The sequence below is a fragment of the Hyperoodon ampullatus genome, assembly GCF_949752795.1.
Source record: "Hyperoodon ampullatus genome assembly, chromosome: 1".
Taxonomy (NCBI): Eukaryota; Metazoa; Chordata; class Mammalia; order Artiodactyla; family Ziphiidae; genus Hyperoodon; species Hyperoodon ampullatus.
The window spans coordinates 95,070,386-95,201,929 of record NC_136914.1 but is presented as its reverse complement, the minus strand read 5'-3'; the positions used below and the strand labels follow the sequence as shown (position 1 = coordinate 95,201,929).

At 41.6% G+C, this 131,544-nt stretch overlaps 2 protein-coding genes and 1 pseudogene across 4 annotated transcripts; 2 read left to right on the top strand and 1 right to left on the bottom strand.

Annotated features, from left to right (window-relative positions):
- Positions 1-10,310: 10,310 nt before the first annotated feature.
- Positions 10,311-43,089, top strand: AASDH (aminoadipate-semialdehyde dehydrogenase; the record flags this gene model as incomplete). 2 transcript variants are annotated; one of them, XM_079716829.1, is made up of 14 exons in its annotated part: positions 10,311-10,555; positions 10,647-10,767; positions 13,886-14,211; positions 23,414-23,606; positions 30,743-30,984; positions 31,355-31,461; positions 31,994-32,166; positions 32,586-32,778; positions 33,831-33,946; positions 34,997-35,789; positions 38,464-38,627; positions 39,832-39,954; positions 40,798-40,929; positions 42,616-43,089. In XM_079716829.1, 14 exons carry the CDS (start codon positions 10,326-10,328, stop codon positions 43,006-43,008), a joined length of 3,306 nt encoding a protein of 1,101 aa, XP_079572955.1. The 2 variants fall into 2 exon arrangements, with proteins under 2 accessions (XP_079572955.1, XP_079572956.1); XM_079716830.1 differs by lacking the exons at positions 38,464-38,627; positions 39,832-39,954; positions 40,798-40,929 and having other exon boundaries at positions 10,326-10,555; positions 42,616-42,638.
- An 8,546-nt stretch (positions 43,090-51,635) lies between these two features.
- On the bottom strand, positions 51,636-81,393 carry CRACD (capping protein inhibiting regulator of actin dynamics; the record flags this gene model as incomplete). The annotated part of the gene is made up of 7 exons (XM_079715339.1): positions 81,268-81,393; positions 78,529-78,597; positions 76,125-76,307; positions 72,700-75,466; positions 54,610-54,800; positions 53,795-53,957; positions 51,636-51,796 (listed from the first exon to the last, which is right to left on the bottom strand). Exons 1-7 carry the CDS (start codon positions 81,376-81,378, stop codon positions 51,636-51,638), a joined length of 3,645 nt encoding a protein of 1,214 aa, XP_079571465.1. The 5' UTR covers positions 81,379-81,393.
- Positions 81,394-116,759: 35,366 nt separating this feature from the next.
- Positions 116,760-117,265, top strand: LOC307051695 (coiled-coil-helix-coiled-coil-helix domain-containing protein 2-like; annotated as a pseudogene). Its single transcript has one exon. The product of its transcript is annotated as a coiled-coil-helix-coiled-coil-helix domain-containing protein 2-like (transcript).
- The last annotated feature ends 14,279 nt before the right edge of the window (positions 117,266-131,544 follow it).

Below are 131,544 nucleotides of genomic sequence, written 5' to 3'. Positions count from 1 at the left end.
ATAGCCTCTTGCCTTAAATGTATTCCTCATGGCAGCATATGGAGGAGGCAAGACCTTATGGGTCAGTTTTGAACCAGCCTTACTTTGATTTTTTTAAAAACAAGAGACTCAGGGAAAGTACTAAACCAAAATCTCTGATTTGACTTTTGTGTTTTCCATAGTTTTTATTTTGTTTTATTGAGATGCTTTTATAAAGGAAAATGGTACTGTGACAGTTTGGTAATTCTACAAATTTCTTACTCTTTCTCCATCATGGCCTTTTATTTCACAAGTTTCTGAAGTGTGAATTACAATTTTATACCAGTGTAATCTCAAATGTTGTTTAACTGCTTTAAATTTTTATAGATATTGTAAACTGCAGAGCAAATGAGAAATGTGTTTTCACAGGATCTATATTGTGAACTAAACTAAGCCTACTTTTTGTGACTTCCTTGTGATGCGTTGGTGACAAATATATGTAATGAGTACATTTAAATATGTGTGTGTACTTTTTCTAAATAGTGACTTTCAGGTACTGCATTATGGTGAACGGCACAGTGACAGTCACATCCAGGATCCATTCTTGGCACCAGCTACTCATATCTTATTTCTCTGGTTCAGGCATTTCAGTAAATAGACCATCTCTTATGAACCAGGCAAAACTGCTGGCTGAGTAGGAGGGACAAATAAAGTAAATAGAAATGCAGTGCTAAGTAAGCGCTATGTTAGTGCCAAGTTCTGTGGAGACACTAGCAAGAATAGGGAAGGTGTCACAGAAGAGGAGGCTTAGATTCCCAAACTGCGTGTGTGTGTTGGGGAGGAGTACTTTTTAAAATAAAAGTAAAATAGGTACATGAATAAACTGTGGTACATCCAGACAATAGAATATTATTCAGTCTGAGAAGAAATGAGCTGTCAAGCCATGAAAAGATGTGGGGGAACTTAAATGGATATTACCAAGTGAAAGAAGCCTATCTGAAAAGAGTACATACTGTATGATTCCAACTATATGACATTCTGGAAAAGGCAAAACTATGGAGAGAATAAAAAAGATCAGTGGTGGGCTTCCCTGGTGGCACAGTGGTTGAGAGTCCGCCTGCTGATGCAGGGGACATGGGTTCGTGCCCCGGTCCGGGAAGATCCCACATGCCGTGGAGCGGCTGGGCCCGTGAGCCATGGCCACTGAGCCTGCGCGTCCGGAGCCTGTGCTCCACAATGGGAGAGGCCACGGCAGTGAGAGGCCCGCGTACTGAAAAAAAAAAAAAAAAAAAAATCAGTGGTTGCCAGGGGCTGGTGGGGAGAGAGGGATGAATAGGTGAAGCACAGGGAATTTTTAGGATAGCGAAACTATTTTGTATATTACTATGATGGTGGATACATGTCATCATATATTTGTCCAAATCTGTAGAATGTATGACACCAAGAATGAACCCTAATGTAAACTATAAATTTTGGGTGATAGTGATGTATCAGTGTAATGATTACCTGTAATGATTACAAATGGACCACTTCCGGGGGGGATATTAGTAACGGGGGAGATTATTCTATGCGGGGATAGGGGGCATATGGGAACTCTGTACCTTCTGCTCAATTTTGCTATGAACCTAAAACTACTTTAAAAAACAGTCCGTTTAAAAATAAAGATACCAGGGTCCTACCCCCCCAAAAAACCTATCAAAATAATGCATGCATATAGTTAAAAATGAAGAAAATAAAGAGGTCACTGCCCTCTCCAGTCCTCTGTAGTGCATCCACATTTAAATTTTTTTTTCTGTTGTTAATCTCTATGTTTTAAACAATTAGCTCATACTATTTACTTCTTACTGTACCAACTTTAGATATTATCTCTATTTCTTCCCTGGAATCTAGCAAAGTTTGCTCTGACAGGTAGACTTAAGTTAATCATATTAATATGATTAACTCACTTGAGTTTCTGATGCCTTTCTTAGGGTTTCAAGTAGGGTGTAGTCAACTCCTCTAAGGAAAATTGCCTTCATGTTTCATAAAGAAGTCAAAAAGAAAATCCAGCCCTCTCAGAAAAAAACTGCTCACTCAGACATTTTAGAGAAAACTGCAAAAAATGCCATGTAAATTTATGTTTTTGTGTGCAGAAATAGTCTTCTCATGTAGCTGAGAATTTGTTGGATGGCAGGAACCAATGCTTTTAACCTTTTTAGAATTTCTTTTTTTTTAACATCTTTATTGGAGTATAATTGCTTTACAATGGTGTGTTAGTTTCTGCTTTATAACAAAGTGAATCAGAATTTCTCACTGCACTATGACAAACAGAAAATGATTACACAACAGAGACCCAAGTGGGTGCTTGCACTCTACCTCAATCATTGAAGATTGCTTGTTTGGCTCCACTGATGGGTATGTTAGATGTGATGGTTAATTTTATGTTTCAGTTTGACTAGGCTTTGGTGCCACGTTGTTCAAACACCAGTCTAGACGTTGCTTGGAAGGTATTTTTTTTAAACTTGGGATGAACATGTAAATCAGTAGACTGTGAGTAAAGCAGATTACCCTCTGTAATGTGGGTGTGCCTCATCCAGTCAGTTGAAGGCCTTAAGAGTAAAGACTGAGGTTTCCAGAAGAAGATAGAATTCTCAAGACTGCACCCTAGAAACCCTGCCAGAGTCTCCAACTTGTTTTAAGACTGCAACATCAATTTTTTTTTTTTTTTGGCCACGGCACACAGGATCTTAGTTCCCCAGCCAGGTATCGAACCCATGTCCTCTGCAGTGGCAGCGCAGAATCCTAACCACCAGACCGCCAGGGAATTCCCTCTAGAGAACTCTAATGGGCTCACTCTTGCAAAGAGCCTAACTTCCCTCATCCCTCCGTTCTTTCACAATCACCTGACAAAAATGCAAAACCTAAATGAACCCATGGGCAGCTGAGCTCCCTTAGAGTAAATCACACACCGCTGTCCCAACTGTGACGTGGGCTACAGTGCTACCAGAGCACATGACAGGGACCTAACCTTGTCTTGGTGTAGGGTCAAAGGTTTTCAAATATTTTGTTGTTGTTATTTAGAAATTTTTTAAGCGTATTTTTTTTTTACATTTATTTATTTTGGCCGCGCTGCATGGCATGCGGGACCTTCCCTGACCAAAGATTGAATCCGTGCCCCTTGCGGTAGAAGCACAGAGGCTTAACCACAGGACCTCCAGGGAAGTCCCTCAAAATTACTTTTGAAATAATTTTTATTTTCAAAAGAAACAATGACATTGACAACTAAGAGATGAGTTGGGAAGTAGCTGAAGAGAAGCAGTGAAATGAGAATGTACCAATAAATGTGCAAAGGATCAGCAAGGTACTGGGGCAGGCATTTGATACTTGTTAGGAATTGGAATGATGTAGTAAATAGATGGGGAACAGTAAAAAGATAGTTCAGGAAACAGGTGCAAAACACATGAATCTGCTGTCAAGAAGGGATTAAATGAAGGCAGACTTGGAAATACTGCAGCTGTTACAGGTTCTATGAGAAGTGTAAGTCACCGTTTGGGAAGGCTTGTACCCTATTTAAAAGCTAATAAGCCAGTTTGTTACTGTTTCATGGTAGTGGACATGAGATTCCTGGGTCAAAGAGAACTTCATTACTCATGGAAAAAGCAGTAACCGGAGCTTCATGTCTGTCAATTCTCCATGCCTCCTAAGTCCCCCCTCGGGTAACTAAGGTAGACATAGATGGATGTCTGCACACACAGTGGGTTGCATTACAGGAAAGGAATACTAAGTTTGGGGGGATTCATTCCTTTTACAGGAAGTGGAAGAAAGCTTGCTGCTTGGGGAAGACATTACCTCAGCTCTGAAGATTGATCACCCCGAACAACCCTGAAAAATAACCTGGGTAGAGAGCAGTCAGTACCTTGCATTCTTTGCGTACCCAGCAAAAATTTGCAGGGACGCTTGGGGGCCCATGGCAAATTGCTCTTCCCAGCAGTATGCTAGGTTTATGGGATGGGGGTTGGAGGAGGATGGGTAAATTCTCATACAAGGCTTGAAGAAAGGCATTGAGGAGGTGATGTTAGAACTGTTTTCATAAGAGGAATAAATGTTCATCAAGCAGGTGTGGGGAGGGAAAGGGTTTTTTCAGCCTGTGACTCAGCCAAAGCACAGGTGTGGAAACTTGATAAGGGTTTGGTAGGCTCAGAAGACTTACTAGGGTCTTATTATAGCTGGATGTTACAGTACCAGGTGTGGGGAATGTGGAGCATGGGGTGAGAAAGCAGTAGCCAACTGTGAGAGATTAGGCTAGAAAGATAACGAACTATCTTGTTTACCTTGCTAGAGTCTGAGTGTCATGCAGGCAATGAGAGGCCACTGAAGCTTCTTAAGCATCTTCTTAAGCTCTGGTGTATGTTTTAGAATGATCACTCTAGATTACCAGGTAAAAATGAACATAGTCTTCTACATTTGCTCCCTCTTAGGCCCCCTGAAAATGACAGTGAAGGGATTTTTACAGTCACAAACTCTTAAGGATAGAGGGAAAGAGATAACAGAAACAAAAATTTTAAAGCAAAAGCAAAGGGCTCGGGCTTCCCTGGTGGTGCAGTGGTTGAGAGTCCGCCTGCCGATGCAGGGGACACAGGTTCGTGCCCCGGTCTGGGAAGATCCCACATGCCGCAGAGCGGCTGGGCCCGTGAGCCATGGCTGCTGAGCCTGTGCATCCGGAGTCTGTGCTCCGCAACGGGAGAGGCCACAACAGTGAGAGGCCCGCGTACCGCACAAAAAAAAAAAAAAGCGCAAAGGGCTCAGGGAATTCCTGGGCGGTCCAGTGGTTAGGACTCTGCGCTTCTACTGCAGGGGGCATGGGTTCAATCCCTGGTTGGGGAACTAAGATCCTGCACGCCGCATGGCGTGGCCAATAAATAAATAAATAAACTCATTTTTTTTTTTAAAAAAAAAGCGCAAAAAAGCAAAGGGCTCGGCTGATTTGGAAAAGCTAGACTAAACCAGCAGTGAGCAAAGCCAATAAGCAATCCTACTTACATCATAGAGCACCCTTAAAAACTGAGAAACTGGCTTTTGGAAGCAGGGGTAAAGATGGTAACTAAAAGGATTGGAAATTCGCTTAGGAATGAGTTATACCCTTATGCTACCTCCCATCACCCTTAAGCTTAACTCTGAAGGCCGTTTTGTTTGGGAGAGAGTAAAACAGGGGGTCTTTGTATTGGAGAACATCAGGCACCTGGAATAGAATTAAGTGAAAAGTTTTATACTGAATTCTGAGACCCTCCTCCCTCCCCTGCAGCCCTTTTCTCTCACTTGATTTTCAAAAAACTTGCTCCACAGATTCAGAGCTTCCCATCAGCTTTTAAATGCCCACTTTTAAATATGATCAGATAATCAATGATTATTACCAGACACCCATGGAAGCCTCTAACATGAAAGAATCCAAAACCAACAGGAGAAATAGAGACTGCAAGGGGGGAAAAAAACTAAAAAAAGCTATCATTAACATCAGAATTGAAAAATGATATTTTCAATAATGAAACGGACATTATCCTGGCAGCAGTTCAGAGTCTACTGTAGCCAAGCAAGACTGGAAGGGCTTTAGGGAAACACTGACCAAGAAGACCTGAACTAAGATAGCAGTGGTGGAGATGACGATGTTATCATTTAAAGAATGCAGGTCGGGGGGCAGGGGAGGAATGCAGATTGCAGGCCCCTCCGTCACTAGAAAATGAATTCAGAACCTCTTGGGATGGAGATCCAGGAATCTGGAATCTGTGTTGTTTAACATTACCACAAGTGATTCTGATATAGCCAGCTGGGCATTGGTCTAGAGGTTGGGGAGTAGAGGAAGTAGGATCTAATTGCATACAGGAGGGTAAAAAAGAAGTTGGGTGGGATTGGATATCTAGGGTTTCACTGGGTGGATAATGGTGTCATTCCCAAATATGGAAACAAAGAGACACCTTTGAGTGGCCCCTCCCCAAATAAAAGACCCATAGTACAACCTGGTGAAAGTCTCATGGGCAAGTGGAGGTATCTCTTGCTTGGATTACTGCTACAGTTTCTTGCCACCAACACCTAAGGACACAAAAGCATCCTATGCCTTTTCATGTATCGTTTATTGATGCCCGGCTGCCTCCTCAGTCCTTCCCCTAGCCAAAACAAAACCAAAACCCTGATCACTTTGTAACTGAGCAAGGGATCCTGCGTGCTGGGTGCAGAAAGCCAAACTCTTTGACAGCAGGTGTTTGAAGCAAAGTACAGGTTTATTTGCAGGGTGCCAAGCAAGGAAGTGGGAGATAGATCTCAGATCCACCTCATCTTGGTCTTTGAGTTAGGGACGTTTTAAAGGGGAAGAACAAAGAAACTGGGGTTAATCACAGTCTTCTTACATTTCTTAATCATGGTTTTGTGAGTCAGGTTGTCTCCAGTTTATGATTCTGGCCAGGTGATACAGGTCTGTGAGCTCATCTTGCCTTGGAGAAACATCCTGAGTTTGTATGTTAATAATGATGCATATATCTATAACAGCAATTTTAGTACATTAACGATGTTATCAACAACAGCAGTCTTACTCATCTGACTTTGATTAGTGTTCAGTTAACACAGGATTGAGGTCAGAGGGGACAAGAAAGGGAATACAGTTGTGGAGGGAGAGATTAATCATAAACTCAGTAGGGAGGACTCGGTTTCAATTTCCTCTCTGCTACCGGCACAGTAGCTTTAAAAAATATCACTATTACTGCTGTTGACATTTTAGATAACTAACTTAAACGCCTCCAACTAAAATTCCCTTAAAAACAGATTTTTATTCAGCGTATAGCTTAAGTAACTCTCCTCAGACCTGTTTTCTTTATAGCTCCTGTTGAAAGTTGAAATATTCTTAGTTATAGTTTAAATTCATCTCTTCCAATTAAAATGTCAGCCTACTTATGACAGGGACTTCGTTTGCAGGCTTTATTGTTGCACAGTTCCCCACAGTGTAGGGCAGATTATAAAAAAAAGTCCAACGCATGAAGTCCAGTCACTCTTATTTCACAATGATTTCATCGCTCTTCACGTTAACTCTACGTAATATCTTTATCCCCACTTTGTGAACGAGGAGACAGCTGCTTGGAATTAAAGTTTCTTGGCAAATATGAAAGGGTACGACTCCAACCGGGTCAACTTCAAAATCCTTGCAAACCCTGTCCAAAACCCATCAAGACCAGACCAGACATCTGAATGAGAACAGCTAGCAAAGCAGCCAACACTTCTCTCGCATTGGCTCCGCAGCTCCGGGAAGGGGCGGGGCAGCAGGACGTTGCCTGCCCCGGGTCGCTCGTGCTGACGTCAGCAAGGCGACGGGGAAGATTTCTAGGAACCCGAGAGCTTGGAGGGCTGCGCGGTGGGCCGGCTTTAAGGTGTTGGTTTATTCGCTGTGTGTGAAGAAGTGTTGGGGTTGGATTGTCGGGAGAAGGTCCGGATGGGCTCGGACCTCCCCGCTACCCCCTCACCCCTACGCCTTCTGAGTGGGTCTCGGCAGGAGGTGGTATCCACTGGGGACACGTGTGAGGGAGCGAAGTACGAAGACACCTGCGGCTGACTGCGCACAGGTTTGCTTAGCTTCCGGGCAACCGCCTGGCCTCGGAGTTGAATCAGTGGTGTCTGGAGGGATGGAGTGGTGCAAAAGCTGAACTTGACCCGTGTACTCTCCCCTCACCCTGCCTTAGACCCTCTGCTCCTTATTTCGAATGGAAATAAGCCTCCCCTGTCTTGTTAGCGTGGTTTCGAAAAGCAATTGAAAAAATGTGTTGGAAGGTATGAAGTGCATTGTTGTTAAACGTAGTTGCTTAGTGAAAGTTAAGAAGCCGGTGGATACGGGAAAATAAAGTTTTTAGATTATTTATGTCTTTAAAATAGCCAATAACCTAGGAAGAGCCCCTGAGACTTCTGATGACTAAAGTAGCAGCCTCTACAGATATGAAGTAGCAAATATCTTAAAACTTAATGATCCCATTACATATATAATCTGTTTATCAGATTTTGCTTCCCCCCCGCCCCCTTCTTATATGGTCCCAGAGATGTTTGGGCATCCAGTTATTATAGCATTCTCTATTGGAGCGAATGTATTTATGATTCAGTTAATGAAAATGAAAACCTTAGACAACAAGAATAGATTTTGCCTTAATTCTCTATAGCAGCCACTGGGAAACTGGCAATTAAAAGTTTAAAAACATCTTAATTGTATAGCTATGTGTGGCGAATCTTGTAATTTGTCATAAAAAATGACTTTTTTAAGAAGAATTTAATCCATTTTATAATCTTGCCCCTTTGATGTCAAGGGATTTTAGATTATAGTGTATTAATTAGATTGTCCTCCTGTGGAAAATTAACTGCTGGATGTTTTTTTTTGCATTAAAACAATGCTTTTTTTTTCATGTAGACTATTAACTTTTTGTTAAAATGCTTTAGTATAATACATTCTGTAGTATAGGCAATTTGTTATTCATTTGGGGAGAGGGAAGCAGAAGGTCCCCTTCTGCACTAACTGCATCTTGCAGAATGGACTCATTCCCATAATTTTAGTGCATGTTATGAAAAGCTTTCCTTATATTTACGTAATGGTCATTTGTGTGTATGAGGAAAGCTTAAAATATTTATCTTGTGCATCACAGAAAGAGCTAGTATTTATAGAAAAGACTGTAAGTACTAAAGTTATTTTATATTTAAAAATTTTGTGTTTAGAAATCATAGCATTTCCAAACCTTATGGGTGTCAGCAGTTATTGGTTCATTTTGCTCTCTTTAGAAATGTTTTATTTTCTGTAATTTATATTGATTAAATGACATGGATGAATCAGTAGGGAAATGAGTTCAAATAAGTATAAACAAATAAAAAACTTGAATAATTAAAATAGACTGTTTGATAAATCTTATTTGCTTTGAAATCCAGAAAATAAATTTCACAGCAGGAAAACAAAAATCGCCTTTACCTTCAAGGAAATACTAGGAGTTGTGAAGTTTTTTTGTTGTTGTTCAGTCATCCGTAAAGTTTCTTTGATGAAATAGTTTCAGATTTTCTTTTTTTTAACTTAAAAATTTATTTATTTATTTTATTTATTTATTTTTGGCTGTGTTGGGTCTTCGTTGCTGCGCGCGGGCTTTCTCTAGTTTCGGTGAGCAGGGGCTACTCTTCGATGTGGTGCTCGGGCTTCTCATTGCGGTGGCTTCTCGTTGCAGAGCATGGGCTCTAGGCATGCGGGCTTCAGTAGTTGTGGCGTGCGGGCTCAGTAGTTGTGACTCGCGGGCTCTAGAACGCAGGCTCAGTAGTTGTGGTGCACGGGCTTAGTTGCTCCGAGGCATGTGGGATCTTCCCGGACCAGGGCTCTAACCTGTGTCCCCTGCATTGGCAGGCAGATTCTTAACCACTGTGCTACCAGGGAAGCCCCAGATTTTCTTTTTATAGAATCTGCTTTGAGAAGCCCAAAGAACATTGTATTGATACAATACTTTATTGAGTCATAATACTATATTTAGAGTCTAAATTTAAATGAATTTATTGACAATTTAAAAATCAAACTAGAGGGAATTTCCTGGTGGTCCAGTGGTTAGGACTTGGCGCTCTTGGGGCCCTGGGTTGGATCTCTGGTCGGGGAACTAAGATCCTGCAAGCTGCCAAACAAACAAACCAAACAAAAAAACAAATAAATAAATATCAAACTAGAGTATGAAGAGCTTACTTCTTAACAATTATATAAGTGGCTTGCTGTGTTATAATAATAATAAACACAGTTTTTATATAGAGGACTAAAACTGGATGGATGTAAGGGTTTTTTCTCTTCTTTCTATCAGAGGTTGGTTTTGCTTTCACCTAAATTCAGTTCCTAAAAGCAGACTTCATTTGCATTAGTCTTTTCAAAGTTACCATACAGGATTGTAACCACTTTATTTTAATCAATCTGTAGCAACTGAAGAAAAATGAAAAAATTAAGCATGTTGTACTTTAAATTTGGTTTTATTTTGGGTAATTATTATTATTCATTTCTTTTTTACTTTGTGTTCTGTTTTGAGAGAATTTTACATTTATGCTTGTTTCATCCTCATCTATGTATATACCATTCCCCTCTCAAATTTTCTTCCACCTCTGACAGGGAGTTAGGTTGCTTGTATCAAAATTTCAACCTCGCTGTTCTCAGCAAAGTTACCATAGACAGTTGGTAGTTCAGAGATTCTTTAACTGTGTGTCTTTGATGTAGTTATTTTTGTGAGGAGTGATTGTATAGAATTTTTTCTCTACTCCCCGCCCCCCAGCAAACTCCCTAAAACTCCTTGTCCCCCTAACATTTCTGGAAATAGGTAGAACTCTCTGCTACCAGTGATGTTCAGATAAACTTCAGTGAAATGACTCTTCAGGAATTGGTGCATAAGGCTGCCTCCCGTTATTCGGATAAAATAGCTGTATGTTTTGATGAATGTAACAACCAACCTCCAGTTTATTACACCTACAAGACTGTGGTTAATGCTGCTTCAGAATTATCAAATTTTCTGCTGTTACATTGTGACTTTCAAGGAATTCGGGAAATTGGTCTCTACTGCCATCCTGGGATAAACTTACCCTCTTGGATTTTAGGGTAATATTTTTTAGAACTAAAAATTTGATATCTTAAAGTAAGATTATTTTCAACAGATATTCTGTGCTGACTCTGTACTTTGTTTCTTTAGAATTCTCCAAGTCCCTGCTGCTTATGCACCTATTGATCCAGATTCACCACCAGCATTATCAATTCATTTTATGAAAAAATGTAATCTAAAGTATATCCTTGTTGAAAAACAGCAAATTAATGTAAGTGTGGATATCCAAGTTGTTTGTTTGTTTGTATTTTTATGTGTTACATTTACTTTTCAATTGAAGGGGTCCCATCCCCTGTCTTGATTTCTAAATTCACTAACTGAGCAAAATTTCTCAGCACTGTTGACATTTTGGGTTGGGTGTTTGTTGTGAGGAGTGTCCTGTACATTACAGGATGTTTAGTAACCCCCATGGCCTCATCTAATAATTGCCAGTAGCACCCCCTAGTTGCAACAACCAAAATTGTCTTCAGACATTGCCAAATGTCTCCTGGAGGCACCCTCCACCCCGCATGCTCCACTGAGAACCACTGCTCAATGGCATGGACATATCTTCTAGCCTCATAATAATGTATTGTGCATTGTTTTGAATTTACTTTCTCTTTCCAAAGTTGTTTTTAGTAGGAAACTTTTATAATACTTGATACTTTTATCTTGGTGTATTTATGGCAACTTACAGTGGACAGCAACATTAAAGAACTGTATCCAAGCTTAGATTTTGAAAAAGAGATTGGCACTTAACCCAGACCTTTCTGGAAAACTAAATTTATTATTTTTTTTTATTTTTAAGTGACTGCCAACCAGAGATCTAGCCAAGAAACACTGCTTTAGGGGCAAGAATTGGTATTATATGTTAAGCAGGGTACCCCATGTTTCATTATTATTTCTTCATTTCTTGTTTATAAAATATTGTTTTACCATGGAGAAAACATTATAGAAACTATATTCAATTTAGCCTATTATTACCGATTACCTATATGAACCATTTTATATTGGGGGTAACTTAAATGCATTTTACCTATTTGTATATATGTGTGTGCATCTATATCTGTAATATATAGCAGTAAGACAATTCAAAAGTTTCAGATATTATATGGAGGCCTTCCTAGAGAATAATGGGTATTAGAGTAAGGCCTCCAGAAAGAGACAATAAAGTATTAATTTAGTTAATAAATATTTTCTAAGTACACATATATCAGTGTCTGGCCACAGTTTTCTCTTCTGTTCCTCACATTGGTTATTTGTTGATAAGTTAACAAGACTAAAATGAGGATGTGATCTTCATTTTTTTAACAACCTTGGTGAAAGTTTTATAGACAAGGTGGGTGGGTGGGAGAATTAATTGTCAATATCAAGCTATTCTTCATAACTACATATAGGAAGGAGTTGAGTACATAGCAGGAAACCCCACAGAAAGTACCTTGCTTCCTGTTCCATGATTTTGATGATGGTGTAAGTGTTCTTCCTTCACTTAACACAGGAGCAATCAGTGTATTTATTGAGCATCTACTGTATGCCCATGATCCACTAGAGTAGTGGTTTTCAGCTGGCCATGATTTTACCTGCCAGGAAACATTCTCCAATGTCTGGAGATATTTTTTATTGTCATGATGGAAAGGGGGTGCCACTGACTTCTAATGGGTAGAGGCCAGGGATGCTGCTAAAAACCCTACAATGCATAAGACAGTCCCCACAAAGATTTAACTGTTCCAGAATGTCAGTAGTGTTTAGATTGAGAAACTCTGCAGTAGAGACTGGGTGTTCGGGAGGGCATTGGTATGTGAAAGCAGCCTAAGATATGATTCTTGCACGCCAGTTGCTTATATAGTTGGAGAGAAAAGGTTAGTACTTCCAAGGTCTGCATAGTGTGATATTGCCCTAAGCGAAGTATACGTAGCCCAGTAGAGATAGGACAGTTTTAATGGAGGAGGATGGTTTTTGAGCTAGGTCTTAAGAATATGTGGGCCTTAATTTTTTTTACATTACAGGATATACCACACCTTACACCTAAAACCACAACACAAACACAAACAGAAAACTCCTGGTCCTGGGTTGTGATCTTTTCCTCTCATTTAAATTGATTTCTTTATTGTGAAAACTTGTTATGCTTCATTAAGCTGCTGCTTATCAACCTAAAAAGATATACTCTAAGGAAACTTCTGTATTAATCTATTTCCATCTACCAAATAACTGAGCCAGAAACTCAGCAATCTTCTCAGGCTCACTCCCTATCCAGAAAGTCATCAAGTCCTATTGATTCTTTCTTCATAGACCCTTTCTGTCTACTTCTGCTGCAACAGACCATTCAGGCCCATATAGCATATCTGAATTGTTATGAAAGGTTCATTAAAGGCTCTCATTTATCAGAGTCTTGCATATCAGTCTCTCCTTGACAAGCAAAGTCTAGCCTGTGCTACTGCCACTTTCAGTTGGATCCCATCACAGGTTAAGGTCTAAACTCCTTGGTGTTGAGTATACAGTTATTAAGGATTAGCATCTCATCTCCTATCAACAGCACTACTTATCTTCTCCATCTCCCCCAATTCTGCAGCTTATTGGAATGTTTACTGTTCTCCATAACACCAGCTTTGTCAGGTCAGATACTGTGTATTGACTTGTTTGTTTAAAGTACCCCTCTGTATTTGGAGAATAGCTACTTATAACACAAATATTACATATGAAGAATCAATCTCTGACCTTCCAGGCAAGTTAAGTTCAGCCTTCTCTGTTCTCATTCATGGTTTTTTTTTTTTTTTGATTGATTGATTGATTTTGGCTGTGCCGTGGTATGTGGGATCTTAGTTCCCGGACCACGGATCGAACCTGTGCCCCCTGCAGTGGAAGCATGGAGTCTTAACCACTGGACCACCAGGGAAATCCCCTGTCCTCATTCACATTTAAAGCATATTTCATTATCACACCACATTGCACTGCAGTTGTGTGTTTTTATGTCTCTATTTTAAAGATGAGTTTGAAAGTAAGCACCTCACTTTACTCTTGGAGGTTTCTCATTTATCTTTTTATTCTTGGATATATAGCAAGTACAGTTGACCCTTGAACAACTCAGGGGTTAGGGGCACTGACTTCTGCACAGTGGAAAATTCACCCATAACTTTACAGTTGTCCTTGGTACCCGCATCCGCAGATTCAACCAACCTCAGATATAAGTGGACCTGTGCAATTCAAACCCATGTTCAAAAGTCAGCTGTACTTAAAAAAAAAAAAAGCTATGTTGAATGAGTAAATGAATACTTAATATTATATATACTATATAAAAGAGAATGCCTTTTAACATATTAATGTTGTAAAACTTTGTTCCCCATTTAATATAGAAATTCAAATCTTCCTATGAAACATTATTGAACTATGATATGTTTACAATAGAACATAATGACCTAGTACTCTTCAGACTTCACTGGAAACATGTTGAGGTGAGCTTGATGCTAAATAATAGCATAAGACGAGAGACATATGAAAAAGAAAAAATGACAAAGAGTGTGAATTCTGAGAACAGCAGTGAAGAAAAGTCAGAAGAGCACATGGATGTGAGGCTAAAGCATTGCTTGGCCTATGTTCTCCATACATCAGGCACCACGGGGATACCTAAGATTGTCAGAGTCCCTCATGCATGTATAGTGCCAAACATCCAGCACTTCCGGTAAGTTCTATCCTTAGAATCCTTCTTCAGAACTTGTATTTTAGAGGGAAAAATGAATTTTGAAATACCTGTTATTTATAACTCTTGTTCCTAAATGGACAGTCCTAAGTACTTGGGTCTCTTGTTTCAGCTATATCTGAACTTTAGTTCTCTGCAGAGTAGGGCTTTACCTGTTTGATCCAGACTTGGAGCCAAACAACAATCAAATGATATGGCTGGAAGCTTTGCTTCTTAATTATTAGTAAGAAGAGAGGAAACATATTCCTGGCAGAGGTACCTACAGAAGTATGGGAGAAAGAAGGAGTTTGGCTTGCTAGAGTGCACTGGGCAGAGCTGAAGAGTGGGAGGGTAGGAGTCATATGACCTGAGGGGGCAGGCATCTGGTGTGCTCTGTTGGACAAGTTTGAACTTAATCCAAGGAACCATTAAAAATTTTTACATTTCATTAAGTTTACTCTTGTAGCATCGTTGAGTTGGTTTTACTGTTACGGGAAATGAGAAATCTCAAAGTTGAGATTCTCAACTTTTTTTTTTTTTTTTTTTTTTGCGGTACGCAGGCCTCTCACTGTTGTGGCCTCTCCCGTCGCGGAGCACAGGCTCTGGATGCGCAGGCTCCGGATGCGCAGGCTCAGCGGCCATGGCTCACGGGCCCAGCCGCTCCATGGCATGTGGGATCTTCCCAGACTGGGGCATGAACCTGTGTCCCCTGCATTGGCAGGCGGACTCTCAACCACTGCGCCACCAGGGAAGCCCAAGATTCTCAGCTTTTGAAAAAAGGAGGAAATAGAGGAGGAAGGGAACCAGAGGGGAGTAGGCTTAGAAAATCAGAGGAGGAAATAGAAATAGAAATGGAAACCTCATGGGACACATCTGTAATTTTATGTCATTATAAGTTTATGTAATTAAAAATTTTTTAGTAACCACGTTTAAAAAGTAAAAAGTGGGGAGTTCCCTGGTGGTGCAGTGATTAAGAATCTGCCTGCCAATGCAGGAGACATGGGTTCGATCCCTGGTCCGGGAAGATCCCACATGCCGCGGAGCAACTAAGCCCGTGTGCCACAACTACTGAGCCTGCACTCTAGAGCCCTCGAGCCACAACTGCCGAGCCCGCGTGCCTAGAGCCCATGCTCTGCAACAAGAGAAGCCACCTCAATGAGAAGCCCGCACACCACAACAAAGAGTAGCCCCTGCAGCCAAAAATAATTAATTAATTAAAAAAAGTAAAAAGTGAAATTAATTTTAACAATATATCTTATTCAGTATACCCAAAATATCATTGTAATATGTAATCAATATAAAAATTTAGTGAGGTACTTTACATTCTTTTTTTTTATTTTTTAAATTTTTGGCTGCATTGGGTCTTCGTTGCTGCACAAAGGCTTTCTCTAGTTGCAGTGAGCAGGGGCTACTCTTCGTTGCCGTGAGCGGGCTTCTCATTGCAGTGGCTTCTCTTGTCACAGAACGTGTGGGCTCAGTAGTTGTGGCTCGTGGGCTCTACAGCGCAGGCTCAGTAGTTGTGGCGCATGGGCTTGGTTGCTCTGCAGCATGTGGGATCTTTCTGGATCAGGGATCGAACTGGTGTCGACTGCATTGGCAGGCAGTTTCTTAACCACTGTGCCACCAGGGAAGTCCTACATTCTTTTTTATATACTAATTATTTTCAAAATCTAGAACGTATTTTATACTTAAACATCTCTGTGTGGACCAGTCACGTTGTTAGTGCTCAATAGGCACATGTATCTAGTGGTTACCATATTGGATGCCCAGGTCTAGAAGGAAGGAATGGTTAAATGCTACAGAGGTGTCTGTTGTAGTTGGCAATCTGTTTTTTGTCTTTGTTTTTAATATTTTATTTTATTTATTTATTTATTTAAATTTTTGGCTGCGTTGGTTCTTAGTTGTGGCACGCACGATCTTCATTGTGGCACGTGAGATCTTTTGTTGTGGCGCATGGGCTCTTCGTGTGGCTTGTCTCTAGTTCTGGTGTGCAGGTTTTCTCTCTCTAGTTGTGTGTGGGCTCTGTAGTTTGCTGCACACGGGCTTCTCTCTAGTTGAAGTGCGCAGGCTTAGTTCCCCCACCAGAGATTGAACCGGCATCCCCTGCATTAGAAGGCGGATTCTTTAACACTGGACCACCAGGGAGGTCCTGACAATCTGGTCTTTAGTGACTTCACTTCTCTAATTACCAGGGCTGAAGACAGTACAGGTTGGAGATAAGAGAATGAGAGATAAGGAAATGGAGACAACAAAAGTAAAGTGTTATTTTCTAGAAACTAGTTTTAATAGAAGAGAAAGGATTCTGGGAGGGTGTAGCTTTTTTATCTTTGTTTTTAGGTGGGAGAGACTTGTAGGCTGAGCATAAAGACCTGGTAGAGAGGTTTGGTTAGAAAAATCAAGTAGTAGGAATATGGTAAAGGAGTAGGATACTTTGAGATGGGAGGAGATGATATTTAAAATATTCTCTCTTCTTCAGAGAGCCTTAAAAGGATAAGAGGGATAATAAGTTACATAAATTCTTTATGTAATAAGGAATGTTAGAGGAAGTTGATGGATTGTAACTTTAGAAAGAAATAGGATGCAATGTCCTATGCTAACATTATGGGAAGTGAGGTGGGGATGGAGATATAGGCAACTTGAAGAGAGTGGAGCTGGTTTGGAATCTAGGAGAGGTGGGAGAGACAGCTGACTAAGAGGCACTGGGCCTAACAGGCAGGAATTTTCTGTAAGGTGAGAGTAAATACGTGCTCAATGAGGGATGAGGGGCTAATTTGTGAGTAGAGTGTACAAATTTCTTGATAGCTATTTTGTGCTTGAACTTAATGAAATCTATTTGCTTATTAAACCCTTTTTGGTTTACTTTTAGGTTCACAAGTAAGCAAAGTGCTAAATAATTGGATTCTGAAGGATGAAATGTTAAGATATCCAATTTAGAAATTGAAACAGTGATGTTAAATTTTCTATTTGATTTGGACTTAAATCACCAAGCTAGGGAGTACCAAATTTCAGCTGACTCCCCAAATGTTATCAGAATAACCTGTTAGTAAGATAAAGCTGAGTTTATTGCTTATATTGGTAGGAGAGAATGCTGCCTACCTCCAAGAGTATGATGGTCTCAGAGGGAGAAGGGCAGGATCTGATTTACTGAGATTTTGAAGTAAGTTTTTTTTTTTTTTTTTTTTTTTTTTTTTTTTTTTTTTTTTTTTTTTGCGGTATGCGGGCCTCCCACTGTTGTGGCCTCTCCCGTTGCGGAGCACAGGCTCCAGACGCGCAGGCTCAGCGGCCATGGCTCACGGGCCCAGCCGCTCCGCGGCATATGGGATCCTCCCAGACCGGGGCACGAACCCGTATCCCCTGCATCGGCAGGCGGACTCTCAACCACTGCGCCACCAGGGAGGCCCCGTAAGTTTTTTTTTAATTAAGTAATTTATTTATTTTTGGCTGCATTGGGTCTTCGTTGCTGTGCAGAGGCTTTCTCTAGTTGCAGCGAAGCAGGGGCTGCTCTTCTTTGCAGTGCGTGGGCTTCTCGTTGCGGTGGCTTCTTTTGTTGCAGAGCACGGGCTCTAGGCTCGTGGCCTTCAGTAGCTGTGGCTCGCGGGCTTCAGTAGTTGTGGCTCGCAGGCTCTAGAGCACAGGCTCAGTAGTTGTGGTGCATGGGTTTAGTTGCTCCACAGCATTTATGTATTTATTTTATTTTTGTCTGCATTGGGTCTTCGTTGCTGCGCGCAGGCTTTCTCTAGTTGCGACGAAGGGGGGCTACTCTTAGTTGCGGTTTGCGGGCTTCTCATTGCGGTGGCTTCTCTTATTGCGGAGCATGGGCTCTAGGTGCACAGGCTTCAGTAGTTGTGGCTCGCGGGCTCTAGAGCGCAGGCTCAGTAGTTGTGCACGGGCTTAGTTGCTCCGCAGCATGTGGGATCTTCCTGGACCAGGGATCAAACCCATGTCCCCTGCATTGGCAGGCGGATTCTTAACCACTGCACCACCAGGGAGGTCCCTAGATCTTTCAATACAGGGACTTAATTTAAGGATTGGGTAAGGTTTGTGATATAATAATGATGGATTGGTGGAAATAGCAAAGGAACTTTTGAGAAAAGAGGTTCAGAGAGTCTTGGGTTGTAAACTGTTTTTGATGCTTTTGTTAAAGAGATGATTTGGTTTTCATTAATGAACAGTAAAGTTATATGTAACTTCTGTTTTCTTGGTTTAGAGTCTCCTACAATAATAAAACTGTGCTAATGAAGACAATGTAAATAGTAAGTCCTATTAATATAGGCAGTAAACTCAGTAAACTGTGTGAGGATAAACCTTTTTTGTTTTGTTTTTTTTAGCTGTGACAGTACTACTCTCTGAAAGCAGATTATGGGACTTTGATTTGCTGTTTGTCTTTTGCTTTATTGTTTTAATAAGAACATGTGAGAAGAAATGTGTTGTTTATGCCCACAGGCATTTTACAAAGACAGATATGGTATCTTCTGTAGTGATAACATGGAATTGAACTTCCCTTAAAATATTTACTAATCTTTCTAGATTATGCCCAAAAAAAGAAAAAAAGCTGAATAGTTGCTCTTTGATAGCTGTGCATCAAATATATAGTCTTTAGTTGTATAAGCATTTGTGAGCTTTTAGTTTTTAAGGAACTATTTTGTTTTTTGTGCACAATTACCTAGTTTGATTGCAGAGTCAGAAATGAAATGGAAATTGAAAACTCCTTTTGTTTCAGGCAACCAAGAAAAGTAGCTCAGTGAAGTTAAAAAAAAAGTAAAAAAAAAAAGAAAAAGAAGTAGAACTTTTCTATTATTTTAGTGTGGCTTTTTTTTAAAGCCCCCTTTTTACTTCTGGAGCTTGATGACTTAAATATAGTACTCTGAAGGAATGCCCAACAAAACATATCCTTTTTATATATTTGTTTAGATTATTTATCTTGTTAAATATATTTTTGTAATCATATCTTAAAGAGAACTACATGGACTTCCCTGGTGGTGCAGTGGTTTAAACTCCACCTGCCAATGCAGGGGACATGGGTTCGAGCCCTAGCCCGGGAAGATCCCACATGCTGCGCAGCAACTAAGCCTGTGCACCACAACTACTGAGCCTGTGCTCTAAAGCTCACGAGCCACAACTGCTGAAGCCCTTGCACCTGGAGCCCATGCTCCGCAACAAGAGAAGCGACCACAATGAGAAGCCCGCACACCACAACAAGGAGTAGCCTGCTCACTGCAACTAGAGAAAGCCCGTGCGCAGCAACGAAGACCCAATGCAACCAAAAAAATAAAGAGAACTATAGTTATTTTTCTTGCTGAATTATCTTCTCAGTTGACCTTCTTAAAATAAATTGTTGGACAGACATCTTTTCTAATATTACATATCTTGAATATTCTGTTGAAATTAATACAGGAATATACAGTTGTAAAGTCTTTTAAAAATGATATTTAAGTCTATTTTTTTTTTTTTTTTTTTTTGCGGTACGCGGGCCTCTCACTGTTGTGGCCTCTCCCATTGCGGAGCACAGGCTCCGGACACACAGGCTCAGTGGCCATGGCTCACGGGCCCAGCCGCTCTGCGGCATGTGGGATCTTCCTGGACCAGGGCACGAACCCGCGTCCCCTGCATTGGCAGGTGGACTCTCAACCACTGCGCCACCAGGGAAGCCCCAGTACTATTTTTTTTTTAGTTGATATTTATGACTTTGCACAAGTTACTTAACCTCCCTGAATTTCCTTTTCCTCCATTTTTAAATGGTGTTAATAACCATATCTGCATCATAGGGTGGTTGGGAAAATGAGAAACAATAAGTTAGATATACAGCACCTAAGCCTCAGAAGTAGTAAGCTCAACATATATTTGTTCCATTCTATCTCTTTTCTTCTTTAAAATCTATCTCTTTTAACTTTTCCTATACTGAATACTTCTTAAGCTACGTTTTTTAAATTAACTTCCAGATTCTCCATGAATGCTTAACACTGCCCACTTTTGTTCACAGAATTGAGACCAAAAAAAAAAGATTTTCAGGGCTCAAGCATTATTGAAAGCTTGTTATAAAATATGTTCTCCCCTGAATTCTAACTAGGAAACCAGACAATATTTGTGAAGAATAAGTCCATTAAAAATTGAAGTTTGAGTGTAGCTTTTATCATACATTGATTTTTTTTTAGCTTACCTGAGACACAAATATATAATTAGATTAAATTATAATCAGATTTAGGGCTTCCCTAGTGGCACAGTGGTTAAGAATCCGCCTGCCAGTGCAAGGAACATGGGTTCGAGCCCTGATCTGGGAAGATCCCACGTGCCATGGAGCAACTAAGCCCGTGCGCCACAACTACTGAGCCTGCACTCTAGAGCCTGCACGCCACAACTGCTGAGCCTGCGTGCCACAACTACCAAAGCCCCTGTGCTTAGAGCCCGTGCTCCACAACAAGAGAAGCAACCACAATGAGAAGCCCGTGCACCGCAACGAAGAGTAGCCCTCGCTTGCCGCAACTAGAGAAAGCAGCACAGCAGTGAAGACCCAACGCAGTCAAAAATAAATAAAATAAATTTATTTAAAAAAATTATATATATATATATATATATATATATATATATATATATATAAAATTAGATTTAAAAACCTATATTGTTGGGGAAGAAAAACTTTTCCTCTACCCTCTTAAGTTCAGTATCTGGGAACCTGTGAATTAGACTGACCAAAGACAGATTAACAAAGAAAAAATGTTTATTTATATACATATGGGAGCTAACAAAAGAAATAGCTCGCTCATTGTAGGGGAGACAAACCTTTACCTTTGTCAATGAAAATTCAATTAACAAATTAAGAAGAAAAAAGGGAATTTTATTTGAGCCAAACTGAGGATTATAACCCAAGAGAGTCTCAGAAAGCTCTGAGAACTGTTCTGCCTGTTAAAAGTCGAAGGCACACTCATACATTTTCTGGACAAATGATCATACACCAAAATGACATACTGATATTTTACATAAAGTTCTCCAAAGATATATATAGTCCAGGTAAGCATGTACAAAGGGAGTTGCAAGTCATTATGACCCCCTACAGTGTTGGGAAAGAATGCTGTTCTTTTAAGAAGTCACATTGCTAGCATCAGAAGAAAGGGGGGAGAAATGATCTTTTTCAGTGGAGGAGGCATTCACATCTTTGAGGAGGCTTGGTTAATGTGTAATGCAGATGCACGCTGCACAGTTGGGAAGGAGGTGGGGGAGACCTAAACAGACACAGGGAATTTTATGTTTAAATTTTCTTGTCCCGCCTTAAGACGTAAATTTTATTTCATCACTTTTTACCCTCTTAGGGTTCTTTTTGGCTGGGTCTGAGAATTAGATTGACAAAAGAAAAGTCAACGGAAGAAAAGCATACATTTAAGTATAACAAGTTATATGTGACACAGGATCCTTCATAAGGAATGACCCAAAGAGATGACGAGACTATATTAGGTTAAACAAAGAGAGGCAGTTGCGGAAAAGTGACTAAACTGTGTGGGGAGGCTAAAGGAAGACAAGAATTATTTTAACCAGGTTTGTTTTGTATAGCGTTCTCTTGCTTTCAGCGTCTCATCCTTGATATTAAGAACATTACTTTCTGGTATAAGGAGGACATCTTTCATGTGGGAATTTCATCTGCCTTTATGAAAAACAGGAAGGTCAGAGTGTTTTTGTTTTGCTGTTTTTCAAGTGCCTTTAACTCAAAATGGTCAATATACCAGAGCTGCATATTTTGGGATAGCATGTTCTGAACTCCATCATTAAATGCTTAAAGTTGGGGCTTATCTACCTAACTTAGTAGGGGAAAGGGAGGGGAAGAAAGGCTTCTATGGGAAATACAAATTGGTTTGTTTAGGAAAGACAAAAGCAGATAAGAAACTTTGTGGTAATGTTGGCCTATGCGTATGAGGGTAGTTTCATCATGTCGTCAGGGCCATAAAACTCCCCAGTAGAGGGGGTTTATGGTGGGTTTACTCTTGGTGTACTTTTGGGAGTAAAAGTCACCCTGAAGATGGAATTTATGGTAGTCTCATTCCCCAGAAGTTTCTGCTATCAATCAGATAAGGGAAGCTCCAGGAAGGCTTCTTTCTGCATCTGTTGAATCCAAAATGTCTTCAGCTTAAAATAATCTTCATACCAACCCTGGGGTTCCAAGTGGGTGCCCACAATACCATACTTGAAGATATTTTGAACTTAAGGTAATCCCTGCTTTTACATAGAATGAGTTTTGTGTCTTTAAATTGAAGAGTGTTATAGGCTCATCGCTGACCATCCATGCTCTATAATACCCTTACCACATATATTCTGTTCTGCTCTTTGTTGAGTTACTGAGAGAAAATGCCATATAGTGGGAAAAGGGAGTCAGAGGTCTCTATTAATCATCATTCAATAAGTAGTATAGAATAAGTCAAGATTCTACCTGAAAAACAGAACTGGGAGTATATATCAGGGATCTATTACAAGGAATTGGCTTACATTTGTGGGGCTGGTAAGCAAGACTGAAGTCCATTGGGTAGACAATTAGGGGTGATTGTGAACAGACTGGAACCCCATGGGCATGTGCTTGTCCACAAGCAAGTCAGGAAAGAGGATCCAGGGGAAAGGGAGAGTAATTGCTGAACTAGCTAATTGCTGATCCAGCTGCTGTTTGGAGTCTCTTCAGAGAAGGCCTAAACACTCTCTTAAAGGCCTTCCAACTGAGTAAATCCAGCCAATGCAGGATAACCTCCTTTTTGATTAAAGTCACCTTATCAGGGACTTTAATCATATCTACAAAATCCCTTCACAGCAGCACCTAAGCTAGTGTTTGATTGAATAAATGGGAGAAGGTGTGTGTGCTATCAAATGACAGCTGTCCACCTTCTGTCCTCCAACTGTCTAGAGAGAATACCCCTTGTCTTCTACCCTAACAGGAAACACACTGTCAATAGAAAGGGAATTCTGAGGACTGTAATTCAGTCCAGTCAAGTTGACGCATCAGAAGGCCATCACATATGATAAAACACGTCATGGTAAAAAGTGGCTTTGCTTTAAATGGCTTTTAATCCTTACATTTATAAAGACGAGTTCTAGAATTAATAGCACCATTTTGGTTAAGAGAAAAAAAAAATCTGGCCAACATCTGGAAACTTAATGGTTGTAAATACTTCTTTAGGATATGTGTTTACTAAATGTTAGGCATTTCTCATAATTACATTCTGTTTTGCCTTAGGGTGCTTTTTGAGATCACTCAGGAAGATGTTTTGTTTCTGGCTTCACCTCTGACCTTTGATCCTTCTGTTGTGGAAATATTTGTTGCTCTATCAAGTGGTGCCTCTCTGCTTATTGTACCAACTTCTGTCAAAGTGCTCCCGTCAAAATTAGCTGCTGTTCTCTTTTCCCATCACAGAGTGACCATTTTACAGGTACATTTTAGTAGCAAATGAAATGTTTTGTTTTTAATTATTCAATATTTTAAGTGTGTTAGAGAATATTTTATATTCCTATAGCTCTTTACAATGGATTAATGATAATCTAGTTAGATTATCAAGGGCTGTCTTCCTGATGATGTCGCTTTTCGTTTGTTTGAGAATGAAAAAAATCAGTTAATTCTGTCTAGAAAATTATTTTACTATGTACTTTGTACATACTATAATAACTAAAGGAACTTTTACTCAAATCTGTTGGGATATGCCTCTCTTGTCTTAAAGTTTTGAGTTTATTGTGTTTCCCACTAAAAGCTGCTTTAAGTAAGTTAAATTATAATTGACTTAGAAATTTAGATTTTCTGATTTTTACATCAGTATGTTTTATTTTAACCTAAAAAAATATATTTTTTAAGTTTGGCATTTTTGAAGATTTAAAAAATATATATGTGGAAGTATGTAACTTGTACTCTAGCCTTAAGATATAACATTGCAAGTGGTTAATGAAACTAGAGAGAATTAATAAAATTATACGCATATCATGATAAATGAAAAATTTTTTAAATGAGACTTGAGAGGATGTTAAATTTCTTCCCAGAGACAAAATTTGATGCTGACTTTCTTTTTAGGAAATGTGTTTTTCATCCTATTAAAAAAACCATTATATATAAATGAAATGAGTATAGTAATGCAGTTTTGCTAGGTATCAGTGGTATAAATTCTCATCTGTTGGTGAATCATTCTATGAATCTGGGCAAGATTTTAATAATACAACTTTTATTTTCCTGTAAAATTCAAGGAGCATAATTTTTCAGGGAATATTTTTTAAGTACCTTAATAGTGTCTTATACCTCTTTAAATCTGACCCTGTTGCTTAATGTTAAAACACAATCTCAGATAAGTTTACTTTAGCAGTGGTTTTTAACTTTTCTGGGATCATAGATCCTTCTGAGAAATGGATACACATTTACTAACTCTGTTCCCAAAATACAGCAAATTTTGCATATAGTTTCATTGTGATTTTATATAACTCAATACATATTTACTTGGAATATTATGAGCAGATCACATTTGACTTGGTTTGAGTAAAGAAGAGAAGCACAAAAGCTGACAGGCTAACCTTTCTTTTGTATAAGACACATGTCTTGTAGTGAATTTTAGCTTTATTTTATTATCAGCATTCACCTTTTCCCTCCAGAGTCAATTTCTTACCAAATAATATGTAAGTCATCAAGGAGATACATATATATATATATTTTTTAAGAGCTCCTTGTACAGATTTTATTTACAAGTAACCTTGCCCAAACCTAATTGGATATTAAGCAAGGATCTTAAAAGCTCTCAAAGAGAATACATGCTACTAAAGTTTTGAAAATTGGAAAAAATAGAATATCTTGAGTTATTGCAGGGGAGAAAGGCCCCAAAGTGAGATGGACTAAGCTTTTAAGGAAATTAAGAACCTCTTTATCTCAGGAGTAAGAGTTTTCTCTTGCGAAGAAAGGGCCAGTGTTTGGTTTCTTACAAACCTAAAGTATATTTGGGAATTTTTTGCATACTCTGGGAAACAAAGTTATATTATTTAAACTTGATGCCTTTTAAAAGTGAAACCTTTTAGTTAGATCAAAATCTTAGGTTGCTATCTACCAAAGTGTCAACATAAGTGTTTTTCATTTTTACATAAATTTTTACTTAGACAATCTGGAATTAAACTATAACATTTTCTATCACTTTTTTCTGTTATTTGCTAAGTCCTGTTTCCCTATGCCTAAGATGATTTGGTAGCAAAGGATGTTGAGTTGTCCTGTGCCAGTAAATTGATCATTTCAGTTTATGAGTATCTGAAAAGTGTTACTATGCTTTACCTTGCTGAATATTCATAGTTGTGCATTCATTTGTAGAGTTCAAAGTTGAAATTATCCTTAACACTAGAAATTAGGCCAGAATGTTTCAGATTTGCTTTACTGAAAATGGAGAGCAGGACCATTCAGTTGTCATTTTGACAAGAGATTTTCCTTATGATAAAAGTCTTGGGGGCTTTCCTGGTGGCGCAGTGGTTAAGAATCTGCCAGCCAATGCAAGGGACACGGGTTCGAGCCCTGGCCCTGGAAGATCCCACATGCCGCGGAGCAACTAAGCCCATGCACCACAACTACTGAGCCTGCACTCAAGAGCCCGCAAGCAACAACTACTGAGCCCACGTGCCACAACTACTGAAGCCTGTGCGCCTAGAGCCCATGCTCCGCAACAAGAGAAACCATGACAGTGAGAAGCCCATGCACCACAACGAAGAGTAGCCCCTGCTCACCGCAACTAGAGAGAGCCTGTGCACAGCAATGATGACCCAACACAGCCAAAAATAAAAACAAACAAATAAATAAATAAATTTGTTAAAAAAAAATCCCAAAAAACTCTTGGTGGAACAGTTAAGAGCTTGATTTAGGATCATTTCAGGATAAATAGGGTGACCACTGTAATTTATTACCAAAAACTTGGAATCCTGAGAGTGAATGAAAGCACTAAATTCCCAGACAGTAATCTGGAACAATAAGTACATACTGGGATATAGGGTCATCCTACTACTTAAATATTTTGACAAGCCATGACCTTAAATAATCTCCCCAAATTAAAATTCAAGTTGTCCTTTTAGCTTTTATTGAAAGAAGCCATTTTAAAATCTTCATTCACGTAACCTCTGGCTATAGCCAAGTGAGGAGATTGGCAGATACTCTCCCCAAAAAGCAACTATAAAGCTGGACAAAATTGACAAAAATAACCATTTCAACACTTTAGAAATCAACTAAAGGCATATAACTATCTGAAATATGTTTATTTTTTTGTTTCTATTTTTTTAACAGAAATATGTTTATGTTTTTAAAAACTGCTGAATTTTGCTTTAGAAAAGGGAATCTGTGGCATTCTAGCCAGCAAGAAGGGCCTACAGCTCCAATAGCCTGAGGTTGCTATGGTGAGGCGGGCAAGCACATTCCTGACTGACCTTGAGGCTATGTGCATGCACATAAGAGACACAAAAGAGCCCATGGAAAATAAAAGCTGGATCAGACTTGAAAATGACCTAACTTTGAATGAGCTCGCCTATCCACACACAGATCCACCTATACAGACAATCTGTCCAGTCACTGGTTGACAGCTGAGCTATGCAGACATGAGGCGACACTTAGGAAGTAAGACTTAAAAATGAAAACAAGGGGCTTCCCTGGTGGCGCAGTGGTTGAGAATCTGCCTGCTAATGCAGTGGACACGGGTTCGGGCCCTGGTCTGGGAAGATCCCGCATGCCACAGAGCGACTGGGCCCGTGAGCCACAACTGCTGACCCTGCGCGTCTGGAGCCTGTGCTCCGCAGCAGGAGAGGCCGCGATAGTGGGAGGCCCGCGCACCGCGATGAAGAGTGGCCCCCGCTTGCCACAGCTGGAGAGAGCCCTCCCACAGAGGCGAAGACCCAACACAGCCAAAAATAAATAACTTAATTAAAAAAATGAAAACAAGAATATGTATTTTGGGATTTCCCTGGTGGTCCAGTGGTAAAGAATCCACCTACAATGCTGGGGACACAGGTTCGATCCCTGGTCAGGGAACTAAGATCTCACATGCCGCGGGACAACTAAGCCCGCATGCCACAACTACTGACCTCGCACACTTCAACTAGAGAACCTGCGTGTCGCAAACCACAGAGCCCACGCACTCTGGAGCCTGCATGCCACAACTAGAGAGAGAAAAACCCTCATGCCAAAACTAGAGAGAAGCCTGCACACCACAATGAAAGATCCCGTGTGCCGCGACTAAGACCTGATGCAGCCAAAAAAAAAAAGAATATGTATTTTAAGGAATTCCCTGGTGGTCCAGCGGTTAGGATTCCAAGCTCTCACTGCCAAGGGCCAAAAAAAATGTATTTAATTAATTTATTTTTTGGCCATACCACGCAGCTTGTGGGATCTTAGTTCCCCCACCAGGGATTGAACCTGGGCCACGGCAGTGAAGGTGCTGAGTCTTAACCATCAGATCGCCAGGGAGTTCCCAAATACCTATTTTAAAAGCCAACTGAGCAGTGACATCAGTGACCATACGGGGGAGACAATTCACATTTAACCCAGGCAAGTTACAAACAGAGAAATAAACAAGCAAATAAAAAACCAGCAACAAAACATTTCATAACGATAAAATGGTCAGTACATCAAGAAGTACATTGTTGGGACTTCCCTCGTGGCACAGTGGTTAGGACTCTGTGCTCCCAATGCAGGGGACCTGGGTTCGATCCCCGGTCAGGGAACTAGATCCCACATGCATGCTGCAACTGAGAGTTCACATGTCACAACTAAGGAGTCCGCCTGCCACAACTAAGGAGCCGGCAATTAGCAACTAAGGAGCCTGCCTCCTGCAACTAAGACCTGGTGCAAAATTAATTAATTAATTAATTAATTAAAAAAAAAGAAGTATATTGTTATATCAAGAACATGATATCTGCCTGAAAATAGAGATTCCAAATACATGAAGCAAAAATGGACAGAACTGAAAGGAGAAATAGACGACTCAATGGTTTGAAATTTTAGTACCCTACTTTCAGTAATTCATTGAAAAACTAGATAGAAATCAATATGCATATAATAAAGAAGACTTGAATAACATGATCAACCATATTCCATATGTAGAGCACTCCATCCACCAAATGCAGAGCACACATTTCCTAGGATAGGTCATATTCCAGGCTACAAAATAAGTCTCAGGAAATGTAAAATGTGTTGATGAAAAATTAATTAGTCAATCTAAGAAAGAAAGAAGGAATGTTCTGTGAGCCAAACTGAGGATTATAACCTGGCAGACAGTCTTTCAGAAAGATCTGAGGACCCTTCTGCCTGTGAGAAGTCAAAGCACAGTTATATACATTTTCGAGACAAAGAGTTATACATCAAAGTGACATATTGATAGTTTACATAGTCTAGATCTGCACATATAAGGCGAGTCGTGGGTCATTGTGATCCGTCACAGGATTAAGAAAGGAATGTTATCTTCTAAGGAATTACCTTGTTGGTTCGAGGAGAAATTTGCTTTTTACAATGTAGCAGGTATTTCTGTGTCTTCTAAGGTGGTCTGGTTAATGTATAATGCAGATGCACATTGCACTGTAAAGCGAGGGCAGTGGGGCCCAAATGGGCAGAGAGAGAATTTTATGTTAAAAAAATTTTTTTTGTCCTGCCTTAAAAATAATTTTATTTCATCAAATATGACTAAGTGGGATTTGTCCCAGGAATGCACATTTGCTTTAACATCCAAAAATCCACTGGTGCTATATACTAGATAAAGAATAATGAACAAAAAGCACATAATTATGTCAGCAGATGCAGAAAAATTATTTGGCAAATCCAATGCCAATGATTAAAAAAAGAAAGTCAACAAACTAGGAATAGAAGGGAACTTCCCCAGCATGATAAAGGATGTCTACAAAAAGACTACAGCTAACATTATAATTGGATAAAAGACTGAATGCTTTTACCCTAAGATTGGGAACAAGGCAAGGATGTTTGCTTTTTCACTTCTCTTCAACATTATTCTGGTTGTTCTAGCCAGTGCAATAAAGCAAAAAGGAAGAAAGAAATTAAGCACCCACACTGGACAGGAAGAAGTAAAACTATTTGCAGACGACATGGGGGAACTACTAGAACTAATAAACAAGTTCAGCAAGGTTGGAGGGTACAAGATCAATATGCAAAATCAACTATATTTCTACATTATAGAAAAAAAGCCCAAAAATGAAATTAAGAAAATAATTATATTCACAATAGCATCAAAAATAATAAAATAGGAATAAATTTAAAGAAGAGCAAGGCTTGTACAATGAAAACTATAGAACATTGTTAATAGAAATTGAAGAGCTAAATAAATGAAGAGACATTTCATGTTTATGGATTGGATGTCTCAATATTGTCAAGATTGCAGTTCTCCCTATAAATTAAACCCAGTCCCTATCAAAATCCTGATGGACTTTTTTGGGGGAGAAATTGACAAGCTGATCCTAAATTTTATATGGAAATTCAAAAGCTAGTCCTGATCCATACAATAGAATAAAAAGTTCCTATGGTCTGAGTGTTTATTTATGTCCCCCAGAATTCAAATGGGGCCTTTGGGACTGCTTAGGTCATGAGGGTGAAGCCCTCATGAATGGGATTTAGTGTCCTTGTAAAAAAGATCCCACAGAGCTTCCTATCCCCTTCCACCATGTGAGGACACAGCAAGAAGTCTAACCTGGAAGACAGCTCTCACCAGAACCTGACCATGCTGGCACCCTGGTCTTGGACTTCTATCCTCCAAGAACTGTGAGAAGTAAACTTCTGTTGTTTATAACCTACCCAGTCTACAGTATTTTGTTATAGCAGCCTGAACAGACTAAGACAAAAAAGAATGAATTATTGATATATACAACATGAATCACAAAGTATTTTCACTGAACATAGAGTAAAAGATGCTAGGTCAAAACAATACATATTGTATGATTCCATTTTTATAAAATTCTAGAAAATGTCAGCTGATCATCAAGTGACAAAAAATAGATCAGTGGTTGTCTGGAGGAGAGGTCTAGGTGAAGGGAAGAATTACAGTGGTACATAAGTGATTTTAGGGTTGAAGGATATGTTCATTATCTGGATTGTGGTGATGGTTTCACCGATAATATATCTCAAAATTTGTGTTGTACACTTTAAATATGTATAGTTTATTGTATGTCAATTATATTATCTTAATAAAGTTGTTTTTTAAAATCTTTATTCATTGTTTTGCTTAGGCACTTCTTAACACTTTTATTTACTTTTTCTACATAGAAATAATGGGAAAGGAAATGTAAATTCATTTTATAGATTTTTGTCCTTTAAACCTTTTTGTCTAAACTGCATAATGAAACATAATTAATATTTGCTTTTTTTTACTGAAGCAAAATTTATGTCCACATTAAAAAGGTAATGCTGCTTCAGTAGTGTTCCAAATATGATTTGCCATTTAATAAACACAGCCTTAATTTCCTTGTGAGCTCCCAATGTTAAGCTTTGGACTAATCACTACAGTGTGTTTTTTTTTTTTTTTTTTTTTTAAAGTGAAGGGAAAGAAATAATTTATTTTTAATGTATCTACAGGCAACACCGACATTGCTTAGAAGATTTGGATCTCAGCTTATCAAGTCAACTGTTTTATCAACCAATACTTCTCTTCGAGTACTGGCCCTTGGTGGCGAAGCATTTCCATCATTAACTGTTCTCAAAAGCTGGAGAGGAATAGGCAATAAAACACAAATATTTAATGTTTATGGTATCACAGAGGTATCAAGTTGGGCGACTTTTTACAGGATACCAGAGAAAATTCTTAACTCTACTTTGAAGTAAGGGTTTCAGTTACTTCAGGGTAGGGTAGAGAGAAACTTATTTTTCCAGTATCTTAACACAAATAGTATTTTTGGTAGGCACTGGAGTAATATTTTATAAGCACTATTTTATCTAGAATTTTAAGCTGGGAATCCAGAACCTTTCTTATTTTAACTGGTGCTACAGATCCTGCTAGAGGTTTTTGTAACTAAACAGCAATGAATAACATGATAACTTTTCCACCTAACCTTTTCCTCTTGTCAATCTTTGAATTATAACAAAAACTTTTTTTTTCTTTATTTGGTACAATGTGATTTAAATACACTGGTAAATATTCTATTCAAATGAAAACTTTTAAATTTGGTTTGGGTTGTTGTGTTTTCATAGATGTGAATTGCCTGTACAACTGGGATTTCCACTGCTTGGAACAGTAGTTGAAGTCAAAGATACTAATGGTTTCACAGTTCAAGAAGGCAATGGCCAAGTATTTTTAGGTTGTTTTACATTTGTTGATTGGGAATAATTTCTTTTTTTTTTTTTTCAAGAAAAAATATCTGATGTGTCAATTTTATTCTTTCCTCAATTATTAAGTCTAGTATTCTTTTCAGTGATGGTAATTTTTAATCTCATCCTCAGAGTCATGAAACATTTAATTAGTTACCATAATTATTTCAGATAACAATGTCTAATACTCTAAGAGAAGATATAAAAGTAATTTAGAAACTGTAAATTGGTTGTTTGTATTTCTGTTTATAGCCAAAATTCTATTTAATTAGTATTTTAAGAATGTTTTTAATCACATGTATTTTTAGAACTAGATTGTGTTTCATCCCTTTGCTTACTTTACTAAGGTTCTTATTGTATATAATTTTATCAGATAACATTTAAAAGTGAGTCCCCTTTTTTATATAAATATTCAAACTTTGAAACTTAGTAACTGAGCTTTTGGAGATGTTCTGATTTCATGGTTTTTAATATATTTTCCATGAATTTAAAAAATTACATTGTTGTTTATATCTTGTGAAGGTGGCAGAAATAGAGTATGTTTTCTTGATGATGAAGTGACAGTACCACTTGGCACAATGAGGGCCACAGGAGACTTTGTGACTATAAAAGATGGAGAGATATTTTTCTTGGGACGAAAGGACAGTCAGATCAAACGTCATGGCAAACGTCTTAACATTGAACTTGTGCAACAGGTAGAACTGTTTAAATATTAAATATCTATTAATATATGTAGGTATTAGAGGCAGCCATAACTACTTTTCTGTTCCAGGGTTCTCTGTCAGTATTATTTAAACCTAGAAGTATTATTTAAACAGTAGAAGATATGGATAATTCATTGTGCACTTTATTCTCAGCATGAAGAGTTGTTTTTTAAATAAGTGACAAAGTGGATTTTGATAACTGAAAATAAGTTGACTTATTTTGCTCTGGGAGCTATTATTTTTGGAAAACATTAAGAACCCTGTGTGTTGGTAATAGTGATAGTAGGAAACAATTTTTTAAAAATCTCTAGTGAATTCCAGATTTTAATTTGGCTGTATTGAATGCAGAGTATTTAGGAAGTTTGTTTTTAAATGTCCTTATTGGCAAATTGAGATAATCTCTCTCATAGGTTGCTGAAGGTCTTCAACAAGTGGAATCTTGTGCAGTTACATGGTATAATCAGGAAAAATTAATTTTGTTCATGGTGTCCAAAAATGATTTAGTAAAGGATTACATCTTTAAAGAACTGCAGAAGCATCTTCCAAGTCATGCAATCCCGGATGAGCTTGTGTTGATTGATTCTCTACCATTTACATCTCATGGTAAAATAATTTGAAGCAGCTATGTTTCAGTGCCAAATGATACTAATTGTATTAACTAGTTTAAAGGCCACTTAAATCCTTATTATTATAAGTAATACTAATATATATTGTGGTAGACCCTCTGTTAAATACTTTGTATAATTAACTCATTTTATCTCCAGAAACTCCTGTGAGTATGTGGTATTATTCCCATTTACTGATGTGGAAAATAAGGCTTAAGAGGTTAAATAATTTCTCCAAAATCACATTGCTAGTTAGTAGTAGAGTTGAAATTCTGTAGGACTATTTGACTTCAAAACATGTGCTCTTAATCACCATATTCTATTACTTTCCCAGTTTCATCTTTACTTAATATTTCAGAATGTGGTTATTGCTCAGTAAATAGTACCATTTCTTTAGCTTTTTAAATGAGAGCAACATTAGCCCCTCCTTTCTTTTTTTTTTCTTTTATTTAAAATTATTTATTTTTTGGCTGCCTTGGGTCTTTGTTGCTGCGTGTGGGCTTTCCTTTTATTTTTTCTTTTTTAAAAATTATTTATTTTTGGCTGTGTTGTGTCTTCGCTGCTGTGTGCAGGCTTTCTGTAGTTGCGGCGAGCAGGGGCTACTCTGTTGTGGTGCACTAGTGTTGGGGTGCACAGGCTTCTCATTGTGGTGTCTTCTCTTGTTGTGGAGCACGGGCTCTAGGCTCGCAGGCTGCAGTAGTTGTGGCTCGCAGGCTCCAAAGCACAGGCTCAGTAGTTGTGGCGCACGGGCTTAGTCGCTCCGCGGCAGGTGGGATCTTCCCAGACCAGGGATTGAACCAGTGTCCTCTGCGTTGGCAGGCATCGGATTCCTAACCACTGCGCCACCAGGGAAGTCCCTCCTTTCTTCTTATCTGCTACCCATTACATTCTGGGTAGCATGGGACTGTCTTCTTGATTATTGATTCTGCATGACAAACTATTATATAGGATTTCTAACCTTAACAATGAAAAATGTGTGTATTGTGACTAACAAAGACATGAAGGGGTCAAGCTGAAATTTAAAAATTGTTATTTCTCTTTTATATTAAGGCAAAATTGATGTTTCTGAGTTAAATAAGATTTATTTAAACTCCATAGACTTGAGATCTGAGTGTAAACTCAATGGAAAAGAGGAACTTTGGGAAAAATTGCATCATTTGTGGAAGGTACAACTTTTAAGATACAAATTTGTTATTATCAGGAGGTTGTTGTATATCTTCAGGGAATGTAGCATCCTAATAAGTCTGATAAAATTTTCTAAGAATACTACTGCTGTGCAGATGTTAAGTAGTATAGCTTTGTTTTATTCAATTTGTATTCAAATAGGGTTAGTTAGGTTCTCTACTGCAAGACTAGATTAAGCTCCCTATATAGAAATTTATTGGAAGTGAGGTAGTCATAAAAGGCACGAGTAAAAAAAAAAAAAAAAGGCACGAGTAGACAAAACCTCTCTTGACATAACTTTTCCCTAAGATGGTCAGTCAAGTGCAGTAACACTTGTCAGAGTTGAAAAAATAGCCGAATCTTGCCTGTACCACAATCTGTGGTATAAAGGCTTAACATAATTATTCCAGAAGAACTTTCAGTAACAACATGTATGTTTCTGCTTAAGGGAATTTATATATATATATATATATGTATGTATATAACAATTAAAAACTTATTTTAAAATATATATTTTATTACCTATGATTTACAGGTCAGTATAATTTTTCTTAGATAAAATTTGGAGTTTTCTAAAGGGTTCTAACAAGAGGATGTAACTGTATAATCTTGTCTGAAAATAGATATCTAGATAAAAGTAATATCCACTTCATTTTTAGATTCTTGGAAAATAATTTTGGTTTATGTGCAGTTAGTGAAAATAATTATTCCCATATTATAGAAATATCAGATATTGTTAATATCTGATATTAAATCAGGTGTTTTTATAATTCCATTCCCTATTGTATGGGTAGAAAAACTGCTCTAAAGGGAAGTATAATTTGCAGTTCTAGGGTAGTTCGTGACAAAATTAGTAGCATAATAATGGTCTCCTTTACTATACAGAAAATAATTTTAAAATTTATTTAAATTGTTAAAAAATTTATTTTGTGTGTGTTTTGTGTTCATCTCATTAATGTAGTTACCATCATCTATATATTACCTTTAAATGCTGAATTCTTTTGGTTTTAGATCTTTAACTTCACCATATTTCTCACTTCTCTAATCTGTAGTCTGTTCTGAGTCTCTCAGAAGACCCTTTGAAGGTTCCTGATGAGTCACTCTTCTTAAATAGTGGAGGAGATTCTTTGAAGTCCATACGGCTCCTCAATGAGATTGAAAACCTTGTTGGCACGTCAGTACCTGGGCTTCTGGAAATTATTCTTAGCAGTTCTATTTTAGAGATTTACAATCACATCCTTCAAACAGTGTTTCCAGATGAAGATCTGACATTTAGCAAGAATTATGCCACAAAAAGAAAATCCAGCGATGTTAATCAAGAGGAAACCAGTGGAAAATCTTTACATCAGGAATCTGTCATGCCTTTAAATTGTGACGAGATCAATGCTTTTATTGCACTGAGCCGAGGGAGTCAGATTTTGTCTCTGAATACTACTAGGTTTTTAACTAAGTTAGAACATTGCCCTTCAGCTTATTCTTCTGATTTAATTTCACAGACTAACATTCAAAATATGAAAAGCTTAAATCCTCCAGCTCTTATTGGGAAGCCAAAAGATATGTCCTGTGTTGCAAAAGTTTCTGAAGAGGAAACATCTGTGATGGGGGCTGAGAAAATGGAGTTTCATGTGAGGTGGAGGTCAGACACAGGCAAATGTGTGGATGCTTCACCTCTGGTTGTAATACCAGCTGTTGATAAGTCATCTGCAACTGTGTACATTGGCTCGCATTCTCATAGAATGATGGCTGTTGATCTTTACTCTGGAAAGGTGAAATGGGAACAGATTTTGGGAGATCGCATTGAATCCTCAGCATGTGTATCTAAGTGTGGAAACTTCATTGTAGTGGGTAAGTTTCTGAATTTGAGGTTTATAGAGTTAAATTTAATTACCATATGGTAATGCTAGTAGGGCCAAGTTAAATTTTAAAAACCTATGTATAGTAGGTTTGGTTGCTGTCAAAGAATAATAGTTAACTACATGCTGATTCACAGTGTGGGCCTTGGGTCAGAGTTTCTGGATTTGAAGCTAGCTCTAAAGCTGTTACCAGCTCTGTGACCTTCAACGAGTTGCTGAACTTCTTAGAACTTCAGTTTTCTTATGAGTATATGGGCATAATAAATAAAACATGGTGCTGCATCACAGATTATCCCCAGACTTAATGGTTTAGAATAATAAACATTTTTTTATTGGGATATAGTTGCTTTAATAAACATTTATTATCTCACAGTTTTTATGGGTCAGGAATTTAGGAGGGGTTTAGCTGAAAGTTCTGGCTCAGTGTTTTTCATGTGGCTGCAACCATCTGAAGCCTTGACGAGCTGGAAAAATCTGCTTCTAAGATGGCTTACTCACATTGCTGCAAACAGAAGACTTCAGTTTTTGCTGGTTTTTGGCAGGAAGCTTCAGTTTCTTGCCACATGGGCTTCTCCATAGGCTGCTTGAATGCCCTCACAACATGGAAGCTAACTTCCCTCAGAGTGAGTGACCCAAGAGAGTGATTGAGGAGGAACGCAGTACTTTTAGTGTCTAAAGTTGTATACCATTATTTGTGCTTTATTCTATTAGAAGAACATCATTAAGTCTGGCCCACACTCAGAGGGAGGGGAATTAGCTTCACCTGTTGAATATCTCTTTGAGTATCAAAGAATTTGTGGATATATTTTAAAACTACCACAATAATCATAGAGCTTTTGAGAGGATTAAATGAAATAATTGCTTGTGAATCCTTTAGTACATTGCTAGGGACAGGCTAAGTGCTCAAAGAGTAATAGTTAACTACATGCTGATTCACAGTGTGGGCCTTAGGTTAGAGTTTCTGGATTTGAACCTAGCTCTAAAGCTATTACCAGCTCTGTGACCTTCAACAAGTGTTAGCTACTACCTTCTACTCAGTTTCATTAAGGTGTAGGTGACTTTTACTTTACAAAGATATGGGGGTCTAGGCGTAATGTCTCCTCAACTACCACTCTCTTTTTACCCCCCAAACTACCTCAAGTTTTACTTCAGTGCTCATGGCATCCGTTTACCAAAGCTTTTCAGACTAAGTGCTTAGGAATATATCTCCCTACTTATGTTAGCCTGGCTAGAATCTACTTGAATCTGAGTTTGATTCTTCTGTATTGAAAACCTACATTTTGAAAATTATACTACAGGAAACTTTCAGTTATACATGTGAATGATCATGAGTAATCCCTATCCATGAAAGTCAGCTCATTGAGGTTACTGTTTGCATTCCAAGTGTCTAAACCCAAAGCCTCTGGCACATGGTGGTCACTTAGTACTTTTTTTCTCTTTTTAAAAAAATTTCCAGTTTTATTGAGATGTAATTGACATAACATTTTATTAGCTTAAGGTATACAGTATAATGTTTGATATGTGTATATTGCAAAATGATTACCACGGTAAATCTAGTTAGCATACATCACCTCACAGTTACAATTTTTTTCTTGTGATGAGAACTTGTAAGATTCACTCTCAGCAATTTTCAAATATACAGTTCAGTGTTGTTAACGGAACTGTTAAATACACAGTTCAGTGTTGTTAAATATTTGTTACTAATATAATATACAGTAAAACCCTTTTTAGTATGCAGTTTTATATTTTGACAGATACGTGCTATCATGTAACCACTACCACAATCAAGAGTCCACTGCTCCAGGGACTTCCCTGGCGGTGCAGTGGTTAAGAATCTGCCTGCCAATGCAGGGGACACAGGTTTGATCCCTGGTCCGGGAAGATCCCACATGCAGTGGAGCAACTAAGCCCGTGCACCGTAACTACTGAGCCTGTGCTCTAGAGCCCATGCGCCACAACTACTGAAGCCCGCACGCCTAGAGCCCATGCTTCACAACAAGAGAAGCCACTGCAGTGAGAAGCCTGTGCACTGCAACAAAGAGTAGCCCCTGCTCCCTGCAACTAGAGAAAGCCCGTGCGCAGCAACGAAGACCCAACACTGCCAAAATAAAAAATATGTGTATATATGCATATAGTAGCACTTCACTGTGAGCATTACATGAGTTAATAGATATAAAATTCTTAGAGTAGTACCCTTCACAAGGTAAAAGGTCAATAAACATTTGATCATTGTTAATGTTAGCATTTCTGGAACACCTACTATGTACTGGGCATTTATCCTAATTATCACAGTAACCCTGATGTAGATGTATCCACACTTGGCAGAAAGATAATCTAGGCTCAGCGATGCTAGGTAATTTGCCCAAAGGATGGCCATGACAAGATCTGAATCCAGGTCTGTCAAAGCCTGTTTCTGCTGCAGCATGCTCATGTTCATTGTTTTCCTGGTAGTGAAGCACTTTATGGTACTTTTAAAATGTAAGGTGTACCTACTAAATAGGTTTTTTATATGAATGGTTGCTGCTTTGCTGAAATGTAAATTGAGCCAAACATAGAGCCTAAGTACTCATGAAGAACATCGAATATATATTGTCATGATTTAAGCCAAATAATTATTTTCCAGTGACATATCCAAATCTCATCTTTTGTATTTTGTTTCCCAACAGGCTGTTATAATGGGTTGGTTTATATTCTGAAGAGTAATAGTGGAGAAAAATACTGGATGTTTACTACTGAGGATGCTGTCAAAAGCTCAGCAACTGTGGATCCAACCACAGGACTTTTTTACATTGGCTCTCATGACCAGCATGCATATGCTTTAGATATATATGTAAGAATTCACTTCATCAATTTCATACCATAAGCATAGATAGAAGAGTGTGAAACTATCAGGTGGTGGTGACTAGGGGAGCAGGTATTAACTATTCCCAAGTTTGTGATCTGGGAAGATTAAGGGGTTAATTAACAGCCATAATATCTTAAGACAGTTTTAACTTCCTTACAGAATTTTCACAAATAAATTTGCTACTCAGGGTTTTGAAATATAAGGAACTTAGAATGCCATCTTGACAATAGAGAAGAATCACAAAAATATCAATAAGAACTGATTACACAAAATTTTTAAATTTAAGAATTATAAAATTAAAAAGAAATAAGTTGGGAAAAGTTTTTGAAACGTGTGACAGCGTTGAAATATTTATAAGTATAAATTAAGAGCAAATACAAATTAATAAGAAAAATATAAAGGTCCAGATAGAAAAATAAACAAGGGATATAAATGCACAGGACCCCAAAGAAGAAATAGCTAGTAAATGTATTTAAATATTTCATATGTTTAAGAATCTAAGGAATGAAAATTTAAAACTTTGAGATAAAGAAGCAAATGTTATTAGAGGGTAGCATTAAATGCTGATGAGAATGGTGGGAGGTAAAGCCTTCGAGGAAAACAATTTGACCATAGGTAACAATTTCATATCCTTTGATTCAGTAAAATTCTTCTAGGAATCTGTCCTGGCAAAATAATCAGTAACATGGACAGATACATGCACGAAGATGTCTATTTCCAAATTGTTTATAACACCAAGCAATTAGTTCAAGACGATTTTCAGTGATAAGGTAGAGAAATTATTTTGTGTTCATATGGGATATGATCCATTAAAGTAATATTTAAAGAGTTTTACAAAATAAGTGAGCTAAATTAGATACAAAGTGTATGATATTCAGAATGATGATCTCAGGTATATTAAGCTGTGTGTGTGTATGCGTGTACCAAAAAGATCAAAAGGGAAAATGCTAAAATGTTAACAGTGGTAATCTCTGGGCATTGGCTTTTGTCATCTTTTTATACTAACTTGATTCTACACAGTGAGTATATATTATTTTTAAATGAAAAATAAAAATTATATTAACTAAGATAGACATAACATCAGGAGGGACAGGATATGTATATTTTGTTAATCACCAGCAGAAACCAATTAATTTGCTTTCTTTTTCTTTCTTCTTTTTTTTTTTTTAATTTGCTTTCTTATTTGCAGAAAAAGAAGTGTGTTTGGAAGTTGAAATGCGGAGGAACTGTTTTTTCTTCTCCTTGTTTGAGCCTGATTCCATATCACTTGTATTTTGCTACGCTGGGAGGACTTTTACTGGCTATAAATCCTGTAGGCATAAAAGAATATTTATTGATTTTATTACTTATTTTTCTTTAATATTTTTTATTTTTGCTTTGAATTCTGAAAATTTGAAGTAGATCTCAGTTAGATATAGTCCGTACATTACTGAACCAGAATTCATTAAAAATGACTGACACGAAGTATAGAAAGATGAGAAAAACCTAAGTTCTGTGTATGTCTTTTATCAATTTTTTATTTTATTTTAATTTAATTTTATTTTTTTGGCTACGTTGGGTCTTCATTGCTGTGCATGGGCTTTCTCTAGTGGCAGAGAGCAGGGGCTACTCTTCATTGTGGTGCATGGGCTTCTTATTGCAGTGGCTTGTTGCGGAGCACAGGCTGTAGGTGCTCCGGCTTCAGTAGTTGCAGAGCCTGGGCTCTAGGCATGGGCTTCAGAAGTTGCGGCGTGCGGGCTTAGTTGCTCCGTGGTGTGGGGATCTTCCTGGACCGGGAATCGAACCCGTGTCCCCTCCTTTGGCGCGCGGATTCTTAACCACTGCGCCACCAGGGAAGTCCTATCAATTTTTTAAGTTGGCAGACTGTTCTCAGTCCTGTCAAGAACTTCATGTCCATTCTAAGGATGGAGTTTATGTGCTAGTTATTTCTTTCCTGGTTTTATTGCAAGTTTTTATCTTAGCATTCATAAGTAGCACTAATTAATTTTATAGCTATGTATATGTGTACTAGCTTCATTTATAATGTCAGCATGCCATTATAGCATTTTCTGGTGTTTATAGCTTTACCTCTGGGAGATTTATGAGTTTATTTTATAAAGGGTAATTGATTAGTAGAATGATTTAAATGCTGTGAATTGCTTTTTGCCCATGACAGGCCACTGGGAAGAGAGTTTGGAAATATTCCTGTGACAAGCCACTCTTTTCTTCTCCACGGTGTTGCCTACAGTATATTTGTATTGGCTGTGTAGATGGGAATTTTCTCTGCTTTACTCACTTTGGAGAACAGGTAAAAATTTCTAGTTCTGTTTTACTTACATTTCTCAAAGGCATAGTAGCTGGTGACAACTGAAGTAAAATTTTAAACATTATGTGACCCATTGTGTTGAAAACTAATTCTATTTTAATTGTCAAACCATGGGTTTTTAAATTTTTGAATGACGCTATAATAGATTTAAAAGATTCTATCCAAACATTGTTTTACTTTTGCCATTCTCCTCTCACAATTTAAAAAATGTTATCAGTTTTTTTTTTGTTTTTTTTTTTGCGGTACGTGGGCCTCTCACCGTTGTGGCCTCTCCTGTTGCGGAGCACAGGCTCCGGACACGCAGGCCCAGTGGCCATGGCTCACGGGCCCAGCCGCTCCGCGGCATGTGGGATCTTCCCGGACCGGGGCACGAACCCGTGTCCCCTGCATCGGCAGGCGGACTCTCAACCACTGCGCCACCAGGGAAGCCCAGGTTATCAGTTTTTAGCCAACTTTATTATAACCTCTATTCCGATTGTGAACATTGAAATAAACTCCTGCTTCTTCTATGAAAACCTAAATCTGTTACATAACTCAATTTGCATTGTATGGAAGTTCCATCTTCAACTTCATGATCGGCAGGGTAGGCTCCTTCTGAGTTATAATAAGTCTTTCGTTGGGATAATAATCTCTACTTCTTTACCCGTAAGTGACTGTGGCACAACTTCTGTGTTTTTGATTTTAGGGATTATTTTGTGGGCTTGAGAGTGTACTAGCTCCAACATAAGTTAGCCCATTGCTGGCTAGAGTTGACTCTGGGTGCTTTTTATTCTACATTCACCCCTCATAGCCTAGCAGTTTCTTTTGTTCTGTGTGACAGTTACTTTGTGATGAAATCTTTTATTAAGTTCACTTAATATTTTTTATTTACAAAGTAATTTGAATATATTCTCACCTTTGGATTTCTAAAAAGAAGGAGCAAATGCTATTACCCCCCTTTTTTTTTTTTTTTTTACCTTTTCTGAATGAACCAAAAAGATTAAAGTGATTTTGTCCAAGTCAGGGACAGAATTGAGATTACAAATCATATTTCATGAATATACCCACTCTTTTTATTTTGCTTTCACTGTACTCCTATTACTATGGATTTGTAAACACTATCTTAGACTTATGCTTTTTCTTCCTTGTGTGTTTTCTTTAAAATATGACTGACAGGTTAATCTATAGTAGCTTTGAAATAAGCAAACAGTGTATATATCTACAGGGTAGACACACAACTCATAGCTCTTTGTTTAAAGCTTTAAATTATTGCACATGAACTTTTCCTTTCAGCCTACTTACACCCTTATTCCTCCATTAGGAGACCAGAATAAGATACAGTTTTTAATAAGATACACTGAAAACTGTGTAGTTTTTTCTTTGAAATAAGTGTCTCTGAACATATTAGTAATAACTTTTGAATGGGGTTCGAAATGAATTTTACTTCATAATATTATGAATAGCGGTGATTTATGTAATAAGGACACTGGTGGGTTTTGTGCTAGATTTTACCATTGGGACAGAGGTCTAATCTGAGGGTGCTACTTTTGGGAGAAAGCCATTATTTTCTCTATGTATAGTTACCATTCAGTAGCCTGCGTCTCTCTCATTTTATTAAGAATTTCGAAAAGCTTTACAGAACTGTTGAAATGAGATGAATGAATTATTTTTGCCTTTATCACCCTTCAGATTTGGCAGTTCTCTACCAATGAACCAATCTTTTCATCCCCATGTACCTCAGCATCAGAGCAAGAAATATTTTTTGGTTCCCATGATTGCTTTATCTACTGTTGTAGTATGAAAGGTCACCTCCAATGGAAATTTGAAACTACTTCAAGGGTGTATTCAACACCATTTGCTTTCCATAACCACAACCGTGGCAATGAAATGTTGCTGGCAGCAGCATCTACTGATGGGAAGCTATGGATCTTGGAATCTAAGAGTGGAGAGTTGCAAAGTGTGTATCAGCTTCCTGGAGAAGTTTTCTCTTCTCCTGTGGTCTGGGAATCAATGCTTATTATTGGATGTAGAAATAATTATGTTTATTGTCTGGATTTATTGGGTGGCAATCAAAGATATTGAAGTACAGTCCTTGCTAGAATATATCTGTGAGATGTTTGAAAATATTTTACATTATGGAGCATGTGGATAGTCTTATTTTATGTTAAAGATTATATTTTGTTTAAGAAACTTGTCTATTACACTTTATTGGAAAACAACCGTATTTTACTTCCTATAGGAGTAACAAATGCTTTTAAAAGGAATTATAGAACAAAACACATCAATATGTTAAGTGACAGTTTCTTTTAATTAGGCTACAGATGTTCTACTTGGTTTTTTATAAAAGACTTCTGGAAAAAATATCAGAATATACTTGGTGGGTTAAAAAATTAGTCTGTGATGTAATACACCATTCACTCATTTATACTGAGATTCATAACAAAAGATTTTCAAAGAAAGGATCTATTTATCAAATTAGTTTACATAATTTAAAATTTTTTATTATTTTTTTAAATAGTTATTTATTTGGTTGCACCGGGTCGTAGTTGGGGCAGGTGGACTCCTTTAGTTGTGGCTCGCGGGCTCCTTGGTTGCGGCATGTGGCCTCCATACATTGCTCCTTAGTTGCAGCACATGGGCTCCTTAGTTGTGGCTCACGGGCTCCTTAGTTGTAGCATGCGAATTCTTAGTTGTGGCATGCATGTGGGATCTAGTTCCCTGACCAGGGATCGAACCCAGCCCCCTGCACTGGGAGCAGGGAGTCTTAACCATTGTGCTACCAGGGAAGTCCCTGTAGTAGTCTCTTATGATCTTTCATATTTCTGTGGTGTCAGTTGTAACTTCTTCTTTTCCATTTCTGATTTTATTGATTTGGGCCCTCTCTCTTTTTAATTGATGAGTCTGGCTAAAGGTTTATCAGTTTTTTTTTAATCTTTTTAAAGAAGCAGCTTTTAGTTTCATTTTATTGTTTTTTAAGTCTCCTTCATTTATTTCTGCTCTGATCTTTATGATTTCTTTCCTTATACTAACTTTGGGTTTTGTTTGTTCTTTTTCTAGTTTAGATGTAAGGTTAGGTTGTTTGAGATTTTTCTCATTTCCTGAGGTAAGCTTGTATTGTCATAAACTTCTTAGAACTGCTTTTGCTGTGTCCCATAGATTTTGGATCGTTGTTTTTCATTTTCATTTGTCTCCAGGTATTTTTTAAAAATTTCCTCTTTGATTTCTTCAGTGATCCATTGGTTTTTTAGTAGCATATTGTTCAGCCTCCACGTGTTTGTGTTTTTGCAATTTTTTTCTTGTAATTGATTTCTGGTCTTCTAGCATTGTGGTTGGAAAAGATGCTTGATACGATTTCAATTTTCTTAAATTTACTGAGGCTTGTTTTGTGGCCTAGCATGTGATTTATCCTGGAGAGTGTTCTATGTGCACTTGAAAAGAATGTATTCTGCTGCTATTGGATGGAATGTTCTAAATGTATTTATTAAGTCTTATCTCGTCTAATGTGTCATTTAAGACACAGTGTTTCCTTACTGATTTTCTGTCTGGATGATCTGTCCATTGATGTAACTGGGGTGTAAAACTTTCCTACTATTATTGTGTTACTATTGATCTCTCCCTTTATGTCTGCTGGTATTTGCTTTATGTATTTTGGTGTTCCTATGTTGGTGTTTATATATTTACAATTGTTATGTCTTCTTGAATTGATCCCTTGATCATTATGTAGTGTCCTTCTTTGTCTCTTCCAACAGTCTTTATTGTAACATCTATTTTATCATATATAAGTATTGCTACTTACCCTGGCTTTCTTTTGATTTCCATTTGTGTTCAATACCTTTTGCATCTCTTCACTTTCAATCTGTGTATGTCTTTAGATCTGAAGTGAGTCTCCTGTAGGCAGGAAGGCGGGATATATATGGGTCTTTTTTTTTTTTTTTAATCCATTCAGCCACTCTATGTCTTTTGATTGGAGCATTTAGTCCATTTACATTTACAGTAATTATATGTATGTTCTAATTGCCATTTTGTTAATTATTTTAGGGTTTTTGTTCCTTCTTTTGTTCTCTTGTGATTTGATGACTATCTTTAGTGTTATGTTTGGATTCCTTTTCTCTTCTTTTGTGTATCATAGATATTTGGCTTGTAGTTACCATGAGGTATTTATATAGTAATCTGTATTTATACATGATTGTTTTATGTTGTTGATCTCTTAATTTCAAATACATTTTAACAATCCTGCATTTGTATTCTCCTCCCCTTACAATTATTATTTTTGGTATCATATTTTACCTCTAATTGTTTTGTGTATCCCTTAACTGCTTATTTTAGATATAGATGATTTTACCACTCTTTTAACCTCCCTGCTAGCTTTGTGCATGGATGATTTCCTACCTTTACTATATGTTTGCCTTTACCAACGAGTTTTTTCATTTCATAATTTTCATTTATCTAGTTGTGGCCGTTTCTTTTTCATTAAGAAAAGTTCCTTAAATATTTCTTGTAAGTTTGGTGGTGCTGAACTCTTTTAGCTTTTGCTTGTCTGTAAAGATTCTGATCTTTCCATCAAATCTGAATGAGAGCCTTGCTGGGAGTATTCCTGGTTGTGGGTTTTTTCCTTTCATCACTTTAAATATGTTGCCCTTCTGGCCTGCAGAGTTTCTGATGAAAAGTCAGCCGATAGCTTTATGGGAGTTCCCTTCTATGTTATTTGTTGTTTTTCCTTGGCTGCTTTTAATATTGTCTCTATCTTTAATTTTTGACATTTTAATTATAATGTGTTTTAGTGTATTCCTTTTTGGGTTAATCTTGTATGGGACTCTCTGTGCTTCCTGGACTTGGATGTCTGTTTCCTTTCCCAGTTTAGGGAAGTTTTCAGTTACTATGTCTCAGATATGTTCTCAGTCCCTTTCTGTCACTCTTCTCCTTGTGGGACCCCTATAATGAGAATATTAGTGCACTCAATGTTGTCCCAGAGGTCTCTTATACTGTCCTCATTTCTTTTCCTTTCTTTTTTCTGTTCAGCATCAATGACTTCCACTACTCTGTCTTCCAGCTCACTGATCTGTTCCTCTGTATTATTTAGTCTACTGTTGATCCTTCTAGTGTATTTTTAGTTTCAGTTATCATGTTCTTCATCTGTTTGGTTATTCTTTATATTTTCTAGCTCTTTGTTAAAAACTTTTAATTTTCACTCTGTGTATCCATTCTTTTCCCATGTTCTCTGATCATCTTTACGATCACTGCCCTGACCTCTTTCTTGGGTATTTGCCTATCTCCACTTCATTTAGTTTTTCTTGTGGGGTTTTATCTTGTTCCTTCGTCTAGAACATGTTCCTCTGTTGCCTCATTTTGCCTAAGTTGCTGTTTGCATTTTTATGTTTCTGATAGGTTGGTTATGTTTTCTGACCTTGGAGAAGTGGCCTCCTGTAGGCGACGTCCTATGTGTCCCAGCAGTGCATTCCCCTCTTATCACCCAAGTTATATGCTCTGGTGGTTTTCTGCTATGAGGGCTGTGTGGGTCCTTCTGTTGTGGTGAGCTATGTGGGCCGTCTGGTAGGCTTGGTTGGCCCCTGTTCAGGTTGGTTGCTGAGCCCTGCCCTGTGCAGAGGCTGCTGGCCACTGGTTGGCATGACCAGGTCACAAGGTGGCTGACTGCAGAACCCCAGGGGCCCCAGGGCTAGTGCTGGCTCGTTGGTGGGTAGAGTCAGGGTCTAGAAAACACCGAGGCTGTTGCCCATCCTATGGTGGGTGAAGCCAAGTCCTGGGGTTAGTGCTGGTCTACTGGCAGGCACAGCCAGGTCCTGGAGTCTGGATGCAAGGCCAATGGTCCCAGAGCTGTTGTCAGATCATTGGGGGGAAGGGGGAGGGGCTGTTCCTGACACAGTTGGGTATGGGGTTTGGGATGTCCCAGAGCTTATGTTGGCCTGCTAGTGGCCAGGGCTAGGACCCAGGCCCAGATAGTCCCAGGACATGGTCTGGCCTACTGATGGGCTGGATGGGTCTGCAGCCTGTGGGATTGTGGTTTTCTTGCATCTGGTGTCTGCCCCCTGGTGGCTGAGGCTGGTCCAGAGGCTAGAACTGGCTGCCTGGACAGCACGGCCAGGGCAGGGCTGGGTCTTGGGGCTAAAAACCAGAGGGAGGATTCGACAATGGCCCTTGGCAACACCAATGTCCCTGTGGTAGAAGGAACTCCCAAGAATGGCTGCCACCAGTGTCTGTGTCCCCAGGGTGAGCTGCAGCTGCCTCCTGCCTCTTTAGAAGACTCTCCAAGATCAGCAGGTAGGTCTAACACAGGCTTCTATCAAATGACTGCTTTTGCCCTGGGTCCTGGAGCATGTGAGATTTTTTTGTGTGCCCTTTAAAAGTGAAGTCTTTCTTTCCCCCAGCCCTCTGGGACTCCTGAAAGTAAACCTTACTGGCCTTCAAAGCAAAATGCTCTGGAGGCTTGTCTTGCTGGTGCAGGACCCCTGGGCTGGGGAGCCTGATGTGGGGCTCAGACCTCATAGTGCTTTGGGAGAACCTCTGCAATGTAGTTATTCTCCTATATTTGGGTCTTCCTTCCAGGGGTATGGAACTTGACTGTATCACAAATCCTACCCTTCTACCCAACTTGTTGTGTTTCCTTCTTTATGTCTTTAGTTGTAGAAGATCTTTTCTGGAAGGTTCTGGTCTTTTTCATCAAAGGTTATTCTGCAAATAGTTGTGATTTTGGTGTGCCCATGAAAGAAGGTGAGCTCAAGGTCTTTCTATTCCACTGTCTTGGCCAGTCCCTCCAGAATGAATTTTTAAAAGAATATTGAGTCTCTTGCAGAATTACAAAGAGGGCTGGAGCTATATACAGCCAGAAACAATGAATGCCTGAAATCATCATATCATTTTGGCCAGAAGACAGCTGCTGTCCTTGAGGCTCTAAATGCTTATTACCTTATGGCTGACCCCACTAATGCTGGACACTGTTTCCTACCACTGCCAGACTTCCTCACAGTCCCCCCATCTTTTGGTCAGTTGCTCCCAAACCACAGTCCCTTCCAATTTGAAGTGAAACATGTTGTTATGCCCACGAGAGAGTATAGGAAGGCACCTAACAGGCATTTCAATTGTGGTAGGAGGTGAGTGCTGCCCTCTACCAAGACCCATAAGGTAGAGATTTCCACAAACACAGAAAGGGGATTGAGGCCATGGGTGGCCCAAAAGAACGTATCTTCTGCCAGGTTTTAGACCCATGCGGATTCATCTTTAATGTATTAACCACCTGGAGCTCTTGCTAAATGCACATTCCAATTGAGAGGGCTGGAAGGAGCGGGGCTTGGCTTAGCCACACTGGAGACTGAGGCAAAAGGAAAAATCAGTAATACTGACCCTGTCTTTATTTAAAATTTTGGTATTTGTTCATCATGGAATTTGCATTAACCTTGATTTTTAAAATATTGCATTAAAATAGCATTCCTCTTGATTACTTGATTTTTTGGCACCCAAGGCAAGTGCCTTGCTCACGTCACTCACTTTGCCCTTGTCTGGCCTCGTGAGTCAGTAGGTCTGGTCTGCGGCCCTAAGCTGCGTTTCTCACATGCTCTCGGCTTGTGCCCATGCTGTTGTTCCATGGCCCACGCTTTGAGTAAAGAGGTTGTAGGATCATTTTGTCTGAGATGCCAGACCATTCAATTCCAATTTAGGATTGAGATAAACATTTTATTTGTCCCTACTCATTATTTTTCTCCAAAAAATATCTAGTTAAAAGTATAATAAGGTACCATATAAAATGCCTTGAAATTTTTCTTTCTCAACAAAAGCTTAGTATAACTACAAGCTGTCTATAGATGGTCATTGAAATCAGTAAAAACTTCAGCTTGAAATTCCATCAGTGCCGAAGATCTTGTGGGTATTTTTTATTGAAAGATCTTTTTCCTTCAATAATGGACATTTTACATTAAAACTTTATACAACCAAAATCTCAAAATAATAATTAAATCACACTAAGGTATTTTTATTGTTAAGTCTCTACTTCATTTTATTGTTGATAAAAATATTGCAAGACACTTGTAACTCTAATGTTTCTGCTTTAAAATAAGCAATTAAAACTAAACATCACAAGAAGAGACAATGAATACATAGTACAATTTGCTAATAACTGGCTAAAATGATAATTTAATAGTAATTAATGTATAAGAAACAATTGCACTTGAAAAATTAAAAAAGTAAAGAAAAAACCTCTAGTTTTGTAATATGTCTTATGAACAGAGGTTAATCATCTATAACATTGCCAGGAGAAGTGTATGTTTAAATTTTAAAAAAAAAGCTTGTGTATTTAACTAGCCATCATTCATTTCTTTTAAGCCTTGAATTTTTTATATGCTTTATAGAATTTCCCCCGTAGTTTGTTGTTGATCAGAAAAGACTGCAACACAGCTAAAGCAAAATAACACTTCATTGGTATTTAGTGCAAAGTAGGAGTAATTTTTACATGAAATATTAAACATGTAGCCTTTAGAAGTTGTTGGAAGTAAGTGCTATGACTTACTTCCAGTATACTTTCCTCAGTATACTCTTAAAAAGATTTTGATGGAAATTTTTTAACTGAGGTATTTCTCCTCCTTTGTATGGGATCAGTGGTAGGTAAGCCAGTACAGAGTTGACTTGTCTACCATTCTTTGTTAATGATCTGATTTATTCACCTGTTCTCTGCCATTACTGTGATATTATTCAAAGCTGACAGGATGACAGAAAAAGACAATGCAGAAGGATTAATGTAGCAGTATAATTCCAGGGCTCTAGGTGGAAAGATTCCTATTAAGAAGTGTTATATTAGTGAGGAAATCATTGAAACTAACAAATGTCTACATATTTGATTTAGAAATGAACATCACTGTGGAAAACATGCAGTGGAATATTAATTGCTTCTCATAGCCATAAAAAAAATTAACGTTCCATTGATTCTTAACATTCTGAAGGTCCACTATATATATTAACTCCAACTTGCAAAAGTACAACTATCCACTTCACCACACATGCCAGCTGCTACCATGAGGCTGAGCCATCGTTTCCAGAAAGAAAATGCCTTGTATATGGTAAATAACTTTGCTGTCATCCTTTCTTTAAGGTACATAATAGTGTAACAGCACACTGTCTATTGAGTAAGCATAGAGGAAAATGATACTAATAAAATACTAATGTGTTTTTGTAGGAGAGGAAAAAAGGATGTAATTCCTTCCCCTGCTGCACTAGGCAAAGGATTTGTACTTAGATTTTGAAGTCAGGATTGAAGAAAAAGGTAATATGCCAACACCACGAAATGTAGGTTAGTACCAGCAATGTGTGAGTTTGCTGTATGTCTGTGTCATGTAAAGCAAATTTAGGGAAATAAAAGTGAATATATGTGGCTTTTAAATTGCCAAGTCCTTTTTTTTTAATCACATGTATAACAACAAGGCCACTTAAAACTCTGAGATGTTTTTAAAGGTAGCAAGGTGAATGCTCTACATTATAAATGCTATTGAACATTTGACTCTAAATATGAATTACTTGATTATGGTAAAGAAAGAAACTTCCCACAGGAAGTCCTTTAGTACAAAGGCTTCAAATCTTGTCTTACTGTTAACTTTCCCTAAAGATTTAAAAGATTTTTCAGAGACATGTAATGTCTATAGACTCTTAAACCCTGTAATAAATGGCTGCTTTGGGGGGTTGTTTTATTATTTTTCCTGTCTCACCTTTGCTGCTTTGGGTGATATGAGCCTCCCCTTCAGAGTTTTAAAAACTAGATTACACTAGAAGCAGTGTGTCCCACACTTCTCAACCTCTGTGATATACCGGAAGTCATCTGAAGAGTTTTTACCACAATATACACATCTGGCCCCATCCTCACAGGATCTCTGATGATTGAGTAGGTCTGGGATGGAGCCTGAACTTCTTAAGAACAACTGCACTAGACGGGGATTCTCAGAGACAGAGAATTTGTAGCTTCTTCTTCTTTTTTTTTTTTTAAATCGTTTTAAATAAAAATGTTCCCTAGGAGCCAGCTGGGCCAAATGGTTAACGTGTCCTTGAGGAGAGTTGTGGTATAACGGGGCCTGTAGCTCAACAGTGCGGTAGAAGACTCAATGGACTCGCTATCTGTGTTACAGTTTCCTGTTGGGGCAAAATCATGAGAAGCAGACATGGGCAAAGAGTTGGGAGCCAGACTTTTACTTACAATTCCCAGTTACTCACTGCATTCAGGCGAATGGGCACTCTTGTTTATATAAGATCCTTTCACTATTACTATAGAAAAGGGTAGAAATCCCCAAGCACATGGTAAATGGTTTGGAACAAAGAAACAGGAGTACAGAATCAAGAAAACTATTACAAAGATTGGCAAAAGTACATGTTCTGAATGGTGTGTGGGTGTATGTGTGTGGAAGGGCCATGGAATGGGTGTGGCAGGCGCTCGTGAGAAGTTCTCAGTCTGGAGATTTTGCTTCATGTGGTCCCTAGGACGGAATTTTCTCTTTAGAATTAATTAGGAGGACCTCAAGGCACCAGGACCTAGGGCTGTGCAAATACACTCTTTACAAGGAACACCACCAGTTCAGTTTCTGAACATTATTTTAGAGCCTATAAAACATGCTGCTTTTCCCTAGCTTCGTTTCTTTCTTTACCTCATATAAAAAATAAATAAATAAAAAGGGCAAGAGAAAAGCCAATAACTGGCAGTAGGAATGGATAAGAGTCACTGTTTACTTAATAATCTGTGGACAGTCGCTCCAGGCCTTGGCTTTCCTTTTGGCCAAAGCCAGCCAGGCTGGTTCTGTTGACACGGGGGCAGCGTCTGGGGTAGAGAATCTCTTTGTGACTTCTTTCACCAGTGGTGCTGGGGGAGCCGAATCAGAGATCTCCACTAGATTGCATTTTGAAGGAAAAGGAGAAAGGAATAAGTCAGAGCCATATTTTGATTTAGCAGAAGTATGAGATTCAGAAAGGAAAACCCAGTGAAACACTGGGTATCTTTGGCGAGAAGAATTAGAGAAAGAAAGCTACGTGATCATAACTGTTACATACAGAATTACGGTGATCACAGTGCAGTCGATTCTAATTTCAGAGAATTTCTAGAAACCTAATTTTCTCTGTGCACAGAAGCTATGCCTGTGTGATAATAATAAGAGGTAAATTCTGTGATTCTAGGCATACAACCAGTCAATTTCATGAAGAAAAAGCTTAAACCAAGTAGTTTGAAGTTTGAACCTGCTAGCTGGTGAGGTTAAAAGCTACCTCCTCTACCAAGCATGCCCTGGGTCTCTCCTCCTTCTGAGGCCCATGGATCCTGCCAGCTCTTATCACTCAGACTCGTCTAACAATTCCTTTGCATCCTATCACTATTTATCAGACCTTAGAGGCTTTGTGTGGTGAGCATTCCCATCTTATCTTTGGGTCTTATTGTAGGCAATGGCCTACAAAATACTGAAAAGACAAAAACTTCAGAAGAAGGCTTGCTTTATTAAGGTGGAGCCAGCTCTGAATTGCATTAACCCTTTGGTGCTTCTAAGAAATCAGGCAGACAGGTTGATCTCTTTGACTTTGGAGCTTTCACTATTCTGCAAGAATTCTCTCTTGACACACACCAATATGATGTTTAGAATCCTTAATTCCTGGGTATAAGATCAAACGAAATAATGCCCTTGGAGGTTCTTGAGAAAATGCTCCAAAGTGGTTTTCAAATATAAAGTTTTTTTCTCCTCACCAAATAGTAAATATAGCTTTAATAGTGAGACCTCTTTACATTTCCAGACCTCAGCTAGCAGGTATCCAAGGCATAAAAAATCTTGGGTCCGGAAGTTGGGTGTCCTCCGAGGAACAGGGCTGCCTAGTGGGAAAACAGATGCCCTAATAACCCCTGAGAGGAAGTTCTTTCAGACTCTCCATCCTCCAAGTGATATGTAACACGGAAATAGTTACAAACATTATTGGATCATTTTATCTTTTAACAGAATAAAGAGTTGTTTTTTTTAATGTGCATGTGTCTCCTGTGTGTCATGAACATATAAACACTGCTGTTGTTAATTAACATCAAGGACTTAGAGCACAACAACCTTGCTCTGTAAAGTCACACCTGGGTCAGAAATTTGCTGTCTGAAATCACATCAGTGAGAAGGGACCAGGGACCACCCCACTTTTGCCTGGAGCATCTGAGCCACTTAGATGACCATGATTCAGAGAAACAATTTCCATTTCCAACTGGAGCACAGTTCCAGGTAGGGGTTTTCCAATACATCTTCCTCACATTTACCTTAAGTTTGTGGTGTCAAAGGAAACAGGCTCCTGAGTCCACTTTTCAGCTCAGGCTTGATATCAACTACTTTGCTTTGAGTCACTGCTTCATTTAAATTTTACCTAAAATTCACCCGTTCCCCTGAATCCTAATATAATCTTATCTCTTGTTTTGTTTAGAAGGTTCTTGTGGTGTGCAGTCTTCCTTGCTGCAGGAAGTTAATAAACCTAATTTTGTTGGACTACAGGCAGTGGAGTTGGAGAGGGCTCATATCACCTTGTTAAAGGTTCAGGAATTTAATGAGTCACTTGATATCACATTAGTGGCTTGAAATTAGCCATGGTTGGGAGTATTTACACCACAGCAACTACTACAAATCAGAGGTCTCTCCACTCCCTGAAGAACTGATTGTTAAAAGTTTATCATCACACCACTGATTGTGGGTGAGTTTCTGATGATCTTTATCAGGCGAGCTTTATCATTGTCAGAGTTGATGAATGGGGCTGTGAGACAGCTTGTGCTCTGAAATGCCTAAAATGCTGTGCTAGTTATGACACTAGAGGAAATAAAACGCACCCTAAGAAGAAAAACCTTTAAGTACGGTTAAACAGAAATGGACCTGTTCTCTACCTGTCACAGATGTAGGAAGAGTGTTGGCCTTTTTCAGCTGTTCTCGGCGCTCGAGCCTGGACGCTGCTGTCTCTGGCTTCTTCTCTTCTGGCTGAGCGGTGGACTTGTGCAGGGAACCAGCTCTGCTGACACTGCTGCTTCCAGGCTGCGGGCTGACGCTGACCTGGGAGGACAGAGAAAGTCAGGGGGAGACTGACCATGCAAGGCAAGGCCTTGGAGGCTTCCACTGGCCAGCCCCCGTTCTCTGCTCCCAGAGGAGGGGCCAGACTGCACGGGGGAGCAGTGTGTGCTCAACCACGGAGCCGCTCAGTGCAAATGTCCCAAAGAGGGGATGCTACATACTTTCCCAGAAGAGCCCTTCAAATTAACTATACCGTCAGGGCCACAGAGCAAGATTCCTAATTTCCTCTCAACTCACTGCTCAAATAAAATGCTTTTTGTATTTCTCATATAACCTATGTGAGCGGATTCTGCCAAATCAGGCTAACCTAAGAGCATAAGGAAACCAAATTTCTAACCTAAAACACCTCCTTGTCTTAACAGTGGTCAGCTTATTTATTGCTCTACTGTCTAAGTATTCTCCACCACTCTAAGCTAGCCTTGTTTTGTTATTGTTGTCTTAAAGTCCTCTGAACTAAAAGAGCCAAGCTCAGGAATTCCCTGGCGGTCCAGTGATTAGGACTTGGCCCTTTCACTGCCGGGGCCCAGGTTCAGTCCATGGTTGGGGAACTAAGATCCCACAAGCTGTGCAGCGCAGCCAAAAAAAGAGCCAAGCTCAGGAAAACAAAGTTAAAGCTGAAGACTAAGCTACTTACGTTTTCTTTGGAGAGCTTTTCTGCCTGTTTGGCCTCCCTGGCTTGCTTCCTCTCCTCTCGAGTCGCTTGCTGCTCCCGAAACCCCTTCTGCTTTTGCAGTGCCAACGTTATCCACAGTGGCTGCGCGGTTTCAACTTTCTCCGCAAGTTTGGAGCCGTCTAAAGAGTGTCTGCTCTGAAGCGTCGGCTTTTCTGTGGGAAAAAAGACTGTGATACTGTGATGTACAGTAAGAAATACATATTTGGTCTTTGTCCCTGTTTCTGGCACAGAACTAAAACCCTTGCAGTTTCCTAAGTGATGAAAGCATAAAGGTGTCTTCTGTTCTGCTAATAAGGTAACTTTTGGAAAGCACCTAAAGATGGAGGTTGGTTGCCAATAGAACCAATCTTGTGATTAGAGGGCTAGAACTTTTAGTCCCACCCCCAAGCTCTCGGGGAGGGGCGAAGGGTTGGAGGCCGAGTTCAATCACCCATGGCCAATGATTTAATTGATCACGACTATGTGATGAAGCCTCCATAAAAAGCCAAAAGGACTGGTAAGGAGAGCTTCTGAGTTGGGAACACATGGAGGTGCTGGGAGAGTGACTAGCTCCAAGAGCATGGAAGCTCTATGCCCCTTTCCCCATTCATCTCTTCCATCTGGCTGTTCCTGAGCTCTATTCTTTATATATAAAGTTATATATATATATAAACTAGTAAGCAAAGTGGTTCCCTGAGCCCCTCTAGCAAATTAATTGAGCAACGTAAATTTGCAATTGACATCTGATTAGATGGGGGCAGTCTGGTAGGACTGAGCCCATAAACTGCAATCTGATGCTATCTCCAGGTAGAAAGTCAGGACTGAGAGAAGTGAGTTGAATTGACACCAGCTGGTGTCAGAGAATTGTTTGGAGGTGTGGGCATCCACCCCCCACATCTCCCCAACAGAGTCAGTAAAAAATCAGATGTGCATTGAAACTAACTACTCACTTGTCTCAGTCCCTCATCCCCTAAAACTTGTGACAGTCATCAGGCCAAGAAATAGTCAACTATCCCTTTCTAACACAAACACGGTGCCAATACCTGAGTGACTGCACTGGGTGGGAAAGTAATATCTTCGATCAGTGGAAAAAAAACAGGAGCATGTGTCTCCCCTCAAAATGGAAGAAAAAATAGTCTCAAGTGTCAAAAAACCTCAGGCCTACAGAGGACCCAGGTAGTTATTTGATTCATTGTCCTGCTTTTATCTATTGCTTTTAAAAATTTTTTTCAGTGGAAACTTCTCCATGTCCCCACCCACCCCCCTCCATCCAAACAAGTGGAATCCCAACGTATGAAAGAGGAAAAGGGGACACTGCAGCCTAATGGGGCTGCTGAGGGCACCAGGACCCTGAGGAACACAGTGGGAAGCTGCGATTTTGGTCCAATGCCCTCATTTTTGTTGTTTTAAATTTTTATTTATTTACTTATTTACTGGCACACTGGGTGGCGTGTGAAACTTCCACAACCAGGGATGGAACCCGTGCCCCCTGCAGTGGAAGCACGGAGTCTTAACCACTGGACCGCCAGGGAAGTCCCCAATGCCCTCATTTGATAGATTTGAGTACTTGGGTCCATAACCATCAATTGCAGTGACCACGGTCACCCAGCAGTTAGCGCACGGGCTGAAGCCTGAGCCTAGGACTTCTGACTTCCAGTCTGTGCTTTTATTGTGGTGGACTGTCTTGCCTATGCAACTGGGGGCAACAAACTTCCCAGGTAGATGGGGTCAAACACTGAGTAGTAACTGGGCTCTGGAATTGAGCAGACCTGGGTTTGACCTTACGTGACCTTAGAAAAGCTACTTAACCTCTCCAAGCTTTCATTTTCTAATCCATAACATGGAGATGAGAATGGCACATGCCTCATCAGGCTGATGTGAAGATTAAAAGAGGTCCTCGGTATGAAAACATTTAGAATAGCGCTTGGCATGTAGTAACCACTCTACAAAAGGGAGTGTTCTTGTTATTCATGTCTGTGAGACAATGATCCCCACTCCCCTTCTACTCCCCAAGTAAAAATTATGCGCTTTTAGAGGTAACCGTTCTGGCATTGGCATTGAATCCTTTACTATCTCCAAGGGAAAGGGCCCATTCTAGTCCTGTTCTTTGAAACCAAACAGAAGTCTACACTTTGATCCAGACCTTACCAAACAGGGCTTTCAGTTAAGTGAACTTCATATTGAGGAGAAAGAACCAAAATAAGTTCGAATTGGGAATTCAAGCACAAAAATTCAGGCAGATCCTTAATTTTCTACAACTCTTAGATCTATAATACTGTACAAAGAATTCATATAATGAGCCTTGCGAATTGTAATATTCCTAACCAAGTAAGGATTCAGTTATGATCTAACATAGGAAAGAAAACTGACACATTTCAGAAGTATTTTTTTAAAAAACTAAAACTGAAACTGAATGGAGTTTTTGATTCGGTAACCAGAAAATCAAAAAATATTTACCACTTCGAGCATTCTACTTAACTGAGAAGCTTTACGTACATTGGAACGAAATGAGTTTCACTTTTTTTTTTTTTTTTTTTTTTTTTGCATTACACGGGCTTCTCACTGCTGTGGCCTCTCCCGTTGCGGAGCACAGGCTGTGGACGCGCAGGCCCAGCAGCCATGGCTCACGGGCCTAGCCGCTCCGCAGCATGTGGGATCTTCCCAGACCGGGGCACGAACCCGTGTCCCCTGCATTGGCAGGCGGACTCTCAACCACTGCGCCACCAGGGAAGCCCGAGTTTCACCTTTTTACTCAAGGGCTGTGTAGCACCTGTGTGTAAAACGGCTGAAAACCAAATTCCTCAGATCTAAGTGATTTCCATTTAAAGCAATTATGTAAAAGAGAGTCTCACCTGAACTTGCTTGGGAAGGTCATTCAAGCAACAGGCCAGTTTCCTGCCAACAACTTTGACTGGGTTTATCACAAGGGTTGAAATACCTTTAAAGCATAATTGCCTAAACTTACAGTTGACTAAAATAATTTGAAAAGATAAATCTCTAGCCAGATTTTTATCTTCTTAGATCTGTAGTTTGAATAGTACATCCTGGAGTTATGGACCAGACTCTTTGAAAGGCTGTAACATAATATGTATTAAGGGCCTAACAGGTCTGGATTGTAGTTGGGGGATCAATAAACAGAAAACAGGATGTTAAAATGGGACTCATGCCTGAGTTTCAGCCAGGGATGCCCCAAAAGGTCATAACAAATAATTAATGGCACTTACTCCCGTGTTCAGAAGTGATGTGCTTGATCACCTACTCAGGACTAGCCAACGAGGTGACCAGAACAGCCACCTCAAGGTCCTAGGAAAATCAGAGCTGAGGCAGAAGCAGCCAGAATAGAGAATTTCTTTGAAAAACACTGTTGGAGCATGGTGTGTTCCCACGTCCTCTCCCCAGCAGAGAAAAGGGGGCTAAGCCAAGTGAGAGGATCTCTAATGAGACCACTCAGACAAACGCCTGGAGTCTGTGGGGCACAGACTTGAGGTTCTATTCACACCAGGAAAAGTCCAAAGGCAAGGACAGTGGCTGCCAGGGGCCTGGAGAAGAGGCGTTTGTGCTGGGAAGACATCTGTTATTGAGTGATGCTTGAGGTTCAGGTGCTAGCCATGTGGATGGGAGAGAGAGGGGCAGTCTGGAGGGGAACCAGGGACCCAGGGCTGCCTGGGGGAGGCACCACTGAAGTAAGGGAATTGCAGGAGGAGAAAGAGCCCAGGTGGCACATGAGGGGTCTGAGGAACACACAGAAGAATCAGTACTGAACATCCCCCAAGAGCAGTGAACGTTGCTGCCTCACCTCTCTCCCTTCCTTCGCTCCAGCTATGGAGCCTGTTTCTGGGCCAGGAGGAAGGGCAGAAGTCGACCATGCCTGCATCCCCACTTTAGGCGTTTCAGCCCAAAGCAGGCCAAATTAGGAGGGAGACACTTAGTTTGAAATACTGTTTGATTACGACACTGGAGGCAGCATATTAATTACTAACATGAGATAGTTGTTACTAAAGGTGCCTAGAGGACTTTTTACTATCAAAAAGTAACTGAAAAGATAGAAAGAACTCCAACTCAACAACAACTAAAAAACCCAATTAAAAAATGGGCAAGGAATAGCCCGGAGATGGAAACAACCTAAGTGTCCATCATCGGATGAATGGATAAAGAAGATGTGGCACATATATACAATGGAATATTACTCAGCCATAAAAAGAAATGAAATTGAGCTATTTGTAATGAGGTGGATGGACCTAAAGTCTGTCATACAGAGTGAAGTAAGTCAGAAAGAGAAAGACAAATACTGTATGCTGACACATATATATGGAATTTAAGAAAAAAAATGTCATGAAGAACATAAGGGTAAGACAGGAATAAAGACACAGACCTACTAGAGAATGGACTTGAGGATATGGGGAGGGGGAAGGGTAAGCTGTGACAAAGTGAAAGAGCGGCATGGACATATATACACTACCAAACGTAAGGTAGATAGCTAGTGGGAAGCAGCCGCATAGCACAGGGAGATCAGCTCGGTGCTTTGTGACCGCCTGGAGGGGTGGGATAGGGAGGGTGGGAGGGAGACGCAAAAGGGAGGGGATATGGGAACATATGTATATGTATAACTGATTAAATTTGTTATAAAGCAAAAAAAAAAAAAGGTTCTGAAGAACCTAGGGGCAGGATAGGAATAAAGACACAGATGTAGAGAATGGACTTGAGGACACGGGGAGTGGGAAGGGTAAGCTGGGATGAAGTGAGAGAGTGGCATGGACATGTATACACTACCAAATGTGAAATAGATAGCTAGTGGGAAGCAGCCGCATAGCACAGGGAGATCAGCTCGGTGCTTTGTTACCACCTAGAGGGGTGGGATAGGGAGGGTGGGAGGGAGACACAAGAGGGAGGAGATATGGTGATATATGTATATATATAGCTGATTCACTTTTTAATAAAGCATGAGCTAACACACAAAAAATAAATAAAATAAAATAAAATATTCTTTTCCAAAAAAAAAAAAATGGGCAAGGGACTTAAACGGACATTTCTCCTAAAAAGACATACAAATGACCAACAGCGTATGAAAAGGTGCTCATCATTCATCATCAGGGAAATGCAATCAAAACCACAATGAGGTATCACCTCACATCTGTGAGAATGGCGTGTGTGTGTGTGTGTGTGTGTGTGTATGTGTGTGTGTGTGTGTGTGTGTGTGTGTATGTGTGTGTGTGTGTGTGTGTGTGTGTGTGTGTGTTTATCTCCCAGAAAATAACAAGCATGAATGTGGAGAAATTAGAACGCTTGAGTGATGCTGGTGGGATATAAAATGGTGCAGCCACTATGGAAACAGTAGGGTGGTTCCTCAAAAAATTAAAAATAGAATTACCATATGATCCAGCAATTCCACTTCTGGGTATTTATCCAAAAGAATTGAAAACAGGATCTAGAAAAGATATTTGCACATCCACGTTCATAGCAGTGCTATTCACGAAAACCAAGAGGTGGAAGCAACCCAAATGTCCATCAACAGATGAATGAGTAAACAAAATGTGGTGTATACATACAATGGGATATTATTCAGCCTTAAAAAGGAAGGAAATTCTAATAGATAACTAATGAGAACCTATTGTATAGCACAAGGAACTCTACTCAGTGCTCTGTGGTGCCCTAACTGGGAAGGAAACCCAAAAAAGAGGGGATACAGGTATACATATAGCTGATTCACTTTGCTGTACAGCAGAAACTAACACAACATTCTAAAGCAACTATATGCCAATAAAAATTAATTTAAAAAAGGAAATTCTGACACATGCTACAATATGGACAAACCTTAAAAACATTATGTTTAGTGGAAGAAGCCAGTCACAAAAGGACAAATACTGCATGATTCCACATATATGAGGTATCTAGAGTAGTCAGATTCATAGAGACAGAAAGTGAAACAGTGGCTGCCAGGGGCTGGGGGAGATGAAAATGGGAATTGATTAATGGATATAGAGTTTCAGTCTTGCAAGACGAAAAAGTTCTGGAAATTGGTTGTACAACAATGTGAATGTAGCATTACTGAACTATACACTGAGAAATGGTTAAGATAGTAAATTTTACATTATGTATTTTTTACCACAATAAAAAAAACTTGTAAAAGTGACTGAAAGAATTATGCCCAAGATATTATCCAAGAGATGGGGGGGAAAATGAGCAAAACAGCCAAATAAAAAAAATGTAAACAAAACAAGGTTTTGCTAAATTCTATGGAATTTTTGAACAATTTTTGAACAAATATATGACTATGGTCATTCAGTCCAAGAAGTAACATTAGGAACATTTATGTAAAAAGTGTTTCTAGAGGCTTAATTACAGCATTTTACAAATACCAGGTGAGAATTACAGCAAGAAGTCCTAGGGTAACAAATGGGAAGATCATTTAACCCGGGAAAGAACTCCTCATCCAGGTTTTACCACTGTGAGGAACAGGCAAGTCACCTAACTTTTTGGATGTTGATGTCCTCATCTGTAAAATGGAGCCAGGACAATCCACACGTGCTGTGCGATTAAATGAGATGGTGTAAACAAAAGCAGTTTGTAAGCAATTAAGCACAAAGGATGACTGTTGTTGAAATTTTCCAGAACAGTAAAATCCCTAACTTCAGTCAAGGTTTTAAAAGACAGAGAAGTTCTTTGTTAATTGCATAATTTTTTAATGGGGGAGTTCAAAGTGTCTAATTAAAATTTTATTTTGTGACAATGCTTAAACCTATTCTCTTTCATTCTAAACTCACTGGATGAGGAGAACCACAGCCAGCCCACTCAAGTTCCCCCCTCTAGGTTCTGGGGAGATGAGCAAGTGCCTCCTGGCATCTAATCACTGCTCCTGTAGGTCACTTCTTGGAGAAAGGACCACTTAGTATCTGTTCTACCCACTGGAAGGAGGTGAGAATCTCAGAATGAGATGATATCTGGCGATATCTATAATCAAAGCATTGGAGGACAGACACTGGGGGATTATCATTGCTATTTCCGTTCCCGCTGGAGTGGGTTCAATCAATGCCTTCCCAGGGCCTTGGCCCATGTATTGGTCCTTGCTGACCTCCACCTAGGGAATGGAGACCTCTTTCTAAATCGGTGTCTCCAAAAAAAAGTGTGTGTGTGCCTTAAAGGATGTGCAAGGCAATTCACTGAGAGTGAAGAAAGAAAAGATTAAAATTTCTATTTATCTATTTTAAAATCTAGAAATAATAGAATCGAGCTTTTCTAATACTGAGTACCCAGATGCAGACAACCTCACTCAGCCCATGTATCAGAAGGCCGTGTATAACAAATGGTATGTTTAAGGACTCTGGAGGCAGGGAGGGATTGAGATGTCAGAGTAGGAAGATGTAGAGCTCTCACCTCCTGCCACAAACACATTAAAAATACATCTACATGCAGAACACTTTTCATGGAACACTAGCTGGAAACCGGCAGAAGAACTCCTATACAACCGAAGCTGCAAGAAAGATTTCCACATGACTGGGTAGGATGGACAAAAAGGCATAGGGTTGGGACCCCTGCCCCTGAGAGGGATCTGAAAGGAAGAGCAGGTCTGTATGGGCGGACCCTTGCCCTGGGGAGCCAGCAGGTTGAGCCACAGACTGGGCATCCCAATCCTAGCGTTGTACATGGAGGAGACAAGTCCCCTTGGCTGCCAGGAGAAACTCTGGGACAGACAGAAGGGCTGGAGAGGCCTAGACTCTACTCGTGAGGAGTGTGCATGCACTGGCTGGTCAACAATCATGGTGGAGAGAACTTTGCACTGGTGGCTGCCACCTTGCTGCACTCCCCAGTCTGAGCTGGGTGAACACCCCAGCCCCACTCACTCCACACCACCGCTTGGCGTGAAACCTGGGCCAACTGGCCCCCTGGGGAAAGACTCAGTCTGGCTACACAGAGACAGACTGGGGACCCTGGGTGTGATCCGGTGGGGTGGTGGTCACTGTCAGTGTGCGCTCAGGCGGCACTACAGAAGCATGCCGCAGTTTGTCTCCCAGCCTAGCAAGAGCTCCCCACCCGCTCCACACTGCAGCTTGGCTCTGGATCTGGGGCAGACAGGTCCTAGGAGAAAACTGCCACAGAGGCAGCCCGGATTTCTGGTGGCAGCACAGCCATCTCAATTCCTGCAGCCACAACACCCGGGTCCCCAGCCTCAGCCTACTCCACACCACAGCCTTGCACCAGATTGAGGATGAACACAACAGGGGAAGGGATGTAACCCTGGGCTGCATCTGAGCAGAGCCGTGGACGCCTACAAATGAAGTGCACAGGTCCTCTGGACGTGTGGGCCTCACTTGCTTCAGCAATCCCCTCCTTTGGGGCAGGGCATACACTAAAGGGGGACAGAGCCTGATCGAGCCCAACCCCACAAGGCTACTCCAACAACTGGGGAGCAGACCTCGCTGCTAACAGGGTGGCAAGAGCCACAGAGCAGAGAGGAAGTCCCATCTCACACCCTGCATAGGCTTTAGATCCCCCAACACCAACGACACCCTTTCTCAAGGTGATAACGGCCAGCACACCCTGAAGAAAGGCATGGCTGGCATCCATATCAAACCAGGCCTCATACCAAAGACACTGGACACACATAATCTACACAGGGGTGCTCCCACGTAAAATCACTAGAGTATCTAGAGTAGTCAGATTCATAGAGACAGAAAGTGAAACAGTGGCTGCCAGGGGCTGGGGGAGATGAAAACGGGAATTGATTAATGGATATAGAGTTTCAGTCTTGCAAGACGAAAAAGTTCTGGAAATTGGTTGTACAACAATGTGAATGTAGCATTACTGAACTATACACTGAGAAATGACCACAATAGATAATGTTTCTCCTACATGCACAGAGACAGAGAAAGTAAAATGAAAAGGCAGAGGAACTACTCCCAATTAAAAGAGCAAAAGAAACTCCCTGAAAGAACAAATAATGAAACAGAGCTCACCAGTCTACCAGACCCCAGTTCAAAAAGGTGGTAATAAAAATGCTAACTGAATTAAGAAAGACTATTAATAGAAATGCAGATCACTTTAACAGGAACTAGAAATTACAAAGATGAACCAATCAAAAATAGATAATTCAACTGCCAAGATTAAAAAAAAAAGTAATCTCGATGCAATGAACAGATGACCAAATGACACAGAAGAATAAGTGACCTGGAAGATAGAACAATGGAAACCACCCAATCAGAACATAAGACAGAAAAACAAATGAAAAAAAAAAAAAAAAAGCAACTGGGATTTCCCTGGTGGTCCAGTGGTTAAGACTCTGCACTTCAAATGCGGGGGTGGGGGCGGGGGACCTGGGTTCAATCCCTGGTTGGGGAACTAAGATGCCACATGCTGCGTGGTGTGGCAAAAAAGAAAAAAAGCAACATACAAGACCTATGGTATATATAAAACTTGCCAGCCTATGCATAATAGGGGTTCTAAAAGGAGAAGTGGGAGAGAAGGGGATTAAAAATATATTTGAAAAAACTATGGCTGAAAACTTCCCAAAATTAAAGAAGGAAACAGAAATCCAGGTACAAGAAGCTCAGAGGGTCCCAAGCAAGATGAATCCAAACAGAACCACAAGAACACATATCATAATTAAAATGGAAAAAGTTAAAGAGAGGATTCTAAAGGCAGCAAGAGAAAAACAGACTCATTTACAAGGGGATCGCCATAAGGCTATGAGCTGATTTCTCTGCAGAAATTTTGCAGGCCAGAAGGGAGTGTAATAATATATTCAAAGTCCTGAAAGGGAAAAACTTGCAACCTAGGATACTCTTCCCAGTAAGATTATCATTTAGAATAGGAGGAGAGATAAAGAATTTCTCAGACAAGCAAAAACTAAAAGAATTCAGCAATACTAAACTTACTCTAACAGAAATACTGAAGGGTCTTCTCTAAATAGAAAAGAAGCAAGAATCTGTAGGAAAGGGAAAATCGTGATAGGAAAGGCGAACCTAGAGTAAAGATTGAAGATTACCTAAATAATCCAATACTTTCACAAACAAAGAAACAAAAAAATTGTAAAAGCAATTATAACTACAATAAAGAGTAAAAGGATAAGCATGAAGATGTAAAATAGGACAGCAAATTCACAAAATGTGAGGGAGGGGAGTATAAAACTAGATCTTTTAAAATGTATTTGAATTTGAATGACTATCAGTTTAAAGCACGTAGATACAGTTATGGGTCAACATATAGGAACTCCATCATAACCACATATCAAAAACATACCATAGGGCTTCCCTGGTGGCGCAGTGCTTGAGAATCTGCCTGCCAATGCAGGGGACACGGGTTCAAGCCCTGGCCTGGGAAGATCCCACGTGCCGCAGAGCAACTGGGCCCACGAGCCACAACTACTGAGCCTGTGCGTCTGGAGCCTGTGCTCCGCAGCAAGAGAGGCCGCGATAGTGAGAGGCCCTCGCACCGCGATGAAGAGTGGCCCCCGCTTGCCGCAACTACAGAAAGCCCTTGCATAGAAACAAAGACCCAACACAGCCAAAAGTAAATATAAATAAATAAATAAATATTAAAAAAAAATACCATAGATTCATGAAAACCAAACATAAAGGAACTGAAGCATACTACAAAAGAAAATCATCAAACCACAAAAGGAAAAACAAAAAGAAGATGAACGAAAAAGAACTATAAAAATAATTGGGAAACAAGGATTAAAATGGTAATAAGTACATGCCTATCAATAATTACTTTATGTCAAATGTCAAAGGACTAAATGCTCTGATCAAAGACATAGAGTGGCTGATTGGATAAAAAAAAATAAGAACCTACAATACGCTGCCTACAGGAGATCCCCTTCAGGGCAAAAGTCATGCACAAAGTGAAGGGATGGAAAAAGATATGTCATGCAAGTGGAAACAACAAGAAAGTGGCGGGGGGCGGTGGGGGCGGAAGGTGGGTCGGTGGCAATACTCATATCAGACAAAACAGACTTTAAAACAAAGTCCATAAAGAAAGACAAAGAAGGGCATTATATAATGATAAAGGGATCAATACAAGAAGAGGATATTACACTTGTTAACATATACTCACCTAATATAGAAGCACCTAAATAAATAAAGCAAATACTAACAGACATAAGGGGAGAAATGGACAATAATACAATAACAGTAGGAGTCTAACACCCCACCGACATCAACTGTCAGACCTTCCAGACAGAAAATCAACAAGGCAAGAGGTCCTAAATGACACACTAGACCAGTTGGACTTAAATGATATCTACAGGACACTATATCCAAAAAAAGCAGCATACACATTCTTTTCAAATGCATGTAGAAAGTTCTCTAGGAAATACCACATACTAGGTCACAAAACAAGCCTCAACAATTTCAAAAGGACAGAAATTACATCAAGCGTATTTTCTGACCACAGCAGTATGTAACTAGAAATCAATTACAGAAAGCAAAATGGGAAAAGAACAATGTGGAGACTAAACAACATGCTATTAAAAAACTAATGGGTCTATGATGAAATCAAAGAAGAAATCAGAAAATACCTCAAAACAAATGAAAATGAAAACACAACAAAATCTATGGGATGCAGAAAAGACGTTCTAACATGGATGTTGACAGCAATACAGGCCTTCCTCAATAAACAAGAAAAACCTCAAATAAACAACCTGAACTACCATCTACAAGAATCAGAAAAAGAACAAGTAAAGCCCAAAGTCAGTGGAAGGAAGGAAATAATAAAGATTAGAGAGGAAATAAATAAAATAGATTTTTTTTTTTTTTTTTTTTTTTTTTGTGGTATGTGGGCCTCTCACTGTTGTGGCCTCTCCCGTTGCGGAGCACAGGCTCCGGACGCACAGGCCCCGCGGCCATGGCTCACGGGCCCAGCCGCTCCGCGGCATGTGGGATCTTCCCAGACCGGGGCACGAACCCGTTTCCCCTGCATCGGCAGGCGGACTCTCAACCACTGCGCCACCAGGGAAGCCCAATAAAATAGATTTATAAAAACTAGGAAAGATCAATAAAACCAAGAGCTTATTTTTTGAAAAGATAAACAAAAATTGACAAACCTCTAGCCAAGCTCAACAAGAAGAAAAGAGAGGACTCAAACAAAATAAGAAATGAAAGAGGAGAAATAACCAATATCACAGAAACAAAAAAATCATAAGAGAATACTATGAAAAGTTATATGCCAACTTAGAAGAAACTGGACAACTTAGAAGAAATAAAAAAATTTCTCAGCCTGCTAAGACTGAGTCGAGAAGAAACAGACAATTTGAACAGACTGAACACTAGAAGTGAAATAAAATCTGTAATTTAAAAACAAAAAAAAACTCCCTACAAAAGTCAAGGACCAGATGCCTTCACTGGAGAATTCTACAAAACATATAAAGAACTTAAACTGATCCTTCTCAAACTATTCCCCAAAAATTGAAGAGGAGGGAACACTCCCAAATTCATTCTACGAGGCCACCGTTACCCTAATACCAAAACCAGACAAAGACACTACAAAAAAATTACAGGCCAATATCTTTGATGAATATAGATGCAAAAATCCTCAACAAAGTATTAGCAAATGAATCCAATGATACATAAAAAGGATTGCACACCATGATCAAGTTGGATTCATTCCAGGGTCACAAGGATGATTCAACATACACAAAATTCAATGTGATACACCACATTAACAAAAGGAAAGACAAAAATCACATGATCATCTTAACAGACACAGAAAAAATATTTGACAAAATTCAACATCCATTCACATCAAAAACTCTCATCAAAGTAGGTATAGAGGGAACATATCTCAACGTAATAAAGGCCATTTATGACAAACCCACAACCAACATCATACTCAACAGTGAAAAGCTGAAAGCCTTCCCACTAAATTCAGGAACAAGACAAGACTCTCACCACTTCTATTCAACATAGCATTGGAAGTACTAGCCACAGCAATCAGACCAGAAAAAGAAGTAAAAGGTATCCAACTTGGAAGGGAAGAGGTAAAACTGTCACTATTTACAGATGACATGATACTCAATATAGAGAACCCTAAAGTCTCCATACAAAAAATATTAGAACTAATAAATGAATTCAGCAAGGTAGCAGGATACATGATTAATAAATAGAAACCTGTTGTGTTTCTATACACTAACAATAAACTACCAGAAAAAGTTTTTAAAAATCCTATTTAAAAATCACATCGAAAAACTAAAATACCTAGAAATAAACTTAACCAAAGAGATGAAAGACCTATATGTTGAAAAGTATAAAACATTGATAAAGGAAACTGAAGATGATTCAAAGAAATGGAAAGATATCTCACACTCTTCGAGTGGAAGAATTAATGTTGTTAAAAATGGCCATACTACCCAAAGCAATCTACAGATTTAATGCAATCCCTATCAAAATACCCATGACATTTTCCACAGAACTAGAACAAATAATCCTAAAATTTATATGGAACCATAAAAGACCCAGAATTGCCAAAGCAATCCTGAGAAAAAAGAAGAAAGCTGGAGGTATAACCTTTCCAGACTTCAGACTATACTACAAAGCTACAGTAATCAAAACAACATGATATTAGTACAAAGAGAGACATAGGGCTTCCCTGGTGGCGCAGTGGTTGAGAGTCTGCCTGCCGATGCAGGGGATGCGGGTTCGTGCCCCGGTCCAGGAGGATCCCACATGCCACGGAGCGGCTGGGCCCGTGGGCCGTGGCCACTGAGCCTGCGTGTCCGGAGCCTGTGCTCCGCAGCGGAAGAGGCCACAACAGTGAGAGGCCCGTGTAAAAAAAAAAAGAAAAAGAAAAAGAGAGACATAAATCAATGGAACAGAATAGAGAGCCCAGAAATAAACCCACACACCTACAGTCAATTAATCTACAACAAAGGAGGCAAGAATATACAACGAAGAAAAGACAGTCTCTTCAGCAAGTGGTGTTGGGAAAGGTGGACAGCTACATGTAAAGAAACTAGAACATTCCTTCACACCATACACAAAAATAAACTCAAAATGGTTTAAAGATCTAAATATAAGAAATGATACCACAAAACTCCTAGAAGAGAACACAGGTGAAACATTCTTGACGTAAATTGTAGTAATATTTTCTTAGATCAGTCTCCTGATACAAAAGATATAAAAACAGAAATAAGCAAATGTAACCCAATCAAACTTAAAAGCTTTTGCACAGGGAAGGAAACCATCAACAAAATGAAAAGTCAGCCTATGGAATGGGAGAAAATATTTGCAAACAATGCAAACAATAAGGGGTTAATATGCAAAATATACAAACAGCGCATATGACTCAGTATCAAAACGGCAAACAGGGACTTCCCTGGCTGTCCAGTGGTTAAGATGCCATGCTTCCACTGCAGGGGGCGCAGGTTCGATCCCTCGTTAGGGAACTAAGATCCTGCATGCCGCGTGGTGCGGCCAAAAAATAGAAGGAAAAAAGAAAAGACAAACAACCCAATCAAAAAATGCGCAAAAGACCTAAATAGACATTTTTCCAAAGAAGATATACAGATGGCTAACAGGCACATGAAAAGATGCTCAATAATGCTAATTATTAGAGAAATGCAAATCAAAACCACAATGAGGTGTCACCTCACACAGGTTGGAATGGCTGTCATCAAAAAGTCTACAGATGATAAATACTGGAGAAGATGTGGAGAAAAGGGAACCTTCCTACACTGTTGGTGGGAATGTAAAATGGTGCAATCACAATGGAGAACAGTATGGAGGTTCCTTAAAAAACTAAACATAGAACTACCACGTGATCCAGCAATTCCTCTCCTGTATGTATATGTGGTGGGAAAAATGAAAACTCTGATTCAAAAAGATACACGTACCTCAGTGTTCACAGCAGCACTATTTACAACAGTCCAGACATGGAAGCAACCCAAATGCCCATCAACAGATAACTGACCGGGCTTCGCTGGTGGCACAGTGGTTAAGAATCCTCCTGCCAATGCAGGGGACATGGGTTCGAGCCCTGGTCCGGGAAGATCCCACATGCCGCGGAGCAACTAAGCCCGTGCGCCACAACTACTGAGCCTGCGCTCTAGAGCCCGCGAGCCACAACTACTGAAGCCCGCGCACCTAGAGCCCGATGCTCTGCACCAAGAGAAGCCACTGCAGTGAGAAGCCCGCACACCGCAACGAGGAGCAGCCCCCACTCGCCACAACTAGAGATAACCCGCGTGCAGCAACGAAGACCCAACACAGCCAAAAATAAAATAAGTAAAATAAAAATAAAGATTAAAAAAAAACCCCCACAGATAATTGACTTAAGATGTGATATATATATGTGTGTGTGTATACATAGTGGGATACTCAGCCATAAAAATGAATGAAATATTGCCTTTTGCAGCAACATGGATGGACCTAGAGAATATTATGCTTAGTGAAAAAAGTCAGAGAAAGACAAATACTATATGATATCACATGCGGAATCTAAAAAATAATACAAATGACTGTATACAAAACAGAAACAGATTCACAGACATAGAAAACAAACTTATGGTTACCAAAGAGGACAGGGAAGAGGGAGGGACAAATCAGGAGTAGGGGATTAACAGATACAAACTTCTACACATAAAATATATAAGCAACAAGGGAATTATTCCCAATATCCTGTAACAACCTATAATGGAATATAACCTGCAAAAAAAACGCACAAAAAAGGAATCACTATGCTGTACACCTGAAACTAACACAGTATTGTAAATGAACTACACTTCAATTTTTAAAAATTGGAAATAAAGACAGACAGACAGACTCTGAGGGGAAGCTGGGAGCGCTGTGATGCGATGCAGGGAGAGGACTTGCATTCTTGTCCTCATTTGTTTTGCTTAATTGTATTGTGAGTTTCAGCAGTTCAGTGATTTTATGGCATATCATATCTTCTCTGAACCAGATGATCTGTTATGAAATGGACAAATGGTGTAAAGAAATTCCAGTAAACAAAGCACAGATTGGGATATACTACTAATAATGCAAGCATAACAACACAGCAGAGCTGTCACGCTCTTTTTGCCTGATACTTGGTGAAGAAGTCAGATCTGACAAGAAGGTGCCCAGAGAAAATAAAAAGCAGCACCATGATTTGCAATGTGGATTTACATCCATTGTTTTCTCAGTGAACCTCACCTTAAGTACATAGGGTGCTCCACGGGTTTTAGCTAATGATGGTATTATATGTATACAGTTAACACATAAATTGGAGGTCCAGGCTTAACGTTTTTATCCTGATAAGGTGTTCAGTTAAACAAAGTTGGTCAGCCCAGGCCTGGAGTCACAGAGCGTGTAAAACCCCAATGGTCTTAGGTAGAGACTACCACATGGTCCTTGCTCTCATGCTTCTTTTCTACCAAATAAAGAAAAATTCAATTAGCAGAGACTGTTAGCCCAGAATCTGGATACTGAGAAAGAAAACAGGGGCAGCAACAGTTTTTGGTAGAAAACTGTAAGAATCTCTCTAAGAGAAAGAAGCGGTACAGAGCGTTATTTCTCTGGGAGAAGACAAGAGAGTGATAGAGCGGGTCAGGCTGTGAGAGAAACTCTGATGATACCACCAAAGCTAACAGCACAAAAGCTAATGTCAAAACTGAAAATGGGGGTTCCGGCTCAAGAGGGTGACATAGGAGGATCCTGAACTCCCCTCCTCCCAGACACACTGGGTTTACAGCCACATATAGAACAATTCCTTCTGAAAGAAATCCAGAAACTAGCTGAGTGACTTCAACACATCAGGGGAACAGACAAAAAAAACCACATGGAAATGGGTAGGAGAGGCTGAGACACAGTCTCGCCATAAACCCCATCCCCAGCAGAGTGACCCACAACCAGGAAGGAATTCAGCACTCCCCGTTTCTCTCTGAGGAGCAAAGGGTTTGGACCCCACGTCTGGAACCTCATCTGTTAAGATTTCTACCTGAGTGACAGGCCCCCCAAAACATCTAGCTCTGAAAGCCAGTGGGGCTTATGTCCACGAGACCCACAAGGCCATAGGGAAACTAAGGCACAGATCTTAACAGGCTTGTGGGGACTTACTGTGGCTATCCCCCCAGAGCCCAGTGCAGAGGTAAAACAAAAACAAAAACCTGAAAATGGGTTCCTCTTCGGCAGGACAAACAGAAACCAATAGGGAGATACGGTCTGGACACTGCTGATCAACATGCTGGTCCAGGAAACCAAGCAAGGCTTGGTTAAAAAGGACAATAGCGTCTTCCATAAGGCAAGTAACCAAAGCAACATCTCTGGGAAACAGCTCTTTTCTCTGCAAAAATCACCCCAAACCTAAACAATTACCTAAATCTTCCCTAAAAAACCTGAGGGGAGAATTTTTCTGAGAAATACGAGTAACTTCCTGGGCTATGAACCACACCTGACCACCTACTCTGCAAAACAGAAAAGAAAAAGTATCAGATGAAGGTTCTTGGGGCCCCAAAGCCAGTCCAAGTGATCACCATGCTGCCCCGAACATCCAGCATGAAGAAACACTAGGGACAGTCAGGAGTAACGGTCGCTCTAAAATTTCCGTATCAGAGGGCTTCTCAGTGGCAAGCTGGTGGGGTCAGGATGCATGTGTGGGCATTGTGCATTAAATTGAGACAAACTTGATTATGCACACAGAGGCTCCTTAGGGGGGCTGTCCAAAGCCCCCTAACTTCCCACCTGGGTGCCGCTAGTGCCCAGAGACAGAACACAGACACTGGTCTAGGAAACTCCAGTCTTCGCTGTCACTGCACAGGCCCCTCATAAAGATTGATGACATCTGCATTAACTTGGACCACGTTTCAATGTCCACTGCCAATCGAAAGCGAATCAGTCTGTGCCAGCACCCCCAACTTATTACTTGGGTAAATAAGGATCATTAATGGTGTGAACTGCAGACATGCAACAGTCAGTCCACATTTCCAAGACTGTAAAGAAAAGTAAAGAGCCTCGCTATGATCCATGAGTGAGGGCCCCTGGGGAACGGGGCACCAGCCTCTAATTAAGGAAGTGCTCCTACGCCAGCTCCGGGGGCTACTTCCGGCCCTGGGCACGGACAACAGGCTGGACAGAGGCAGAGGTTTTGCAACCTACGGTTACGCACCTTTCCTCCCGGCCTCGGGTGTCGCGGAAGGCTTTTCCTGCCGGGCGGCAGATGGCGCCGGGGAAGCTGGCTTCCTCTCTGTTTCCACCTCTTCCTCCTCATCCCGCTTCTGGTCCTTCCTCTCCTCAGTCGGCGGGGGTGAGGGCGTCCGGGGGTAGCCGTTGTCCCGGCCCTCCTTGCATGGCTCGCCGGGCTCCGGGTCAGGCTTCCCCACCCGGCGAGCCAACAGCTCCACCAAGTAGGGCCTGCTCAGCTTGGAGATCGGGGAGGACGGCGGAGTCTGGCCCGCGGGCTTGGGAGCCAGGGCTGGCTTCTGGGCCAAGGGCGTTCTGTTTGCTGCCCTGTCCTGCTCTGGAGCCGGGGGCTGGCTGCTGGCTGCTGGGGGCCCAGGCTGGGCTGCAAGAGGAGAGTGGCTGGGAGCACTTTCAGCAGAGTCCTTCCAGGGGGCCGCGGCTTGCTTCCTCTCGTGGGGGAGGGAAGGGCCATGCTTGAGGGCCGCAGCCTCTGTCTCTCTCTCTCCAGCTGTGCTCCCCGGAGCTGACGGCGCCCCATTGATACTGTCCCCCGTGCTGCTGTGCCTTTTCTTCTTCTTTTGTTCTGTTTGTTGGTCGCAGTGGAAGCGCAAGGAGTAGTTGGTCCTTCTCAATTTTATTCCAAAAGGGGAAGCTTTATCCTCCCCACCTGGCATCACAGGCTCCGGCTTTCCTACTCCACCTGTGGTCTCGCTGTCCGAAGCGACCATGGGTTCTGCTTGGGCCACTGCTTTCTGTGTAGGGTAAGGAAGGCTTGGAACAAGGAAAGATGGAAGGTCTTTGGCAAATTTGCACCCCTCCGTGGTGTCCATTGGCTTCTGGTGTGCCCCCGGTTTCTCTGCACCCTTCATGGGCTCTTTAGTATCGGCAGCAGGGAGCTGGGGCCGGGCCTCTTCGCTGGGGCCTGGCGGGGATCTTTTTCTAACGCTTTCCGCTTCCGTGTTCTGTTTGGAGGTCTCCCCGCCCCCATCAGAGAATTTCTGCCAGGCAGGCTTAATGGAGAACTTTGCATTTACCGGCGGGGTCCGCCGGAGGTTCCCGCGGGAATCACATCGGCCCCTGGGCGTGTGTTCATCACCTGGCCGAGACTGGTCTCTCTCGCCACGCTGGTCACTCTCTGCGTTCTTCAGGATTCTGGACCGAATGGAAGCCCATTCAGCGAGCGCGGCCACGCTGCTCGGAGACTCCTGTGAGGGCCTGGTCTTCCCACTGCCTGCCCGGGGGTCGCCTGGGGCTCGGGGTGGGTTCTCCAGGACGGGCACATCCACGTGCTTCTTTTCTTCTGACAAGCCCAGGAGAGACTTGCACGCCGTGTCCTTGATCTGGCTCAAGTTGACGGCCGGGCCGCAGAGCTGGGCTCCCGTGACCAGAATGGCCGTGTGTGGTATGCTCAGGGACGAGGGCAGGGCGTGGGAGGCCGGGCTGGCTTTGGGGGCCTTTGGCTCTTGGGGACCAGAGGCAAGCCCCTCATCTTTCATGGGCTTCACGGGGCTCAGATTGACTTTGGGGAAGAGAATCTGTTTCCCTCCGGATGACACCTGGAAAGTGTAGGGTCTGGGCATGGTCTGCCTCTCATCTACCTCCTGCCATCTGAGCTCCTCCACCTTTCTGTCTGTTTCTGGAACGGCAGCTTCTTTCTTCTCTCCTGGAGCCAACGCCTCTTCCACCTGGGCCTCTTGTTTCTGGGGCAGCTCTGCGTTGGTTTCTTCCCTCTTTTCCTGCCATCCACAAGGATGATCCCCGGGAACATCCCCCTGCTTTCCGGGCTGCTCGCCCGATGGCTCGGTGGCCTCTTGGTTCTGCTCCACCCAAACACTCAGTTCCTCAGAGTCTTCTCTTGGCTTCTCGGGTGTCAGGTGTTCTTGTTCTGCTTTCTCTGCAGTGTCACTCTGAAGTGGGCTCCTCAAGCCCCTTTTGTGGTCCAGCGGCGGCTGATTCTCCTCTTCCACTCTCGGTGCTTCCTGAAGCTTCTTTTCCGCTTCCTGCCTTCTCTTCACCTCCGCGTCCTCCTGCCGTCTCTGCGCCTCCAGCTCTTCCTGCTTTCTGAGCTCCTGCATCCGTTGTTCCTCCGCCTCCGCCTCCTCCTCTCGCCACCTCCGCGCCTCCAGCTCCTGCCGCCTCTCCTCCTCTTCCCGCCGCTGCTTCTCGACCGCCCGCCGCCCCTGCTCCTCCAGCCTTCTGAGTTCCTCCAACGCTCTTTCCTCCTCTTCCCGCCGCAGCTTCTCGGCCTCCTGCCGGCTCCGCGCCTCCAGCTCCTCCTGCTGCGCGCGTCTCTCCAGGCGCCCCGCCTCTTCCTGCAGGCGTCTGGGCTCCTCCGCTCCCAGGCGCCCTCCTTCGTCTTGCTCCCTCCGCGCTGGGCCTCGGAGGCCTGGCTCTTCCGGACTCTGCGCCTCCTCTTCACGCTGCCTCTTTGCTGCCTCTAGCTGGACTCCTTCCTCCTCTTCCTCCCCTTCCTCCTCCAAGAGCTCCTCCTGCCTTCTTTTCTCCTCCCAAAGCCTCCTCTCCAGGTCCTGGAGCCTCTGCTCTTCCAGGCGTCGCCTCTCTGCCGCTTCGGCCTTTTGCCGTTTGCACTTGGCCTCAAGTTCTTGCCAGTATTCTTCTTGGCGTCGCTTCTCTTCCTCCGAGTCCAGCGCCTCTGGCTCCTCTTCATGCCAGACTGGCTTGTCTTCTCCAGGGTGCCCATTCTGGTCTAGGGACAGCTGATGCGGGAAGCCACCTTGCTCGTTCTTTCGATCCTAACATTGGTAAGGGAAACAGAATTAGCTTTCCGTGTGCACAGGCTACCGTTACAATCCTATTCACAATGTGGGTCGCCCTCCTAATCTCAAATGTAGGGGCAACGTTCCCCTCTCTACGCACAGAGACAGGTAACCTCGGGTATCCCTCACACCCAGAGTAAACTGGGGGTGGGGCAAAGAATTTCATCTTTGTGTTTCCTCTCTACATGTCATCCTCAAATTCCGTTTTTTTAAAAAAATACACGTGAATAATCATAGGAAAACTGGTAGTCCAGCATTAGAAAGGTGAGGAAAAATGAGATTTGCGCTTCATCAATGTCCCCTGAAACTTGTGACTGAGAAGTCTCCTCTAATCAAACTGAAGAAGCTTTGGCTAAGCCGTGGCACAGGAAAGTGGGCCACCCGTCTGTTGCAAAGCACACAGTGTCCGGAGCCCCTCGGAAGGCAGCCTCTCTCTCTGAGGTCCACCAGCCACTGGCGGGCAACAAGTCAGAAAGGGTGGTGGAAAGGAAATGGGCCCCTTCACCCTTGTGCCTGAGACACAGCCATCCCCGACAGGGACAGACCGAGTTCCTTCCATAGGCCCCTCACAGCACCATCCTGCTAGGCAACATTAATGCCCAGCCAGCAAGGGTGTCTGCCAGGCCATACATACCCCGACAAGTCGCCTGTGCTTCCTTGACACCCTCTGGTTTTTTGGCTTAATGGACAGTTTGTGCTTGGCGGCACTGTTGTCCAGGCGGGCGATGGCCAGGGGGATGGCATCTAGGTTGACACTTTCGATGGTGCCGGCAGAGGAGAAGTGCCTTTTTGGCCGAGACGTTTTAACTGGAGCAGCCTACAGTGGAGATTGAAATGTGAAGTCAGTCTGGATCAGAGAACAACCTGCAGGGAATCCCGGGATGGCGGCACTTGTTGGAGCCTGCACCTTGCCCAGCCTGGCCCAGGAGATGCTGGCAAGTGGACGGGGCTCGTGGGCACAGTGAAGTGAACACTGCTTTTATAATCAAAAGACGTTGAGTATTTGTTTTGCCAGTGATAATCTGTATTAACTTGTAAAGGTCATTTAATCTTTCAGGGACTAATTTTCCTACTCTGAATGGTATGGGGGTTAGATTAGATCAGGGGTCAGTAAGACACAGTCAAGGTGGTCCAGTCCTGCCTGAAAACTGTTTGGGTGAATAAGGTTTTCCTGGTACAGAGCCACACCATTGCCCTTGGCTGCCTTTGCGCTAAAAGGAAGAGCAGAACAAAGCAGAGTCTGGTAGTTGCAACTTATGGCCACAAGGCCTAAAATAAGTAGTAGTTTGCTAAGCCCTGGACTAGCTCATCTCTATGCTAAGAACTCTGTAGTTCTAAGAACCTTCTACTACCACAGACATGGTGTGTACATACCTCAGCTCCTACTTTAGCCTCCTCAAACAGGGAATGTATCTTTCTGGGCTTTGTATCAATCCTCTTTATGCCCAAGTAGCAAATCTCATTTGGTAAGTGCTCAATAAATATTTGCTAAAAGAATGAAGGAACAATGAAGTATAATAACATCTCTGCCTAGGGCATAAAATTTCTAATCAGCAAAAATGTTTTAGCACGATCATGCCAAAGTCACCGAGCACTGGTGCACTGGAAGTGAAAAGGAGGAGGCCTGGGTGAGAAGGTGAAAGGCAGAAATGTGCTACACACAGGGGAAAGGCAATTCTGCAAAGGATGAACCGCAGAACTGCTTGCGGCTCTGTAATACAGGTGTGGTCACTTACAAAGCGCAACCTCAGACCAACCGTATACATTTAGGTAGGTCAGAGAGACCGAGGCTCACAGTCCACGCTGAATCACGAGTTAAGGAGCCACGCCTGTAAGTTCAGAGTATTCACAGGCAAGCAGCGAGGCAAGGGCTCCTGGCCACGGCACGCCACCGCGCAGCAGAGGGCGCTCACGGCCCTAACTGCCTTCTCCAGCGGCTGAGATACAGGCTCAGCATCAGCGGAGGCCAGGGTTCCCCTGTTTTGACTCTGTCCGTGCACAGTAAGGGCAGAGTCAATGGGGTTTAGCTGGTGGCTTTGCTTTTTGCAATTATCTTCCATATTTATGCACAGAGATAAAGGAGCCAGCTAGCTCCAAGAGCAAAACGAACGCTCAGTAAATACTAATTTATGACAAGAAGCACGGAAGTAAGGAAAAATAATCCCAGCCTTTGGTCTCCTAAGCTTTAATTTATTTATGGTTATCTTTATAATAGGTGTCAAATTCTAAACGACTGTTGAAGAGAGATGAATTAAACATTTATTTCCATCCCCTAATGGATGCGTGAGTAAAAGGAGTTAAAGCCAAATGTGATAGACTGAAGACGCAGATAAAGCATTTCAAGTTGAGATTTAATGCCATGTTTCGTTTCTAGTTATTCAAGCTGGGCCTCTTCATCTGGGTGGTGGAACTGTCTTGAGTCATTCCCTTCAGAAGACTCAGGGACATGCCCTGTTCTCACCGTACTGTCTGCCAGACCCCGGGAAGACCCCTGGACCCCTGTGCAGGTGAAAGGTCCTCATGGGAGCGGACTGGCCTCTGTGGAAGTGGCGCACGTGATCTCCACAGGGCTCCCTAGGCTCCTGCAGGTAACGTCCCAGGTTTCAGTGGAACGTGTGTAAGTTAAAAACCAAAAATACACACAAGTAGAGAAGTGCTAAGGTCTTTTGTGGGGCATCTCTAAATAGGAGACTTTTCCTCACACACTCTTTACCTTCAGGTGTTTTTGAATGTTTTTTTCAATGGCTTACCGGTGTCTTAAAATCCATGATACACCTAGGAAAACTACCAACACCTGAGACTCCAAACAGGCGTGGCGGGAGCGTGGCTCTTTTTCAGAGCAGGGTTCAGTTCCAGCAGTTACATCACCATAGAAACAGATGCTCCAACATCTACCACTGGTTGCATTTGGAAGGAATTTAAAGTAATGGACAAAGGTAGCATTTATGAATGGAAAAGTGAGGCAGCAGATCGCCCAACAAAAGGAAGAATGGAAGTTAAAGTAAGGAAGCTGCATACACGAGTTCAGATCATACTACCTTCTCTTCCATCTCACTTCCGGCTCCAGGCAGATTCAGAGGACCCGGAGAACTTGGCGTCTCACTGGACTGGAACAGTAGAGAGAGTGCTCAAGTCAAACGCCAGCACAGGAAGTCCTGGGCAGACAACCAGACAGTGTCTGTGCAGGCAAGTGCCACCCCCTCCACGCAGGGGCGCAGCTGGCTGCAGAGAGCCGGCAGGTTCACGGCGGGGACTCTGCTCGTGCCCGGACTCCACCAGGGCTCCCGAGGCACGGTGTGTGCTCCCCTCCCCCGAGTTCAACACATCTCCCATCCGGGTGGTCTCCAACCTCAGTCCTTGATGTGTTTCCCCAATGATGAGAGAATCTCAGGTGCTGCCCTGCTGCCACCCTACCTGGGAAGCAGGGCCCCAGCTTCAGAGCTCTCGGCTTTGCTGGCTGCCTTCCACCCCATGAAAAGGAAAGAGGGCCCTTCCAGGGGCACACAGGGGCTGGGCTGAGGAAGTGGATGACCAGAGGAGGCAAGAAAACTTGGAAGGAAGGGAGGAAGGGAGGGAGGGAGGAAGGAAGGAGAAGAAAAAGGCTGATGATTCACATCCCAGTCGCCCTGCCTGCCCTGGGTACATGCACGTCACGTCATCTGCACCAGGTATACCTTCTGTCTTGTATCGCCCATATTTACAAAAGGGTCTCATTGTCTCTTACAGAGCCATACCATCAGCTTGCCCCACCTCAGTCCCTTTTCTGTACCACACTTAGAAACACCTTTAGAAAACACAAATCAGATGATCACTGCCCTGCTTAAAACTACTCGGAGGCTTCCTATTACTTTTTGAACAAAATTCACCCCTTCTCCTGTGGTCTACATGATCCAGCCTCTATACTGTGCTCTACCTACCCTTTGCCCTCGTCCCCACTGGCCTGCTTTCTGTTCCTCCTTCAGGACAAGCTCAGTCCCACCTCTGGGCCTCTGTACTTGCTCTCCCTTCTTCCTAAAACACCCTTCACCCCTCCGGTTCTGCTCATGGCTATTCTGACCTCCTTATCTAAAGAAGCAACCTCTCTCCAACCATATTACTCACTTTTCCATCACCCTGTTTTATTTTCTGTGCAGCATTTTTATTAATCCAAAATTATGATATGTATCTATTTGTTGACTTGTTTGTTGTCTGACTCTCCTCTCATTAGAATGTAAACTACACGGAGGCAGCCCCTTGTCTAATCTGGCCCATCTCTGTGATGCCCACAGCTGGGGGAGCACCTGCTGAACAAATGACCCCCTTTCTGCCCCAGGCCACAGTGCCCTGCACTTATTAGATCTTTAGTAAGAGGGAAGACATTTGCTTTGGTCCATAGGAAATCCCTGAATCAAGGCTGATGACCCATGCAGCTGCCCACACTCAAGAGGCTGGAGAGAACATTGTTGGACCAGTGGGAGAGATGGGCCCCATGCCTGCTTCACATGCCTGGTGCCACAACTGTGGGCACCAGGAGTCATCAGGGCCAGGGCCAGGGCCAGGCAGAGATGGGCCACAGAGGAGATTGTCCACCTTTTCTTTCCTTCTTTCCTTTGCTCTACAAGTCACTTATCTTTTGTTCTACTCTTATGACATATTAGCTGATAACAAGCACGACTTCTTCCAGGGGCATCTTAATAACACCCAATGTCATTTCAGGCACCATGGTAGGCACAGCACAGAGAATACTTTCTTTTTCTTTTCTTTTCTTTTCTTTTTTTGCTGTATGCAGGCCTCTCACTGTTGTGGCCTCTCCCGTTGCAGAGCACAGGCTCCGGACACGCAGGCTCAGCGACCATGGCTCACGGGCCCAGCCACTCCGCGGCATGTGGGATCTTCCCGGACCGGGGCACGAACCCGTGTCCCCTGCATTGGCAGGCGGACTCTCAACCACTGCGCCACCAGGGAAGCCCGAGAATACTTTCTTTTAAGCATGGGAAGACTCAGAGCCTCAGCTAGAGAACAGTATATCTAGCTACTGGTAAGACTTTTCTTCCTTTTCCCATAAGGGGCCTGAGGGTGTCCCTTCTGCTGCTAGAGGGACTCTCATTTCAGGATATGCTCAGAGTGTTTCTTTCAAAGTGTCAAGAGACCAAATTTAGATAGGACGGTGCTGGACCCGTGTGACTTTCTTTCCACACTAAGTAGACTTCGAGCTGGTCTGTTTGATATGTTCTGTCTTATTGAGCACCTATTTCTTTCCTCACTTCCCTTTAAATTAGTCCAATTCGACAAGTAATCATTCAGTGCTCGTAAGTAAGCAGTAACGATGTCCTAGGGAGACAGAGACATGTAAGATCCAGTCTGTCCTCAAGGAACTCAACGTTATAGATGCAGAGAAAATAGTTACGTGGACACAGATGCAGACGGAGTACAGATGTGTAAGAAGTACCAAGGATGCACAGTGACGACACAGAGGAGATAGTGCAGCTTGGAGGTGAAGCCGGGCAAGGCTCCCAGAAGAGGTGGGTCGGCCTGAGTCTCTGAGAGTAAGTGGAAGACACTGGGAAGAGCTGAGGCAAGGGGCACGTCTCCCCTGCCTCCCCCTCTTCCAAGCTGGCCCCCCTGCAGATCAAGGCACTGGCCCGGGAAGTGCCCTCCAGCCCTGGACTACTCATCAGGAAAGCTTCTCCCACCTTATTCCCTACACTGCAGACCCCAGGGTTACTGATGCCCCTGTCCACTTCCCAGCACCCTCCTGGGCTTATCAGCAATCAAGTCATTCCCTGGAGGAGCCTTACTTTGTTCTCGGTGTCTGAGAGGATGACGTCCTGCTGAGTCACAATTTCCATGGGACTGGTCAGGAACGGATCCTCTTCCAAGCGAGCCTCGCCACTGTCTGCCTTCTTCATGGGAATGGCATTGGGTGGTGGCTGCCCAAACTTGATGTTCTTGCCCAACTGTCGCTGGAGAGAAACAAAAGAAAGACGTTCTGAAGCAGTGAAGCGGTTCACAATAACCACAGCCAGATTCCCCATAGCTAGCAGGCACTGAGGCATATTCTGTACACGACTGGTTTCCAGACTAGACACCATGCCAGTAAACCCTGATGCAGTCCTGTAATAACTGAATCTGTTTCCCGGTGTTTCTTTCCCACCTCCGAGCCGTGAGCTTTTTCATCCAGCCACCTCTTTCATGGAGATGCCAACATTTCCAGGGGGGTAGAGAGACCGTATTTCTGATCCAAAAGTTGGGTATGACAAAAATTTTTTGATTAACCTATAAGTTTATTTATATAAAACTCTTTTAAAGGTACAAAAATTGGACAGAAAATAGTTTCATGAGATGCAAAAACCACTGGGGGAAATCAAGACCCTTGTGGCTGCACAAAGAAGGGAACCCTTCAGCCCTTTGGGACATACTCCCCTTGAATATTTATATTTCATCTACCTTCCTCACCAGCCCCTAGCTTGAACATCCTGTTCGGGTTACAGTGGGTACCACTGCCAAATGGAAGAAGGCCCCAGGGCCCACAAGTCTTTCCATGATTGATGCTGAGTTCACAGAAAAGATGGAAGCAATCTTGTCCTGCCAATAGGACGGCCTCTTCGCCTTGCTGCAGCTACCCACTGTGCCCTATGGGTCAGAAGGAACCAAGTGGGTAAGGGACAGAGAAGGAGGCCAGAGGAAGGGCCAAAGAGGGACTGATCACTGGTGGGAGGGAGCTGAATGGATGGGGAGAAGGAGGGAAAAACAGGGGATAGAAATTAGGAAGATAAATAGTATTCAGAATTAGAGAAAAGCCAGATTAAACAAAGGAATTATATTCCCTGAAGAAAAATATATAAACATAATAGTTTTTAATAAGAGGCAAAATATTTAATGGGCTAGATATATTAGATATAAAATATTGAATGGGTAGAGAAAGTGAATGACACTCAGGAAGGAAAAGAGGTAAGCCGTGGTCATCTGAAAGACTACTGTACTGAATCGAACATATTGTACAGACTACTGCCTTTAACTACATCAGGGATTCTCAAGCTCGGCGCTACTGACATTTGAGGCCAGATAATTCTTTGTTGTGGGAGCTGTCCTGTGCACTGTAGGACGTTTAGCATCACCCCAGGACAGCAGATGCTAGTAGCAACCCCTCTTCAACCTGTTTAGACAACGAAAAATGCCTCCAGCCTTTGTCCAATGTCCCCTGGGGGCTAAAGTCGCCTCCGGCTGAGAATTACTGCTCTAGATCTAGGTACTTGGCTTTCACAGTCTTTTTATGCTTCAAAGGAAAAAAAAAAAAATAGAGACTACATTATCTGATATTTATCTCTAATGTGGCCAATATTTAATCCCACAAAGCTGCAAAAAGCCTTAGCAATCACATTATCCAACCCCCTCACTTTACAAAAAAAGTCAGAGGTCCAGTGGGGAGAGGTGACTGGCCCAAGCTTATGGAAAGAATGAGTGGCCCCAAAGGGACTTGAATCCATGTCTTCTAAACCACATTCAATGTTATTTTCATTGCACTCCACTGGTTCTCATAAATTTAACGTCGCACTTCCTTCTTCTTTTAGGGGCAGAAAGAAAGAGAGGATGCAGCATTTTTACTACCTCACTGAAGTTCCCCAGCAGAGGACTCCCTCGAGGGAAATACGCCCCTTCTCTCTCTGAACTCCAGGGTATCAAATCCACCCACCTTCACTCAGCTCCCCCTCGGCCTTGCATGGTGGATGGTGAGATTGCAGAGACATGAGAGCGATGAGCCCCAGGCCCCGCTCCCCACATCCCAGGGGCACGCCCCCCAGCATGCCAAGTCAGGAGCACAGAGAGACATGGACTCGTATTTGATCTGCTGGTATCCCAGCCTGAGCCTGGCTCCCCTGGCACCCCAGGGAGGGAGCACACATCAAAAGCCCGAGTTCAGCCAGTGAAGTACAGCTTGAGCAGCCTAAAAGGGTTTCGGGGAGGAGAAGGCTGAAAAAGGGTATCTTCTAAAAACAAGTTTAGCAGGAAGCGGCAGTTAGTATCTACTCTAAGCAGATCAATAAGCAGGCACAGTTAGAACAGCCGATGGTGTCAGACGAGAGGACATGGTGTAACAAAGCCACAGGCCCGTCTCACTTGCTACCCTGTGGGAGAGGGACGGGGATGTGGGCAGAAGTGGCCAGAGGGGTTCCAGCATCCTAGTGACAGCCTGAGCAGGGATTCATTCTGGGACTCCCAGCCCAGCCTTTGGTTGACCAGTTATCCCTTCTCTAGGAGTGCTGGCCAAGAGCTGGAAACTTTTCCCCATCACCTTAGACCGAGACCCCCTGCTGTCAGGGTGTGCCATCTACCAATGCTCTTGAATGTCTAAGATGAGGGTATTTCCTCTACTTATAATGGAAAGAATAACCCTTGAATGAGCTTCCAAGGAGAACCTGGCTTAATACCCTAAATGCCCTTTAGTTAGGATTTCTGCCACCATCACAGAAAAGAATGAATATGCTGATATTATTCTTCATTAGGGCACTTTTTAGAACACTGACGTTGGTCCACCCTGATGCTTAGGATAAAAAAAAAAAAAAAGAAAGAATATGGCCAAATGTAATCCCAGTCTGGATTGAAATAAACTCCAAAGATGGGATGGGTATCATGGCTGCCAATGGAAAATGAAAGAGAAAATGGGAAAAAATATTAGATGCAATAGGAACAGGTGAAATAAGGTACATGGGACAAAGCTGGGAAATGGAGAGAGTGATATTAAGAAATGAAGTAGAGAGTTAAAGAAAGAGGCAACTTGAGAGGAGGGTGCAGGGGGCAGAGAAGAGGCACAGGAAGAAGCTGCAGCCTTGGTGGCAGGTACAGCAGCTGAAGGGAGCAGGGTCGGGGTGGGGAAGGTGGGTGGGAAAGAAGGAAGAGGAAGCGGGAGGGAGGGAGGGAGAATGTGTGTGTATACCAGAGGGTTGATTTATGTCACAGATATGGGCATCCTGGCAAAAGAAACACAATGCTGTCGCCTTTGAGAATAACGATGAGCATCTCCATAAAACAGCTGGATTTAAAATCCCTCTAGAGAAAACAAGTTCGGGCTGCTGGCTAGGGAGCTTGGGAGGAGGGCGTGGGATGGAGGAGGGGAGGACCCAGGTCATGAAAGAAATAGGGCTTCCCTGGTGGCGCAGTGGTTGAGAGTCCGCCTGCTGATGCAGGGGACACGGGTTCAAGCCCCGGTCTGGGAAGGTCCCACATGCCATGGGGTGGCTGGGCCCGTGAGCCATGGCCGCTGAGCCTGCGCGTCCGGAGCCTGTGCTCCGCAACGGGAGAGGCCACAACAGTGAGAGGCCCGTGTACCGCAAAAAAAAAGAAATGACGGCCATCGTCTAGGGAGAGGGCTGCAGCCTCTCTGTCCAGACAAAGGACTGTCTTCACAGACACACCCTGCATTGGTTGGGGACGAGACAGTGGAACAGGCCAGGCCAGGGCTGAAGGTCCAAGGCCATGGTGACTGAGCCTTGGACTCTTAAGGCCAAGGCTCTTGCACCTGCCCTGTGGGGTTCCTACTCCAAATGCTTCCTTCAGTTGACTCGAAGGAGACTGGGCTGTTGGACAATTTGTGTGATTTACTGACAACTAAAAGGTGACAGCTGAAACCTATCTGGCAATCTCAGGTGTCGAGTGAATTGAATATGGGGATAAATGTGGCTTTTTGGTGACTTTTATTCTGCCCGCCATTCAGGCATTGTCATGGGAAGAACTGAAAACTGAAAACCAGTCTGTTGAGATGAGCTTGCCCTTAAGTTTTCAGGAAAATAAACTATTACCACTCCCTCCATATATAGATATATATTTTTTACATACTCATGGATTCTTTATGTGTACTGAGATAATAGCCAGAGGGGAGTGTGGAACTGCTGTGCCTAAACTGAGTCCATGTTACTTGTGGCTATGAATCGAGTTACTGTTAGACTGGAATGTGAGCTAAAAGGGGCGATATTTTATTCACTCAAATGGGGCCATTTTGTTGTAATATGGAATGTTGGAGAATGATGTTATAGGAATGCACATCCATATTTATGAGACTTTTCTCCTATGGTGTGGAAATTCCAAGCACATCATATTCTGCAGCTCTCACACTGCCAGTTTAGATTTCCCCAGACTTTTCACAGCCATCCTTCAGACCACGTCTGTAAGAACAAGGCAGAAGAAGAATAAAGTTGCTGTCCTCTTGAGCGAACTACGTATACTCCCATAGTTAAAATGAATTTAAAAGAACAAGCAAAATCAAAAGCTCACAGATTTAAGGACGTTCGCTCTGTGCAGAAGTGGCTAAGAGCAGCTATTTATTCTTTGTGTCCTCGACAGCTGCATGAGGTGCCCAAGTCCTCAAAGGTAAGACACTTTGGCATTTTAAAGTGAAATCCAGCTCAGCAGGAGATAGCAGCTACTGAATATGGAGGTTTTCCCTCCTGAGCTAAACAGTCCGTGGACTAATAGACTAAGCATTTTCTGACAAAGATCTGGTATAATTCTAAAAAATCACTTGCAGGCTTAGACTGTGATGTTCCTGAGTCTTATCATCGATAGGTGCATACATACTTCACAGCCTGGTTTGATCTGAAATAAACAGCCACCTCCCTATCTGTGCTCTGGGCAGCTGTAGGGAACATCAAGGTCATTGTGGTCCAAATGCAGTGAAGTGCAAAGCTTACAAAGCCACTCTGTGCTATAGGAGGTGAACAGTGATTTTGTATAAATGGCAGATCTTAATAACTGGAGGGGCCCTTCAGATCATCCATCACGTGCATCCTCTTATTTTTCAGATAGGACACATGAAGGTCAGAGAGGTTAAATGACCTGCTCCAAGGCCGCACAGCTAGGTGGTGGCAGAGGCCTGGGAGGGGCTTTTTATTTCACCCACTGGCCATAGAACAACTGACTGTTATGGATAGGGTCCTCAAAAAGGACACCACTGTTGTTTCTGTCCCTGTAACTGTCCTATATATTAAAATCTGTTCTCACTCTGCACATGAATTATTTTTATACTCAGGGGAAAAAAGTAATTTTTCTTTAAAGGTTCAGTTGCTTGCCACAGAAATTTTGGCAGGTGGTAGATTCGCTTTGTTCAGAAAAGATGTTCAGAAAAGAGTAGGCTTATTTATGCTGTATTCAGTCATTCTGTACTCAGCATCAGCAGACAGATACTAACCATCACAGGTGCAACATAGGACAGTTCTGGCTGAGATGACTACGTGTGGACACTAGGGGGCAACCTTTCCAAGTGCAGTCATTACAGGCGTGGCTCTGGTTTCCAAGGACTAGGAAGTTTCTTAAGCCAGAGAAAAATGGCATTTTTTTTTTTTAATGACATTCCAGTAGAAATCTCATTTCAAAAGAATGTCTTAATAATGGTGGCAAATCAGCTTGCTAGGACATTTACTGTCAAATAGGTGTTAGCCATTACTTCTCTCTTTTTAAAATAAACATACACACATACACAAAGACAATTTCAGACATAAAAAACATACATGCCTCTGACATAACTAAACACCCTCATTCCATGCTGGAGTCTACGAGGGGGCGGTCTTTTATGCTGCTTACTAAGCATCAATACCAGCATAATGTTTTTATGGAAAAATGCAAAGCATTCATGCAAGTTAATAAAGTTAACTACTATTTCTACGACTTACCAGGAACATACTGCTTAGTCGACTGAAAAATAAAGCACAGTCTTTTGGGGGTGATACAGTTATATCTTATGTCACTCCAAAAATCACATTTGCTATGATAATGGTCCCCATTTCCCTCTTCGAAGAGCAAAAGTCTCTTATTTTATTGTTTAAAAACATAACTTTAGAGCTGTAAGGAAGCTTGTGAATCCATGCAGCAGAAGCAAAATTAGGCAGACCTTGTATGAGTAGATAATGTCCAAAGGAGAGCACTTAAATTAGACAGCTATTCTGGTTTACTCACATTTCTTCTCCTGTTTTAACAGAATTGTTGCTTCAGGGAAGTTAGTTGTTTTACATTTTATTAGTTATGAGATCAGATGCTTTAAACTTATGGCTTACATCATTAAGACAAACAACTGGCATTCACATATTTCTATTGAGTTTCTGTATTTTCAATACTGAGGAATTATCTATTTTTTACAACTCCAAACCCACTTCTTGGAGTGGCAGTGGCAGGTGGTGTGACATTACAAAGCTGATACCATTTAAGATGACAGACTATTATCTAATTTTTAAAGAACTCCTTGAAAGCCCTTGTAAAATACAGTTGTTTTGTAGACTGAAACCTGTAAGTCATTCCCCTTAGAAAGGGAGTATTATGAGGGTTCATTACTTCATAGCAATAATACTCCAGGAAACAAAAGACTTCAAGAAGGAAAGGTAAGGAGGAAGGGGATCAAGGTTTTCTTTGGCCGTCACACCCTTCCCCCTTCTCCAGCTTATGAAAAGAGACAACTTACTTTTTCTTCTGAGTCTATAAAACGTGTAGCAGTACAACCAGCAAGAACCAAGAACGGGGGAGCTAGTTAGGAAAGCTGAACTTTGAAGGAAGTGCCTAGGTTAGTTCTGAGGGCAGGACTATGGCCTTGGGCAGTGGTGTGGTAGGTACAAAGATCTAGGCAAGTTTGGGTGTGGTTTCAGGGTGTTGGCTATTTCCCACCTCACCATATGCTATATTCAGCTGAGTGTGTGTGGAATATGTAACCAAACAGAGATCACAAAATACGTAGCTAATAACCAGTAGAAACAAGAATATTTCAAGAAAATAGAAAAATTTGAGTGTCAGTAGCTATACAAGCCAGCTATCCCCTTTATTTTTTATGTTTTTGCTGGTTCATTCACTCATTCATTTATTGGTTCATTCATTGTTGTAGACTTAGATGGAAACCAGCAGACCAGAGCCCCCTGTTCATAGTCTGCATTGCCTCCAAGCACCCCCAGCTCAGAGAAGTGCTTGCTTAGGCACTTCTGTCGGGTGAGTGAATTCTACTGAGCACTCGGGCAAACTTACTTGGTCAGATCCCAGGGGTCTTTGCTCCCCTTGCTTTTCCTGGATTTCCCGTTATTTCAATCTCATTTAGTAAAAAATTATTTTATTATATTTTCATTCTTAAGGAGTTACCATCTGAGTCAATTTTATGTAGGAAAACTGCCCAACTCTGCAGTGTGAACAGGAGCAAAGCTGAAGAGCTTCACAGCACCCCTCTGAGACAGGGTGGCTCAGAGCAGCCAGATTTACAAACACAACAGAATAATAAAGAGTCTCACCATTCACTGTCCAAGTATGGAGACTTGGAAAGGGAACACTTGCTGTGCATACCCTCAGCTGACAGTCAACCCTGTGCTCAAGGATTATGGCCAACACTTAATGGTTAGGAGCTCTTTCCTCTCACCCCAGTTCTGCAGCCTCTCTAGGGTACTTGTCCTCATTAAGTCCAGTTAAAAATGAGGGAACAACTTGAGAGCAAAGGAGAGGGGGTGTTATGTAGGTGGGTACAACAGTGATAGTGAACCTCTCACAGGTGGACGGAGGCTTCCAGAAAACGGAGTGAGGTTTGAGAAAGCAAACATTCTCCCCAAGAGCTATCCCTGGACCTCCCAATCCACTACTCAAGGCCAAGTTAGGAACTTTCCCCACTTCCCTCCATAGCTGGGCCCCTTCCCTATGGCTTTGACCTTCCAATCTCAAGCTGTCTTACCTGAAGAGTTTTGACTTTGCCCAGGATGTTGTCCTGTGACATTGCTTGAACTGTCTGCTCACTTTCTGCTCCCCCATCAGGGATAAAAATACTGTCATGGGAAAACGCCCGGGTTCCCACAGAATAGTTGAAGGACCTGGAATGCAAATCATGTGCTTCATTTTATTAGGATGATAAGATTCCTTTTGGCAATTCAATTTCCTTTTCTTCCGGATTTAGGGGACTCCACCCACATCCCCTGTCTCATTCAAAAAGCACTTCCAGCATGGTGTCCTTTTCTGTGAGAGGTCAGCCAAGTAGCCGGGTAGACAGAAGGGTCCCACTGGAATAAGGGAGCATGTCTCCAACACAACAATGTTTCAGAGCCACTCAGTGGGAGAACTCAGACTGCTACTTGTTTGTAGAGAACCCAGGACAGAAGGCATTGCAGAAATGTTAACTGTAGGAGCCTTTCTCCTGATGAGCTGTCACTATCAGTTTTAGCCCAGTAAAGTCTTGTCAACAAATACTCTTTAAGTAACATGCAGATCTAGAAGTAGGAGGCAAGAGTTTCTTTCTTTCAGATTGCAATCAAATTGGAAGAAAGATATATACATCTAAAACAAAGACTTGATGAGGACTGGAATTGCTATAGGGACGACAGGAATAAAGAGTCTCTCTGTCGAGACTCTAGGAATTCAGAGAAGAGGAGGAGAAATGTGTGTTAAGGAGATTCTAATGGGTGTCACGCATTGGGCAGCTTATAGGTGGTAGGCACCCAACAATAAACACTTTTCAGTTGAAAGGTTGGACTTCAAAGGAGTCTGGACGTCAAGGAAATCTGGACTTCTACCTGACTGTGAGGTATAGGCTGGGTGAACTGCAGGAAGAGGAAGCAGCAGACACCAACTGTTCCTTACTTGATCTTGGAAATTAAGTTACCTCTGGGAAGGAACACACAGGGGCAGAATCACACACTCCCCATAAGGCAAGACAGGCACATTTCCATGATGCCAGGCACACAGGCAGCTCTCTCAGGGGTGAGAGAGCCCCACTTCTCCCTCTCCCCTCCCCAGAAAGGGGTTTCACCTGGAGATTTTATCAGTGACCTAGGGCAAGAAAGAAGAGGCAGTACTGGGGGAAATGGGCCTCCAGCTGTACCTCTGAACTGAATTACAGAAATGCAGCAGGCAGGGTCCTGACCAAGTTTAGACCTACTTGGAAAGACTGAGTACCAAATTTTTTCATCAAATTTGCCAAATTACGAGCAGCATGGTAACAAAGCATATGAGGTTTAGAAACAGAAGACTCGGACGTGAGCCTCCTGGCTATGTGATCTTCGGCAATAATAAGATATATATATTAACATTTATTTATTTATTTTTGGCTGTGTTGGGTCTTCGTTGCTGCACGCGGGCTTTCTCTAGTTGCCGGGAGTGGGGGCTACTCTTCGTTGTGGTGCGCAGGCTTCTCATTGCGGTGGCTTCTCTTGTTGCAGAGCATGGGCTCTAGGTGCGCGGGCTTCAGTAGTTGTGGCACACGGGCTCAGTAGTTGTGGCTCACAGGCTCTAGAGCACAGGCTCAGTAGTTGTGGCACATGGGCTTAGTTGCTCCGCGGCATGTGGGATCTTCCCAGACCAGGGATCGAACCCGTGTCCCCCTGCATTGGCAGGCAGATTCTTAACTACTGCACCACCAGGGAAGCCCCCGGCAATAATAATAGTAACCACCAATCCCTACTTTGATGAAAACACTGTGCTGAGAGTTTTACTTTCATTATCTCATCACCAGTATTTTGTGGCAAATAAAACTTAGGGAGTAAATAACCTTATTTAAAGTCGCCTAAATAGAAGTTGTAGCATAAGAAACAATTCAGATCTGCTGAATACTATCCCAGGCCAGGCAGCTGAAGTGTTTTAAAGTGGTGGAAGGTCTCTAGTATTCCTTCCCATGAGTGAAATGGGGTTTGGGCGGATCAGTGGGAGAGGAAGACAGGATGCCAATGCCATGTGGGCTGGAATATGGGAGGGCTGGAGACACTAAATAGCTGGAATAATGGGTAAGCCTTCGGCTAAATAGCACAAGGCACTATATAGCAGCAACCCACTTTATGAAATATGAGGCATTGTTTTAGGATATGAATATGAATATGAAAAGGAAATTAAATGTACCACTATCTCCCTGTCCTCAGAGACTTTGTGACCTATGCTACAAAATGAACTTCCAAGTTCACCTAAAGATGCTATGAAATAAACTTTCCGTTCAAAGTTATGGATCAAACCTTTTAATATTGTGTCTAAACTTTTTTCTCAGATCCCTGGCTATGATTCAGATGAAAGAAGAGGTAACTGACTTCATTTTCTACACAGTGTTTTTACAAATGGCTTATATACGCACGCAGGCTCTCAAATATTCTTATAAACACATATATGGACAAGTCCACTTTAGATGCTTAAGAAATGCTTACTAATGTCTCACAGTTGTATGTACATTATACACCAGAGCTAGGCCAAGTTCCCTTCCAGTTTCCAAGTCAATCTTTTGACTGATTCATGAAATTTAACTCTCTGCTCTAATTCTTTTTTCCAGGAAGGCTAAGAACTGACAGTTTCCTGCTCTTCTGTGTTGCCCCAAATATTCCTTGTTGCCAACCAGGATTTAATGTCCCCACATTCCCCACTTCCAGATGACCTTCTGAAAAATAGAGAAAATGAATAGTAATAGTAGTAGTAGTGATAATTATAATAATAGTGGTAGTCACAGTGGTAATATTAATACTGGCTAAATGTTACTGGGCACTTGCTATGTCCCCTCCATGTGTGCTAACTTCTTTAATATAACACCTAAATCCTTGTGATATATAATATTTAAACCTTATGTGGAAGGCACTATTATTAAGCCTATTTATAGATGAGGAAACTGACACTTAAAGACAATGAGTGACTTGCCGTAAATTGAATGACTGTATACGTGTGAACCTGTTTCTGGACTGTGTTCTACAGGTCTATTTGTCTGTTTTTACAGCAGTAATACCACACTGTCTTAGTTACTATAGCTTTTTAATGAGTCTTGATATCTAGCAGTTTATGTTCTCCAGCTTTTTTTTTTTTTTTCCAGATGGCCACTCTTGTCTCTGCATTTCTACATAAACTCTCACACACACACACAGACTGTAATGCACTCCTAGGATTACTTTTGTGATGACATTGGATCTATAGATAAACTTTGGGATACCTGACATCTTTACAATAGTCAATCTTTTAATCCATGAACACTGGATATTCCTTCATTTATTAATATTTAGATCCTCTTTACTTACTCTCAATAATGTTTTGTAGTTCTCTGTATAGAGGTCTTTTACATATTTTGATACATTTATTCCTACATATTTGATATTTCTAAATCTACTGTAAATGGTATAGGCTAAAATTTTTATTTTTCTAATTGTTTATTGGCAGAATATTAAAGTATCACTTGGTTATTGATTACCGATGTTATAACTAGGCTTAGCTAAATTTATTTGTTAATCATAATAATATGACTGTTGATTCTTTTGGATTTTCTATGTATACAATCATGTTATCTATGACAAAAGAGTTTTATTTGGTCATTTTCAATCTCCTTCTCTCCTTCCTCCCTTCCTTCCTTTCTCCTTTCCTTCCATACTGCAATTAGCTAGGATCTTCATATGAATTTAAACAGAAGTGGTAATGGTGGACTTTGTCATATTCCCAAACTGAGCAAAAAAGTATTCAATATTTTACCTTAAGTTATGATGTTAGCTATAGAATTTCTATAGATGCACTTATATTACTGCTTCTTTGAAAAGACAAGCAGTCTGTCTCTTATAGCTGACTTTAAGATTTTTCTTTGTCTTTGGTTTTCTCAGTTTTAGTCTGTTGTGGCTAGGTGTGAATTTCTTCTAATTTATCTAGCTTAGGGTACATAATACTCCTTAAACCTGTGGCTTGGTGTCTTTCATCAGTTTGGGAAAATTATCAGCCATTATTTCTTCAAATACTGCTTCTGCCCCGTTTTTCTCTATTCTCCCTCTGATTCTCCAATGTTAGACCTTTTCAACATGAGCCACATGTCTTTCACGCTCTTTTCTGTATCTGTTGTTCTTTTTACTCAATATGATTCAGTCTGGATTTTACTACTGACCTAGCTTTTAGCTCATTAATCCTCTCTTTAGTGGTGTCCAGTCTGTTGTTAAAACTACCTACTGAGTTCTTACTATCAGTAGCATTTTTCAACTCAAGAATTTCCAACCAAATGTAAAATCGATAGCTCATGGGAAGCAGCCGCATAGCACACGGAGATCAGCTCCGTGCTCTGTGACCACCTAGAGGGGTGGGATAGGGAGGGTGGGAGGGAGACGCAAGAGGTAGGGGATATGGGGATATATGTATATGTATAGCTGATTCACTTTGTGATACAGCAGAAACTAACACACCACTGTAAAGCAATTATACTCCAATAAAGATGTTAAGAAAAAAAAGAATTTCCATATGATCCTTTTTAACAGATTCTAGTTCTCTAGTGAAATTATCCACCTTGTCAACTATTTTGTTGAATATATTAATCACAATTGTTTAAAAGGCTCTGTCTGAAACTGCAATATCTTAGCCCCCTTTGGGTCTATTTCTATTATCTTGTTTTCCTCACAGTGTGATTCTTAACTGCCTGGTAATTTTTTAATTGAATTCTGCACATAATGCACAAAAAACTGTAGAGGCTGGGTTCTCTCCTTTCAGAGAGGACTTGCTCGCTCCTCTAGCAAGCAGCAAAGGAACAAAAACACCTCAATCCAATCAGAAACCAAGCTGATCTTGGCTGGTTAGCAATCTTTGTCAGGCTCAGACTACCTCTGCTTCGTCCCCACTTGTAGGGTACAGGCCTCCTGGAGTCTTAACTAAGAATCTGTGTTATTTCCTAAGGCCCTTCTCCTTGGTGGATTCTCAAACTCCAGTTTTTTGTCTTTCCAGCACCACAGACTGCCCTGTTTTTCAGCCTGCATTCCTGTGCAGCTGTATCAACAGATTCCTCAAAAGGAAAACTGTTGCCTAGATTTAGGTTCATTCTGGGCTTCTCTTCTCTTGGGGGGAACTTAGTCCCTCAAGTCCTGGCTGTCATGGCAGCCTCAAACTCTAATTTTTGTGTTCCCAGCTCCATGAGATTGCCTACAGCTCTGCTGCCTTCTCCTCCTCTTGGCAGCTACCCTGAGCCTTTTTGGTCTCTTGACCTGCACCTGAGAGTCAACTAATGCCAACAGGAGAGAAGCAATATGCAGAAAGTTGGTCTCAACTCAGTGGGCCTCCCTTCTCTCCAGGATCTCACTGCTCAAGTCTGGTGCCTTAGCAGCAATCTGACACCTTCAAACAGATGTCTCTGTTTTAATATTTTATATGTATTTCCAGTTGTTCTTGGTGGGAGCACCGATTTGCTACAAGCTACTTCATCATAGTCAGAAGTGAAAGTAACTAAATAATGTTTTGATATTTATTAAGTCTCTACACATGACAGAACCTACTTTTTGATAAGGCCATTGTTCTTAAGAGGACTACTTTTCAGGGTGATAAAAAACATTTGTACCTTTTTCTTCCTATATTTGGTTTTTGTCCCTTTTTAAAGCTCTGAGAAGAAACAGTGCAGGAGAATGGTCATTGGTTTATTAGTTACACTAATGAACACTCTCTTCTAAATAATTCAGTTTACATAATGCAAGTTAACATTACATCCTTGGCACTTTGTGTAACTTTAGATCTTTGGTAATCATGGTTACCAATGTCGGCTCCAAACAACTCTACAATGTAGATTATTTCCTTTTCTCTGAAGAGGAAGCTGAGACAAAGAGTGGGTAAGAATGTTGCCCAAAGTTCCAGATTTTGAGGCAGGGTTGGAATGGAAACTGAATAGCCCATGTGTGGCGATCTCAGCTTGAAATTATGTTCTAATGAACAAAGAGTTTGGTGGGAATCTTTGTCCTTAACCAGCTGGGAACTATAAACTACAAGATTAGGAGATGGAGGGGCAATTTACTACAAATTGTACCTTAGCCGAGTTCATCTGGACTTCTTTACTCTTGACACTTAAAGATCTTTCACAAGTGATTGCACAGTAGGCCAATTCTCCCCCCTTCCATTTATTATGAGTGGGTCAAGAGGCGAGGGGCCTCTGAGCCTCAGTGCCACAACTTACCCTCAGACTATCTGCTCAGATGGAAGAAATGGGACTTGCTGTGTGGGAACCTTTTCTTGTGATGCTTAGAACACGGAGTAGCCTCTTGATCGATTGTGAGATATATAAAGACCTCTAAAATCCCCCAGATTTTTAACTTGTAACTGAAGGATTGTCAATACAGTCATTTAACAGACATCTTAATGTAAAAAAGATCTGAGGTCAACTGTCAAGCACATGTGGGAAAAGCAAACTCTAGAAGGAGAGGAAAAGAGGCCCACTTGGGAAATTTGGGACAACATTGGGCTCTGAGGAACAGTTTTCATAAGCTTAGAGAAGAATCGCAGAGCCATGACTTACAGACACCAGAAAAATGGTCCATTAGGACTTAGAGGTCCAAAGAGCAGAAGTTCCTGGGGCCTTTATGCAAAGAAAGGTTTTGTTGTTGTTGTCATTGATGATATTGTTATAGGCAGAGAGGTTGGGATTCCAAACATCTAATCAGAGGCTTCTAATCAGCCCAGGGAGGCCAGCTTTTCATCTTCTCCTCAACTCTTCACTGACTTCCCTGGTTATCTTTCCAAAGGCAGAGATGGTAGAACAACCTGAGGCTACTCTTTGGGCTTTAACAATCACTTTTTTTTTTTTTTTTTTTTTTTTCTGTACGTGGGCCTCTCACTGCCGCGGCCTCTCCCGTTGCGGAGCACAGGCTCCGGACACACACAGGCTCCGCGGCCATGGCTCGCGGGCCCAGCCGCTCCGCGGCATGTGGGATCTTCCGGGATCGGGGCACGAACCCATGTCCCCTGCATCGGCAGGCGGACTCTCAACCACTGCGCCACCAGGGAAGCCCAACAATCACTTTTAATAACTGTCTCTCTAACTCCAATACTACACTCTCTTCTACCCACGGTGTCTCCAGCTACTTGGCTATCCCACTGTCTCTGCAAACTCAACATGAACAAAACCAAACTCATCAAGCATTTCCCACAAAACTCCAATCTTTCCTATTTCTGTGTTACTATCATCCCTCAGCTTCTGTGCTATATTATTTTGTAAGTAAGGTCAGACCCAGGTTAGGGGAAAGGTATTGTGCAAAAGACCTTAGTGAGTAACAACTATTTGTCCTTTCACAGGCAGAAATCCTTCAAAAACAATACAGAAATCAATGAGTAGGACTGCAAATCCTGAGCTCCCAGACCCATTTTAGGCCTGCACTGGATTCTGCCTGCCACACTCCTCCACGACTGTGCTTGGAAGCCCGGAGAGCTGCTCGTCACATCTCTAGTGGGTCTCTAATGGAAATGAGCACCAAGAGAGGGAGCTGCAAATCTAGGGCAGCGGCAGCTCTGGCAGATGGCAGACCTGGCACAGCCAGCAGTCTCTGCTGACTCTGTGATCACGGAGGCCACGACTGGAATCCTTTTGGTCAAAGAAGCTAAGGCCCTGGGAGGTGAAGGGAGAGACTTGATCAAGACAGAACTGATACCAGGGGGACAGTGACAGTAATACTCGCTGGCCTTTCGACTGCCCTCAGAGGATCCTCTGCTTATTTCTGTAATATGATTGACACCTGTAAATGGTCTCCAACTGAAGTCCTCTCCAATTCCACTTCCTCTCAAATCCTACATCAATCTTCAAGCAATTACTTTGCCAGCTCAGAAATCTCTAGTGGTTCCTTTTTGCCAAAGTCCTACCAGATGAAGCTGTAATGGTTGCTTGGCATTTAATGCTCTTCATGTTTGGCATTTAAGGACACTGAACCACTCTGGCTCTATGAAACGGAGTCCATGCAGTGCAGGGATTTAGCGCTCAGACTCAGGCCAGTGTGCCTCCTTGTGAAACCTGGTTCTCCCACTTATAGCTGTGTGGCCTTGGGCACGTCACTAAACCTCCAGGTGCCTCAGTTTCCTTATCTGTAAATGAGGATGATAATAGGACCTACCTCATGGAGCTTTTGTTAGGATTAAATGAGTTAAGTTCTTATAGAAGTGTTACCTATTATTATCAAATGTTACCCTACTTCAAACATCCTGTAAGGCAAACACAACCATTCAGTTCCCCGAATACCCACTCTGGGCTGTATCACTGCATGGGCTCTTCCTCCCCATGGATGGACAGCCCAATGCCAATCTCTCAGTTCAGGCCCTAACCATCCTTCAAGGTCCAGCTCACATCTTATCAACCCCACAAAGCCTTTCCTATTTCCCTGGAAGAAGGGGATCTTTTCTCCCGCTGAAAGCCCTATGCATGCATCTCTTGTTACATACATGTCTATGTTATGGTTACTATCATCGTGCCTTAAATGAGAGGGAAAATAAAAGTGCTTTGCATATTGTAAAATGCTCCACAGATGTGATTCTAATAATGATAATGGTATCATCTTGTCTCCACCACAGTACTAGGAGTTGCGTGAGGGCAGAGATCACATCTGTTATCTTTGTTTCTCCCACAGAACTTTACCAAATAAAGTTTGTGAATAAGTTTTTTTTCAATGGATGAGTAAAGGATTAACACTGAAGGGTAGTTAACCGGATGTGTTTCCCATGGAGAGGTCACTGAGGGAGTGAAAGCATGATGCAAACATACTGATGGGAGGAGGGGGAACATTTTCTGATGGTGGGTATTGTTCAGGGAGGGCAGGCCTATGTAGGAGGCCATAAGAGAAAGTTCTGAGAAGCCAAAGGGTGGGCAAGTCAGGATGTTCAGCACCTTTAAAGGTTCCTTCCGGGCCTCCTTTTCAACTCAAACCAGGGAATTGCTCCAGGCTTTGTTTCCCACCTTCTATTTCATGCCTTCTCTCTCTCTCACCAAGTTTTTCAGGTTTCATTCTGTGTCAGTTATAGTTCTTTGTTGCAAGTTAACAGAAACTAACTTTGTCTCACTCAACCAAAAGAAAATCTAGTAGATGAACAGTGAGGGCTCAAAGGACAATGAAAGCTAGAGTCAAAGCTTGGAGAAAGACAGGGGTAAAGAGAGGTCTAGGCATCAGGAACCACAGCAGCCATCACACCGTGGGAAGAGCCCAGTTACAGGCTGCTCTCGTGGTTGTGTCCTTACTTCCTGGACCCACCTGCCAAGTCAAAGCCCTAGGAGACAAAGACTGATGGGCCAGGCTGGGTCACATGCTCATGCCAGGCTTCAGCGGGAGGGCATGTAAAAGATCTGGCCCTTTTGGCTTCTGTCATAGGAAGCAGGCACTATGTCCTGTCATAAGGGCACACAGTGAGGCAAAGTTGATTCCCTGAAAGGAAATGTGGGTGCTGTTGAGAAGAAGAACAGGATGCTAACAGCTGAATGACCAAAAACAGCCATCACACTATGCCTTTGGATCTCCTTTTGATTCTCCTTTCCCACCTAGCCCATCTGCATGGACAGCTCATTTGAACATTTCTCTGGTGTTCTGATATCACTTCTCCCCCAAGAGGCTGCCTTTCTTTCTTGGTGGCACATGCTGCTGCCTGAGAACAAAGGATGACACGCCCCATGCTCCTAGGATGTCCAAGCCCAGGTCCAGTGCTCTATGCCCATGCTCATCTGCAGAAGTGGTAGAGATCAGACAGAGGGTGTGTGATGGGCCTGTGGCCTGGAGCTTAGGCACTGGAAGGTGACAGTAAAGAGAGAAGGTGAGAAGGAAAGCAAAACAAAGTTATCCCTTAGACATGCTCTTCCATCCTTCACCCACTGCGCAGTTAGTGCTAAGGAGTGCAGGGAGGAGTCAAGCAGAGCCATCTTCATTTTAAGTTCTGTTGTCTGGAACTACTGTTTGCAGTGGGGTCTGCTGTGAAAGGAACAATGAAAAGGGAGGGAAAGTTTGCTGGGGGAGGTGTTTCTGGGCAAGGTCTCCTCATGAATAAAATGTGACACAGACAGGGATGATCCCCTTTCTGTTCCTGGTCTGTGTCGTCTGCATGTGACACCTGGAACAGTGGCAGCCATCTTGGAGCTATGAGGAAACAAGCCTGAGGGCAAGAGCCTACTCCCTGAAAATACGAGAGAAAAAAAGGAATCAGACTGGATCTTGCTGATGTTGCTGGGTTGCTTCATTAATGGACCTTGGAACTTGGAAAGTCTTCCAGACTATCAGGAATCAGATAATATATTTCATTACTGTTGAAGAAAGACACCAGTAGAAGTGTTTTCTGTTACAACTGAAATCATCCTATCTGATACAGTCTTCTAGCCACTACTCTAAACTCTGGGCACATCTAAGACCCACTGACATCATCTAACCTTGGAGTATGGAGCCTACAGAGGGAAATTCTCCCCACCCAAAAAAGGAGAAGACTCTCTGCAGCTGCACAGTTAACACATGTCTCAGGCCAGCCCTCCTTTGTCTTTTTTGGACAAGAATCATGTAATTTGGGACCATAGATATTGGGTAATTACCATGGCAATGATTAGGGATTCACTTCAGGAATAAGGAAATATAATTATAGTCCAATTGCAGCTTGTTTCCATGACAACAAGGGCAATTGTAATTGATCAGCACTTTTCTTCCTAAGCAGATCCGTGAGTCTCATTCAAATGAAATGCTAAAGAGCAATTAACTATCCTCATCAAACAAACTAGAGTTGCTGGAAGAGCCTGAAGTCAGATTACACATTGTGTGGCGTCTTGGAGGTTCATCCTGGACTCTGGTAGTTTATGAAAATATTTGGTACTCAATAGGCTATAGAGTACCAAATCACCTAATAATTACAATAGAAACAGGATACGTCATAAAAAATTCAAGGGAGAGGAGGAAAGTTTGGAATCTTAAAACACAGATTCTCAGAACTGGAAGTCAAAGGATCATCTACTTCAGCCCCTTGGCTCAGTCCCATGCCTAGATCACGTAGGATGAGCAATCGTCTAGCCTGCCTCTAACATTCTGTAGGGGTTCCACGGGCTTCCACGCTATCTGTTCCACTCCTCAGATGCCCCACCTGGAGAAAGATCTTTTCATAAACATCTCTAGCCAGGCTTCCCTGGTGGCGCAGTGGTTAAGAATCTGCCTGCCAATGCAGGGGACACGGGTTCGATCCCTGGTCCGGGAAGATCCCACATGCCCGCGGAGCAAGTAAGCCCGTGGGCCACAACTACTAAGCCTGTGCTCTAGAGCCCGCGATCCACAACTACTGAAGCCCATGTGCTCTGCAAAAAGAGAAGCCACCACAATGAGAAGCCCATACACTGCAACACCCGCGCACTGCAACGGAGTAGCGCCTGCTCGCCGCAACTAGAGAAAGCCGCGCACAGCAGCGAAGACCCAACACAGCCAAAAATAATAAATAAATAAAAATAAATAAATTTTAAAAAACACAAAAAAACCTCTCTAGCCACTGTTGGAATCAATTTAGTCTTGGTCTATGCTCTGGAAATAGAAAGCTAGTTATCAACAACCTCTTTATCTCAGTAGTAATATTATAAAAAGCTAGTTATCGACAACCTCTTTATCTCAGTAGTAATATTATGTCCTGCATTTGTAAAGTGCTTTTTTATAGCAGATAGTGTAATGTCACGTGCATTTTTTTGTCCTCATAATAATCCTTGAAGACAGCATATCTATTTAACAGATAAAGAGGCTGGCTTGGTTAAGGTCACACAGCTCATCAGTGAAAGCACCTGTATTCACAAGAGGACCCTAGCTCCTGATCTGCTGCTCTCCCACATCTTGTATCTCCAATAATTGCCGAAACTGATTCATCATCCTTCTTTCCCCCAGACTTACTCAGCCCAGCTCTATTTGTTCTCCTGCTTAGTCCTAATTTTCATGCATTTAATGCTTTTGTACCTCTTCTCTACTCCCTGTTCAATTTCAGCACATTCCAGGTTCCTATGGATAGACGATAAATGATCAAGTAAAATAATTCTTTTCTGACTTCATCTTCTGAAAAGCAGCAAGGCCAAGGGACCTAAGCACACACGGTAATCAGGGAGCCTGAGCTTCACTGTAATTTCACTGGTGACATGCTGTTTCACTACACCAACCGTGTAATTTTCCTTTTCCAGCAGGTCAGAGGGACAGCGATACTCTTCATCATGATGGGAAACTGAAGGATGAATTAGATGAACACTGACTGGTACAGTGGGAAGAGTCAGTATGGTAACAAGGGCAGGATTCATGTACTCATTCATTCAATGAATAATTACCGAATGCCTGCTATGTGCCAGGCACAGTGCTAGAGGCTGGAAATACGATGAAGGGCAAGGCATGCAGGGCTGCTTTTACGGAAGCTGTGTGAACATTGGCGGCAGGGGTCCTGATCTAGGCTCAGGGGGCCAGAGAAAGCTTGCTCCCTCGAGGAAGGTGCATTTGCGCAGAAAACTGAACGATGAAGAGGAATTAGCTGGGGGAAGGAGGTGGAGATAGGGGTGGGGTTGTTCTAGACAAAAGGATTACCATGTGCAAAATCAGCTTGACCTGGAGTCCAGTCATATCTCTAACACTAACAGCACTTGTGAAGTGAAGGTACTGGATCAGCACTAAAAACGACCTGAAATTTTAACACTGGTGTGCGCGCACACGTGTGTGTGTTTGTCTGTATCTATGGGTGCTGGTGGCGGGGAGAGACTACTGAATACGGGTCTCATACAATTTACATTCTTGGGGGGGCAGGGGTGTGGGGTCAGCCAGAGGCACATATTTCAAGTAGGCAGCCTCAAACATGACCTGTATCTTTCCCCAGGTCCTCTCTCTGCTATCAAGATGCCCATGGACCCCCAATGCAGGGCACAAAACCCTCAAGTAAATGGGAGCAGCTGCTTACCCTTCCAAGCTAGGCTGTTACACTCTGCACCTATGTCCTACTTCAAAATTATCCCTTTCTGTTCCACGTCAAATTCCTACCTCCTACTTTAGGGTTTCAGAGGAGGAAAATACGCCCCTTGTCTCTCCTGCCAACATGAACTTAACCACCTCAGCCAGGTATAACCTCATCAAGGCTACATTTATTCCTTTCTTAAAAAACATCTTAAACGGGTAGGGTCCGTGCAGTCCGCCCGGAGGACTCAACCCGGCGGCGGATCTGGCCGTGCCAGCGGCCCGGCGGATCTTTCCCGCTCCCCGTTCCTCCTGACCCCTCCCCCTGCCCTCCCTCCGCCCCTCGCCTCTCCCCCCGCGTCTCCGCAGGCGGGTGCGGGCGGGGGAGGGGGGTCGCGGCGGGGTGCGCCGGGCCGGGGGTGGGCCCGGCGGGGGACTGACCCCTGGTTGGTGACCGGCCGACGCCAGGCGCATTTCCACTTCAGCGGTGCACTATGACCGGCTCCGGGACGGCTGTGAAGGCCGGCGGGGAAGGTTGCTAGAGGGGGGCTGTCGTCTCCGCAGCGGGCCCACTCTCCCCGACAGTTACAGCCCCCCGGCAGCAGGGTTATAAATATATATGCACACAACATAGGAGCACCTCAATACATAAGGCAACTGCTAACAGCTATAAAAGAGGAAATCAACAGTAACACAATAATAGTGGGGGACTTTAACACCTCACTTACACCAATGAACAGATCATCCAAAATGAAAATAAATAAGGAAACGGAAGCTTTAAATGACACAACAAACCAGATAGATTTAATTGATATTTATAGGACATTCCATCCAAAAACAGCAGATTACACTTTCTTCTCAAGTGTGCACAGAACATTCTCCAGGATATATCACATCTTGGGTCACAAATCAAGCCTCAGTAAACTGAATAAAACTGAAATCATATCAAGCATGTTTTCTGACCACAATGCTATGAGATTAGAAATGAATTACAGGGGGAAAAAACGTAAAAAACATAAACACATGGAGGCTAAACAATATGTTGCTAAATAACCAAGAAATCACTGAAGAAATCAAAGAGGAAATCAGAAAATACCTAGAGAAAAATGACAATGAAAACACGACAATCCAAAACTATGGGAAGCAGTTCTAAGAGGGAAGTTTATAGCTATACAAGCGTACCTCAAGAAACAAGAAAAATCTCAAATAAACAATCTAACCTTAAACCTAAAAGAACTAGAGAAAGAAGAGCAAACAAAACCCAAAGTTAGCAGAAGGAAAGAAATCATAAAGATCAGAGAAGAAATAAATGAAATAGAAACAAAGAAAACAATGGCAAAGATCAATAAAACTAGAAGCTGGTTCTTTGAGAAGATAAACAAAATTGATAAACCATTAGCCAGACTCATCAAGAAAAAGAGGGAGAGGACTCAAATCAATAAAATTAGAAATGGAAAAGGAGAAGTTACAACAGACACCACAGAAATACAAAGCATCCTAAGAGACTACTACAAACAACTCTATGCCAATAAAATGGACAACCTGGAAAAAATGGACAAATTCTTAGAAAGGTATAACCTTCCAAAACTGAACCAGGAAGAAATAGAAAATATGAACAGACCAATCACAAGTGATGAAATGGAAACTGTGATTAAAAATCTTCCAACAGGGGCTTCCCTGGTGGCGTAGTGGTTGAGAGTCTGCCTGCTGATGCAGGGGACACGGGTTCGTGCCCCGGTCTGGGAAGATCCCACGTGCCGCGGAGTGGCTAGGCCCGTGAGCCATGGCCGCTGAGCCTGCGTGTCCAGAGCCTGTGCTCCGCAATGGGAGAGGCCACAACAGTGAGAGGCCCAGGTACCACAAAAAAAAAAAGAAAGAAAGAAAAATCTTCCAACAAACAAAAGTCCAAGACCAGATGGCTTCACAGGTGAATTCTATCAAACATTTAGAGAAGAGCTAACACCCATCCTTCTCAAACTCTTCCAAAAAACTGCAGAGGAAGGAACACTCCCAAACTCATTCTATGAGGCCACCATCACCCTGATGCCAAAACCAGACAAAGATACTACAAAAAAAGAAAATTAAAGACCAATATCACTGATGAATATAGATGCAAAAATCCTCAACAAAATACTAGCAAACAGAATCCAACAACACATTAAAAGGATCATACACCATGATCAAGTGGGATTTATCCCAGGGATGCAAGAATTCTTCAATATATGCAAATCAATCAATGTGATACACCATATTAACAAACTGAAGAATAAAAACCATATGAACATCTCAATAGATGCAGAAAAAGCTTTTGACAATCAACACCCATTTATGATAAAAACTCTCCAGAAAGTGGGCATAGAGGGAAACTACCTCAACATAATAAAGGCCATATATGACAAACCCACAGCAAACATCATTCTGAATGGTGAAAAACTGAAAGCATTTTCTCTAAGATCAGGAACAAGACAAGGATGTCCACTCTCATCACTATTATTTAACATAGCTTTGGAAGTCCTAGCCACGGCAATCAGAGAAGAAAAAGAAATAAAAGGAATACAAATTGGAAAAGAAGAAGTAAAACTGTCACTCTTTGCAGATGACATGATACTATACATACAGAATCCTAAAAATGCCACCAGAAAACTACTAGAGCTAATCAATGAATTTGGTGAAGTTGCAGGATACAAAATTAATGCACAGAAATCTCTTGCATTTCTATACACTAATGATGAAAAATCTGAAAGAGAAATTAAGGAAACACTCCCATTTACCACTGCAATAAAAAGAATAAAATACCTAGGAATAAGCCTACCTAGGGAGACAAAAGACCTGTATGCAGAAAAGTATAAGACACTGATGAAAGAAATTAAAGATGATACCAACAGATGGAGAGATATACCATGTTCTTGGATTAGAAGAATCAATATTGTGAAAATGACTATACTACCCAAAGCAATCTACAGATTCAATGCAATCCATATCAAATTACAATGGCATTTTTCACAGAACTAGAACAAATCATCTTAAAATTTGTATGGAGACACAAAAGACCCCGAATAGCCAAAGCAGTCTTGAGGGAAAAAAACAGAGCTGGAGGAATCAGACTCCCTGACTTCAGACTATACTACAAAGCTACAGTAAACAAGACAATATGGTACTGACACAAAAACAGAAACACAGATCAATGGAACAAGATAGAAAGCCCAGAGATAAACCCACGCACCTATGGTCAACTAATCTATGACAAAGGAGGCAAGGATATAAAATGGAGAAAAGACAGTCTCTTCAATAAGTGGTGCTGGGAAAACTGGACAGCTACATGTAAAAGAATGAAATTAGAATACTCCCTAACACCATACACAAAAATAAACTCAAAATGGATTCGAGACCTAAATGTAAGACTGGACACTATAAAACTCGTAGAGGAAAACATAGGAAGAACACTCTTTGACATAAATCACAGCAAGATCTTTTTTTGATCCACCTCCTAGAGTAGTGGAAATAAAAACAGAAATAAACAAATGGGACCTAATGAAACTTAAAAGCTTTTGTACAGCAAAGGAAACCATAAACAAGATGAAAAGACAACCCTCAGAATGGGAGAAAATATTTGCAAACGAATCAACGGACAAAGGATTAATCTCTAAAATATATAAACAGGGCCTCCCTGGTGGCGCAGTGGTTGAGAGTCCGCCTGCCGATGCAGGGGATACGGGTTCGTGCCCCGGTCTGGGAGGATCCCATATGCCGCGGAGCGGCTGGGCCCGTGAGCCATGGCTGCTGAGCCTGCGCATCCGGAGCCTGTGCTCCGCAACGGGAGAGACCACAACAGTGAGAGGCCCGCGTACCACAAAAAAAAAAAAAAAAAAAAAAAAAAAAATATATATATATATATATATATATATATATATATATATATAAACAGCTCAAGCAGCTCAATATTAAAGAAACAAACAACCCAATCCCAAAATGGGCAGAAGACCTAAATAGACATTTCTCCAAAGAAGACATACAGGTGGCCAAGAAGCACATGAAAAGCTGCTCAACATCACTAATTATTAGAGAAATGCAAATCAAAACTACAATGAGGTATCACCTCACACCAATCTGAATGGGCATCATCAGAAAATCTACAAACAACAAATGCTGGAGAGGGTGTGGAGAAAAGGGAACCCTCTTGCACTGTTGGTGGGAATGTAAATTAATACAGCCACTATGTAGAACAGTATGGAGGTTCCTTAAAAAACTAAAAATAGAATTACCATATGATCCAGCAATACCTCTACTGGGCATATACCAGAGAAAACCATAATTCAAAAAGACACATGCACCCCAATGTTTGTTGCAGCACTATTTACAATAGCCAGGTCATGGAAGCAACCTAAATGCCCATCGACAGACAAATGGATAAAGAAGTTGTGGTACATATATACAATGGAATATTACCCAGCCATAAAAAGGAACGCAATTGAGTCATTTGTACAGTCATGGATGGATCTAGAGACTGTCACACAGAGTGAAGTAAGTCAGAAAGAGAAAAATAAGTATCGTACATTTATGCATATATGTGGAACCTAGAAAAATGGTACAGATGAACCATTTTGCAGGGCAGAAGTTGAGACACAGATGTAGAGAACAAACGTATGGACAACAAGGGGGGAAAGCGGCAGGGGGTGGAGATGGTGGTGTGATGAATTGGGTGATTGGGATTGACATGTATACACTGATGTGTATAAAATTGATGACTAATAAGAACCTGCTGTATATAAAAAAAACCTAAAAAACAAACAAACAAATGAAATCTTTATTGAGACGCAATTCCAATACCATAAAATTCACCCTTTTGAAGGGTACATTTAAATTATTTTTAGTATATTCACAAAATTGGGCAACCATCACTGTCACCTAAGTTTAGAAGATTTTTATAACCCCAAAGAAACCACGTACCCATCAGCAGTCACCCCCACCCTACCACGCACCTGAGAACCACTAATCTTTCTGTCTCTGTGGATTTGCCTGTTTGGAACATTTCATATAAATGGAATCATATAATAGGTGGTATTTTTTTATTTGGCTTCTTTCACTTAACGTATTGTTTTCAAAGTTTATCCATGTTATACCATGTATCAGGATTTCATTCTTTTCTATTCCCAAATAATATTCCATTGTATGGATATGCACCATGTTGTATTTATCCATTCATCTTTTGATGGACATTTGGATGGTTTCCACTTTGGGTCTATTATGAATAATGTTGCTGTGAACATTTGTATACTAGTTTTTGTGTGGACATATATTTTCATTCCTCTTGGGTATATACCTAGGAGTGGAATTGCTGGGTCATATGGCAATACTATGTTTAACATTTTGAGGAGCTGTCAAAGTGTTTTCCAAAGTGGCTGCATCATTTTACATTACCAGCAATGTATGAGGGTTCCAATTTCTCCACATCCTCACCAACACGTATTGTCTGTCTTTTTTATTATAGCCTTCTTAATGGGTGTGAAGTGATCAGGTCAGAACCTATGTCCCAGGGAGGGGATTCAGAGGGAAAGGCAGATTATATGGGCAGAGATCCTCCCTGGGGAGTGAGGGGTTCAAGCCACATATTGGGTGCCCCTGTCCTGGGGTCCAACACAGGGGAGACGAGCTCCCTTGGCTGGTTGGAGGGCCAGGGGGACTACCAGGAGGGCTGTGGGAAGCCTGGACTCTTCTCAGGAGGAGTAGGTACATTGAAATGCAAAAACCCTAATCTCGTATTTTGCAGTCTGTTTCAACTTTATTAGTCAAATGGTTTATTTGTGGATTCCTTAGGATTTTCTATATACAAGATCATGGTATCTGAAAATAGATAGCTTTTATTTCTTCCTTTCCAAAATTGATGCCTTTTATTTCTTTTTCTTGCCTAACTGTCCTAGCTATAACCTATGGTATAGTACAGTACAGTGTTGAATAGCCATTCTTGTCTTTTTCCTGATCTCAAGGGGAACACATTCATTCTTTCACCATTTAGTATAATATTAGCTGTGGATTTTCAGAGATGTCCTTTATCAAGTTGAAGAAGTTCCTTTCCATTCCCAGTTTTGAGTGTTTTTATCATGTAAGGGTGTTGGATTTTGTCAAATGCTTTTTTCTACATCAACTGCGATGATCATGTGGTTCTTGTCCTTTTTTATTAACATGGTGTGTTATATTGATTGATTTTTGTATATAAAACGAACTTTATACTCCTGGCTTAGATCCCATTCGGTCATGGTGTAGAATCCTTTTTTATATGTTGTTGGATTCAGTTTGCTAGTATTTTGCCTGGGATTTTTTATGTCTTTATTCATAAGAGCTATTGGTCCGTAGTTTTCTTTTGTGTGTGACGTTTTGGTGTTAGGGTAACACTGGCCTCACACAATGAGTTGGAAAGTTTCCTCCTATTCTATTCGCGTCACACTCATTCTTGTGTGAAAGTCTCTGCTCATGCCATTCCTGATCTGAAACACCCGTGCCTTGCCTCTCAGCACTCCAAGTCCTGTCCCTTGTTGGGAGACAGCTCAAGTTCTCCTGAGCCCCTTCCTATCTGCTCCAGCCCCACAGTGAGCTCACCCTCCGTGAAGCCCCTTCGATTCTCACCATGCTTACAGCTGGCGCTTACTGTAAAGTGCTGTAGCTATTCATAATCACAGTAAATGCCAGGTGTTAGGCAGAAATTGGAAGTAGGACAAGTGGTGTCCCAATAAGTAGCAGAGCCTCCATCAGGCAGCTGAAGGCAGGAAGATACCTGAGCCTGGTGACCCAGGACCAGCAGGACAACTCAGGGCCATATGACTAGCTCCCTAGTATGGCCGCAACAGAACACAGAGGCAGAATAGCAGCAATGCACTCATTACTGCTTGAATAGTGGCTCAGCAACTTACTAGCAAGTCATTCTCTAGCCCTAGTTTTCTCATCTTTGAAATGGGAATAATAATGTCAATCTCAGAGTCACGGTAAATATTACAGGAATTCACCTATGCAACACACATTGTATTAAGTTTAATATGTGGTAGCTTTAATATACACCAATGGATATTCTCTGTGAAACAAAAATTTGTGGTTAAATCTTGGAAATGCTGCAAACTACATCCCTCTTCTTGGAAATTCCCAGGGCACACTGGCATAGTAAAAGATCTGAAAAGTCCCATGTAAAGAATCCTATTTAATTCATTTTGGTCCAGGATTTCCCAGATCTCTTTGTTAAACTGACCCTCTCCTCCTTTCAAATTTAACATCTATTTAACACACTTTGGGAAACACAATATTAGCTGTATTTAGTTACTAAAGGAAGTCACATTCAATTGTTAAAAACTGATCACGTTTTACTGTTTTGCTTTTCCCATAGGCATGTATAATTTAAAAGTAGTAGCCTAGGAGAAATAAAGGCTTCTAACCTAGAGAGAACAGAATGCTTTGAAACCCAAAGGCAATGAGAAATTTCAGGCAGAAGGAGATCAATAAAGAGCTATTTTTGGCCATGGAGACATTTCTAGAATTACAGATTCTTAGAGTTTTATAGCATGTTAAAGTTCAGCTCCTTTAAATTCTCACCTAGTGCAGAAATTGCCCTTCATCAGTTCCAATGCCCCTGGCACATACCCAGCCTCCTCATTTTTAAGCAGCTCTAGTAATTAAGAAATTTTCCCTCACACTGGGCTGAAATCTGCCTCCTTGGAACCTCCACCAGAGATCATGTTAATGGAATTTTGACTTTTGTGCTTTAGTGAGAGCTGCCCATTTTGGAAATAGCAAATAAAAGGCACAGACATTTTTTGAATCCTTACGCAACGTGAAGTAACATATCTGTTAATTGAACAGTGAACTGAAAATAAGAATTGTTGGAAGCAACATTTTTCATTTTCTCCATCTGTAAATAGGGTGAATAATCAGAAGTTCAGCTATACTGTAAGTGATGCATGTAATATTTACTTTGTGGGCGGAATTATTTTTCAATTGGAAGTTTCTGAGTAGAAAGAGGGAATATATATTTTAATCAACTTCTATTTTCCTATTTTTTTAATTTTAAAAACATTTAAAGAGCCTTTCTTAAACTCATCATCTCAAGTTTATCCTTCTAGCTTCCTGTATTATACAAATAAGTATTAAATAATTAAAATATAGTATATGTCTCATAAATATAGGTTTATCAATAAGAACAGGTAACATTACCTACATTTAATGGAAATGTAGCTGTTTGATCCAATGTAGATTTCCCCAAGGCAAATCTTAAAATCTTTAAATTTTAAAACTTAAAACCTTAAGGAAAACCCCAAGGGGTAAACAGAATACCACTTAAATGGGAAGAGAACAAGGGTCTAGGGTCTTCTAAGAGTCTAATAAAATTCAGCAAGAAATCAGAGACTTGACAAAACCATAACCTGCTATAAAAAGGACAAGTTGTGTTTTCATAGGACAGTCCTTCCAAAGGAGAACTTTCCAGACTTGATCTCAGATTTTGCATTAAACTGCTACTTGGTCACATCTGTACCTCATTCTGATGCTGTGAAGCAAAAAGATTCACACTCCTGTTTTGCAAGGGAAGAAACCAAAGTAACGTCAAACCTGATTCGTGCTGGACAATACTCAATTCTATATTGATACTGACATACCAACAATTGGGTTAGTTTGGTGCTAGCTGTGTTCTCCTTTCAGTGAAATTGTTCTCTTTGTTTAAATTCAATAGTTTCCTTAATAAAGACAATGGAAAACCAATATAGGCCTGTGGAGGAAAAGAGTCAGCATTACTTAGGGCTAACAAATGCTGTTGTGGGCACTGTAATGCTTAATGTGCATGGCTTGCCTGAGGATTCTGTAACCTGGGCTCAACTGTAGTTGACAACACTATACTCACAGACAGACCACCGAGGCTGTTTTCGTCTTTGTCCTTCAAACACAGTGAGAATATCACAGGTTACATCATCTATGCCTTCAACACGTACTAGGGCAACTTAATGCAGTAACAGTCATTCATAGGAAACACTTTTTGAGTGCCTAAGGTGAGGCTGAATAAAACCTGGTCCCTGGCTTCATAGAACTGGCAGCTGAGAGAGACAGACTAGCCTATCAATCATTTCCAGAGAAAGTAACAAGTTCTTTGCGGGAGCCAGGCAGTCAAGGGCAAACAAATCAGAGCGGGTAGTGGGAAAGGGCTTCTCAGAGGAGCTGACTTCTGAGCTGTCAGTAGCAGAACGTAACCATCTCTGACTTCAATTCCCAGCACTCAGGTGAGAAAGTACCTCCTTACCCTGCTTGTCTGAGTTCTTGACACGGTAACAGCCAGATGTAGTGCCTGTGCTCTAAGAGGAAGAGAGAGAGAAAAGAGGAAAGAACAACGAGAAGGACAGAGAGAGAAGGAGAAGGACGACGAGAGGGAGACGGGAGGGGAGGAGAGAGAGAGAGAACAAGAAGCAGAAACTAGGGCTTCCCTGGTGGCGCAGTGGTTGAGAGTCCGCCTGCCGATACAGGGGACACGGGTTCGTGCCCCGGTCCGGGAGGATCCCATATGCCGCGGAGCGGCTGGGCCCGTGAGCCATGGCCGCTGAGCCTGCGATTCCAGAGCCTGTGCTCCCAGAGCCTGTGCTCCGCAACGGGAGAGGCCACAGCAGTGAGAGGCCCACATACCGCAAAAAAAAAAAAAAAAAAAAAAAAAAAAGAAGCAGAAACTAAAAGCCCCATTGTAAGCCGGTTTTGAAAGTTGCTAGACATGGCCAGGGGGGATGAAGGGTGACACCCTGTGCCCCAGCAGTTTGCATCCTCAACGCGGGTGTAAAACCTAGTGTACGAACCACCCTTCCTCCTTGCCAGGCAATGGGACAGGGGAACATGGTCTCCTCCAACCCAAGGAGCTTGGGTTGAGCCAAGGCAGTGAGCTGCTGCCTTCCTCCCCCCGTGAGGGCAGCAAGATGAAGGCGCACATCTCTATGCTGTCCCACAAAGTGAGGCCAGACACGTATGCTAATTCCCCGAGGTAACGTCTCCGCACAGAGCGCACCACGCACCGCAGTCCTCCACCTTCCCAGAAGTGGAGCCCATGAGGATGCCGCTCTGTCCCCTTCGGGATCCCACTCCCCACCCCGGAACTCCGCTGAAGGTCAGAAAAAAAAGTGCGAGTGATTACCTCAGGCTGTCCTCCAGGGTCTCCTCGTCCGAAGAGAAGGTCCCATTGCTGACACTCGGGGGAGAGCGACACTTGCGCCCTGCAGACGCCTCCCGGGCCGTCGGCGTGCCTTTCTTTTTCCTTTTGCCAAACAACTTCTTCAAAGGCTGGAATTTGCCTCCCTTCTTCTTGTCTGTGGATTACAAGATAAACACACGCTGCAGTTTGACAGGACCTAGAGCGAATTACCACCGGGCTGCGAGCCCGGGGCAAAGGGCGGCCCGGCTGTTGGAGCCAAGAGCCACCCGGCCGCAAGCCAACGCCGTCGTTGGGCAGCCGTTGCGCGCAGCAGCCGCAGCAGCGGGCGAGGCGGGCCCCGGGCATGGGTCCTACGCCCCCCCGCCCTCCCCCCCGGCTCTCGACAAGCGCCCGCGGGCACCACGAAGGGCTTCCAAGCTTCATGGTGGTCGGCAGGGCATCCATCCCCTGCACGTGCCACCCAAAGCTGCTGCCTGCTTTCTTTTAACAAAGCAGATGGCCAGGGCCCCTTTCCACGAAAGAAGCTGAGAAAAACACCTAAGTCAGACAGGTGGTTAAAAGATTTATATATCTAAGTATGTGACTTACATATATATATCATCTCCCCTGAGAATCACTCTCTTTCAGCCTTTGTTAGGTAACAGAAGATAACTGCTAACTCATGGCATAAGCTTTGTCCCCAATTCCCTCCATCCCCATGTATTTCCAGTTTATTCCTCTTGTCTCCTTTTAAGATCTACTATGAAGAGCCCCCAGAGGAGCTGCTATGAACATCTTTCCATATATTACTTGATCCAGTCAGGACCCAGGCTCACTGCCAGCACTTTCTACAGATATTTTAGGTAATACCTTTCAGTTCTGCTCCTTCAGATACAAGTCCCTCCAAATTACTCCATTCCTACCCCAGAAAAGAAAGTGTAAATCAGCCTCTACTAGGAGAAGTATCTTCTCAGATCTTTCCTTTTCTTTAAGAAGCTTAAAGAGTCATTTATCCAGTGGTCAATCTTTTTAAAAAATTATTTAACCCTTACTATGCACGACTGCTCTAAGACCTTTACAGATATTAACTCAGTTATCTTCAAAACAACCCTGGGAAATAGATATTACTAACATCCCTATTTCACGGATGAGGAACCTGAGGCCCAGAGAGATGAAATTACTTGTCTGTGTCATGGGAGACATATCTTAGAAGCTGAAGTCAGGAGCTTTGAGAGAAAAGGAGAGATGAACACTCACAATGTGTATAGAAAAGTACTTGCACAAAACACACAGGTACGAGCCCGCAGCTGGGTATCAGAGCCCCCAGATCTCTGCTGGCCAGAGTCTACAGAGAGATCTGGGTATAAAAATGAGGTTAATGATGTTCAAGGTAGTCATCTCATTTCCTCTGGTGATCTGCAGTTCTGGCCTTACTAAGAGTTCACAGAAAATCTGACATGAGGAAGCAGAAAGTATAATCACCAATTACAAAAAGATAACAGTCTGGGGCTTCCCTGGTGGCGCAGTGGTTGAGAGTCCGCCTGCCGATGCAGGGGACACGGGTTCGTGCCCCGGTCCGGGAAGATCCCACATGCCGTGGCGCGGCTGGGCCCGTGAGCCATGGCCACTGAGCCTGCGCGTCCGGAGCCTGTGCTCCGCAGGCGGGAGAGGCCACAACAGTGAGAGGCCCGCGTACGGCAAAAAAAAAAAAAAAAAAAAAGATAACAGTTTGGAATCCTTAGTATAAATACAAACACACCTTCAAACTTCATCGGTCCCTTAAATAACATACTGTATCACCCTTAAAAGGAAAGGAGATTTACAACATAGCAGATGCCCCCATACATAAGGCACTGTGCTAGGCATGTAGTCCTCAGAATTAAATTATTTAAAAGACAAGGAAATGTGCAATATAATTGAGATCATATCATTTAAAAATGGTAAAAAAAAAACAAACCCAAAATTGGAGGGTTTAATTTCAGAATGTCTGTATGTTTTCAGTTGTTATTTATTCAGGAGTATAGGCCAGAGATTTTCATGAAACCTACTTTTGGTTCCCATCAGTAAAATCTCCAAAGGCTAATATAAAAAATTATAATCAGTAGTTTTTGAAGACCACCACAGAATATTAGTGAAATGTTAGAAGAATTGATTCTATATAAAATGAGTCAATTTAAAAAATTTAAATTAAAAGAATTCTATAAGGTGCCACAAGTATCATTACATTACTATAGAATTGGTCTTTGGCACTGCCTGATGAAATAAGTGAGTACTTTCTCTACAACTGTCAAAGGCTCAAAATATGTAAGTGACATCTGATTTCTAAGTTTGACAGCATCATAGTAAATGGTCAAACAGTAGCTTATGCTACATTTCACTTTATTTCTGAGGTAAAATTCTTTTTTTTCCTTTTATATCAATTGCTTTTTTCCCACTGTAGAAATACCTAACCCCAAATTCTCTAATCAGAAATATTCTAAAAGACCATAGCAAAATTCTAAAAGTATCAGTTATGATAACATCATTACCTCCAGCCTGGGCCCACAAATTTAGCTTTTAAGCTAAGTGGAGAATTTTAGAATGTTAGAATTTATTGATTGGGGGAAAAAAGTCATCTTTTTCTCTAAAATCAAGGTGGATTTGGTGGGGTTCAGTTGAGCTGGAACCAAGAGAGTTAACTATAATTAAAGGCAAATTAAATTACAGTTTCTTGCATGGGTATTTAACTGATGGGTGACTTGGTCTACATGGTCAGCCAAGAAGGCTGATGAGGGCCTTTGTAATGCTCGGCGTCTTTTTTTTTTTTTAATTGGGGTATATTTGATTTACAATGTTGTGTTAGTTTCTGCTGTACAGCAAAGTGAATCTGCTATGCAAATACATATATCCACTCTTTTTTAGATTCTTTTCCCATGTAGGCCATTGCAGAGTATTAAGTAGAGTTCCCTGTGCTATACAGTCGGTCCTTATTAGTTATCTGTTTTATATATAGTCGTGTGTATGTGTCAATCCCAATCTTCCAATTTATCCCTCCCCCATTACCCACTGGTAATCATAAGTTTATTTTCTACGTCTGTAACTCTATTTCGGTTTTGTAGATAAGTTCATTTGTAGCCTTTTTTTTTTTACATTCTACATATAAGCGATATCATATGATATTTGTCTTTCTCTGACTTACTTCACTCAGTATGAGAATCTCTAGGTCCATCCATGTTGCTGCAAATGGCATTATTTTGTTCTTTTTTATGGCTGAGTAATGCCTCAGTCTTTTTTTTTTTTAATTTATTTTTGTCTGCCTTGGGTCTTTGTTGCTGCACGTGGGCTTTTCTCTAGTTGCGGTGAGCGGGGGCTACTCTTCATTGCAGTGCGCGGGCTTGTCCTGTTGCAGAGCACGGGCTCTAGGCGTGTGGGCTTCAGTAGTTGTGGTACATGGGCTCAGTAGTTGTGGCTCATGGGCTGTAGAGCGCAGGCTCAGTACTTGTGCATGGGCTTAGTTGCTCCACAGCATGTGGGATCTTCCCGGACCAGGGCTTGAACCCATGTCCCCTGCATTAGCAGGCGGATGCTTAACCACTGCACCACCAGGGAAGTCCTGCCTCAAGTGTCTTGAATGGGGGTAGCCACCAGATAAAATATTTGCTGCACTGGTCATATTGGGGGGGAGGGGTGGGGAAGAAAGTGAACAGACAGTCTGGGAGAGGACACCAGGGTGTGGAAGCCTCAGCTCGGAGAACTTGGCGGGCTTCATGCGAGTACAGAATGGCCTCCTTCAGGTGACCTATCTGTAGAGCTGGCCATTTGAGGACTGCTTGTAATCCAGGCAGCCTAGCACTTTGTGCTGCATGTTATATGGGCAATCACTTGGCATGAGTCCACACACATCATCCTGGAAGACGTGTCAAAGTCCAGATGTCAGATAGCGCCCACCCTTCTCATAAATTACTTGGGAAAGGCTGCTTCATCAATGCCTTACTTATTACCCGGAAGGTAAAAGAACAGTAAAACCTACCTGAACTCTCCATCCAACAAACAATCCTCTTACCATGAGAAACAGAAAGATTCTAAGTCCTAAGAACACCAATCTTTCTTCGGAGGAGGAGTCAGAACACAGAAGCTTTTGTTAGAAGTCTGCTTCAAAGTCTTAGTGTTTGGTGACATCTCAGTTATAAAAAAAAAAATTTCCCCCATTCTCATTTCCTAAATTATACATTCCTGTCAGAAATATCTTTACATTTTAAATAAAATTTAAAAGTTTATTTTTATGATTATTTTATTACTGACTGTGGCAATTAATTATTTTTCCAGGATTAACTTTAGAAAAAACTCAGTAATTGCAACGAGGTCCACCCAACATTCGGACAGCAAACTGTGACTTAGCAACACTAATAGAGAATAAAATTTTATAATTCAGGGAAGGAGTTATACTCTTATTTACTTGATTCCCCAATTTTCTTCTCAATGTTTAGGTCTAAGCTCTTTTATATCAAAAAAGTGAGTACTAAGAAGCAGCCCAGGTCTCCTCCGAGTCTCGCTCTTCTAGACCCCGCTTCGCCGCACATTTAAGATGCCTCGTGGAAGCCGAAGCCGCACTTCCAGCGTGGCCCCTCCGGCCAGCCGGGCACCTCAGATGAGAACTGCACCCAGGCCAGCGCCCGCCGCTCAGCCACCCGCAGCGGCTTCACCATCTGCTGTCGGCTCCCCTGCTGCTGCTTCCCAGCAGCCAGGTCTGATGGCCCAGATGGCAGCCACTGCAGCCGGCGTGGCTGTGGGTTCTGCCGTCGGCCACACTCTGGGTCATGCCCTCCCTGGTGGCTTCAGTGGAGGAAGTAATGCTGAGCCCTCAAGGCTTGACATCACTCACCAGGAGCCTCGGGGAACCTAGCCTGCACAGCAGCAGCAGAGTGGCCCATGGTTTTTTGAGATGAAACAGTTTTTGGAGTGTGCCCAGAACCAGGGTGACCTTAAGTTGTGTGCAGGTTTCAGCGAGGTGCTGAAAACAGTGCAGATTGGCGAACGGGTTAGCTTCATCAAGAAGTTCCAGTTGGAGGTATGAAAAATCATCTCTCATGACCACGTTGGTTTAGCATTAAAAATATAATTGATAATGAAGATATAAAGGGTGAAGCCACCAGTTAAACCTCTCCTCGATCATTAATAGCTTTTGTGCTTCAGGATTGCAGTGGAAGAGGGTATTCTCACCATATAGAAGCTCACGGAGATGGTATTAAGTTTGGGGCTGGGTGCGTGTTTATGTGGCCTCTTAAACATGCTTTTGTTTGTGAATTAATTAGAATAAAGTGATTTTCTTTCCAAAAAAAAAGCAAGTACCTAAATTTCATGAAGCACTCACAATTCTATGCTACAACCACCATTATGAAAACTTGAGCATGTGTCTGCACATAGCCACTCGATAAACTATTTTATGATCCGTTTATGATTTGGGGGCTGTAATAACTGTCTGTCTCCCCGGAATCAACTGGATTAAGTGCACGGTCATCAACAGCAGCTATTTTTCTTGACAAATAACGCCAATTGTCATTGTGAATATATTTGTACAGATGGGGCCTAAAAGATCAAAGCAATTTTCACAATGCAGTAAAACAGAGCTCTTCTGCAATGCTATTAATATTCCAAAACACAACGGTCATATAGAAGGAGTATGGCTTCGCAAAGTATTCTCTAACATTAAGGTATTTAGAATGGCATTTTAGAAGTTTACAACAGAAATTTACTTTTGTTGGCTGGTTGGGACAGTGGGGAGAGAAGGGGAGGGAGAAGAAAGCAATGTTATTTCTACTAAATTTGTTTTTTTAATGACTGCAGCTCTAGTTAGGGGTTAAGTATGTAGGCCCCAGAGATGAGAGCAGTTGGCCTGAATCCTGATCCCATGTCTTACTAGCTATGAAACATCTGCTTACCAGCCTCTGTGGAAGTTGACCATCTTAAATGGTAAGATTGAGTTTATAGGAGAGAAAACAGTGGGTATCACATTTTCTTAATATTTCAGCATTTCTCTGCCATAATTTTTCACGTGAAAGAACCTATATCTGCACATACACTGCTTCAGGGATCACAGTAATTTTCATTCTTTAAGTACTGAATTGAATTAATTTATTTTCATCATCCAATAATTACTTTAGGGAATTTGTTTTCATTTTAAAAAGTACTCAGTATCCATTATTTCATGGATATAATTACATACCATTTGATGGCTGCATCATCATAATTGCTAGTTTATATAGAAGATTCTAAAAATTAATAATCACTGGGCAAGTCAAGCAAATCTGATTCATTTTCCATTTGTCATAAGAATGCACTTCTTACATTTTCATTTCTAAACCTAAAATAATAAAAGCATACAATTTCTCTGCATTGGATTTATATGCTACACTTCCAAATGAGAAACAGAATTTCCTCTCATAGTTCATCTGGAGCATCATAAATGTCTTAGTCTGGAGTTTCTCAGAATGTGCTCTGTGGGTCAGTACCAGGTTCTTATTCAAAGACCAGTACATTTGAGAATCCACATAAAACCAAGTTAAACATGCTTCTTTACTATGGGACCTTTCAGAGTCTTTAATATGCTGATAGCATTATTGTGCTCCAGAAGAGCAGAGAATATGCAGTGCTGCCCAAACTTGACTTTCTGGACATCTATGATGACTAGTGTTCCTCTGAACACACTCGGGGAAACAATGTCTTCACTATTTCTTTCAAATACCTTTTAGTTTCTTTAGGTATCATATATTTTATACACACTAAATTCCTCCCCTAAATTCCGGAGCACACTGCTCAGTAAACATGAGTTTACATTACTAGACTGTATGTCTAGCAATCTTTTTTAACTGAACAGTTTCTTCTCTAAAGTATTCTGATGTTCCAGGGCTAAGAAAAGCACTGCAAAATTCCTCTTAAATTAGTAAAATTATAGGATTCAGGCAACTGCCGTGTACCATGTCCTAACACGATGCCTCACACAAAACAGACACTCAGTATACAGATGGACTGTTCCCTATTCCCTTAGAGCTAGACATACTTTAGAAATCAGAAGTTTTCAGATTGTAGACAGGCATATTTAAACCCCAGTGGGGTCGGTGACAGCGCTTTACAATCAAATGCAGTGTTTCTGGAAAACATTTATATTCACCTTACTTTTTGCTAACAAATGAATTTGTGCCAAACTTACAAAGAACCTTTGGGAGTTTGAAAATACAGATAAAGGGTGGTGATCTCTTTAGGCAGCACCGTCAGCCCTGTAATCACACTTGTTCTGAAAATGCAAGTTTGTTCCAATGTGATTGACATATGTTATCCCATCCACGAGAAACACTGAGTGCGGAAAACTGCACTCAGCTGAATTGAGGTGTGTAGGAACACACAAACGCCCCACACACATACACCTCAAATGTCTACCAGTTCCCGCAGATTGCCACCTGTGTTATGAGATAAACCCAAGCACATGTTGTATTACAGTTTTCTGTCCAATTTTGGGGAAAAAAACCCTTCCACAGCCTCACGATAACTCACAAATTGCAGCCTTCCGATGCTCTAGTCCACAAGAAAACTTTGTCTTTTTCAAGGTAAAGTACATTGGAGTATTGTTTTATTTCATCATCATTTAACATGTGTAAAACTGTGCTAAAATTTTTATTAGGTGCCTACCCTTTTAAATAAGTCACAATTTTTTGTGTTGTGCTGCTATCCCATTTTCCCATTAGCCCTTGGTTTTCACTTTGTGATTCTGCATAGCTCACTGATTTTCAGCAATACATATGTCATGTTATAGCAAAACTGACTGTACATGCTAAGCAGAACCTACTGAAATAGGTTTGTACTGTACTTACTAGGTCTAAGCAAGGACCAATCGTTTCTTTGGCCCTTTGTTTCTCCAAACCACATTAATTGTTCATTTTTCTGGTTTTTCCCACTGGACTACCTCAGAACCCCATTTTACATGTTTCACAACAATTCACAGGAGAAACCAACTAATACTGAGAAGCAGTAACAGAGGCAGATACGATTTTTCATGTGAAGTCTCAGTGTTTGGCCACATTTCTCCCACATGCTAGAAGACGTGTGGGTGGTGGTTCTTTTCACTGCCAATTTCTGCCACTTGAGTTTCAGAGGGTGCTGTGAATCAATGCCCGACTCTGAGCGGAGAATACTGGCAGGGGAGCTGCCTGATACCTTGCCCGGCATATTTGGTGCAGCAGCCAACTACCTCAACAAAGGCTACCTCTACGCAAGGGCTGAACACCTTAAATTCACTTCAATTCAACACCTACTGTTGAACACCCAGCACCTGTGGGATCGGTGCGGGGCCCAGCTGGAAGCACTAATGGGTAAAACAAAAGCTTTAGGGATATCTGAGGCTGTATCAGTCAGGGTTTAATCAGAGAAACAGAACCAGCAGGAGGTGTTTTTGCACGGGCATGTGTGCATGTGCATAAGTATGTGCATGTGTGTGTTTGTGTGTGTGTATAAAATACATTAAGAGATTTATTGCAAGAAATTGGCTTATGCCAGGTGGAGGCTGGCTAAGCAAGTTTGAAACCCATAGGGCAAGTCCTCAGGAAGGGCAGGTTGGAACTTGCTGCTGGTTCACAGGTGGAATTTCTTCTCCCAGGGAAGCCTCAGTCCTGTTTTTAAGGCTTTTCAATTTATAGACTCAGGCCCACCCAGATTATGCTGTATAATCTCTCTTGCTTAAAGTCAACCGATTATGGACTTTAATTACATACAAAACATCTGCACAGCAACAGCTCAATTAAACAATATTTGTGTTTGATTAAATAACTAGGGAGTATAGCCTAGTGAAGCTGACGCAGCAAAATGATCACACTCCACCCTCTGTCAACTTGGCACTTGTGCTCAGCTCCTCAAACCACGCTTCATTTCCACATAAATCCAATAACAAAGTCATACTTCCACTGACATGATACAACTATCCTACGTACATCTGAAAACACACTAACCCATTCCCCAGAAAAAGATGTGAAGTCCTTGGGTGATGCTCACACTTCTCCTGTAACTTATGAGACATAGAGTTATTATTAATACATCTTATGTTAGATGATAAGGAGATAAGAAAAACATATTTGGTTAATATATATATACAAACATATTCATAACAAAATAAGGAAGAAATACTCATAGCTATCATGGGTTGTTTCTGCAATGGTCATGTGGTTGTACCTGGTCTTTATAGCTATCTTCTTCCACTACCCATTCCACATTTCTTTTGCTCTCGGCAAGGACCTCAGCTGGTTGTGGTTCTTTGCCTGGTGAGTTGACTCAAACCTGCCTTCCTGAAGAACTTGGTCCATTAGCTGTCCTGAACTGGGTTGTTGTAGGTTTTGATTACCGCACAGGACATGGGAATGCTAGTATGCCCTAAGGGACCTCCTCTATTTCAGAAAAACTCTTCCTTACCTCCATTATATAGTAGCAGCAATTCTCCCTTGGTAATCAGAATCAATCACTCCAGCTCATACAGCAACCCTCTTCCTTGCCTGTTGATTGAGAGGCATGAGGAACCCAAAGGAGCCATGTGAGAGTCTCAACAACTAGTTCAGGTGAATCATTGTTGTGCCTCCTAGTGGAAGCATTCCACCTATTGGAACTAAGAACTCTAGACAAGCAGGACCCAAGGTCAAGGGGACAGAAAGAAAAATTTTCCTACTGGATCACTAGGGGTAAAAGAAAATGGAGTCACTCCCATTTCTACCCACTGATTCCTGGACCAATAAGCCTGGCTATGAGAGAAACAGCACCATATATTGGATACTGACTTAGGACACATAGTGCATCCGAGAGGACATTGTCCTAGCCCCACCAAGTATTGCTACCTCACTGGCACTGTAACTGAGTCTTCTAAAGGCTGTCCCACCACTATATCAAGCCAGCTGCTACAGGATGATGGGGAACATGGCAAGACTAGTGAATTCCATGAGCATGGGCTTATCAAGTTCCTTGATCAGAAGTGATGCCATGTGACCTACCATTATAGTAGATGAGATAGTATGTAACCACACGGATGATAGTTTTGACAGAAGCATTGCATGCAGAGGAGGCAAAGCTGTATCCAGAATGTCTGTTCTAGTAAGAACAAAGTGCTGCTCCTTCCATGACGGAAGCAGTCCAATTTAATGAACTCGTACCAGGTAGCTAGATGATTACCCCAGGGAACGATGTCATACTGGGGACTCAGTGTTGGTTTCTGGCCCTGGTGAGTGGAAGTCAATAATGCTGCTGAGCTCATCCACATCCTCCATCCCTGACACCATGGCCATTTTGTTCATGAGCCCATTGGGCAATGACAGGGACGTGGCTGGGAAAGAGGCTGACAGGTATCCATAGAATGGGTCATCCTATCCCTTGACTATTAAAATCCCTCTCAGGTCACTTTTTGGAGAGCATCTACATGAGACACAAATATCTTTTTTTTTTAACTTTTTATTTTATATTGGAGTATAGTTGATTAACAATGTTGTGCTAGTTTCAGGTGTAAGTGATATCATACGATATTTCTCCTTCTCTGTCTGCTTACTTCACTCAGTATGACAATCTCTAGATTCACCCATGTTGCTGCAAATGGCATTATTTCATTCTTTTTAATGGCTGAGTAATATTCCATTGTATATATGTACCACATCTTCTTTATCCATTCCTCTGTCGATGGATATTTAGATTGCTTCCATGTCTTGGCTACTGTAAACAGTGCTGCAATGAACACTGGGGTGCATGTATCCTTTCGGACCATGTTTTTCTCTGGATATATGCCCAGGAGTGGGATTGCAGGATCATATGGTAATTCTATTTTTAGTTTTTTTGGTTTTTTTTTTTTTTTTTTAGATGTTGGGGGTAGGAGTTTATTAATTAATTAATTAATTTATTTTGCTGTGTTGGGTCTTCATTTCTGTGCGAGGGCTTCCCCTAGTTGTGGCAAGCGGGGAACACTCTTCATCGCGGTGCACGGGCCTCTCACTATCACGGCCTCTCTTGTTGCGGAGCACAGGCTCCAGACACGCAGGCTCAGTAGTTGTGGCTCATGGGCCTAGTTGCTCCGCGGCATATGGGATCTTCCCAGACCAGGGCTCGAACCCGTGTCCCCTTCATTGGCAGGCAGATTCTCAACCACTGCACCACCAGGGAAGCCCTATTTTTAGTTTTTTAAGGAACCTCCATACTGTTCTCCATAGTGGCTGTATCAATTTACATTCCCACCAACAGTGCAAGACGGTACCCTTTTCTCCACAACCTCTCCAGCATTTATTGTTTGTGGATTTTTTGATGATGGCCATTTTGACCAATGTGAGGTGATATCTCATTGTAGTTTTGATTTACATTTCTCTAATAACTACTGATGTTGAACATCTTTTCACGTCTTCTTTGGAGAAATGTCTATTTAGGTCTTCTGCCGATTTTTTGACTGGGTTGTTTGTTTTGATATTAAGCCGCATGAGCTGTTTGTAAATTTTGGAGACTAATCCCTTGTCAGTCACATCATTTGCAAATATTTTTTCTCCCAATCTGTGGGCTGTCTTATCATTTTGTTTATGGTTTCCTTTGCTGTGCAAAAGCTCTGAGTTTAATTAGGTCCCATTTTTTTATTTTTGTTTTTATTTCCATTACTCTGGGAGATGGACAGAAAAAGATGTTGCTGAGATTTATGTCAGAGAGTGTTCTGCCTATGTTTTCATCTAAGAGTTTTATAGTGTCCAGTCTCACATTTAGGTCTTTAATCCATTGTGAGCTTATTTTTGTGTATGGTGTTAAAGAATGTTCTAATTTCATTTTTTAAACACGTAGCTGTCTGGTTTTCCCAGCACCATTTATTGAAGAGACTGTCTTTCCACCATTGTATAGTCTTGCCTTGAGACACAAATATCTTAGAATCCTTCACCCAATCAGGGAGGTCTATCAACATACTTCTTGCCCAGATCTCTCTGTCACCAATTTTCCAATCATATTCCTTCCAAGTCCCTGACCATCCTGCCGAACCACTGGCCACAGCCTATGGTTTGTTATAGACTTATACCTTTGGCCATTTCTCCTCACAAAAAAACAAACAATCAGATGCACTGACTGACATTCTACCCACTGGAAGGATTTCCCTTCCCCACTGTTCTTCAGGGCTGCCCTAGGATGGGGCATTACAACTTTCAAGTGGTACCTGAATATCATGCAAAACCATCAATAACGAGCCCCAATTTTTCTCTTCCTCAGTCAACTGGTCATAGGGAACTCCCCATGAGGCCATAGGTGCAAGCTGGGAGAGACAAGGCAGTGAGTAGGAGTGGGGACCATGGGCATTTGGGCCACTTCTTCATATGATTTACTTGTGCCTTCAGGGCCTGCTTGAACCTGATTTAGTATATAGCACTTCCTTTTGATGATGGAGTGCTGCCATGCATGCCCAGCTTTATGGCTTAGTGGGTCAGACAACACCCAGGTCATAAAGGGCAACTCAGGTCACATGGTAACTTGGTGGGCCATGGTTAAGCGTTGAGTCTCTGCTAACACCCATGGGCAAGCCAAAAGCTGTTTCTCAAAAGGGCAGAGTTATCTACAAAGGATGGTAGGGTTTTGCTCCAAAATCCTGAGGGTGTGTGCTGTGATTCACCTATAGGGACCACCAAAGGCTCCAAACACCATTCCTGTCTGCTACTTAGACTTCAAGCAGCCCTGCATCTACTGGATCATATGGCCCAAAGGGCAGAGAAGCTTGTGCGGCAGCCTGGACCTGCTGCAGAACCTTCTCTTGTTCTAGGCCCTACTCAAATGAACAGCTTTCAGGTCCCTTGGTAAATGGGCCCGAGACCCAGGTGAGGAATATGTTGCCTCCAGCATCCAAAGAAGCCAACTGGGTGCTGGACCTCTTGCTGGTGGTGGGAGGGGCCAGATGAAACAACTTATCCGTCACCTTAAAAGGGATATCATGACATGCCCCAGGCCACTGACCTCTAGAAATTGTATTAATATGAAAATCCCCTGAATTTCAGTGGGATTTATTTCCCATCCTCTGGGCATGAAAAGGCTTTACCAGCATGTCTAGAGTAATTGGTCTCTTCTGCTTACCATGTCCAATCATCATGTTTGCAAGGTTGTAGCCTCTGTGATATTATTATGCGTCACTTATTTCTTTAAGAAAAAAAAACGATTTTTAAAAGATTCAGTGGTCTCAGTTTGCTATTCTTTCAATATTGAACTGTTAACAGTTCAAGTTCAAAATCTTTATGTCTTTACATTGGTACCTTCATTAAAGTGAGAGCAGGGTGGTACTCATAAACCAGAAAAGGGCCCTAAAGAATGTAATGCTTACTGAGGATTGATGAGTGGAGGATATTTAGCAACTCATGTGACTATAATGGGTTTAACTGGAAATGAGCTAAGTGGTTAGACAGCTGAAAATTCTGAGAAAAAAATGTAGTCATTATTGATAATAGAGATTCAATTAAGGTTAATTAAATAATTAGTTACAGATTTCAGAATGATTTGACTAATAATTTTTTTAAAAATTTATTTATTTGGTTGCTTGGGGTCTTTAGTTGTGGCACGCGGGATTTTCATTGCGACATGTAGGATCTTTAGTTGCAGCATGCGGGATCTAGTTCCCTGACCAGGGATCAAACCCAGGCCCCCTGCATCAGGAGCGTGGAGTCTTAACCACTGGACCACGAGGGAAGGCCCTGACTAATAATTTTTTAAACTTAAGGGCAGGGGCAGTTTTAATCCCCACAGGATAAAAGGTGACTTGAGGATCAAATTCTCAAACCTTGCCTGAGTATGTAAAATTCTTAGGGATGTAAGACAGAAGCCACTAGGTTCTACTATGGGAGCATCAATTCTTGATAAATTTAGCAGGCATTCTCAATGGTACTAGTGGGAAATGAACCAAGGTCAAAGTGACATTCATGGGTCTTGGAGCCACTGGGCTAAGTGCTTGTTGCTTACTGAGTCGATGACCTGTGAAATACAGACCCAAGTGGAAGCAGAATGAAACCGCTAGTGTTCAAATGGTCTAGGAAAGGAATACAACCTCACCTGGTCCTCTGTGCCTACCTATGGGTAGAGCTACTCTGATATCATTTCTGAAAACAGAAAAAAATACTGTTTTAAAAGATTTTCAGATGAAATTATATAGTCTGTCTCAGTACTCCAGGTTGGGTCAGACAGTCCGGTCAGGCTATTCTTCTTTGATCTGAACGCCATTCTTTTGCACTAATACCAAGTTTCTTTCTTTTGGCTCCTTACTCAGTTCTCACTGGAGAGCACTCTGTGGGGATGAGGCAGTCCCTTGAGAATCACTGCCCTCCCACCAGGTTTCTCATGCCCAGACTAAATCTTGGACAATAGCTCAGACAGGTAATAGATTCATTCTGGCAATGTCTTATTCTGGAGAGACAAAAAAGACACAACCAATACCTGTTTTGTAGAACCTTTCCATTAATTCGTGCACCAGATACTGGCAGAATAAATGACAACCTAATTCTGAGATTCCAAGGGTCAGTGATTTAAATTAACACCCGTATCTTGGATGTGTTACCTCTTTGACTAGTAACCACTGGGTTCGCGTGATGTGGAATCAGGGGGAAAAACCCAAAGCTGTCCTTTGCCTTTTATGGTTGGGAGTCATTTTTGTGAGGAAATCTAGGTTCTGTGGTGACAAGTGTCTTAGAAATGCAAATATTTGCCAAACAACTCACTGTCCAAAGCCTTCAAGGAGAGTCACAGGAGCTCTACAACAAACATCAAGAAACCTCACAAAGGTCACTCCTGAACCACAAACATTATGGCTTTAATGTTATTACCTAAATGCAGCCCTCTGGGCAAATATTTCTGCTTTTTGGGTTGTCTGTTTAGCATCACCAAGTCCAACAGTGGCTAAAACTGTGATTTTTTTGTGTGTACTATTTCTCAACAATAAAGAGACATGCTCTTCATCTCAACAGGTCATGAGAATGTGGGGAAACAAGCCCCAGAATCTTGAAGATCTGGGTTTAGTCACCGCTACCATTTTCTTGCTTCTTGGGACCTCAGTTTCCACATCTGTAAAATAAAGAGACTAAACTATATACTATCTAAAGTCCCTCCCTGCTCTAAAATTCTATAAACCATTTCTTTAAAAAGTTAGGGAAGTTTAGAATGTATTCTGGCTCATAAAACCTGTAACTCTTTTCATAAATTATCTGTTAATTATATTCATTATATTTTCTCCATTCCTGGTTTGTCTCCTAATTACATGTGTTTTGTTACATCATGCTTATTTTGCAACATTAAGGACCTTCAGGGTTTGGAAGAGGCAATATCATAGTCTGTAAGTTGGCAAAGAGAGCCAAGTCATTCCATTTCTTTGTGTCAGAATCCAGGTTCCCAGTCCTAGGAATGACAGTGCTGATAGAGAAGGAATAGTGCCACAATCCTAGAACCCGAATCCCCAAACCTCATCACCCAACTGCCTTCCTGGGTCGGACTCAGTGAGGTTTTCTAAGAAAAATGACTACTATGAGCCTCAACTCTGGGCAAAACATGTGGACCTGCCTTGAGACACACTTCTAAGATATCAGGGATTACATTAGCCACTCAGGGTTCTTTTTAAGTTCTGAAGGGCAAAGTCAGATGGGTCCCAAACAATCTCAGATTTATGGGTCAATGATACAAATGGAGACAGCTTTAGTCAATGACCAATTCTGCCCCAGTATATTCAGATTTTGCCAGCCTTTCATTTGCCTGTTTTTCTCAATTGTATATTAAGGAATGTACACCCTATCTGGATTCTCACTCTACCTAATAATCCCACAACTTTATGCCCTGTCTACCAAACTCAGTCCATCTATGGAGAAGCAGTGTTATTCTGTCTAGCACAGGTCAGTGCTACCTCTGCAAGAGCCCTGTTTCCATGGTGATCAGTGCAGATCTGGGATGATGACTAATCAACAAATATTGACTGCAGTCTGCCTGGGTACAGGGCACTGAGCTGGCATTGGCATAACACAGGAATTCTTGAGTTCCTCACACCAGCTAATACTCAAAATTTAGGAGGAGAATAATTTGTTTTTCAAAAGTCACAAAGTTTTCAAGATTCTGGCCTCCTATGAGAAAAAGTTGGAGTCTGGCTAGGGGAAAACCCCCTGATAGCAGTTGATAGGGTTTTCTCTATCCAACGATCCAAAGGTTTTAGTGGTAGTGGTGACGGCGGTATGTGTGTGTACTGGGCGTTGAGCTGAAAAGAAGATGTAAAGTCTTCCCTCGAGGGCTTGTAAAGCCAGGGAGGTTTGGTCTAAGGGTAATCCTAAGGCCAGTGTCCTTCAAATAGTGGGTGACAGCCCATTTAGCAGACCCATTTAGTAGATCAATTTAGTGGGATTTAGAATGCTTTAAAACTCAGTAGAAAAGAAAAGAAGAGAGTGGAGTAGAATACAAAACAGGGTGAGTACAATTTCATGAAACTTATGTTTCTAGTTTATATATGTGTGTTTATGTCTATGGTATTTATGACTTTATACACACATATGTTCTGATATAAGATATATTTCTTGCTCTAGATCAAGTCATAAATACTTGAGAAATGCTAATAAAAAAATTAACACACTTCCCAGTAAGCTAGGCATGCATTTCGATGCAAGAGTCAACAACTATTTATCGACACAAGCCATTGCATGTGGCAGGCACTCTGGCTAAATGAGAGAAGGTAATGTATGCAAAAACAAGCTAAGAGCTGCCAAAGTGATTAAATAAGCTCCCTGACACTGCCAAAGTCAGAGCTGACGTTCATACTGCTGAAATCTCTCCTCTGGCTTTGATCATTCTGCTTCTCAAGCAGCAAAACTCTATCTCAGAGTTGACCAAAATCTTCCACTTCTTAATTTAAAAAGGAAGAAAGCTTTATTAAACTTGAGTCTTTATGACTGTTGAGCTTGGTTTTGGAGCATAACTTTAAAACTCCTAATTTGGGGCCTAACTTTAAAAAAGGTATTATGCTTTACCTTTTGTATATGCTTTACCTTCAATATAAAATTCCCTCAATAAAAAATTTCATGCAGGAAATCAACTCTGCTTGCACCACATTCATTGCTGCCAATTCACATCACTTTATTTTTCAAGCGCCTTTCACAGAACAATTTCAAGGGGTTGGGAGTGACGGTTAAGTCACTACTTGCTTTCCATGTCGGACTAGAGAAGCTAAGTTAGCTGAACAAGGTCAGATGCCAAGTGAGTGAAGAAAACAGGTCCCCAGACTCTGAGCCTGATCTCCAGCCACCTAGCCAGCCAGGCACTCAGATCAGAAGACAGCCTATTGAGGAATACTCTATTCCTCTCCATCACTTTCGTGAGGATTCCCTTCCTAGACCAATATCTATCCTTTCCTAGACCCATATGAAGCGCCAGGGTATTAGGCAAAAGACTGAAGAAGGTCCTTCTGGAACCGTTAAACAGAAGTGATGTATTAGGCTACAAATCATGCGGGAAATTTCAGAACTTGTTGCTCAGCCCCCCAACCACATAGGATGAAGATATGAATGGATTCAAGGAATCTTTAGATATACTCATGAATGATAAATTCCCAGCAGTTACAGGGGACATTTAAAAGATATTTCAAAATATGTTTGTAATGAAATGAAATGGCTAGCAGAGGGGGTAGATGCTATTTTTTCCCATAAAGAATGAGACTAGCAAACTTTGTTAAACTTTGGCTATGTGCCAGGCTTAAAGTTTTACATGTAATATCACACAACCACTCTGTAAATTATTATTTTTCACATTTTATAAGTGAGGAAACTGAGGCTCAGAGAGATGAAACGATTTGTCCAGTGCTACATGGCTAATAAGTGGCAGTGCTGAGATTCAAACCAAGTCTGTCTGATTCCAAATACCACGATCTTAACCATTTTGCTGCATTCCCAACGTGTGTCTTGGTGACACTACTTGATTGAGTGCTCACTCTACATGAGGCAGATGAGCTCCAGGGTCAGATACTGGGTTTGAGTCTCAATTCACTTACTAGCTGTGAGACTCTGGGCAAGTTCCATAGTCTCCTAAATTTCTGTTCTATTGTCTGTAAGATACGAATAATAATACAAAGCTGACTGACTTCTAAGGATTAAATTAAATACTGCATATAAAGTATTTAGCAGAACGTCAGCATGCAGTAAGTACTCAAAAAACATTAGCAATTATAGTGCTAGTTAGTATTAAGAGATTCACTGAATTGATGAATGGGTATGTCTTGACCTTTATGTGGCATTTCTTAGTTATTACTAAAAAGAGAAAAGATGAGGAGAAGGAGAAAGGAGAGGAGAAGAGTGGGAAATAGGGGAGCCAAATGGGAGAAAGAAGAAAATAAAGAGGAAAAAAGAATGTTAAGAAGTACTTAATGAGAAAAAAAGTTAAAGAGCTTTAGATACTTTTCAGAGTAATTCAGATTTACTCAGAAAATGTAAATAAGGTTTCTTGATCCTGTTTCACCCCAATCCCAGAACACATTAAATCTCACTGGCACGTGGTAGTATTATAGATAGTGAAAGTAATGCTAACCCTCTTTCAAGGTGCCTACGATTCTAGACAAACATATAAACAAGTAATGTTTGTAACATACAGATATACAGGCAATAATAGACATATATACGGTTTACAATTAAAGTTCAAATAACCATGAGGTGAGGCATTCTCTTGTTTCCTAGGAGGGCTAGAAACCAACCTATATCCTAATAATAGCACTAACTCTGCAGGTCGTTGCCAGGCTCTGGGGTAAAAGGCAAACAGACACATTCCTATAGGAATCCTCCGCCCTCCAACACAATCCAAGAGGACTCTGGAAATGGAGGCTTTAGCAGACTCTGAAAGACAACTATCAAGATAGGGACCTGGTGTGTTTCAGTGAAATATTGTGCCTCTAAATAATGCATTGAGTCTTGATTGCATCTTAATTTTTAAAAATTCATGCTGACGTTTTCTCTCCAAGCAGACTGTAAGCTCCATGAGGGCGGTGTTCTCTGCTTCCTTGCACCCACCCCTTATGTGACCCACCTAATTGCGGTGGAAGCAAGGAGGCACTTAATAAATATTTCCTGGCTGAGCTGTACTTCTAGCTCACTGAAACTGAGCAGATTAATTACCAAAGGTTTAAAACACAGAGTCTTTCATGCATGAGCAACACCAGGTCCCTCAAATGTGCATTTTTCCTAGTAAGGCGCCAGCTCTGACTCAGGATGAGTTATTTCGAGAAATATTTTCTAATGACTTCAATGAAGGAAGCTCTCTGAAAACAAATCGCACTGTGCCACCCTCTGTGACGCTCCTGACTTTTCAGTGGGAAACAAATCATGCTCCTGGTCTGTCTGCAAGAA